Genomic DNA, 144179 nt, shown 5'->3' with positions numbered 1-144179 from the left:
CATAGATATGACAGCAAGGAAAATATCTACAATGTGAAATAATAGATGTTATTCTTACAAATAATATCTTTGTTTTTAATAATACATTTTATTTGCAGACATCTGGAGTAGCCATGGGTACTCCAATGGCTAATGTCTATGCAAATATTGTATTAAACCAGTGGGAAAATAAGTATGTCTATAAGGACAATGGATTTTGTGTTCCAGAATTATTGTTCTACAAAAGATTTTTGGACAATTGTTTTATTTTGTGGAAAGGTACCATAGAAAATTTGAAGAACTTTATTTGTTATTTAGAAGGGACAACTGAATTTCTATGTTTCAAAATAAATGTATCAGATATGAATATTGCATTCTTGGATATTAATCTACATATGGTCAATGGAAAAATAGAAACATCTGTACATAGAAAATCAGTGCATGCTAATAGGTACACACACAGACACAGTATGCATGCCCCCCATACATTTAAAAGCATAGCTAGAAGCCAGCTTTGTAGAGTGAGTAGGCTGAGCACTAATATGGATGAATGTATGAGACAAATGAATGATCTTAAGCAAGAATTTACTGAGAGGGGTTATGATACTGATAGTATAAATGTTATAATGGAGGATGTTTTGAAAGAAAGAATAGATGTTACAGCCCCATTTTTCAGTGAAGAAAGGCAAGTAACGAGTGATAACAGTATTAAAAATTGAAAACTGAGATACATTACAAGTTGTAACACTAGATCTAGAGGTATAGAAAATATAATAAGGAAAAATTTGAATATATTATTATTAATGCCTGAACTTAAAAATATTTTATCTGAAAGGCCATATTTTGCTTATAGAAATGAAATAAATTTTAAACAAAGGCTATGTTATAAAGATCTTAGACCAGACAATACTGGTATTAGCACTAGGACCACTAGGAAAGGTACATTCCCATGCTACAATTGTAGCTGTTGTGAAGATCTATTATCTGACATAGAATTTAGACATCCAGTTACTGTTTTTTCCTATAAGTCTGAATGTTATGCTAATTGTAATACAACATATATAGTATATCTAGCTACATGTATCAAATGTCCTGCATTCTATGTTGGTAAGAGTAATAGAAGGTTAAAAGATCGTATAATAGAGCACAAAGCAGAGATTAGAAGAAATGTCCCCACCAAAGCACTTGCTAAACATATACACAGTAATGCCAATGGTCATAGCTTCAAATTTAGAGTTATAAAGATTATTGAACGCAAAATGAGGGGAGGTGACATTAATAATACACTGGAAAATATAGAATATTCATGGATAGTAAAATTACAAGCATATGTCCATCCGGGTATTAATAATGCAGTAAGTCTGAAGCCTGTATTAATTAAAAAACAAAGAAAGCTTCATTAACTGAAAATGTATGCATATACTTTTTTATTTTTATTTATACATATATTTTTTATATATATATATATATATTTGGTATATATATATATGTACACACATATATTTTTATATTAATTTAATATGTATGTCTTTTAAATGCTTTAAATGTTAACTGTTTTATATATATTTTTTTAGTTGTTCTATTGGTTGGCTGTGTCATATGATTAATTGTCTCACAATATATAAATGTGAATTAAAATGTTTTTTTTATAGCACTGAGGAATGGTGGACCCGAAAGCTTTGCTTGCTGCAATAAATTCTGGTGGTTTTATGCAACTGTGTTCTATTTTGTTTTTTGATAATTGTCCTTGGCCATATTCAAAAGAAGGGAGAACTACTGTAACCTAGGCCAAAAGGAAGTCACCACAATGATTTTTGTAGAGTCTTCTGAATTCTTAGGAAAAACCCTGGTTACCCATGGAAAGGGTGGGAGATCATACAGGAATATTTTCATCCATTGGAATGAATTTTCTTAACTGTATTAAAGCTGGAGGTAAACAGATGTAGTTGAGACTTCCCCCTACAGATGGGCCAATTACTGAAGATCTCCAGGTTTAAATTACCTTCTTGAGGGTCTCTCCAGATCCTTTTCAGTTTGTTTGCAACAATGCCTTGCTCTGACTCAGTGTAATAAGCACTGGGATATTGTCCGTGACTACTATCAGATGATCTGGATAAGATGGATGGCTCAGGGTATACAAACCATTTTATTAAAGCCATCATCTCTTAACATTTAAGTACTTTTAAAGTGTCTTGATAGTTCTAGTAGTCCTGGATTTTCCTTCTCTTGGAGATAATTCTCAAACAATGTATGATATATGTGGGATAACAGACTGAGTGAGGACTAGAAACCAATTACTGAATTTGTTGCAAGAGAAGTGTGGCCAAAGACACCAGAGCACAGTCAAGGCCAAGAAACTTAGAATTTTGAGATTTTTTTCTAGGGAAATACCAGATACTGACTGGCAAATCTCAGATATTGCATCTAGTAACCTTCAAGCTGTCCTGAGGAAGGAAACATGATAGGGAATAAGATGAGAAGACACCCATAAAAAATATATACTTTTGGAAAACTTCAGTAAAGATTTCTTCAGGTTCATCTGAAATCCCAGGTTAAAAAAGAAGTATTTTCTCCAAAGCAAGATTTTTAATGACTTGTGGAAAAAGTCTGAGGGGATAAGGCAGTCATCAAAATATGGAAAAGAAAATGACTTCCCTGTTCTATGTATAAAGATAGGCCCTTTTTAGACACTTTTAGAGGGGTTGACCCGTGAAAAGGTAAGCCAAGAACCTGAAACAGTAAACCAAAAGCAGAAAAGGACAATTTCCTGATAATTTTGGACTGTAACCCTAAAGAAAGAAAGGCCAAAGGTCAGACTGCATGGTCCTTGAGTTCCTGAAGAAAAATAATTAACCCACTGCCCTCTGTAGACAGTTTTGGAAAACCTTACAGGATTGCTAGGATGAGGAGAGGAATACCTAAAAAGGGTGTGGAGGTGGGGGCTGAGGCTTATATTGAGGCTGATTACTTAGTTTCAGATCAAGGATGTACTGTGCTATCTAATGGAACTCCCTGCATTGCCTTACAAGAAATTTAATTATCTTGTTAGAAAACCTGTTTTAATTCCTGACAAGTAGAAATTTTTTAATCATAATTTGCTAGCGCAGAAGAATGGAGGAAAAAGTTTTGAAATATCTTTTCTTTTTTGTCACCCTTTCAAAGACCTCAGCAGAGGAAGGGTAAAAAAACAATCTCTTATCTAGGGAAGCATACAGAATTTCAGCTATGACATCCTACGAAAGATTCTGAAAATAGAATCAGACAATTGTTGACAACTGCGCCCCAAATGTGGTGCTCTAGAAATATTAGTAATGTTATAAACACCTCCAAGAGATTGTTTAAGTAACTGAGATACAGACACACAAAAAGGAATTTACTGGGTTTGAAACTCATATCATCTAGTAAACTTATAGGGGAACATGACAGTCAGGTAAAATGCTGGCTGCAAAAAAAAAAAAAAAAAGGCATCCTCACAAATTGGCAACACCAGATTTACAACCACAGCAAATCATAATAGCTTCATTACATCTGTAGTATTACACATGTTTGAAACTGATAGCTTTGACAAATTACTTGCAAGACCAACCAAATAAAAGCCCTCCAAAAAAGTGAGAAAGTGGTCAGTAGCTTGGTACCTTCCCAATGAAGAAACTCCTTAGAGTGGAATAACAAAGATAATCCCACTTCCCTGAACTGCTGCAATCCAGGCCAAAAGGGAGTCACCAAAGGCTTTTTGAAGAGTTCTTCTGATGCAGACAACAATGTTTCTCCCCTACCTAGACAAAGTAGCCGAACAAACAAAGGATGTGCGTGACCCCTCAAGTCCTAACTGGCACTCCAAAGGACTGAGAGACAAAGATGAGTGAACCGAGGAACAAATGGTCAAAGCAAAAGCATCCATCAACAGCTGAGGCAAAGGGAGCTCGAGTCAATACAGGAGCCCACATCCCACAAAAAAAAAAAAAAGTTTCTGCCTGGTGAAGGAAAAATTGAAGTATTGGGATTCAAGTCCACGTCCAATTTACAACAGGTGCCTGACATTTAAACTTTGAGGTAATGAATTAAGCACACACCAAACATAATGATCACAGACCCTAGCAACTAGTTTTGACAAAGTTTCATTTTTTTGTAATAAAAAATTATAATTAAGAAGGGAATTCCTTGTGAAATTAAGACATTGTGCCACCCATAAAAGGGGTATGACAATCAGATGATGAATCTTGACAGAGAATGTTACCTCCAGACAGGAAAATTGAGACAAAGGTAACTTTAGTGACAACTGTCAAACACAGTGTTAAATACCTGCCAATCAAAATAGAAAGAAAAATCACCTTTTCTTTCACAAAAATAGACAATAAACAAAGGAACCCCTACATGGAACTAGGCTAACTCTTAAGTACAAATGATGTCTGAAAAGTGGATAACAGTGTGAAAGAGCTGATTTACCTCATGACAGAAATTTTAAAGTTTAGGGGTAAAACTGTCTGTGACCTCCATGAAACACCAAATTCCCAGTCCCTAGAAATATATTTCAATAAAAAAATACACTTTTTCCTCATAAATATGTAATTTTAAGAGGGGAATCCCCACTGGAACTCAGAAATGTGTGTCAGCTAGCAGTGGTATCTGACACATTGACAACGGACATTAAAAAGGTTGGAGAAGCCCTCTAAGTAAAAATTGGTATTTGTGATTAAATGATTTAATGATACGCACTAAATTCAACACAAGTTCTAGGTCCCAGCCATCACAACAGTGCCATGCACAAGCAGTACAATTTTCCTCAGAGAAAAAAAAATCATATACACCAAGAAATCCCCACCGGGACCAAAGAACCATTTGACAGCTGAAAAAAAATGCCAGGCAAGCAGCTAACTCACCTTAGTAGAGTTTGTAAAGCATTCTAATTGAAGTTTATTTTTTTCAGGTAACAGTTTTAAATGCAACCCTCAAAATTAAAGATAAAGTCATGAACAGTTAAAATTTAGGAGAAAGTTTCTGATTTCTTGAAAAAAATACAAATATTTACACAGCATTCCCCTCAGGAATCATAAATTAATGTGTGTGTTTCTGAGGTAAAATGTTAGTGACAACATCTCACTAGGAGTGCACAGTTTTTTGCCTAAAGTAAAACCAATTCTTTTAGAAAAATGAATATTGTGTAATCCTCAAAGCCTTGTAGAATCACTAGACAATGGCTGTTCTGCTGAAAACCACACAGAAGACCACTCATAGGTTCATAAGTTAGTACTAAGCTAACTGCCCTTGCAAGCCATTTTAAGCCTAGCCAGTTATCCCTTGTGAGACTCAAACCCTTCACCTTGTGCTTGCAAGGCAAACACCTTAACCATTAGGCCACCCTCCCAACCCCTCTCTCAACTCTTCAGCTGCAAGAACATTCTGAAGTTTTGGCACCTTAACCATGGAGTTTATCTTTCTTCCCTTGTGCATAGCAGTGGCAAGAGCATGTGGAAGGTGCCCTAAAGCTTTTGAAGCTGGCCAGTGGATCCAGTCCTTGGCAGAATATGTCCCATACAGCTTAAGGCTGCTGCAGCAGTGATCTATGATAAACATCTTACGCTGCATAACATAGTTCTGAAATGGTTCAGCGACAAAGTAGACAGACATATATTTCATTTAATCATGTAAGTGAACTGGTCCTTGTAAATTAATGCAGTCACTCATCAAGCATACCCTTGGGTAGCATGTTGAGGTACAAGAGGTATGATAAAAATTCCAGCAGCACCAGGCACCATGAAAAGAATGAAGCCTTAAGCTAGAAAACATCCCTGCTTTACCATAATGAACAATTTTTGAGGCCACAGAAACATGAGTAACTATTCTACAGGATGCACAGGAGATATTGTCAATGTGGGTAAATAAGCTGAGGTTATGGCTGCTCTGCCATTGCAACCCTTTTATAATGTCTTACTTCTCACAACCAGGGTAACAGGCTTTTAATCCAAATTATGCTACAGCAGTAAATACAGTTGTGCAAGCATGCTCATCATAAAAGCAGATGCTTGAGTAGGAGAATCTCTCCTGCAGTATTAAGTTTTATCTATGGAAATTAAATGCATGCATGCTGCTTTAGCCATTTGGTCCCAGATAACTACACAAATGGGTCAAGAAAATTATTTCTACGGCTACAAACCAGAACTCAAGACATTCCCACCCTTCCTGGGAGTGTTCACCATCTCACCAAGCAAAGTACAGCTAGCACAACAAATTATAGCTCAACTGTTACAGTGCAAAACCATTAAAAATATCTCCTTAAAAGAACAAGGAAAAGGTATGTATTCCTAGCTGTTTCTAGTCCTTAAAAAGATGGCTCCTTGACATCTTTCATAGTCTTACCCAAACTAAATTTTCTAAAGATAACCAAATTAAAGATAACTTGCAGTCAGTTCTTCCACTGCTTATAACACGTGTGCTGTTGGTTACATTGGAGCTGAAGGCTAACTATCTGCGTATCTCCTTCCACAAGGGCAACAGACATTTACTGTGGTTCATGACAGGCCAGAAAAACTTTCAATTCACTCCCTTGCCATTTGGTTTCTCCAGAGTGTTTACCAAATGAAAATCACCTCAGGACCAGAGGGATTCATATTCAACTCTATCTAGATGACTGTCTGAGCCAAGTACAACAAGAAGGAGATGCAAATGGCTATGCAATATTCTATTCAGTGTCTGACATATCTAGGCTTCTCAATGACCTTGCCAAAACAGAACCTGTCAATAGGGACCTTAAAGATATTTCTGGGGCCACATCCCATCAGACACAAATTCAAACAGACTGTTTCTACTCATGAATGAGGCCCTTCAGTGGAACTACTCTTTTCCATTCTTACCCAGAAGACGTGCATAAGAGACCAGACATTCTGGAAAGCTGTGGGATGAAAGTCTTCCTCTATCCTTACAAAAGATGATACCAATGGCTTGAATCCACATGAAAAAGATATAGGGGCTTCTCAAAAACCTATGGATACAGTACAGGTAATGTTTGGATAAAACATTACCACTGACATTATCTACAAAGAAGGACTTCAGATGGTCAACAATCCAGGAATGCTCTTTATAATTCCAGACAGTACACAAACCTGACCACAGATGCCTCAGATCTACTTTGAGGGACTCATACTGTTCATTTGGAAGTACAAGTACGGAACAACTCCATGCTGAAAAGGCATATCTGAAGGGCACAATGGCTTTAATTATGGCTCTACAAGCATTCAAACCAATCAGGCACCAAGAGACACTGAAGAAACTGGCAGACACCACCACAATCAAGTGCATAAACAAAGGAGCACTTATTTTTAGCAGCTTTTAGTTAAGATAACTGATAACTTGACTTATAACCTTCAGATAAAAAATCTTTGGGCCACTATGTATATTCAGACCTTCAGAGGTGGATAAGATGAGAGATAGATATTCTTCCTCTTGTAAAATGGGATCTGGAGAGAGAGTTTTTTTGCAATCCTAAATGAAAAATAAAGGTGGGGCAATAGCTCTCTGCAATTCTCTCTGCTTAGCAATACAAAAATTTACTTAATACAAACATTCCAGTAAAAAAAACTTGGAAAGTGAAAGCCACCTCCATTCCCAGGAGGGGAGCTCTGGTGTATCCCTTCCTGCCCATTCTCAAAATCCCCAAGGTCAGCCAGGACTCAAGAAAAGGAAAAACAAACCTAATTCTTGTAGCCCCTCTTTGACCATGCAGCCAGGGTTCTACTATCTAGTTCTGTTGAACAAGGAATCATCAGTTCAGCTTCAAGAGTTTTGCACTCTCTATCATGCAGAACCTCAGGTTGGCAAGACGGATGACTCCAGAATGATAGCTTTTATGAACCAATTCACTGGGGAGGCGTTTCATGCCATGCAGGAGCCAGGTGACCCAGTCAAAGAAAAATATTTTTATCCAAATTGAAAAGATTCTCCTTTTGACATGCATAGGACTACAGGTACTGGAAACAGAAATGCTACAGAACAAAACAATTTTGCAGTCTAACACAGCTGTTTCACACTGGATATGCATATCTGTCTATTAAAGAGCATCTCTTAGCCATTACAACTTGCATTCTTTTGGAAATTGCCACTGCAGTTATGCAGGGCATAGTAAATCACCATATCCCAACTTGAGTAACTCACTGCTTTAGTATTCTTCCCACAAAGCACAGCTGTGCAAAAAGGCCCATTATAACATCAAATAGAAGGATCACTGGCCAGTCGTATATTTTTTATTCTCTGGACTGGTGTTGAGGTGGAAGAAGGAAGAGGATATTAAAGAGAATATAGATCTAATTCCCTCATACACTGTTTTTCTTCCGCTGCCACGTTGAATAGTCAGTACCAATATAACTCTGCCCCCAAGAATTCCTCTGGGCCCTTACTGAGGCCTCCAGGGTTCTGACCTCTTCCTTACTTGTAACTGAGGTAAATTTCTCAGGTTTAGGAGCAGAGGCAGCATATGCCCTTATACTAGATGCACTCATTAGACACCCTTTTTCCACAAAGAAAATTGAAAATGACATGGACTGCATGGGAAAGAGTCCAACTTCACTCTATGGATATCTAAAAGATCTGGGAGTCAGGCCAGATGGCAGATGTCCATCTGTGGCCAACTCTCATCAATAATGAATAATACTACAGCAGTTATTGCTACAATGAACATCATCAATTTCATTTGCACCAAGTTTCTTAGGTAATCTGACAAAAATAAGACTGCTATGTTTGTTTTAGTTTAGCTTATTGGCTAGTAAGGGGGTATTCTCAAACAATAATTGGAGAACCAGTTTGAGTCTGACATAAGCGAAAAGCTAACATTGTTTCTTTGGTGTTTATATTACTCCTGAAGACCTTAGTTCAAAAAATGGCATTTGAATTAGTGTGTTTTACAGTATATATTCAAAATCATAATTTGTCTTATTCTTTAGCTAAAACATTTAGTAATTATGTAGTCTTTTACTTCTTTGGGTCCCAGGATCCTGCATTTATGAAGTTTAATTCATACAAGAGATATGATTACAGCAATGTAAAATGAATGCAGAAATCTGAAAACATGAATGAAGATGTGGTTAACCTGAACGTAAAGTAACCAGCAATATAAAACAATGAGATTCTCATGTATGTGCTAACGACCTGCATTCGCATTCTGCGCCTACTAAATCTATAGATGCTGTTAGGCCTTAAATGCAGTTTATTTGTAATATTGCATAGTTTCACTCTTCTTAGACTCACCCAGGTCATACTTCAAACAGATGCATTCTTACTGTATCTGTTCATTTATATCCGACCTTCCTCTGTCAGTCCACAATTGGATATATTCTGCCTTCTCTATCAATTTGGCATCTTTTTCTTGAAATCTGTCATGCTTAGGCTATGTATACCCTACTTTGCAGCATGTTTGTTTTTAATACATCACAACAGAAAAGCTTACCTAGCCCCAGAGTCTACCACTTTGCCACCAGCTGCAACATAAACATTGTAAACAGCACTTCCTGCACATCAAGAAAACAAAAATGAAAATTTAACACAAACACTTTGCAAGGATATAAAAACATATACTTGCCTGGTTTAGACAGAGAAAGAGAAGTCCAGCAGTAGCCACTAAATGGAGGGCCATCCAAGCAAGGGAAGATGGTGATAGGGTATTTGTGACCTAATGACAATGGTTACCTTGTACAGCATCCAATATAAAACAACCATATTTGTTACATCTGATATCAGGCAGTCTCATTAGTGTGTTGTCAGGTGACATGAATTCCAAGCATTGAAAACTCCCACAGTGGTAACAGCCACAGGACAGCCAAGAGGAGAAGCTTAGAAGGTTGAGTCCTTAAGTATCAAGGCACTGAACAAGGTTTGCTTCAATGATGACTACTAAATGCATGAAACAATGATCAAAAATTTTTTTTGAAGCACACACTAGAAACAGCTACTGCAGCTCTCTCATGTAAAGGTCTTTGTCAGCACCAAACATTTTCCAGTTGGTGGTTCGCTTCCTGATAACAGAAGATGATATAATTAGCAAACAACTTGGAAAGGATTTTTTTGGTGACTGCCAGACATCTGCTTTCAAGAATGACGGAGATGAACAGACAGTCTCTGTCTTCCTACACTCAGCCACTCATTTCAGGTGGAACTGGGGTTGGCAGTGCATATATAGGGTCAAAGGCTTGTTAATCCCCCTGTTCTTTGCCTCAGAGAAAACAAGAAGAAGAGAATAGCTTGAAAACAATTCTGAAGGCACTTTCAGGAGGAAATATGACTTGGTTCTAATAGATAATTCATCCTTCTCTGAAAATTTTCAAGCAAAGATGATACCAATAAAAAGGGAAAAAAACTTTTTTAAGAGGCAAACTTCAGAAATACTGAACCAGTGGGTTTAAATGGGAGACAGGCAAGCCTGATAATCATGGACTTAAAATCTGGAAGAGTAGAGAGGCTACTCAAAGTTTATTCAAAGACAGAAAAGAGGGAGAAGACCCGGATGTGCTTGACCAGCCACTGCTAGGCCACAGTCCTCCCTTCCAGAAGGTCATGATGTGCAGAAATTGCTGGCATTTGCATGATGGCCATGGAATAACTGATAATCAAATCATACAGTGGTTAAACAGGTCAGGAGACCCTGACTGTTGACCACTTAAGGAGGTACAGGATATCTTTCCACCTGTGTGGAGAATTTCTTCCACTTGACAAGAGCATGTCTTTCAGATGGCAGAATTCTAGGTAGCTTCTACCACCTATGACACCACAGCTGGAAGGTATAGTGGAAAAACACAGTCTACAGAAAAAGTCCATTTCTGAGTTGAACTCATCTGTCGCATTAACACTGGAAGACTTTCATGGCTTATGCTGAGAAGGCATTCTGTATTACAAGGAACCTGAAAAACACTCTTCTTAGCCACCAAGGGGTGCTAAGGCTAGGTTTTTGGTCTGTCATTCATGAATCTTGTGACAAGGTGCAGAATAAGGAGGAACGGTGGAAATCTATACAGGAATCTCTCCTGGCATGGTATGGAGAATGCATACACTGGTGTTTCTGCAGCTGAAGAGTTGGAGCATTCTGCTCTTCTGAGCAGCAAATGTTAAATTTATATATTGCACAGCTTCTGAAAGATTTGAACCAGACACAGTTCCTGAATCTTCAGCTTCAGGAGAAGACTAAAGGAGAAAGTCAAGGAGTCTGGCATCACATTCACTTTGTCAGAGATGTAAAATGCAAACACAGTGATGACTTTGTGGTCCATTGCTACATGTATACAATCCCTCTCAAAAATGGGCAAGAGGAGCGTGTGCCCCCTTCTTTATATATATATATATATATATATATATATATATATATATATATATATATATATATATATAACAGATGACAGATTGTAGCTTGTGGGATAACGTTCATGACTCCAATGTCCAGCAACAGGGCTGCCAAACCACAAAAACATCCATGAGTATATTGTGACTTTTCAGCAGAGCAATTCACAGTCCACTACAGTACACGTAAACAACACCATGAAGACTGGGTTGGCCACAAGGTTCAGACGATACAGGAAATACTGAGACTAGCCCCCCCCCCCACACTGCTTCATCATCAATTATACTAAGACCATAATCCCTGGGCAGGAATGACCAGCACTAGAGAGTGTCCAGTTCCATGCTAATGAAAACAGTCCTTTGAAATGAGTCATATAGGACTTCATGCAATTTTTCATGAAGTTTATGGTTAGCACCAGAGAATCCATTGACAGGGGTCCCAGGAGATAGATGTACAGGTAGGGAGACAAACGGAGTTATTCTTGCAGCAAGGCCTCTGCTAGTAAGTCAAGTGCTTGCACTTCAGTTTAGACCTTGGGTGCACAAGAAAGCCAGAGAACAACACACTGTACTGAAACTGAAGCCTACTCTGAGCAAACTGAAGGAATCATGTATGCAGACTCTTGACAGTGATATGACAAAAGGCTTCCTTCATGTTCAGCAACATCATCCAGGCACACTGCAGCAGCAAAGGCAACAGCACATGAGGATCACCATCTGGAACATGGCAGAGCTGAAGTACTGCTGAAGCTGATGAGATTCAGGATGGGAAAGATGTTTTCTGTCCATTTTAAAATTAAAAGAAGCAGAAATATCATCTCTGGCCTCACTTTAAAGGACAGATAGCCTCTATAGTCCCTTTGAGCAGTAGGGTCTGGGCCTCTCCCTGAAGATCTGTGTAGGTAGCTTAACCCCTGAGTTGGAACCTTTTTGTGAAAGATCCTAGAAACTCCCAATGGTCCTTGATGGTCACCCTCCAAGCTAAAGAGAACTCAGAGAAATTACCTCTCATCATGAAGAGCCCTAGTCTGTACTCACAACTGTGACTGCTTGGCCAGCAGAATTGTCTTCTATGGATAACTTAATTGAAATCAAAGGGGAGACACAATATAAGCTAATGCTTTTGTGAGGGATCCTTTTCTTATGGGGATGGCTAAACCAAAAAAGAAGAAGAGGAGGAGGTTGGAGGATCGTAAAGGCCCTGTACAGTGGTGGAAGCCTACTTCCTTTACAGGAGGTCATCCACCAAGTGTGGAAAAGACTGGACAAATAGAACAAACAAAAGCTTCCCCTGGAACAGGCAAAGAATGCAGTGCTTCAGCTCATACTTCAGGGACGATAAGCCACATTGTCCTGTGCTGGTAAATGCCAGCTGCCTAAGTAACAGCAGCTCCACATTCAAAATTACATGTTTCTACACAGTAACCCACTGTGCATTTGGTCAACACAGTTTTAACCTACTACACCTTCTTAAAACCAAATTTAGGGAAGACCAAAAGCTTTTCAGATGTCTGCTTCAGTAGGCATGACTAGAAACTGGACATCTGAGGCAGACATGTAGAGGTATCTAGACAGAAAAATCTTTCACATATCTCATGCAATGCTTTACATTCACTGATAGACAACATGATGCCAAATACTGTGGTCTCTGAATTCTGAGCTAGACTGAAGATATCATGTTGGAGTGGACGTTACAATGCCTGGTCAGGATCTCACTACAATCATTCCAATCAGCTGGAGGCTTACTGAGGTTAACAATCTTTTAGGGGAGCCAATGAAGCAGAAACTGTATGCTTTATGGTTGTAGAAATGGCATTCTTGATCCATAGTGGGATGACCTGAGGCTTCTCTTCTGTCTTTTGTAGATACTTACATATTTCTGTAGGAGAAATTGGGTATATAGGCTAGGGTATGGTATAATTCTGCAGCTTTAGGTTTTCTGAAAAAGGGGTCATCTGGTGGACACCTGGATCAGAGGATGGTCTCAATATCTTTAGCCATCTCTAACAAATAGCCTCCAGGTATTCTAATTCTTAATAGAAAGCAGAGGTAGAGGAAGACCTCTACAATGTCCTAGCCTCAGACAACATGCTCAAGAGAGAACATATGATGGGCAGGCAAAAGATGATAGATGACGGATTACCAGTCTTCAGTGACACACCTGCTACTTGTAGTATTGGAGACTTGAGAGGTCTGCAATGGGCCTCGTGCTAGTATCAAGCCATGTTCCTTAAATGTGTGTTCTGTACCTGCTGATACATTTCTCATCAGAAATCAAATAGCTGATGAAAGTTTATGGCCTGAACCATGAACTCTGATGCAAAGGGACCCAGAAAACCCTGCTAAAATTAGGACCATCAAGTTGGCAAGATCTAGGAGAGCCCTGTGAAGAACTGTCCTTAGATCCAATTTGCTAATACCAACCTACAACCAGTTAACGTAAGATTTGCTCCATAGGATTCACCTTGTTATGGGTTTGCTTTGAGTTTGTTCTGGGTGATTAAGAAATGGGTAGGGCCTGCATCCTGGGATGTAATCTTCAAAGTAGGTACTGGGGGCACACCTCTTTCCTTGACCCCTCACTGTTCACCAGTGCAGAGGATGGGTTTGGACATGAGCTCTCACTAACCTACGATCCCATAAACTTGAACCCTCTCTAGTAAAAGGACAGAACACAAAACAAGGGGACCAAGATGTTACACCTCAATAATGAACGAATTCCAGCAGGGTGGGACAGTTGTCTGTCATCTATTATTTTATCAGGTCTGGTCCTATGAAAGGACTCACCTGTCTATCCCGTCAATGATCACTTTCATGTCCTGCCATACTCTAGGTACTAAGATAAGCCAGAAGCTTCTTTCTTTTATGTTTGTAGGTGGCCACAATTTTATTTAGTTATTTCTGCATGTATGCATTTATTAAATTTGTTAAAATGTTTAGAGGACTGATATCAAGAGGACCCAGTTCACACATAGCCTAGATACATAGTTTACAAACTCCTAACAATAAGAAGGCAGTAACATTTAGACAGATATAAAGATGCCAGAAATAATTACACATACAGAATGCATGCGAGGAGATGACAATCATGATTACTAAATTACACTATAGACTCTCAGCACAACTGAAAAGCAATTGAATGAAAAAGTGCATATATGTGAATGTGTCTGTGCATTTGGCAAAAACTGAGAGCAGAATAGGGGTAAGTTACAGGAGTTATACATTATTTATTTAGACCGAGTTTCAGATGCTTTGCAAGTAACTGATTAACTGGAAACGAGACACGTTATTAATAAGATGTTACACATAGGCGATTGCAGGTTGCTTTAAGTATTAGCATCTTGCCTGCTTTTGTAGATGTTCTATAAATGTAGTCCTCAAATATTTGTCTGACTGGCAGCTTATGCTGCTGGAAGACATTCCTGCAGTTGAAGGGAGAAAAAGGAAAATTCAAGGTCCATTGAGGTTAAGCTATTTTTGGGTCTTAAGACCATTGCTGCATTGTCTGCATGGAAGCCAGGTGATATTGAGGAGTTTTTAACTGTTAATCTGGAAAAAGTATAAGTATGGGGTTAGACTCCCTATTGAAATGTCTACACTCAAAATAGTGAGGGGCAACAAGCAGGAAAACAAAAGACCACAAGCACAGGATAAGAGCAAATCTTGAAAATCACTTTTCTTCTTTAAACTTATTGCAGGGGGCAAGCCCCCCTACACCCACCCATGGGGGGGGGCAGGCTCCCCACACCTCCTGAACATACATATAGCAACTCCGAGATTGTCATACCTTGAAGAAATGCGAATATTCAGAGAAATGGCACCTCAGACTTAGTTTGGCCATTCAGTCTCCGTGTTTCAGGACTTGCTCTAACTGGTCCCAACATTTCAAATGGCTCCTATGGAGGCATCATAGAATGTTGTCTGAGCACATGTAAGGGTGACGAGAAGAATGAAGCAGCAAATCCTATTACATAATATTTGTAGAGCACTGCAACTCTTCTTAGAAGCACAGACAAGGAGGGGAAATCACACTGATTATGGTCAAAAAACTTTCTTTCCTACTGCAGTTGAGTAGAATGAATTGTGAGGTTCTTTTGGCAGCTGGATAGGGCTGTATTTATTTTTTTGATGTAATGGAGGTCAACTAATGCAAATAAAGAGTGATCAAGAGTTTGATGAAAGTATTTAAGGGAGGATATATGTTGATTGCTTTAGTTATTACAAGTCAAAGGTACTTCTAGGTTAGATAGCTTTTCAAGTCTAAAGTGTGCCAAACAAAATCAATCTAATTTTTTTGTGCATTCAGAGTAAGTTATTTATTGTTTAGCTAAATGATGACTGTCTACAATTATTTGCTATTAGTAACTGTTTTTATGATATTGAGGAGTTATTCAAGGAATACAAGACTGTCACCACACAAAATAAGGCTGCCTAGTGTAAAATCTAGAGGCAGGTCAAAGAAAAGGTTGAAGAGAGTGGTGCCTAAAATTAATTTACTTATTTTATCCTTTGTTGACCAAGTTAGCCCCAACTAGACTAACAGCCAATTTTCATGGGAGACCCGAGGTGGTATTTATACTAATAGGGGAAATTTGGTCAGGGCATCAGAAAACTGCCTCCACTCTTTTCAAAAGTGTCATGGGATCTTTTAGATCCACACGAGTTACCACCCGCTCAGGAATATGGGGCCTTGATTTAATATATCTTCCAAAGGAAGAAATGTTGCTGCACACCAGCTGAACTGTTTGCAGGGATAAGAAGAAAGAAGTAATATACTCACCATAATGTTCCATCTGAGTAGTCGTTCTTCATTTGTCTTCAACCTGTGGGAATACGGATCCGTATCGGATCCGAGCCTGCAAAAATTACAAGCATCAGCTCCCACCTCCAGACTCCGCCCCCTTACCCATAATACACCTCCACTGCCTTCCATCCCCAGATCGAGTTTGCTGAACTTATACTTAGAACCCAACCTGATAACATACTTGTGACCAATACTACAGCCTGTAGGCTGAACATGCGCCAAGGTCTGGGAGAAGGAGGGAGGGACGGCTGAAGACAAATTAAGTACAACTACTCAGATGGAACGTTATGGTGAGTACATAACTTCTTTATCTGAAGTAGTTTACTTCATTTGGTCTTCAACCTGTGGGACAGAGTCCCCAACTACTAAACTCCTGGGAGGCCCTCATGGAAGGAAATTCCGGAGCACTGCGGAGCCAAAGGATGCTATCCTTCTAAATGTCAAATCCAATTTGTAATGGGAAATAAACGTATGAGATGAGGACCAAGTAGCTGCAGAGCAAATGTCATCCAAAGACACCCTAGACCAGAAAGCTGCAGACGTAGCCATGGACCTAGTGGAATGAGCTTTAACCTGACCTGGAGGAGATATGCCTTTGTCCTTACAGACCTGCAGGATGCATGAAGAAATCCATCTAGCTATAGTGACCTTGGAAATAGGTTTGCCCAAAAAGGGTCTACAGAATGAAACAAACAATTGATCAGATTTACAAAAATTTTTTGTCCTGTGTAAATAGAATCGTAACTGTCTATGAACATCCAACATGTGTAGCTTGTATTCCATCCTATTGGTAAAATTGGGAAAGAATGCAGGCAAATTTATAGTCTGATTTATATTGACTGGTGACACCACCTTAGGGAGAAAAGATGGGATGGTTCAAAGGGAAACTCTATCTTTATGAAAAATCATGTACGGGAATTTTATGGACAAGGCCTGTAATTCTGAAACCCTTCTAGCAGAGGTAGTAGCGACCAGAAAAGCTGTTTTCCACGACAGAAATTTTAGATCTGCAGTTGTGGCAGGCTCGAAAGGCGGGGTGACCAAAGCTTGGAGAACCATAGTAAGGTCCCACGGGGGGACAGGATCTTTGACCGGGGGGCTTAGCAAAAAAGTGCCTTTAATAAAGGCTTTATTTACACAATCTAGAAGATGCCAAGGATGCAGAATTCTTGCCCACATGAAAATGGGAAATGGCAGCCAAATGAACTTTGAAAGTAGAAGAATTAGTGCCATGCTGGAAAATATCAGCTAGAAAATCAAGAATGGAGGAAATAGGAGCCGTGAAAGGATCTAAACTCCTCTGAGAGGCCCAGAAAGAAAAACGCTTCCACTTGCTGCGATAAACCTTTCTGGTTGAAGACTTATGAGCAGCTACCAAAATAGACTTAACTGAGGAGGAAAGTCTGGGAGTCCTAGCAATCACGGGAACTGGAGCAGCCAAGCAGTGAGCTTCAGGCTGTCCAGACTCGAATGAGGCACCCCCAATGGGTGTGAAATCAAATCCTCAATGGGATCTAGGATCCAATGCTGAGCCAGACGGTGAGACCAAAGGAAGGGAAACCAAACCTGGTGAGGCCAGAATGGGGCAATGAGGATCACCTTGCTCTCCAGTCAACAAGCTTTCTGCAGAAACCTCGGGATGAGAGGAACTGGTGGGTAAGCATACAGAAGACCGGGTGGCCAAGCATGAACTAGAGCATCTCTGGGGGACTCCCCCGGCAGGGGGTCCAGAGCAAAAAAAGTACAGTTTTGTACCTACCATAAATGTAGATGTTCGAGTGTATACACTGCTGCAGTCATTACACTTGGGTTATCCTGCCGTCAGGCAGTTCCCCTGTCTGCCTGTGTTCCAAAGTCTTGGTCCGGCGTCGGTTGCTGTCGCCTCCTCCCTGACATCAGTGCGACAGGGGTATATAAGATGCAGCCGACGCCATTTTCTTCAGTTTTTCTTGCCCCAGATGTCAGGTGCCCCTAAATAGGTAGGCAATTCCAATTGCTAATAAAACATACATAAGAAAAGCAAAAAACAATTTACAGCTACCAGCAAATACTCCCCATAGGTAGTAAGGGTAGAAGACATTGGTACATACCAGCCAGTAAGAGGGGAAGGAGGGAGGGTAACCTGGACTGCAGCAGTGTATACACTCGAACATCTACATTTATGGTAAGTACAAAAATGTACTATGTTCATCGTGTTACACTGCTGCAGTCATTACACTTGGGTAGAAACCCAAAGCTGAGGAAGGGTGGCTGGTTCTAAAAGGCATTAGGGGTGGCTATAAGGCCCTGCAGCACTGCAGTGGTGAAGCCAGCTCTGGATTTAGAGTATAGAGGCAGATGTTAATGCTTGGTGAAGGTATGTACAGAACTCCAAGTGGCTGCTTCCAAAATATACTTGGTAGGTACTCCCCTTAGGTAGGCAGTTGAAGTGGCTGTTGCCCTGGTGGAGTGAGATCTAATGCTGCTAGGAACAGGTTTTCCATGGTATGTGTAGCAGAAAAGTATACAATGTCCTATCCATTTTGAAATAGTCTGTTTTGAAATGGCTTTTCCCTGTGCTCCTGCAGCATATGCTACCAATAATTGCTCAGATTTTCTGGAAGCTTTGGTTTTGTCCAAGTAGAAGCGTAACTGCCTGTGAATGTCCAAAGAGTGCAGTAGTCTCTCTCCTTTATTCTGTGGTTTAGGATAAAAAGTTGGCAGGTGAATGGTTTGGTTTAGAGCCACACTGGATACCACCTTTGGCATAAAAGTAGGGTTAGTTCTTAAAAGACACCCTGTCCTGGTGGAAAATGAGGAAAGGTTCCACTGCCATTAGTGCCTGTAATTCTGAAACTCTTTGTGCTAATGTTATTGCCAGGAGCACAGCAGTTTTCCAAGAGATATATTTTAATTCTGCTGTGTTGGCTGGCTCAAATGGAGGTAAAGTTAGCTTCTCCAAAACAAAGTTGAGGTCCCAAGTTGGAGTAGGTGCTCTACGGGGTGGTCTTATGTTTTTAGCCCCTCTGAGGTACTGTTTTAACAGAGGATTAGAGAAAATTGGTGGATCCATGTTGTAATGAGCAGAGATGGTAGAGGCGTGGATCTTGATGGATGAAAAGGAGAGTCCTTTGTCCAGCATCTCACTTAAGTATTGTAGTATCTGAGGAATGTTTGGGACAAGAGAGTCAAGGCTGTGAGCCTGGTTCCAGGCACAGAATCTCTTCCATTTATCCGAATAGGCTTTCCTGGTACTAGGCCTTCTGGCCTCCAGAATGACATCCATAACAGCTCAGGAGAGAGGCATTGCTTGCTTGACTAAGGAATCTTCCTTGCAGCTAGGTTTAAGGTCTTTAGCTGGCTGTGTAGTATTTGTTTGTTGTGCTGAGTCAGCGGATGTGGGATTTGAGGCAAAATCCAGGGTGGTTCTTGTGCTAAGCTCCTTAAGATTGGGTACCAGTGCTGGCGTGGCCAGTCTGGTGCAATCAGGATCATCTTTGTCTCTTCCTGCCTGGCTTTTATGAGTACCTTTGGCAGGAGAGGTAGAGGTGGGAAAGCGTATGCTTGTAGGTTCTCCCAGCTGAAAGAGAGGGCATCCACTTTCCATGCTTGTGGATGGTAACTCCTTGTGTAGAATTTTTGCAGCTGGCAGTTTATTGGGGATGCAAACAGATCTTTGTCCGGGCTCCACCATTTCTGTGTTATCATTCTGAATATTTGTGGATTCAACTCCCATTATTGGGGATCCATGATGTTTCTGCTTAAGTCGTCTGCCAGTGTGTTTTTGTCTCCTGGCAGGAATTGTGCTTGTAGATGAACTTGCAGGTTTATAGCTGTGTTCCACAAGGTCATAGCTTGCCTGCACAGGGGGTAGGAGTGAGTGCCCCCCTTGCTTGTTTATGTACCACATAACTGTGGTGTTGTCTGTCTTTAGTAGTAGTTGTCCTGGATGCAGCAGGTCCTTGAAAGCTATAATCACATTTTGTACAGCTAGCATCTCTTTTTGATTAATGTGAGGATGCCTTTGTTCTGCAGGCCACGTGCCCTGAATACATTTTCCTGCCATGTGTGCTCCCCAGGCATAATCTGATGCATCTGTTGTCAGTGTTTGCCTGGCTGTGGGTTGTGTAAAAGGCTGTCCCTTGTTGAGGTAACAAGCTTGAGCTCACCACTGAAACTCCTGTTGAAGGCAAGGGATTAGTGGTATTACTGTTTCCAAACTTTGACAGTGTTGAGACCATACATTCTTTAGGTACCATTGTAGTTTCCTCATATGCAGTCTGGCATATGGAATTAGTAGTATGCAAGATGCCATGTAACCCAAGGCCTGCAGAATTTTTCTTGCAGGGAGTTGGGTCTTTCTTGCCATCAATTGAAAGTATTGAGTCAGTTGTCCTTGTTTGTCTGGCATGAGATAAGCCATCTGGACCGTTGTGTTCAAGCTGGCACCCAGGAATATAATCTCTTGTGAGGGCACTAGTTTTGATTTCTTTTCATTTACTGTGTACCCCAGGCAACTTAATAACTTTTTACAAACGCCAGATGCTTTAGAAGAATGTCCTTGCTCTCTGTTTGAATCAGGCAGTCGTCCAGGTATGGATACATTTGAATTCCTTTCTGTCTGCAGAATGCAATTACAGGTGCCTTGTGAAGACCCTGGGCGCAGTAGATGAGCCAAAGAGCAGTGCAGAGAATTGGTAGTGCATTGAACCCGCTAAGAATCTGAGGTATCTTCTGCAGTTTTGTCTGATAGGGACATGCAGGTATGCCTCTTTGAGGTCCAAAGTCACGAGCCAAGCTTTCTTGCCAAGCATGGGAAGAAGCTGCTGTAATGTCAACATTTTGAATTTCGGAACATCCAGGTAAGTGTTTAGAGATGAAAGATCCAGAATGGGCCTCCAGGCTTTGTCCTTTCTGGGTACCAGAAAGAGTCTTGAGTAAAATCCTTGTCCTTGCTCCTGTGATGGTACCTTTTGAATAGCTCTCATATCCATGAGTGCTGTAATTTGTTTCTGAGCCTCTGCCCATTGATTTGGTGGCAGATTTGGCATTCCTTTTAACCTTGGCAGAGTGTGAAAGTGGAACCTGTAACCTTGAAATACAATGTTGAGAACCCATTTGTCTTTGGTGATCATTTGCCAATTGTGGGAGAAGAGTGCCAAATTTCCTCCCAAGGGGGCTGCCAAGAATGATTTGTTTGGCAGCTGTAATGGGAAGTCATTGCAGCAGTTTTATATATGGTTGGGACCTGTTTACCCCTTCTTTCTGGCCTGATGCAACCCATTGTCAAGGCCTGTAAGTACCTTGTGTTTGACCTCTACCTCTTGGATGTCTGTATCTTCCCCTTTGAGGTCTGTCTGTAATTAGAAAGGACCAATTCTTAGCTGGCCAGTTTCTGCTAAATCTAGGGGGCTGAACCTGTAAGAAATCCTTCACCGTTTGCATAGATTTTGCCTTATCCTCCATTTTCTTTAATACCACTTCTGCCTTAACTCCAGATAACACATCCTGCTGCAAAGGTGCAGCCAATAATTTTGCTTTAACATGATCTAGTAACGTATGTTCTTTTAACCAAGCATGTCTTCTAATAACAGAGCCTGTAACTGTTGCTCTGCAGGAGGCCTCTAGAGAATCAAAACCACATTGCAAAGTATGCTTTCCCACTTGTTCAGCTGCATGCAATAAATCCTGCATTTCTTTAAAATTAGGAGGATCTGATTCTGGAAGCATTTTCTGTTTTAACTGAGACAGTAAAAATGCTGATATTTTAGCATGTGAAACTGGCAATTTAAGGCTCTCATTGCTAAAGTTGCAGACGTATATACTTTCTTTCCCCATCTGTCTAATGCTCTGGAATCTCTGTCAGAGGGAACTGGATTCTTGGCTGATGAGGCTTTAACTCCTTTGGGTCCCTGAGAAATAGTTTCAGGGTCAGCTACAGGGCTTTTATACAGAAATTTATGTGAGTCAGGGACTCTGTAGTATCTGTCAGGTTTAACAGGAGCTGGAGGTAAAGAATCAGGATTTAATCTGGATTCAGTATACACATTTATTTTTATTTTATTTTTATTTTATTTTACATTTGTTAACCGGGATAGTCCGACTGGATACATGTCCATTTACAGCGGAGGCCCGGGGAGAAAAGCTCCAAGCAAGACAATATGAGACATTACAGAAGTAACAAAAACATAAACATTTAAAGCAAGGTGAGGTTAGTCATTACATGATATGTAATTAATAGCTTAAAATTTAGTTAGTTTACTTAATAATTATACATGATGACAGCAAATTATTATAATAAGGATTACTCAGATAACCAAGATTTAGGAGTAGTATATTCAGAGAGATAGCTAGCCAGGGTTAAAACAATGGCAGGTAATATCAGACCCCAGGTAGCCTTTTAGTTTAGTTTTAAATTGGTTTAAAGAGGGGAGTGAGGTAATATCAGGAGGGAGTTTGTTCCAAGTTTTCCCTCGGAGTTGGTAAGGGAGAGTCACCAGCTCGTTATTAGTTTTACTTGTTTGTATAAGGAGACTGGATGACCTCAGTGGTCGAGGGTTATTGCAAGGGAGATCAATTTTTGAGTGAGGGAGGGTATTCAGCGTTATATATCATTTTGTGGGTCAGTACTAGTAGGTTATAAGAAATTAGTTTCCGTAGCTCAAGCCAGTTAAGCTGGGTTAAGTTGGTACAGTGGTGGGTTCTATATGGTAACCCAGTAACAAACCTAGTGAAGTGATTAGAACAGATAATGTGCTTCTTCATGATCGTTTATTAATATTATGTAGTAAGGGGATGAGTACAGTAGGGTAGAGAGGAGATGGGTTTGGGCAATGGCAGATTTAGCTTGGGGGGGGCAAGAAGCTTTTTATTCTATATAGCGAACCAAGTTTCTTATTGATTGATTTAATCATTAGGTTTACATGAGTATCAAACTTTAGGTTGTTGTCTATAGTTACCTAATAATTTTGTCGAGGGATCCGGAGAGATTATTGTCCGTCCTTTGCTTGGATCAGAAGTTGAGGGGCTTGACCTTTGTGTCGGTGAAAACAGTAACATTTTTGTTTTTGGATTAAGTATCAAACGCGGACTAGAGAGCCAGTTTTCTACTTTGCTGAAAGTAGTTTGGGTTAAAGATTGTAACTCTATAGGGGATGTTCCAGAGCAAATCAGCGTGGAATCATCTGCATATTGAATGCAACTAGCATTTGATACAACTGTGTGCAGGTCGTTGATGAAGATCGAGAATAATAGTGGTCCTAGGATGGATCCTTGTGGGACTCCCAGAGTATTGGGTTGAAAGTTAGAAAGTTTGGTCTGCCATAAAACTGCTTGTTTTCTACCATTTAAATAAGATCTAAACCATTGAATAGCAGTAGTGTCCAGACCAAATGAATGTAATGTATCAATTAGTAATTTATGGTCCACCATATCAAAGGCTTTGGACAGATCCAAGAATAATGCTGAGGAGATATTATTGTTATTACGATAGGTATTGATGGTATTGGAGAAGACAAGAAGGGCTGAGGTAGTGCTATGGAGAGGTCGGAAACCATGCTGAGTGTCAGCTAATAGGTGATTGTCAAGTAAGTGTTGCATAAGCTGTTTCTGCACGCATTTTTCCATTATTTTTGCTAGGGGGGACAGTATGGATATGGGCCTGTAGTTCGAGAGGTCTGTGGAAGTGCCACCTTTATGGAGAGGAATTACATAGGATACCTTCCAGATATCGGGGATTTTGGCCTCTGTTAGGGTCCGATTAATGAGTATTGACACAGGGTAGGCAATGGCATCAGCTGATTTTTGCAAGTATTCAGCTGGAAGTTGGTCGGCTGAGTGTGTGGTAGGTTTTAGTTTTTTTGATTAATTTACAGATGAAAGAAGTTGCTACAGGCTGAAAGGTAAATAGGGGAATGTTTTATAGGTAGGAGTATCAAGGCTTTGAGAGTTAAGTGGCAGTTGATTAGACAGGGTTTGGATTGTCTCAGTGAAGAAGCAATTGAAACTATTAGAGACCATGTCCGATGGTTTATCTATGAGTGTAACAGGGACAGGGGTAGTGGAGCGACCTGGGTGTAGAAGATTATTTAGCCCGGCCCAGAACTTTTGTGGACAGTTTGTATGCTCAGTTTGCAGTTTCCAATAGTATTGTCTTTTATCAAGTAAGATTAGTCTTTTGGTTTCATTCCTAAGTTGTCTATAGTTAATCTGATCAACTGGAAGTTTATTGCTTCGCCATACCGACCATGCTTTATTTCTAAGATTAATTTTCTGCCTGGTCTCTTTGGAGCCACGGGACATCTCCTGTCTTAGTCTTCTTTGACCGAATAGGAGCATGAAGATTAAGAATTTCCAGGATTTTTTTGTTGAAATACTGCACTGCTTCATCTAGGGGTAAATATTTTAGTATCGTCCAGTTGCAAGAGTTTAATTCTAGTTGAAATCTAGTAGGGTCAAATTTTTTTTTATTTCTAACGAATCTTAGTGTGGAATGTTTTGGGATGGCTATTTTGTGCTTAATAATGTAGGTAAGATGGTGGTCACTTAGGCTATCAGGGAGAGAACCAGATGTATATTGGTTAGGATCACTATTGATAAGCACCCAATCAAGTATACTCTCTTTTTGGTTAGATTTGTTTATCCTAGTGGGAGTGTTAACGATTTGCGTGAAGGAGTGTAGGTTTATATGAATGGAGGGGGCTTGAGGGGAACAGGAAGTCCAGTCTGTATTAAAGTCCCCAAGGACTATGGTTTCCTGAGGGAAGTGACTTGATAAAGTACAGTTTTGTACCTACCATAAATGTAGATGTTCGAGGATCCACATTGCTGCAGTCCTAACTATTGGGTAGTCCGCTGTCCAGTCGGCCCGAATACCAAAGTATATGGCTGACGTCGGTCAGGGCGCATTAGCCTGACGCCAGTACGCCAGGGTACTAATGCGCAGGACCCACGCCATATCCTCAGTCTTTTCTTGCCCCAGATGTCAGAAGACCCTGAAAAGCTAAGGCCAAAACCAAAGATTCCAAACATACCTGCACCAAAAATATGTACAATATATACAAGATTACCAGAATATAACCTCACCTACACAACCACCCTTAAACACAGAGGGAAGGAGGGAGGTAAATTGGACTGCAGCAATGTGGATCCTCGAACATCTACATTTATGGTAGGTACAAAACTGTACTATGTTCTTCATTCCACATTGCTGCAGTCCTAACTATTTAGAATCCCAAAGCAGAGGTAAGGGAGGCTGGCAAATCATAAGGAAGCAGGAACTGACAACATGCCTTGCAAAATAGCTGTGGCAAAACCAGCCCTAGACTTAGAGTAGAGAGGAAGGTGATAATGCTTAGAGAAAGTATGCACTGAACTCCAAGTAGCTGCCTCCAAAATATCCTTAGTGGCTACACCCCTTAGAAATGCTGTAGAAGTGGCAGTAGCCCTAGTGGAATGAGGCCTAATTCCAGCTGGAATCTCCTTGCCATGATGGGAATAACAAAATGCAATGCAAAACCCAATCCACCTAGAAATAGTTTGTTTTGACACAGGCTTGCCCACCCAAAGCAAAAGAAACAAACAACTGCTGAGACTGCCTAAAATCCTTAGTCCTGCTCAAATAATAACGCAATTGCCTGTGTACATCTAAAGTGTGCAAAATCTTTTCCCCTTTATTTTGGGGATCTGCATAAAAAGTAGGCAAATGAATAGTTTGGTTTAAAGCCACACTAGAAACCACCTTAGGCATAAAGGAAGGATTAGTACGTAAAGATACCCTATCCTTATGAAAAATCAAAAAAGGCTCTACCGCCATAAGGGCCTGCAACTCAGAAACCCTTCTTGCAGAAGTAATGGCCAACAAAAAAGCAGTCTTCCATGACAAATATTTCAATTCAGCAGTAGCCACAGGCTCAAAAGGTTGTAGAGTAAGTTTCTCCAACACAAAATTGAGATCCCAAGCAGGAGTAGGAGCTCTGGGGTCTTATATTCTTTGCCCCTCTAAGAAATTGCTTGAACAAAGGATGAAAACAATGGTGGGTCACAATCATAGTGAGCTGAAATTGCTGCAGCATGAATCTTAATGGAAGAGAAAGACAAACCTTTGTCCAATAACTCAGTAAGATATTGAAGAGCCACACTCAAATTAGGCTCAGAAATCTCCAAATTGTTTGCTGCACTCCAAAATAAAAATCTCTTCCATTTTCTCCATACACTTTCCTTGTACTAGGTCTTCTGGCTTCCATAATCACATTTAAAACTTGTTGAGGAAGTTGAGACCTGCTGTCTTTCAAAACAGAATATGCCAGGCTGTTAGATGAAGAGATTGAAGCTTGACATTGAGCAGGTGACCGTCCCTCTGAGACAACAGGTGTGGAATCAAGGGTAAAGGCCATGGAGGCTTCCTTACCAGACTCCTCAGTAATGGGTACCAGTGCTGCGAGGCCAATCTGGAGCTATTAAAATCATCCTTGGCTTGTCTTGTCTGACCTTTAGAAGCACCTTTGGGAGAAGAGGCAGAGGTGGAAAAGCATACACATGAAGATTTTTCCAACTGAAAGAAAGAGCATCCACTTTCCAAGCTGTGTGATGAAACCTCTTTGTGCAAAACTTTGGCAGCTGGTGGTTTAGTGGAGAAGCGAACAGATCTATGTCTGGAGTTCCCCATGACACTGTCAATTTTGAAATACATGAAGATCCAGTTTCCACTCGTGGGGATCCATGATTTGTCTGCTTAACACATCTGCTAAGGAGTTCTGTGCTCCGGCAGAAAACTTGCCTGAAGAGTTAGTTGCAAGCTGAGCAGTCTCCCATAAAATCATTGCTTGCCTGCACAATGGGTAAGAATGTGTTCCCCTTGTTTGTTGATGTACCACATGACAGTTGTGTTGTCTGTTAGAATCAACACCTGCCCTGGAAGAAGTAACTCCTTGAAAGCCATTAATGCAAACTGGACTGCTAACATCTCTTTCATGTTGATATGTAGATGCTGTAGTCTGGCAGGCCACTTGTCTTGTATCCACTTTCCATTTAGATGAGCTCCCAAGCAATGTCTGAGGCATCTGTCGTTAGAATCTGACTCGCCTCTGGCCGGGTCACAGAGAGTCCCTTGTTTAGGTGACATTCCTGAGCCCACCACAAAAATTCCTTTTGAATGCAAGGTATTATTTGAATGACAGTGTCCAAATCCTGGCAGTGCTGTGTCCATACATTTTGAGATACCATTGCAGCTTCCTCATATGCAGTTTGGCATTGGGAAGCACCAGAATACAAGATGCCATGAACCCTAAGGCTTGAAGGACTGTCCTTGCAGTCAGCCCGGACTGAAGAGATAGTTGATGGAAGTAACTGGAAAGATTCTTTTGTTTGTCCGGGGTTAAAAAGGCCATCTGGGCTGCTGTATTCAGTCTCACACCCAGAAAGCACATGTCTTGAGAGGGTACTAGACTGGACTTTATTTCGCTCACAGAATACCCTAGGCATCTTAGCACTGCTATGACATAATCCAAATGCTGTAGAAGGTCTTCCTTTTCTTGAGCTAGAATCAGGCAGTCGCCCAAGTAAGGATAGATTTGAATTCCTTTTAGCGAAGTAAGCTATCACTGGAGCCAGAACCTTTGTGAATACTCTGGGCAGTGGATAAGCCAAAGGGCAATGCAGAGAACTGATAATGAGAATTTCCAGCTCGATACTTCCTGCAACTTAGTCTTATAGGCACATGAAGGTAAGCTTCCTTGAGATCTAAAGTTACCATCCAGTGATCCTTGCCCAGCAGAGGTAAAAGCTGTTGTAACGTCAACATTTTGAACTTGGGAATGTCCAGATAAGTGTTGAGGATAGATAAATCCAAAATTGGCCTCCACGTGTTCCCCTTCTTACTAGGAACAGGCGAGAATAAAATCCTAGGCCCCTTTCTGGCACAGGAACTGGCTGAATGGCCCCTATGTGGAGCAACAGAGAAATTTGCTTGTGAGCCTCTTGTCTTTGTAGAGGAGGAATGTCTGGCATGCCTTTGAAAGGAGGCATGGTATGGAAATAAAACCTGTAACCGTGGTGAATGATATCCAGAACCCATCTGTCTTGGGTAATTAAATCCCAATTTTCTTTGAAAAGAGACAGCCTTCCTCCCAAAGGTGCTGCCAGGCGAGAATGTACTGGCAGCTGAAAAGGCAGGTCATTGGGTCTGCTTACGAAAGGACTGACCCCTGCCCTCACCAGAAGTCTGAGCAGGGGAACTCCCTGTCCTAGGCCTAAAAGAACCTTGAGCTCTGCCCCTACCACGCCTAGAGCTACCCCTAGACTGGGAATCATAAGCAGGATAAGTCCATCCCTTAGTAGGCCAATTTCTACTAAACTCGAGGCTGCACCTGCAAAAATCCTTAACAGTTTGCATAGACTTAGCCTTGTCCTCCATTTTCTTTAAGACTGCTTCCACAGGCGAACCAAACAACACATCAGACTGCAAAGGAGCATCCAAAATCCTTGTTTTAACATGCTCAGCTAAATTCTGATCTCTCAACCAGGCATGCCTACGAAGAACAGAACCAGTGGCAGCCACCCTCGAGGAGGCCTGCACAGCATCAAAACCACATTGCAAGGAATGTTTACCCACCTGTTCAGACACATGAACTAAATCCTGCAACTCTTTACACTCAATACCTTCTGCCAGAGCATCCACCTTAGATTTCAATTGTGAAAGGAGATAATTCTGATATTTTAACATGTGAAACTGACAATTCAACGCCTCATGGCTAAAGTGGAAGAAGTATACACTTTCTTTCCCCATCTATCCAAAGCCCTTGCCTCTTTATCAGGAGGAACAGGATTTTTAACAACAGAGGCCTTCACACCTTTAGGCCCCTGAGAGACAGTTTCGGGTCTGCCCTAGGACTCTTAAAAGATACTTATGAGCTTCAGGCACCCTATAGTACCTATCCGGTTTAACTGGGGCAGGAGGCAAAGAATCAGGATTGAGGGAAGCCTCTGCAAAAACATCTTCCACCACATTCAGAACAGGAGGTATAGCTAAAGGCCTATGCTGGGGTAAAACAAGAATTCCCTAAGCCTCTTCCTGGAATCAGAGAAATCTTGACCTTCCCATTTAAAATGCTCCCTCATGGAATGCAGAGTCTCTGAAAATGAAAAATCCTCAGGAGGAGAAGCTGAAGGAGTAGAATCATCCACATCAGAATCAGAATAAGGAGGATACTCCTGCAAGTCTTCAGAAGACTCAGAAGCCTCGAACATTGCTCAAAACTCTCAAACTCAGGTTCCACCCTAGGCCTCTTATCAGGAGGGGCATAGAACCTCTAATCATAGTAATCAAATCCTCTGCCATTTTAAGCATATGTTTCTTAGGCAAAGACCCTGAAGCACTAGGAGAAACCCCCACTGAAGTTAAACTTGGCCTGCCTCTCAAAGAAGCCTTGGAAACAGAAGGGAGGCTCTAACCACCTTAGGAAGAGAGGGAAGAACAGCCACCTGAGAAGCCCCTCAGCCTGGCCTACTTGGATACATCCTGTAACAGTAAAGTCTCTCCCTGAGACTCCAAAGAAACACCTGGCAAAACCTCCGGCTCCACTGAGCCTTCTAAAAATCCGACGTGTGGGACTGTCGGGTCTCCCCCTCTAGGGTCTGTTCCTTTGTCCTTGCGCTTTTGGCGAAGCAGTGAGCCTCCGCATTTTATAATTACAACGCTTCCCAAAACTAACCTGGCACAGTCTAACCTTCTCTTAATAGTGCGTTTGTTAAATCTAGCACAAGAGCGGCATCCAACAACGTCGTGCTCAGGCCCTAAACAAGGTATACACAAAGTATGGTAATCCCTATGAGGTATCTGTTTCCCACAAGAAATACAGTTATTCACTTTTTCTGACATCCGGTTAAATACTGAGGCAAGAAAAACCAAAATATTGTACTTAGCCAACTTTGATTCGGTCTGAAACTCTGACTTCAGAAACTTTCAGAACGCCAACCTGCACTCGCAAAATTGCTTCTGCATCGGACCATGCGGCAAAAAAGACTGAGGATATGACGTCGGTCATGCGCATTAGTACCCTGACGTACGTCTAATGCGCCCTGACCGACGTCAGCCATATACTTTGGTATTCGGGCCGACTGGACAGCGGACTACCCAATAGTTAGGACTGCAGCAATGTGGAATGAAGAACATCCAGTGTAAGGTAGCTTCAAGAGTATCTATGTTCTTACCTGGGGGAATATACACACAGATAACATAGATGAATTTAGTAATATTGATTTGAAGCCTAGAAATAAGGATCTCAGCATTGTTAATCTGAGGTGGTTGATTGACATCGATAGAAACGGTTAGATTGGATTTATAGAGTATGGCAACCCCTCCTCCTTTTCTAGAGATTCGGTCTTTCCTATAAATATTATACCCAGGGATAAGTATTTCATTGTCCATAGTGGATGGTTTAAGCCATGTTTCAGTTAGGCACAAGATCTCTGGGGAGAGGTCAGCTATAACTGCATGAAGTTCATGTACCTTATTGTTAATACTTCTAATGTTCAGATGGCAGGTAAGAAGTGAATTAGTAGGGCGTACCTTAATGGGATTGTATATGAGGTCCGTGAATAGAGGGGATTGTTGGATAATATTGGCAGGACCAGGGTTAGGATGTATGTCCCCATGTCTAAGTAGATTAAGTCTTAATTTGGAGATGAGCTTTAGGAATTTATTTACAATTTTATAGGTATGCTTCTGTTTAAGGTTGATATTTATTGAGGTATGAGGGTATGGAAGCATGGAGCAAGAAGTAGTGTCCACCTATGTACCCTGAGTGTGATAAAAGTTCAGGAGAGTAATTTCTGGAGTGTTGGTCTCAGCCCTGGAAGCTGAGATCCCTAAACGAGTTTGGGTTTCATATAAGGTTGTAAGATAGGAGGTTATTAGGAGCGGTATTAGCATAAAGTACCACATCTCTAAGGACTTTTGGGATACAGTTCACAAGGATGCACTTACAGGTGCCTTTGAAGGAATGGATGAGTAAGAAGCTAGGGATAGAAAGACGAGGCGGTAGTGGATGGGCATGGGATAAGATGTATCTCCTGTGATAGGGAGAGTGATTGAATAGAAGGCTAATATGATTGGACCTGGGGATGATGGGTGTGGTTTTATGGTTATAAATGTAGAGGTAGTGGGGGCGGGTGGGATATGGGGGCAGGGAGTGAGCCTGAGCTGCAAGCGCTTAACGAGAAGCTACAACAGTCCACTACTATAACCAAGGAAGTAAAGCTCAGCTGGGTATATAGCCCAATTGTAAAAATTTTTTGTTTTTTTTCCTTATCTTTTTGGTTTATTTTTAATCCAATTTTTTAGGAAATTATCCAAATGTTAAGTGTAATTCTGAGTTTTTAGGAGCAGGACACTGAAAGTTCAGTACTTCTTGGGGAAGTAATATTGGGTAAAATCCAGGTGGATTACCTGAAACTAAGGTAGCCGAGGATCCTACACGGCAACTTCCAGCCTAAGGTAATAAGTACTACTTTAACCACCTTGTTATATACTTTAGAGGGCAGCGTCTTCCACTAGTTTCAGCAGGGAGGTTTGCCCCTTTCTATACAATGTATTATGGGGCTTGTTCACGAAGGAGTCACCTAGGTAAAAAGGAGGGAGGCCAGAAGGAGAATTAGAAAACAGAGATATAATAGAACGTCCTATGATGTCCCCATGGCATGGGGGCAGGTATGTAATTACAGAGAAATTAGACACTGTTAATTACCAGGAACCAGCGCAAAATGAAACTTCTGAGGCTGCTTCCAGCTCAGAAATGCAGTCGCTAATATTTAAAGGTTAACAAAAATCTTTAGCAACCACACTAAACATTTAGATATACTCTCTGACTTTAAATGCACAACATAGACATAGAGTCTTCTTACTTTGCTTTAAATCCACTCTAAACACATCGCTAGTTATAAAATATCCTTATAGTTACAATAGCGACCGAGTTTGTGCCTGAGTTATAAACTTACATTAGCGACCAAGTTTGTGCCTGAGTTATAAACTTCTACATTTAAAGCACTTAGAGCAAGGCAACTACTAGACATTAGTTCAGCGCTAGTCTAGCTTTACGCTGATTACAAACTTTACAGAGTAACAATCTTCAGTGCGGTACCGTAATCTAGCCCAGAAAGTAACAGTTAACAACTTGTTTATCGTACAGCGATATATGGTAGCACAACAAATCAATATCTAACACTGGTGGAATAGCAAGGGGTCTGTGTTGTGGTAATAAGAGGAAGTCTCTGTGTTGTGGTAATAAGAGGAAGTCTCTGAGCCTTTTCTTGGATTCTGAATAATCTTGGCCTTCTCAGTGGAAATGCTCCCTCGTGGTATGTAGGGTTTCCCCAAAGGATTAGTCCTCAGGCGGTGAGGCTGATGGAATTGATTCCTCAGCATCAGAATCCTCATAAGGGGGTAAAGAGTATCCTAGGTCTGAGGATGAATCAGAAGAGACGGATACCTGGTCGGATGAGTCATAGTCTGCATCCTGTCTAAGCCTTTTATCAGGAGGGGGATGGGACCCCCTGATCAGAGTGAATAGGTCTTCGGCCATTTTGAGCATTTATTTCTTAGGCATGGAGGCTTGTACGGGAGAATGCTGTATTTGTTTCTTTGTCTTTAAAGAAGGCTTAGACTTAGCTGAGGGTTTAATTCTTAACTGAGTAGGTCTGAAGACATCCTCTGTAGCTGTGGGTTGCTCAGGTACTCTGGATCCCTCTGAAAGGTTAGTCTCGGTAGGCTGAAGAACTTGTGTTTCCGAAGGCCCAGCCATCTCCATGTGGGAGTCAGAGGCGGCTTGAGGTTCTACAGAAGTGGTCGTCAGGGGCTGCGAAGGCGCCTCGCTGAAAACCGGAGAACTGGCGACTGGCCTAGAAGAGGCTTTATCGTCAGTTTTGGGCCTCGGATGCCTATCCTTGTCTTTGCGCTTTTTGTGTATTCCGGTCATCGGAAGTTCCGACGGCATGGTATAATTGAATTTTCTACCAAAATAATGTCGGGCAAAATCAAACCGACGTTTAATAGTACGCTTGTTAAACCTAGCACAAAACCAACAACCAGTGACGTTGTGGTCAGGGCCTAGGCATGGGATACAATAGGAATGGAAATCCTTATGAGGTATTTGCTTCCCACAAGAAATACAGTTAACTTTTACTGACATCGGTCTGAGGCAAGAAAAAGTTTCCCCAACGGGGTACTTAGCTTTGTAGAAGACTTTGGTTCTGGATTCGGAATGAAAATCTCAGGAGACGGCCGACCGGCACTTGCGAACTGCTTTTGCTTCGGGCACCGCACGGCAAGAAAGACTGAAGAAAATGGCGTCGGCTGCATCTTATATACCCCTGTCGCACTGTCAGGGAGGAGGCGACAGCAACCAATGCCGGACCAAGACTTTGGAACTCAGGCCGACTGGGGAACCACCTGACGGCAGGATAACCCAAGTGTAATGACTGCAGCAGTGTAACACGATGAACATCCTGCTGCACTCTGCGTTGGAAGAAGATGCGAAGAGAAGGTTGACCCCACTCACTGAAGATCTGTTCCACAACTGACAGATTCAGAAACCACTTGTAAGGCATCAGAAAGGTCCGACTTAGCCTGCCCGCTAGAATGTTGGACTGTCCCGGTATGTGCATTGCGATGAGAAAGCGACCAGTGGAGATTGCCCATTCCCACACTCTCATGATCTCCCAACAAAGGGGGTAAGATCTGGTCCCTCCCTGTTTGTTGATACACCAGACTACTGACATGTTGTCTGACTGAATGGAAATTGTCCCCAGAGGAAGAAAGGCATGAAGGGCCTGCAACGCTAGAAGGACTGCCCTCATCTCTAGGACACTGATATGCAAGCTGGTCTCTATGGGGGACCACAGGCCTTCGACTGCCCTGCCCGAACAATGCCCCCCCCACCTGAGTTGGGAGGCATCTATGGTCACTGTGGTTTGGGCCGGGGCTGGAACAAAGGGTCGTCCCTCTAAAATATCCAGAGAGCTCATCCACCATATGAGGGTTGACCGACACACTTGACTAAGGTGGATAGGATAGGTTAGTGGTAAATACAACAGGGACCACTGAACCGCTAGAGTCCACTGAAGAATCCGCATTTGTAGCCGAGCACATGGAAGAAGAGTTATGGTCACCGCCATTGAGCCTAGGGCTCTCAGCACTGATTCTTCTGTTGGGAGGTGAGAATGGAAAATTAGGGAGACATGCATCCTGAGGTTTTGAACTCTCTCCGAGGTCAGGAACACTTTGCACTGGAGTGTGTCTATTCTGGCACCAATGTAGTCTATCACCTGTATAGTAGAGATTTGGATGTGTCAATTGTGAAACCCAAACTCAGGGAAAGTGTCAGAAAGTAATCCCTGGTTTGGGAAAGTAGACACCTGGTCAGAGCAGTGAGGAGCCAATCGTTCAGGTACAGATAGACCTGAATCTCCTGAAGCCTCAGGTAAGCCGCTACAACCGCCATCAGTTTGGTAAACACCCTGGGGGCTGTGGTGAGACCAAAGGGTAGGGCTCGAAATTGATGATGATTGGGCCCTAGCTGAAGTGGAGGAACCTCCTGGAGCTTCTGTGTATCTTTATGTGATAGTAAGCATCCTGGATCTAACGTGCACATCCAGTCACTCTCTTGCAGGGACGGCATGATGGACTGCAGTGTGACCATCTGCAACTTTTCTTTGGCAACTGACAGGTTCAGAGTAGGGAGGTCCAGAATAGGCCTTAAGTCCCCCATTTTCTTTGGCAGCAAAAAGAACCTGAAGTAGAAGCCCGATCCAGACTGATCTTGGGGGAAGGTTTCAATGGCTCATTTTCCTAGCAGCTTGGAAATTTCCTGTGCTGCTGCCTCCCATTGCGTGAGTGGAACATCCAGAAGGTGTTTGGGAGATATGGGGGAACCCATGAAAGGGATGAAATATCCTCTGGACATGATTTGAAGCACCCAGCGGTCCGTTGTTATTGACTCCCATGCCGCTGGGTGCAAGGACAATCGTCCCCTAACTACCTTTAGAGTAGAGCAGCCAGGCAACCCCTTAGGGTTGCTGCCGGGTCTGTCCGAGAATGATTCTCGAGACCTGAAGGTTCGCAGACCCCCTCGGCCTCTGGGCCAGCATCCATTCTGTCCCCCCCTGCCTCTAGGTGAAGAAGAGCCCTGAGTGTCCCGGGAATACTGAGAGTTCCAGAACCACATCTTCTTTTACCTCTCTAGTTCTGGGAAGAGGAACTTTGAGGGTTAGAGAAGCTGTTCCCAACAGTAGACACTCTGGACTAGCGTCTCCTTGACGGTCTTACCGAAAAGAGTTGAGCCGTCAAAAGGGGCATTGGCAAAGGATGCCTTAAAGGGTTCGGTAAATTGGCACAACCTGAGCCAGGCGTTACGCCTCATGGACACACCGGACCCAGCTGCCCTAGCTACTCCTTCCGTAGCATGGGAGAGGAGTTGCATGGACGTATTTGGTACTGCTCTCAGAGTGGCCATTTTTGCAGGGAACCAAACCTTGTCCTCCTGTGACATGGACTTGGGGGGGAGACGCCTCCAGCTCCTTCACTAGGTCGTGTTGGAGTCTCGTGACATGGGCCAAGTAATTCAGCACCCTTATAGAAAAGGGTAGCTGAAGCATACACCCGTTCCCTAGGCGGTCCATCATCCGTGTCTGTCGTTCAGGAGGGTGGACCGAGGAACTTTCCTGAGATAGTTCCTTCTTTGTCGCTGCTGCTACCACCATGGCATCCACTGGGGAGCCCTTGTTCCAGGAAGGCCTGTCAATGGGGGGACTTAAAACCTTTTGGGGTGCTTGGGGATCAGCTCCATGGTATTTGGTTCCTTTCATGCCCATGAGGTGATCAAATCCACTAAAGGATCCATGGGAGGGTACACCCAAGATGTAGATGGGCCCGTGCCGAAAGCCTCCAGAAACACAGACTCATCAGAGGAGGTCTTGGGGGCAGACCAACCTCCCCGCTGGCGCAGGATCTCCATGATGTCTCCAAAGGAGACATTATTGGGAGGTGATCTTGGGGAGCCCTCCCCCATCATCTAAATTTGTGTCCTCTGTTAGGGACTCTGGGGAGTCCAAGTGCCTCCTCTTGCATGTATGCTTGCAGGGCACATCTCCAGTGGGGCTCTAAGCTCACAAGCCATTTGTTTCTCTGAGGGAACTGTCTGGGGCTCTTGGGCACAGGCCTTCCCTCTGGTAAGACAATGGGGGCCGTAGACAGAGCCGAGGAGGTCTGGGCGGAGTCCGAGGGTGCGGTCAGGGGCCTTGATCCGATGGAGAGGACCCATTCTACCACATCGAATGCTGAAGGAGAGCGGACCTCCTGGGAAGCTAATAAGGAGGCCGGTCTCCCCGGGTCCGACGCGAGAATCGGAGCTGGACCAAAAGTGGATGGAGCTCCAAGGGAGGGAACCTGGCTCAACAGTGTCGGAGCCAATGGAAAAGGTTCCACTCCCTCGGTTCCGACACCCAGGCTCCGGCTCCGAGAGTGGCTCGGATCCGAACTGGTCAGATCTGAGATGCTCCAGGCAGCTGTCGGAGTTGAGGATGCAAGGACCATCGGCGCCGACCCCCTGACCAAGGCCAACCTCGGATATGAGAACTCCGAAGTCGAAGGTCAGATCAGGGAAGGAGAAATTGGTTGTAAAAAGGAAGCAATATCCCCCCTCCTGAGGGAGGGGGGGCTGGCAAGACCCCCATCTGGATCTGTGTACGGATAAAGCGCCTCATCATCTTATCCAGATCCATGTCCGATAAAGAGTGGGTCGACCATGAAGAGGCCACGGACTCTGACCTGGCAGGTTGGGGAACTGAGGCCCGGGAGACTGAACGTGCCTCCTCTGGCTCCAGGGAGAACCTCGAGACTGGAGCTGAGAGGAGTCACGGATCCATGCAGAATTGCTCAGGGACGTGAAGTCAGGGGACCTCTTCCTCTTTTCCTTCGTCTTCGACTCTCTCTCCTGTTCTCTACCTCTCCTCTGCTTCGCTACCACAGGCTTAGATGCAAGAGTTTGAGTTCCAGCCTGGGAGGGAGGGGAGGCCAGAAGAAGAGAAGTGGGAGAGGCAGTCACAATAGCCACTGTGACTGAAGCCAAAGACGAGGAAGGAGGTTTAGTGGCAGGCAGAAGACTTTTGAGGGACAACTTAGCCTTTCTGTCCTTCAAAGCTTGGGGATTGAACCCCGGACAAATGGAGAAATCCACACTAAGGTGGGCCACACCTAAGCAAAACACGCACAGAGTGTGGCCATCCGCTGAGGAGAGCTTATGGCCACACTCTGTGCAGCGCTTAAAGATAAGCTTTTCAGCCATTCTACAAAGAAAGAAGCCTTAAAAAAGACAGATAAAAACTTTCTTTCTTTAAACAAACAAACACACACCCACCACACTAGGCTATAGACAACACTAAGGGGGGGAGGGGCACCACAGACTAACTACTGTAACTACAACTACAAAGTGATGGGAGAAGAGAAAGGATACCTACACTAACCTGAATCGGTTTAAAGAACAATTTTAGAAAAACTTACAGTAAGAATCACCCACTGCTAGCTGGAGCTCTAGAGACACAATGTATTACAAATCGCGGCAAACAAGATCTGGGGATGGAAGGCAGCGGAGGTGTATTATGGTTAAGGGGGGGTCTGGAGCTCAGAGCTGATGCTAGTAATTTTTGCCGTCTCAGATCCGATACGGATCCGTATTCTCACAGGTTGAAGACCAAATGAAGTAAACTACTTCAGATATATTGTTTGCATGGACAGTAAAAGTTTATTCTGAGAGGTCACCTGAGAACTAGGATGTAGCAAGAGAATTTAACAAGTGGTTGTGAATTATCCTGTTAAAAGTCAGTAAATAGTGCATTTGTTAAATAGGTTCATTGGCGAGTTCATAGGTAAGTCCTAGGCTAGCTGCCTTTGTGGGCCAATTTAAGCCTACTTGTTTTCCTTTGGTGAGAATCAAACTCTGTTCTTATGTTTGTGAGGTAAATACCTTAACCATTATTCATTTCCCAAACTCTTTGCTAAATCACTGGCAGCTATGACAATGCTTCACATTATATTTTTTTCCTAAAGCAGTAGAGAAGAGTGCTGCTTTGAGTTTTAGCAAATTACTTGATGGACACAACACCTAGTAGGGGTTAATGACTTAGGCTAAAAAATGCCTATGAAAAACATCAGGACTAAGATCCAAACTGAAAGGCCAGCAGAAAAGAACTGGTGGGTTGAAATGGTCGATGCATTTTTCTAGCGAGGAACACTGTTATAACATGTGCTGGCATAGAACATATAATGCCTTATGCTTAAAAATCTTCTGCAGAAAAAAAACCTTAGAGGAGGAGAAGATAAACCAAAGTGTAGATCTAGCTGCAATGGTCCTTCATGTTGGATCATAGATTCCTCTGTTGCATACTGCACCCACCTTTTTAAAGCAAGCCGAACAAAAACTAATGGGCTGTAGTGAACATAATTTCTTAAGAACTCACTTGGGTCTATGATACAGTACACAGTTCTAACAATCCACTATAACCTTTATAAATATGTCATCTTACAACAAAATAATTGTTAATTAAAACTTAAATAGTGTAAGTTTTACTCAAGAAGGAATTTAAAATTATATAAGTTAGCTGAGATGGCTTTTGTTCTTCCCAAGCAAAGTACTTAATCACCTTAATCACATATTGCTAGTCATGGTCAAACAAGTACAAATCATTTCAAATATCTTTGTGCCTATCTACTTTCTAAAGCCTCAAATCACTGCGCACTTTTTTTCAACTCAAGTTCTATCATCCTTTTGCATGAGCAAAAACGAATGACATTCTTTCTTTTCAGTTCTTACAAAATGACATTTGCTTTGTCCTTTCCATGATTTTAGATATTTAAACTGCAATACGTTTTCAATTTTTTTAGTAAAACATTAAACTTGCATGTTATAGCATAAGTGATATAAACACTATGAGAAGACAATGAAAGGAATCTTATTTATAACAATTTACAACCAATTTAGCATTTTACGTGTAATAAACAAGATGAAATTATTTATTAATAATAAATTCTTATAACATGGAGCAGAGGTAGCCGGACCTGCATCCAACAATATCTTTTTTCATTCCAATTTAAACTGTCTTCAACTGTAGCTCATAAGAATCTCTGCACTTCTTTCCATATTATACCCCTGAAGGATATTACAGCAGCTTTTGCATTGTATTTCACACTGCTTCTTGCTAGGCTTTAAGAATGTTGTTGTATTCACCCATCCCAAAAATTACACAACAAATCATTTCCCAAGCCAACACAAGTTGAAATTTTTAATATATGTTGCACTCTTGGATGTTAATCCATGTAACTGCAAGGAAGCCAATATTTTTTTCTGAATATGATGTTTTGTTTTGGTTCTCATGTTCACAGCAGCCTAACGATAATCTTTAAGTTTCAGACTCCAGGACCCCTGACATCAGCTGCGTTTGGTTAGCACAAGCTCTGGCTGGATTTCATCTACAGACATTTCTTCTAACAGTTTACAACACAAAAATCCACTTAGGACTTTCTGGGATGGGATGATACAATACTTGCACCTTTTGTTGCAGTTTGTACAATACCACAGAAGCACAAAACATACTCCCAGGGTACTATGCAGCCTCCTTACAGGCCTGTGACTTTAGGGATAGATGAGTAATGCTAATACAGCAAACTCCTTAACTGTTGCAGAAACCTGACCTCATAAGAAAACTAACCAGCTGCCTCAATGCCTCAAATAACGTTCTTCAGAGAGAATTCTGAAATGCACCCTCTTTGCTCCCTTCCCTCCCAGAAATGGAATGTCACTACTGTCTTCAATTCATTTAGCAACATCCCACAGCTGAATATACCAGAGTTAAGGGGGGGGTCCTTGAGGGACATATCTATATCCTTCAATAACAAACTGGCGTTTGAGATGCATGCCATTTTAAACATTTTCTTGAGAACCCCAACTATTTCTAATACCCACCATATTTTAGTACATCAACTGGTTGAATTACTGTTTATTTTTGATGCTGTTGTGAATGCCCACTTGCTGGTCCATTAAATGCCATATTTCCAACAGATCCTAAATCTTGGTCTTGGGCCCTACAAACTCTACCTTGGACATTAATAGACTGTGGCTGCAGCCCCCTTAAAAGTCCCACCACTTCACTCATTTGCCTGGTTACTTCTGTAAAACAGGCAGTAAGCTTTGAACCCATTTCATGCAGCGACTGTATAACTTCACGTTGATACCACTCACTACATTCACGCTCTTCCCTACGGTGTCTCTCTACCCTTTCTCTCTCCTCCTTCATATCTTGCTGCCTCTGCTTCTCAAGAGCTACAAGGGATTGCAGACATTGCAGAATACTGTTCTCCTGACAGCTTTGCGGATGATTGTCAGTTTTTGAGACTGCCTCATCATTATCATCCATTTCTGAAACTGATCTTGCTTCTGCAGTCCAGTCTATGATGCTGGTTGACCTGTCTGAACCAATCTCAGCAGAAACCTCATTAACGATTTTTGTGCCATGCTCTGAAGCAGAAGACTCCTCCTCTTTCAGCCAAAGTGGATAGCTAGGATAATTAAATGGTGCATCAAACAAGGAAGATGTCCTCCTCTCAGGTGTCCTACCCCTTAAGGAATTGAGGCCAGAGCTTTCCGGTCTTTCACAGGTTATGTCTTGAGTTGACTCCACTGTCTGAGCATCAGAATTAATCTTGGATGCTCCCTGTGCAGGCAGATGCATTCTGCCAGAGGTCTGTGTTATCTGGGAGTTAAGCTTTTTGGAATCCACATTCTCAACCACATGGCATGTTGCAAAAAGTGATGTCACAGGAATGCTGTCCTCTACCTCTGCTTTGATTACATCATCTTTTGTTCCAGCAAACAATGCTTCAGGATGGGTAATAGCTGTGCAAACAAAAATGAAAAAAAAAAAAAAAAAAGAATTAGGGTTGCAGTGAAATACTACAGTACATTACATTTTGCATAGAATGTGGCAGAATGAGCTAAAGGTAAACATAGCAAACAATACATTGCTATTAAACTGCAATGCCTTAACAGAATGCAGTAAAGGTAGGCATGGCAAACAGTACACTGCTATTAAACTGCAACACCTTAAGAGCATGCAGTAAAGTTAACATAGCAAACAGTACGCTGCTATTAAACTGCAATGCCTTGCGTATGTTCCCCGATATAACAAGACATTTTACTTATATAGTAAGTCCAGTCCCAGTTCTACAACCATAAGAGAAAACAACCTTCATGCAACAAAGAGTCCTTCTAATATTAATATTGCGACTTGCACCTGTTTCAGAAGAGCTTACAGTTAAAGCTACAATTGATTTGATGAGCTTTCAGCACATCATTTACAACCAACACACATGCATAACACTAATAACAATTCAGGATATGTGTGGGTGTTCACTCCCTCCTGCAGTCCTTTCTCATCTGACAAGGTGACGCAATATCATATACAGACTCCATATCCTTTGCCATCCTAATTATCCCTAACAGGAAACAGCTGACCCACATCCTAAGCACATTACATTGTCTATTGCGTTTATCCCTCCCTCATTTCTTTTTTATTGCTTTTCTAAGAGCAAAACATAGATCATTTTATTCTAAGGAGAAAATGTACAGATTTTTTAGAAGCAGTCAGCTTGTATCTAGTACTGTTTAGATATCTCACACACACACACACACACACACACACACACACGTGTGAATATATATATATATATATATATATATATATATATATATATATATATATATATATGTCTGTGTATATATATATATATATATATATATGTATATATATATATATGTATATATGTTTATATATTTATGTGTATATATATATATATATATATATAGTGTGTATATATATATATATATATATATATATATATATATATATATATATATATATCTATATATGGATCTACTTTGACTGAACGAAAGTGCAATCCACAGAACGCTACTCACCCGAGCTTAATCCACTGAAACCCTCTTCAATGAACGGACTGCCGAATTCTTTCACAGGGAAAAGAACCACTTGACCACCATGGTGAACTATGCCCTCTCTTCGGTGTAGTGCAATCTCGGTGTTGGTATATTTAAGTATGTGGTGTGGGGGTGGGGGGGGCGAAGCTCCCCATTTTGGTGGGCTTACTTTTCCTCTGTTCATCTGTTTTTCATGGTGGTCAAGTGGTTCCTTTCCCTGTGAAAGGAATTCGACAGTCCATTCGTTTGTTGAAGAGGTGTTTTGGTGGATTCAGCTCGGGTAAGTAGCTTTCTGTGGATCGTACTTTCGGTCAAAGTAGATCCATATTATATATAGGTTCATAGTAATATATATATATATATATATATATATATATATATATATATATATATATATATATAGATATATATATATATATATATATATATATATATATATATATATATATATATATATATATATATATATATATATATATATATATATATCTATATATATCTATGTATATATATATATATATATATATATATATATATATATATATACATACACACACACACACACACACACAAACACAAACACAGAATACGGCTGTTCTTCTACCTTAAACTAGTCCTAGTAGTTAGAAATGCAGGAAAATGAAATGTTTGAATATGTCATAATTTCTATATTTACTGTAAATAAGAAAATACAACTGCAAAGTCTACAAATTTAAGACAATGTGCTAGCCAGCAATGAGACATAAAGCCATGTGTATAGTCCAGAAGACCCAGGTTTGATTAGCAGCTCAGGCATCTGCAGTGTTGGCATCTGCAGTGTTGGCAGTAGAGGACTGGTGTGTTTATCGGGGGGGAGGAAACATTCCAGACTTCTCTCTGCTGGTGTTCTGGCAGAGGCCAGAACTTAAAGAAATTATGCTGGCTTAGCTGGGTGGTAGAGCAGAGCACTTGTGGGCTATCATTATGGGCCCAAGGGTGGGGCAGAGACTATGGTTACTTCTCACTGACCACCCAGCCTAATAAACATTGTCATCCACATGTGGGGGGGATGGGGGACATTAGGATTAAAAGAACACCAGGCATCTTCAGGATGACAGCGTCACTCCCAGTAGACTGACTCTTGCCCCCCAGCGGATGAGAGAGATGAACTGTGAATTTGAGTCCTCACCCCAAGGAATAATTATGGCCAAAAGAGTGTGCCAAGGAGAGAATTGATGGTTAGTAGATATACTGGACCAAAAAATCCCCACTAAGGCAATGTGCAGTAAACAATTCTGTAAGACAACAGAATCTTTCCTGGTATCTTTAAAAAACAGTCTGGAAAACTGGATGGGTGAGTGCAAACTTATGGTATGTTTGGAAAATCTACTTAATGGGGAGCATTGTTAGTTTCCCTCCAGTAAAGGGTGATGTGGCTGAGCTTCTTGATGGTCTCCTTTGCTGTAAACCTATTAAGAATCTGTGAATTTTAAATGAAAATCTAAGGTAGTAAACATTTGTAAATAAACAGTGTAAGTTGCAAATTGACAAAATAAAATGAAAACCAATCAGTTCTCAGCACATGCTTGAGATGTTAGCTAAATAAAAAAATGAAAACAGCCCTGATATGCATTTAAATGTATTTCAGATGCTGTGCAGTCAATATCTCTAACTGCAACATACCAGAGTATGAATTGTGCACCAATCGTTTTAGGCAGCTGTAAAGCAAACCAACAAATATAAAGTGTGAATTTCCCTGTTTTTAAACAAGGAATTTAATCAAAATTCCACAAACCTGACAGTAAGAAAAGATATTTTGGCTGAAGCTGAAGTTGTAGCTCAAGCCAGTACAATGCTTCTTTCCTTCTCTGTTCTGTTCTTAACAGAAACACATCTGCCTGTACAGAGTTTTATGGATGGTGGAGTGAACCTCCGCAGGGACTTGAGCATTAGCTACAAAAGTAAACACTGCTAGATGTTTGTGGAATCTCCTCAGTTTATGGAATGCTTCCTTTACCTAAAAAACTGAGTTGGCCTAGAAGAAGATCCTTCACTGTGGCCAGTGCTTGTTTCCTGTTTTGAAGGTCCTTTACCATATTCTGGGAGGTTTGACCAAAAAGGACATCACCCAGAAATGGGGTACCCAGAACAGCCTGCTCATCCTTAGGGGGATGTAGCCTCTGCCAGGTTGTCTAGTTTGGGTATATTACTGAGCCTGGTGTCTTGGTTTTTGCATCAGCACAGTAAAAATTACAGTGGTATCTATGAAAGCTCAATGTAGATGCTCTGGTAAGGATCTTTTCCATATGCTTCTTGATGGCAGACTGGCATTGTTCTGTCAGCCTTTCTGGTGCTCAGTCCATTAGACAGGACTGGTCCCTGGGAGGTCTGATAAATAGTTGAGGGACCCAAGTCTCATGGTGGCAGGAGACAAAACTTTTGTTGGACCAAAGGGATCACAAAGGACAGCTACCCCAGTTCACAGAAGGGTTGTAGAGACCATCAGCATTCCTGACAGAAGGCATGGGGTAATCTGAATGTCTCCCAGCTGCATAAATGACATCCACTATGGCAAACTCCATGGGTGCTTCTTATCCTTCATACTTGCACAAGGATTATGGAATTACAAAGAGGAAAACAAATGAACTATACACCAGTCCACAATGGACTTCATGGGCCTAAGAGCCTTATTAAAGGAGGTATACTCTTGAAAATGAACCATAGGGATGTGAGGTCTTATTGTCCTTACCTGTTGCAGGCATGAGAGCCCCCTGTGTCCACTTTTCCAGTTTAGTGATGGTAGTGAGACAAGCCTCTAGCCCTGGCTCAATGAAAGGTTCACCCAGTATCGGAGGTCATGACTGTAAAGATTAATACTGGGTGCTGGGTCCCTAGCACAGGGGGAATGCATGCCAGAGGAGAAACTTTGTTGAGGATCTATTACTACTGTCAGCCTGCATTCCTTAAGGTTATGATCTTGCACTTACAAAGATTGTTCCTATCAGATTCAAACAGCGAATGTAGAACATCCATGCTAACCTCACGTTGTCTAGCAAGTGTGGGTGAAGCAATGAGAACAATCTGAGATATATTCCCCAAGTTCTTTGTTGGGGTGCAGCCTTTGTACAGTTCTTAGTGCGAATGCGATCTATTGATATTCAAGAAGGAACTTGTTACTCACAAGGAATCCAAAGCCATCATTTGATCAGGCTTAGCAGTAGAACAATGTAACCACTATCTAGGCTCCTATTCAACTATTGCCCCATGACTCTACAACACTCACTGAGATCATGTGAAAAACCCGCCAGTTCCTGCCTTGGCCACCTACCAATGCTACCATTTTCAGACAGCTGAGGTAGGCCTTGAGCATTTCTCTTCACTCCCTGTGGGTTGCTAAGTTGAAACACTTTCATTATAAATGTTTCCATAAAAATGGATGAATGATGTCACCATTGCACAATTTTCATTAAACTTAAAACCATTACAAGCATGGTTATTAGTGCACATATGCTTGCAATCTGTGAATGAATGAAAATTTTTTTCGTTAACTGATGGATAAGTTGTATGGCTCCCTGACAACTGGAACAAAATGCCATCTGGTCGAGATCAGTATAGTGAAGTTGAACTCTCTGGTTGCCACTTCTCATAGAAATTACAGCTGATGCAGTTTCTAAGGTGCACCAGTGGCAGTTGCTTTCCTTTCCATTGGGAGACTTCACCCTTCTTTGTGCAACTCCCGAGTTGGCATATGTAATTTCAAGGGGGCATGGGGCTTTCCCCACAAAAGGGGTAAAAGGGTCTTGCCCCCTGCAAAAGTATTTTTTTATTCATCATCCAGATGAGGACATGACCAGTTGTTTTTGTCTAATTTACTTTGATTAATCACAGTGGAACCAAACTGTACCAATTTACTGAAACGTGCAAATGAACTACAAATGTATTTATTCACATTACTATGCAAGGCTCTGTTAATGTACACAAGCCATTTAATTTATCTCAGTAAGTAGCACTTTAAATTATAATTACTTAATATTTTTCACATGTTGCTGATTGGTTTACTACTGAATTGATTGACTAAATTGACTGATTATTTAAACTGAATAAATGTATTTTTTTTTGTTTTCTTTTTTTTTTTTTGTTTTATACCCTAATGAAGCAAGGAGCTAAGGAATTAGAGATTGGTTTTACAATAAAATTGATTACATTTTGGAGTATTTGCAACTTTCCAGTGGTTTTTGACTTGGAAATCTTATCAATAAGACTGGAGATGTAAGGCTGGTAGTTAAGTTCACAGTTCAACGTATTCCTTGTTTTTCAACAGATTGTTACAAATAATATATCAGCACACAAATTTAGTATGTTTTATAACATTATTACAAATCATTACTGCATAATTCAAATATTCTTCATAAACAGAAATATTTATAATACATAACATTATATCATGCCAACAAAAAGAATTCAGCAATGAATCCTGGCTAAAAATAATAAAAATACGAGCCTGTACTAGCAACGTATATCATACTTTTATCTAGTGGTTTCAGCACTGTTTATTGCAACGGGACTTGCTATTTGGTTTCATTATAATTAATCATTACATTTCCAGTCCTACTACATACAGCTGCCAGTAATTTTCTTCATAATCATCTGCATAATTCTCAGTTCATTAATAGTAAATTCTTATATGAAACTAAATGACAGGGTCATCATCTTAAGTAGATTGTCTAATACTTCTTCATGATACCTAGGACCAAAAACTTCTGCAATCATGCTCTGCTCTAATTGTAGTATTAAGACTAAGAACACCAATTATTTCAGACATTCATTTACTTGTAATTAGAAATGTAGACTTACAGTTTTAAAACATGTAAAACTGGACTAGTGTGGTGGTGATTTGGATTTTTTATGAAGGGGGCATTAATTCGAAACATGACCCAAAGCTTTTTCCTACAGAGTACAAATGAAGCTGCTCTGAATTTACTACTGTTCCACACATTTCCTGTAAAGATCATAGATTTGTACTTCTTTTAAGATTACCCTAATTATCCATCTTTTAGAAAAAACAATTGATCAATATTACTCTCTAACTACAGTTTCTTAACAAAGAATATTGAAAAAGTACTTTTCTGAATCTCCTTTTGTTTCTTTTCAACCCAACATTGGTAAAATAATTTCCTTATACAAGGAATATACCATCTGTTTACAGAGATTTTCCTTTATAGATGGATTTTCAAACACACAAGCCACAGTTATATATAAAGAAGTATTCTGCCTTCAAGCTTCAGTGAAGAACTACTCCTGATGCCTTGTTCCTGCCACATCATCCTTTTCTCTCCAGATGTTTGCCCTTTCTCCTCAATTTCTTTCACCTACATTTCTTTAATCCATTTTTTAAAACTTGGGCAACTACCAAAGTCTGTTCATTCACAAGTATTACATCATAATTTAATCAAATCTCATGAAAGCAATTGGGGAACTACATCTGTTTCTTTAATATGTCACATATTGATTAAGGGTCCCCAAGCTTGTCTTGTTTGACCAAATCAGTCTTACAGGATATATTTTAGGTTTAAATATTTTAATAAGCATGATAGTTGTGCTTTCTAAAATGTATCTAACTGGTATAATTCTTTGTTGATTCTGTGTCAGTTTTAGTTTTTAGATTATCTATATGCATTTCTAATCCCCAGTCACTGAAAAATGCTTCATGCTTACCAAAATGATTTGACAACTTCAGTTCTATCTCATCTTAATTTTACATAAAATTTCCAATTTTTCCATCTATAAACAATCAGTTCAGATTTTCTGTGAGTTAATGGGTAAATCACAAATCCATAGTGACTAAAAATTCGTAATAGCTATCAATATGATTTGACTATTTCAATTCTCTTCTTAGTTTTACATGACATTTCCAAATTTCCATCTATAAATCATCAATTTAGATTGTTATGGGCTAATGGGGAAGATCACGGAATTGTTCCAAACACCAGACTGAATAATTAGAGTTTTGAAGCTATTTGATATTATTAAAATTACTTATTATAGCAAATGATTTATAATCATTACTGTCTGATTCCCTGCAGGCTTCTGAGAGATGACTTCTACCTTTCATGAAGAGCTTCAACAGACCTATTCTGTCAAACCAATTTCACATTCACAATCTCAATGGTATCATCAACACCCATTTTAGGGATCTCAAACCCTTTTGCAAAATTAACAGAATAAAGATATGTTGGGACAATTACATATTTACCCTATCCATGAGGGACGGGGGTGCTAACCCAGGGGTGAATTTGTGATTACACATCCATTCATCCAAATTACATTTGAATACAGTCAGAGAAGTACTTTGCTTCATTAGTAGTAGAAGATGGTTCTATAGAAGCAACATTTTTTGTAATACAAACCTGTCTTTCCAACAAGATCTATTTATTTTGCTAAAGAGATGGAGATCCCTTAAGTTGGCGTTTACGATAAGATTGGAGCTGTAATTTTCTAAGGCATTTTCAACTGAAATGCGATTTTCTAATATCTGTAGAAATGCAATTTTCTAATAATGACAGTTTTAGCTGGACTTGAAAATACTTATATTTCTAAACTACTTATATGTACTACTCTAGACTTAATCTTTAAAATAATTTTCTTTTTTTAAATGGTGAACTTTATCATTAACTGAACAGTATATTTATAGGGACTGACATAACCTCCAGCTTTGACAATCTTATTACCTATTGGGAATAGCACTATCCAAATGAAAGAAACTTTAAGCAATTTATTTTAATTTACCTGTATTTTACTGATTATATTGTTGTGGTGCATGGTGCTTAAGAGGCAGTAGAATAGTTTATGAGTTCTATTAAAGCAATATTTAAAGCAATATCTTTGAAGTTCTGTATGAAATAAGACTCAACCTTGAATTTTTGGATGTTGATATATATATATAAGAATGACAAATGTGTAACACGAGGAATGGCGAGTTAAAAGACATTCTTAAACACAAGCCTCATTAAGGGGTATTGACACTTGCTAACAAAAAGTTTGGACCAAAGATTATGGAATTTATAGCTGTAGACTAATTAGTAATTTTGCCTAGGGTAAAATATATAGCCCCTTGACATTTCACTATAAATTCAACCAACATTTTCTATATAGTTAAATGTAAGGGCTATCCAGCATTTAATTCTAGCAAAACAATATTTAAGCTCCCTGGCCAAACATATGAGCATAACTGCAGCATTAAGCCTAAGAACACAAATCATTTCAGACATTTATTTACTTGTATTTAAAAATTTTATGTTTCAGTTTTAAAACATGTTCAACTGGACTAGCTTGGTGGTGATTTGAATTTGCTACTTGAAAATAGCATTTCAGTGTCAAGTTCTATTAAATACTTACAAACCTCCATGGCTTAATGAAGCCCTTATTTCAAAACAAATTTAAGAAGCAAGCCTTTAAAACATTAAAACTGATTGCTATTTGCACCTTTAGCATTTTAAAGCTTCAATTACTACATTTCAATGACTTTTCATTGGGCATTTTATATGTTATGCAACTATTCTGGAAATTTTAAACAAACACCAAATTTTTAACTTCTTCATACTTGCAAAAATGAAAGCACTCTTTTGTATAAATTCATAGTAAAGTTTGATTCAATCTAATTTCTGCTGGAAGAATACTGCTGTGTTTTACTTCATGAATTTGAAGGCACTGTCCAGAACTTTAAATGTCAGGTAAGGTTTTGAATAACTACAACTGTCATTGTTACAGACAAGGACAACAATCCCCTCTTGGAAAGACATTAGGAATTGTTTTTAAGGTTTACTATTAAAATTTCGAGCGGCACTCCGTCGACTGTGCTATAGTCGGCAACGTAAGTTCGAAAACGTCAAATGTCAAAGTCAAAAAAATCAATCTAGGAACGATTTTAACATGGGTCGAGGTAGGTGTTCAGTATTATTCTGAACTACAAACATCTCCCCTACCTCGACCCATGTTAAAACCCATTCCTAGATTGTTTTTTTTGACTTTGCAATTATCATTTTCGAACTTCCATGTTCGACTATAGTACACTTGACGGAGTGCCGTTCGAAATTTTAATAGTATACCGTTTTTAATACGAGAAAATCTTAAAATGATACCAGAACGATTATATTCATTGCTAATGACGTCATCTGGACCATACACTTTGTTCTTCTTCAGTATTTTTAACTTCTCTTTCCTGCTCTACACATTAACTTTTTCAGGAGTTTATTCCATATTGGTGGATTTTCTCCCTCACAGACAAAAGGACAGAAAAGTTTATTTTGAATGCAGAATTTCTGTTTGTAATAACTCACCCAAGTGTTGCTGTCTACATATCAATCACCATTAATTGACAGTTATGAACTTTCTATACACGTTCGATTAATGTTGCCCGATTAAATGTATGGGTTGTCTGATCCAACTGCATCTGACCTCAGCACCGACTTCAAAGCTTCATCGGAACCAGAGCTCTGACTCTCCCCCACCCACTATTCCCTAGGCCCTGTCTTAGATGTCCTCCAAAATTTGTGAAAACAATGTGGACATATTGCCTACAGGACCTGATTAAGGAACTGACTCCTTAAATAGAACAGATCAAGAATTTTTGAAGAAGAGGGTACAGTCTCCTATGACTGTGCAGACAGGGAATAAAATCCACTCAATCATCTCAAAGCCATATGTGACAATTTGGAAGGGGGCAGAAGGGAGGGTGTTTGAAGCAGACTTTAATGTTAGGGTAAGTACTTTTGTATCCAATGTTGTTTATTTTTGTACGTTTCAAACATGTGGGATAGAATTCCAAGCTGTCAAACTAGGTGGTATCATGGAAGGACATTCCTGAGAATGGTGGAGCCAAATGAGGAACATGATCTTGATTGAGTGTTCAGCTTTAGTGAGACACAAAGGTGTCTACTGTGGCCCAAGTGGCCACAGTACAAATATTAATAGACACACCTCTGCCAAATGATGTTAGAAACTGCTTTGATGTTAAATGGGCTTTAGGTTTACATGTTGAGGATAATTTTTTCTTACTATATATGAAAGAAATGCAATCTGACAATCATCTGGATAGAATAACTTTTGTAACTCCTTTCCCCAACTTTGGTTTAGAACAAGAAATGAACAACTGATCATCCTTTCTAAATTCCTTTGTTCTATGGATACAAAAACTGAGTCGCCTATGAACATCTAACACATACAGTAAGTATTCTCCTTTACTTGAATACCTTGGAAAAAACACAGGTAAATGTATTGACTGATTTAAATTAAGTTCAGATGCCACCTTAGGAATAAAGGATGTGTTAGTTCTACTGGAAACTCTATGTGGAACACTAGGTTCATACGCTTAGAAGAAAAGGCCTGTAGCTCTGAGATTTATCTGGCTGATGTCACTACCACAAAGAAAATTGTTTTCCAAGTAAAAAATTTTAGATCGGCAGTAGTAGTAGCTGCTTCAAATGAAGCCTGAGTTAGGGCTTGTAGCATAATGGTGATGTTCTGTGGAGGTGCTTGGTCTTGGGGTGCTGAGCAGAAAATCAGGAAGGCTCTTGAAATTTTAAAGGAAGCTATTGGAACATTTTTACATCCAATATGAAAATCCGAAACTGCAGCCACTTGTAGCTTGATGGTGGCAAAGATGGCTCTAGTACAGATGGGACTGGTGTTGAAAATAGGTCTAGGCCTTTGGAGTAAGCCCAATTTGAAAATCTCTTCCATTTACTCCGATACATTTTCCTAGTAGATGTTTTTGTAAACCATAAAGAATGTTAAATAGTGGAGAAGAAAGCCTGGTTTCTCTGGCTATGCTCAAAACTGGTGGAACCATGTGGTTAACTTCATGGACTTCTGGTCTGGATGAGGCAATCTGGATCGATGAGTCAGTAGGTTTGGATAATGGTCCAACATCCATGCAGGATGAACCTGTAGAGGTCATAGGTAGGGGAACCATGTCTGTTGGGGCCAAAAGGAGACAATGAAGATCACCCTGGCCTTGGCCTTGCACTGTCTTGCTTTCTGTATAAATTTATTAGTGGTAAAGGGGAAATGCATGCAGGAGTCCCGGGGGCCACTTGTGGACCACAGCATCCTTCAGTGATTGTCCCTGTGGAGGGATTTGGGCGAAGTAATTGCTGCATTTCTTGTTCAGATAGGCTGCAAAATGGTCATAGCAAAGTTGGCCCTAGTGACTAAAGATTACATGTGTTACTGCAGAACTGAGGGACTACTACTGAGGCATCAGAACTGATCTGCTCAACTTATCTGCGGTTACATTGGATAACCCTGAGATGTGCATTGCTATTAGAACGCATTGTGAAAAACTCGCCCATTGCCATACGCTCATGACCTCTTGGCAAAGAGGATAAGAATGGGTTCCTCCTTGCTTGATGATTAACCATACCACTGACATGTTGTCTGTCTATATGGGAATCACACCCTTGTGGAGAAGGTCCTGAAATGCTTGCAATGCTAGGAGGACCACTCTCAGCTCTAAGGCACTGATGTAAAGATTGGCCTGTATGATGACCATGCACACCTTGGACCAATCTCCCTTTGAAAGGCCCCCCTCCCAAGAAGGGAGGCATCTATGATCACTGCTGCAATAGCTGATTCCTTCTGGAAAGGGTGATCTCAAGTTGAATAAACTGAGACCACTGTACTGGTAAAATCCACTGTAGTACTTTCATGTGGTATCTGGCTAGAAGAACCGTTAGTATTGTGAATGTTATGAGCCCTAAAAGATGAAGAATCAACCTCTTTGGTGGTGATGGTTGATGCAGTATGTGAAAAACTGTTAGATGAAGTGACAGATCCCTGGACTGAGGAAAGCTTATTATTTCCATTTTGGTGCGTAGGTGGCACCCCATGAACTCTATAGTCCGTGCTGGAGTTAACTGACATTTTGGTAGATTCACAGATATTCCTAAGTCTCAAAGCAACCGGAGTACTTGGTCCAGGTGGAGTAGCAGCAGTTGCTTGGTGGAAGCAGTAAGGAGGCAATCGTTGACTTACTGGAAGACTTGGATCCCCAAAAGGTCCAGGTGCACTGCTACCACTGCCATGATCTTGGTGAACACCCTGGGAGCTGTGGTAAGACTGAATGGCAGTGCCTGAACTTGGCAGTAATTGTCTGTCAGCTGGAAGTGTAGGAACCTCCTGGCTTCCTTTACTATTTTGATGAGGTAGTATGCATCCTGGAGATCTATAAAGCACATCCAATTGTCCTTCCTCAGAAGAGGTAAAATGGACTGTACTGTGACCATCCAGAACATTATCTGCTTCACAAACTGGTTTAGGTGAATCAAAAACTGGTCTGAGTTCCCCAGTCATCTCTGGCACTATAAAGAACCTGGAATAGACTGGATTCTAACTAGTCTTGGGAGACTGGGTGGATGACTCTTTTTCAAGCAGCTTTGAAATTTCTATGGCTGCCGAGTTCTACTGACTGGATGGAACATAGGATACTTTCTTCTTTTTTCTGAGGTGGTAGGGAAAAGGGAATTGAATAACCTCTGGATATTATTTTTAGCACCCATGAATCGGAACTTATTCTGTGCCAGGCTTGAGCGTGCAGAGATAGACACTCCCTGACTATGTCCAGAATGCAGCAGTTGGACAACCATTCAGGAACACTGAAAGGCTTTCTCAGAAAATGGACTGCTAAAGCCTTGTTTATATGGCCTGCCTCTGCCTGTTGGATGTCATCCATTAAAACTGCCTCCCCTTCTGCCATGTGGAAGTCTCGTGGAAAGTACTCTTTGATTTGTGGAACCACAACCTCTTCCCCAATCTCTGGTTCCTAGAAAAAGTTCTTTGCGGGGTGGAGAAGCACACTCCCACACTGCAGAGAGAGTCTTACCATGTTGTTGACTCCTGGCAAGTGTGGCTTTAAATTTAATCGAAACAAAATGGAACCATCATAAGCAACATTAACAAAGGACAACACAAAGTGTTCCAAAAAGTCACAAAGCTGCATCCAGGCATGGTGATACTGGTGCCAGCTGCTCTGGCTGTACCATTAGCTGCATTAGAGAGCAAATGCATGGCCACATTTGAGAAGGACTGCAGGGTGGAAAGCGGTGGGAGTCCACTGTTTTCTGAACATCTGCAGGAGGCAGTACTCCTGAGAGTGACTTGGTGATCTCTTTATTCATGTCTCTCTGAAATCTTGTTAAATGATGCAGATAGTTCAGCAATCCAAGGGTGAAAGTTGCTAATCCATAGGCCTGCTTCCCAAATTTGTCCATCACCACAGATTCTCTATTAGGAGGATGAACAGAGGAACGTTCTTCTGATAGCATCTACTCATGGAACATTACTCCAGTGTTTCCTGTCTGTAGGCGCAGTTAAGATGCAATAAGCACTTTTTTAGGAATGGGGCCTACCACATCAGGATTCTTCTGTGCCTGTTCAGCCATAAGGTCAATAAGTGGATCAAAGGGAGGTACCATGTGGGACAATTGTGGTCTGGAACCAATAGCTTCCGAGAATACTGACTCATCCACAGAAGGGTCTTGGGGTGCTTGGGGTGACTAGCTCCCCCATCTGCTTCATTAACTTAAAAATATCACAGAATGTGACATTCTGAGGAAACAAGGTGAACCCTCCAATTTTTCTATCTCAGTATCTTTGGTAAAAGACTCTGGGGAAGAGTCCAAGTGCTTCTGTTTACATGTCTTTTTTCTGTGGGCACCTTCTCAGGGAACAGTAGAAGGTTCAGAATTGGACTGGGAGTTGACAAATCAGGCTTCCTCAGAAGCCCTTGGTACTGGCTGTCCCTGTCCAACAGGATGAAGAGTATAGGAAATAGACTGGTGTTTGGGTGGTGCCAAACTGGTTGAAAACACCTTGTCTTTGGTATTTGCCAAAACCCTTTCAAAGGCCTCAAAGGCCAAAGCTGTCACTGGCACTGAGGACTCTCTCTGATCCAAAGAAGAGAGGGAACTCTCACCGCGAGAGGGAACTCTCACCGCTGCTGAACCTTGGTCCTTAAGCTGATCCGAGCTGTCCAGGGCTGAAGCCCCAAGAGGGAGAGCTCTGAGAATCTCGGTGCTGATTTAACCTCCCCTGAACTCACTGCCGAAGCTTTGGCACAGAGTTTCATCTCGATCTGAAGGCACCGAAGGTGAGAGACAGACAGAGAGAGAGAAGCAGTTGATAAGCTGCAAGTAGCTCTGGAGCCGACGAAGGTGCTCTAGTTCCCGTCAGATCCAGTAACACCAGACCAGAAGGGCGAGTCGGTACAGACTCCAGCAAGGGTGGGGTAAGCTGGCCAGTACTTGGTACCTTCCCACGGGATGATGCAGGGATAACTCTAAACTGAATTTGCGTCCTCAAAACTTCATCATCATCCTATCGACATCAAGTCCCATGAGGCTTCTTGATGACTAAGTGGATGATGACACCTAAGGTGGTCGAGATCATCCCCATTGTTGTAAGTTTGGTGAATGTAGTGTGCAACTCACCAGTCCTGGTGAGTAACTGGTGCATGGAGAAGGAGATTGGATCTGAAGAGTCATTGGATCCAATCTCTGAGTTTTCCATCTGTCTGATCATCTAAACTTCTGTCAACTGACCATTTTTCCATCTCAGAGGGGCATTGCTTCCCAAGCTTACATAACCTTCTTAGTCCCAACTGATCATGGAATTTTACCTAGTGATCACTCTTTCTAAGAGAAGTACATATTAAATTAGCACAATTTTCTTTGTGTTCATGTTGTTCCAGAACATCATTAAAATCTAAGATTGTTCTTAATTCCTGACTTCCATTATGTTGAAAATGTACAGTTGTGTTAGGAAATTACCATAGCAGTAGATGTTCAAACATGTTCACTGCTGAAGAAGTGATAACACTTGGGGGTACTTGCGTATTATCGCAACCAGACTTTGCGATACAATGTACTTTATTGAAGTTAAGTAAGCAAGTGAAAAATGTGTATTACGGAAGGGTAAAGTGTTCAAAAGTGTTCTGGGATATTGGTAGTGCTTTTTTAGGCAATTATCATGTACAATTTTAGGACTTGTGGCTTGCGTGCTGTAAAAACATCTATCATTGAGTTCAGCGCTAAGAGTGGTCGTGTGTGTACGTATATTGGCCTGAAAGCACTGTGGGACTTAGCGTACAATGTGTAAGATGTTTTCCAGATTTATTTTTCTGCTTTAGTTTGTTATTTTTGGAGTTGCTACTTAAAATAAGAAATGGGACACCAGTCGGAAGGATTATTCTTCCGGTTTACCATATGTAAACTGAATGTTTTTGAAGAAAAGAAGAAACTGGACACATGAACGTAATATAGGTAAAGTATTTACTGGTCATTTTCATACAGTATACAGTAAATCGGAGACATGCAATTTAATTTATGTGAAGTACCAAGTAAGTTTCAAACAAAATAATGAAAGGCTGTTTAATAAACTTTGTTAGAAGTACAAAGTTCTGCTTTGATTTTATGTACTGATGCTTGTAGTTTTACTGCAATGCCCGTTTTCATTTCTTTTTTTGTAAGTATGTGATACGACTCGGGAGACAGGGATTGTTTAGTTGATCTTGTACTGTTTTTCTGCATACAAAGCTTGAGAAGATGTGGATTGCTCAGTTGCTGTTGTACTGATTTCAGTGTAGAAAAGTTGAACTAAAGCTTTGACAACTTTTGACGGCATGAGAAAAGGAATGCATATACAGCAGTATGGGGCAAGCTTAGCTGACGACATGCTGGCGGTAACATGGGAAACCTATTTACAAGACTCATTTTGTCAGTGAATTTAATAGTAAACATTGTTAATCCTTACAAACATTACAGAAAATATGTTGTTGAAGTTTATAAGACTGTGTTAGTGTTTTTCCACGTAAACCAAAGCAACTAGCATTACCGCGAAAATCTGGTTGTGATAATACGCAAGTACCCACTTGGGACTTCTGGAGCTTTTCACCTTTCACCCTCAGGCCTATACCCTCCTACCTGGATGCCAGCAGTCTGTGGTATAAGAGTCCATCCATGCCATCTTTAGTTCTATCTTGCCCTAGTCAGCTACATTAGAGCAGAAGCTGCTGAGGTGGGATATGCATCTAAGAATGGCAGCTCAACCAGAAGTCCCTCCAATCATTTTCTACAGATACTAGGTCAACCTGAGGAGAGGGTCACCTTGTACAGGTAAAAGAAAGGGATGGTAATGAAATGGCATTGCACGGCATTTTACAGACATGCAGGACAGGTTACAAACTATAATGCCTATAACAACAGAACATGTGAAAAGAGTACAGCAGACACAACAGACAAAATTCAACAAAAATTCTTATACCTAAGATTTCAAATCAGGGAGATAAAATGGTTGCATTACAACCTATTGCTGAAAACAAATTCCTTGAAAGGTGGCAAGAATCTTCGAAAACTAGAAAAAAGTGAAGTGAATTCTAAGGTGAGATAACAGGAGAAAGAATACCACATAAATATTCTGAAACCTTGGCGAGAAAACTCTGAAGTAAGCAAGTTTGCAGAAGAAGTTAGCCTCCCCCCCCAGACACGTCCTGAAGTCAAAATAGATAAGACACTATTAACTTCTCAGAAACAAGGAACAAAGAAATTTGTACTTACAAATAGAGACATGTTTTCTGGGTTGCCTGGCAGAGCAGTACCTGGTGATAAAATTAATTTAAAGTTGTAGTGAATGCCAGAATTATAACACCAAACTGTTTAGGGAGAGCTACAGAAAATACTCAAACTTGGAGCATAGAACAATATCCTGTACACTGAGTGGACAACCTGCATGAAAAATTGAGCACTGCAAGATTTCTGTCCATTTTTCATCTACCTAAATACTATAATCTCATTCCACTATCTTAGAAGCTTAGGAAGAAAATAAGCCAGATGGCCTCTCACTTCAGAGTCCCCCTTTAGCTCTCTATGGAGCAGCTGAAATGAGCAAAATTTGCCAAAATTCTTACACCCCATACTGTGTATGCAGCAACATACTTGAATGAGACATTTTTTCTGGGGATAGGGGATAACATCTCCCTACAAACGGTCTTAGATTCCCTGTGTCAATTTGGGCTAACTGCTGGTTTGTCTGAGGCACAGTTAGGAGTTTATCTTTGTAGATTATATAGCTGGTGATTGAGTAACCTAAGTTTTGTGAATGTAATATGACAAGAAGCAAGTTCTGATGCCACTGAAAACTACTTATTATTGCATTAAGAAGTTTTTTTAAATACTTCTTTCATTGCCAAGTGGTTGCCCACATGAAGGTGTGACACACCTTATACTCAACAGTATTACAATTTAGTCTTGACCAACAACAGACTTTGTAATCACCACTGCAGCTTGTCTTGTTTCTGTAGTGCCTGTAAGGCTACAAAGAAGCTGATGGGCATTAACTTGATGGAACAAAACAAAAACTTTTTTGGAAAACAAAATCTGAAGGAGTTTGGAATTAAACTGAAAGTTGTGACTAGATGCTTATGTCTGAAAAGGATCTGTGAGAAAAGAAACATCAAGAGAGGCTGTTTTTCCAGTCGATACTGGAAATGTGCAGTCATTAGGCTACACAGTATGGGAAGGAATTAAGTGGCGTAGTATTAATCCAGAAGTGACTTGTCTAGATTATGCTGTATATACTGCTACCTATTATCATCGACCACATTTTTCCCATTTTTTTTACATGTGGGGCATGCGTGTGTGTCATGCCAACTGGCACCATCTCTCTCTCGATTTACTGGCACTCTCTTACCTTCTTTGACAGTTGTGCCTGCCTGTCACACAGCTTTTCTCAGACAATTCATTCATCTCTTGGTTAGATGTCCTAGGATCCTCTTGCCTTTGCCCTATCTCTCCCAAATCTTATTCCCCAAACTGTTTTCTGCTTTTCTGTACAAGTGTCTGAGCTACTGTAATATATTCTCTTCAATCTTTGCTGCAGTTGGAGATATTTTGGCTTCTGGCATGATGTTATCACCTCTTTGTCTGTCCCACAGTTTGCATCCTAGCACCCATGTGTAGCACTTCATCCTCATAACCTCAAGCTTCCTCTTCTGCTCTGCCTTCATTGCCCAGGTTTCTGTGTCACACAGAAGTGCTAGTTAGGCCACTGTTTTGTACACATTACTTTTCAGCTTCTTTGACATTCTTCTGTCACACACTAATTCTGACATGCTGTACCAGTTGGCTATAGTACCTCTGATAATGGTGACCTCCTCATTCAGGCTTCTCTTCTCTTTAACCACCTCTCCTAGTTTCTTAAAGCTGTTAACTTGCTCCACTATTTTCCCTTCTATTTCAGTTTTCACCTTCTTTTGATCTCCCCTGTTATAGTCCATCCCTGGTATGAAATGCATTTCAGTCAGAGCTGAACCTTGATGCATATCCACTCCCACTGGGAACCCCTCTGTGAGTCTAAACACTGTTAGTACTTGTATCATTGAGCCCTTGTACATAGCCTGCACTAATTCTACTAATGTATCCAGGACTTCGAACCATTGAGGACTGCCCAAATCAGCTTTTTTAGGACCTTGCCATATGTTTTCTCCAAGTCATTGTAAACACTGGATCAGTTGTGATGCATCCAGATCTGAATTCAAACTGCTAATCTCCCATTTTAGATTCTAGTACTCTGCAAATTCATTTATCACCCTCCCCAGCACTTTGATGCCATTTGACATGAGTTTGGTACCTTTGTATTGCCCACAGTTATGAATGTCCCTTTGTTTTTGTACACTGCCACTGAAATGTTTAATGACCTAATCTGTGCTTACGGTTTTCCTTGACTTCATTTTCTTTAGTGCTGTTCTTACTTCTCCTATGGTGAGCTCGTCTTTATCTTTCATCATAGGCTGAGCCTGAGGCAGTACAGCTTCTGTATTTCAGAAGCTGCTAGAACTACCCCTTCTAACTGCCTTTGAGGTCCCATGGACTGGTGAGCAGACTGTTGCTGGCATCTCTTATGAATGGTGTCCAATGACTATCTTCTTATTCTTCTTTCTCCATCCAAGTGGACCCAGGCAGTGTTCACATCCTGTACTGTCCATCTCCATTTGAGCATTCCCGTGTCCAATTATTTACATCAGCTCACGTTGTCCTGCTTTATCTAGTAGGTCCTGCTACTTCTGCCTGAATGCAGTCCTTTCGTCACCATCACAGCCCTGCTGTGGGGCATAGGCTGAGATTATGATTACTGCCCTATCTTTACAGTAGCGTGTCATTCCTTCCAGTCCATCACTAATTCGTATGACATCCCTCACTGTCTTCAGAAGACTCAATCTCATCACAATTCCACCACCATTTCTAGTCTGTTCACTCCGAGTAGTGGACTCTGGATCCCAATCCAAGTGGTTTTGCTGCAGTGCCCTTCCATCTTATCTCCTGGATGCACATCTTTACCATCATGTTGTCAAGTCTTCAATGAAAACAGGTTTTTCTTATAAATAAGTATATATATCACACAGATGGGATGATTCCAAACCTGTTATTTAGAACAGTACTAACTGCCATAAACTGCAACCAATGAACATATAAAACACACTGTTTAATGCCTGCTGTTCACCTTCAAGTCTGTGCCTGTAGGTAGTACACTAATAACCAGACAGGTATATGCAAGTCATTTGTTTCTGCTTTCTGTCACTCATGTACTTATTTATTTTTAATTAAATGTAGTTTGTGCCCTGATCCCATCTCAAAGCAGCCCCTTTAGGCCATCACTTCCTGAAGTCAGATGCCACAACCATAGATATAATGACCCCATCTCTACTTCCCAAGGCTAAACCATTCAAGCATAATACCTCAGGCAGAGGGAGAAAGGGATACAGCCACTGCCAGTTGGGATGGTGGGCTAGGGTGGAGACTCTAGGAAGGATGCAATTTCATTCTGGGTACCACCCCTTCTTGGCAGAAAATATGTGCTGTGATGCCAGCAGTAACTGCTATTCTCGTGTTGTACCTGTGCAACATTCACAGGCTCCACAGAGTAGTGAGACCCAGCACTCCCCTTAACAGGACAGCTGCACCTGGACACTCAGTTCCTTTTTCTCTCCCTAGTGTTCCAGTACTGGATCCAGCTCCACACTTAGGTCACAGGTATCCCAGTTGGAAACTTAGCTCATGCACTGGAGCGTCAAATCTCTGTAATTTAATATTTTTGCCATTTCGAACATGTCAAAGAATACAGTGAAATACTGAGGAGGACAGTCCCGTATGCATATAGGCATGCATGTGTTCGTTTACTTTTTTTTTTTTTTTTTTTTACAGTTTATGCTCGTGGCTGTATACTAGCATTCCATTTATTATACTACAGCTATATGCACAAAGTTTCCATAACTTGACTGTTGTTGTGAAATGCCATTCAGTGACACAGACAATGACTGTTTAATGGATTTCCTTGTAAACAGTAAAATATTCAGTCAAATGACCTTCTTTTCCAGTGGTAACACTGCATTGCCACTGAGAAAATTGAGCTTAGTTGATGTAGTGCAGCTACCTTACACAGCAGAAGCAACTGCTAACTTGACAAAGAAAGAAACAACACATCCTTTCAAACCTGCCAGCTGTGGGTAAGCCAATATTCTTACCAACCTGGTGCTTACTACATCAGGATAACACAGGTTTAGTGGCAGTTAACCTCTGCTTTTAAACACATGTTGCTGTGTACAATGCATTACTAAACACGTCAGATCTCACAACTTTGTCTACAGGAAATTTTAGATGAAGACTCTGTCATAAACGGGGTCTCTCTGCCTCTCTTTTACAAAGGATTTATTTACATTAAAAATAGCTTTGTTGCACTACTACTCACTGCAGCAAATCAACAAACCCTGTTCCAGTATGAATGACTCATATCATAATGTCTACAATAACCAAAATCTGTAAATGACAGAGTCTGTGAAGAAGAGGACTATGACAGATTATGCTACAGAATGGATCAGAATCTAAAATGCATGCAAGAGTATACCTCGCAACCGCTTAATGCAAGTAAAAAATAACACAGGGACAAAGGCCAAAAATAGGAAGAGATTTTAAATAGTGCCCTTATAAACTTAGAAAGTTGCTAAAATAACAGGTTTTGCATTAGTCTATTTTCTGAAGGTTATAAATTCTGAAACTCAAACGTATGTAATTTTTAGTGATTTCAGTCTTCTGTGATTTGCCAAAAGAACACAAATTGTTTGAAGAACAGACCAAAACAATTATGAGGCAAAAATCAGGACATTCTATGAAAATCTGGACAGTTGAGAAGTATGTGCAAGAGAAACAAAGTGTATTAACAGATTTGTAACATACGTGCTGCCCTCCTGGTTAGCATATCCATGACTGGCTGCCCTGTAAGATTAGTATGGAGTGAAAAGCACTGATTGCTTCCTTCTGTAGTCCTGAAATCTGTTACTGTGGAAGACGTGAAAGCTGGATTAGGCCTCTCCATGCCAGGGGACATAGAAAAGCCAGCAAAGGAGTAATCAGAAGACCTTTCTGCAGGTAGTGAAGCCCTGTTAGGTGTTAACATGGCATGAGTGAGATTCGATCCTTGTGGAGCTATGTCCAGTGCCTTGATCTGTTCTGTAGATTCTACAAGGATAGAAGAAGAAAGATGTTACAGAGTCTAACATCATGATAACGTAACATGAAACACAGCATAAGCAAGCCTGTAGTAAAATACTGACGGTTACATTTCTTCCAGTCATAACTCACAACAAATCAGGGATATATCTCAGCAAAATCAGGGACACTTAAATTATTAGTAAAAACGTGACACAATGACGTAATAGAATGTGAATTAATATACATTTTCTGAAGCAAAATACATTTCTATAGCTAATTATTGTAATTATTTAAAGTGTAATTCAACCACCATTTCTCCAAAAGTCACAATTTTTAGGAGGGATTAACAGGAACAGTGCTAAAATTTGAGTCAAAATTAGGAATGTTCCTGAAAAACAGGGACAGTTGAGTGGTATGCTTCCAGTTATACTGTAAAAATGGACAGTTTTAGAAGGTCTTGGAATGTTATACAATTTCTTAAAAATGCTAAGAAACATTTCTTTAAATTGCTAATGAATTCTACATTCCCTTGTGTGAAACAAAAAATATTTATATCATCGTGGAGAGGAATGTCATTCTACTGAGAAACATAAAACAAGGCAGTATAGAGAAGCCCCAAAATAACAACTTTGAAACAAGTGTTAGCAAAAAGGGTGCAGGCCACAAGTGAAAAACAGAAGAACATATTTCCAGGTTCTCATGAAATAAATACATTTAACAGCAGGAAAATACACAAAACAACCAACCAAAAAGTTTGACATGACAGCACAAAAGTTGGTGCTGTCACATGGTGAACACAAACACAACAAGAAAATAATGCAAAAGCTTTCAGATTACGTTTCTAAGAACAAAATTACTGATATTCTGTAATGCAAAACACCATGGAACTATATACACCCCCACAAAACAAAATACACCTCAATTATAAACTTCTGTCTCTGTCTCAGTGTAATTCAGAGTGCAGGCATGTTTTAATACCCTTGTCTTGGGATCATCTGTATGCCACAGCAAAAGGTACAGTTGTGAACACTTACCATAAATGTAGATGTTCGAGTGTATTCACTGTTGCAGTCATTACATTAGGGTAATCTGCTTGCAGGTTGCCCTCAGTCGGCCTGATTAACAAAATCTTGGGTCCTGCGTCGGTTGCTGTCCCTTCTTCCATGACGTCAGGTCATCAGGGGTATAAAACATGCAGCCGACGCCATTACATCAGTTTTTCTTGCCACAGATGTCAAGTGCCCCCCTAATGGGGAGTAATTAAACATAAAACACAAAGGAATACCTCCAACTTCTTCTTCTTCTTCTTTCTGCTGCTCCCGTTAAGGGTCGCCACAACAGATCAACTGTTCCCATTTCTTCCTGTCCTCTGCATCTTGCTCTGTCACACCAACCACCTGCATGTCCTCTCTCACCACATCCATAAACCTTATCTTAGGCGTTCCTCTTTTCCGGTTACCTGGCAGATTCATCCTTAGCATCTTTTTCCCAATATACTCTGCATCCCTCCTCAGCACATGTCCAAACCAACGTAATCTTGCCTCCCTGGCTTTGTCTCCAAACCTTCCAACCTAGGCTGACCCTCTAATATACTTATTCCTAATCCTGTCCATCCTTGTCACACCCAGTGCAAATCTTAACATCTTCAACTCTGCCACGTCAAGCTCCGACTCCTGCCTTTTTGTCAATGCCACTGTCTCCAACCCATATAACATAGCTGGTCTCACTACCCTCTTGTAGACCTTCCCTTTCACTCTTACTGGTACTTGTCTGTTACAAATCACTCCTGCCACTCTTCTCCACTCACTCCATCCTGCCTGTACTCTCTTCTTCACCTCTCTTCCACACTCACCATTACTCTGAACTGTTCATCCCAAGTACTTAAACTCATTCACCTTCGCCACCTCTACTCCCTGCATCCTCACCATTCCTCTAATCCTCCCTCTCATTCACACACATATAGTCTGTCTTAGTCCTGCTGACCTTCATTCCTCTTCTCTCTAGAGCATATCTCCACCTCTCTAGGGTCTCCTCCACCTGTTCCCTACTCTCACTAAAGATCACAATGTCATCTGCAAACATCATAGTCCACGGGGACTTCTGTCTGATCTCGTCTGTCAACCTATCCATCACCATTGCAAATAAGAAAGGGCATCCGGTGTAAAATTTTGCCAAACTATACATGCAGAAAACATTACAAAGGAATACCTCCAACAAAAAAAGCAAATACACCAAAAAGGCTTTTAAGCATAGTAAAGGAAAGTAGAGGTATAGCCAAAAGAAGTTAGGGGGAAGGAGGGAGGGTAACCAGGACTGCAACAGTGAATACACTCGAACATCTACATTTATGTTAAGTGTACACAACTGTACTATGTTCTTCATGTTTCACTGTTGCAGTCATTACATTTGGGTAGATTCCCAAAGCTATGGTTGGGAGGAGGAGTTTAGGTAGCATTAGGGCCAGCTATAAGGCCTTGCAAGATTGCAGTGACAAAGCCAGCTCTGGATTTAGAGAAAATTGGCACATGAAAATGCTTGGTGAAAGTATGTACAGAACTCCAGGTAGCAGCTTCTAGGATGTCCATAGTAGGAATGCCTCTGAGAAAGCCTGTAGAAGTAGATGCAGCCCTGGGGGATAGGTTTTCCATGGTGCTTATAGCAGAAATGAATGCAATGGCTTATCCATTTAGAAATGGTTTGTTTTGAAATACCCTTCCCCTCTGCCCCTGCAGCAAATGCTACCAGCAGTTGTTCAGATTTTCTTTTAGGTTTAGTCCTGTCCAAGTAGAATCTAAGTTGTCTGTGCACATCCAAGGAATACAGAATCCGTTCCCCTTTGTTCTGTGGATTGGGAAAGAAGGTTGGCAAATGAATGGACTGATTAAGAGCCACGCTGGATACCATCTTGGGCATGAAGAATGGATTGGTCCTGAGTGATGCCCTGTCCGCATGAAAGATGATGAAAGGCTCCACTGTCATAAGGGCCTGTAATTCAGATACCCTTCTAGCTGAAGTAATTGCTAAAAGGACAGATGTTTTCCAAGAAAGAAATTTTAAGTCTGCAGTAGCAGCTGGCTCGAAAGGAGGTAGAGTGAGTTTCTCCAAGACAAAGTTAAGGTCCCAGGTTGGGGTTGGAGCTCTCCTGGATGGTCTCAAATTTTTGGTCCCTCTGAGGTGCTGCTTGAGCAGTGGATGAGAGAAGAGGGGAGGTTCTGTGTTATAATGAGCTAAAATGGCTGAGGCATGGATTTTAATGGAGGAAAAGGACAGGCCCTTGTGAAGCATCTCAGTTAAGTATTGTAAAAGCTGAGGTAAACTGGGCGCTGCTGTGCTCATCCTTTGAAATTGGTTCCAGGCACAGAATCTTTTCCATTTTTCAGCATAAGATTTTCTAGTACTAGGCCTCCTTGCCTCTAAGATGACATCCATCACAGGTTTGCTGAGGGATGGTAAGGGAGAGTTTAAGTAATTAGCCAGGCTGCAAAGTTCAGTGTTGGAAGCTGAGGGTGCAGAATCCAGTTTTCCTGCTGAGACAGCAGGAAAGGAGTCTGAGGCAGGTGCCATGGAGATAACCATGACACACTGCGCAGGAGAGGGTACCAGTGTTGGCACGGCCAGTCTGGAGCAATCAAAATCATCCTTGGTTTGTCCTGTTTGACTTTTAGTAGTACTTTGGAGAGCAGAGGCAGCGGGGGGAAGGCATAGACTGATAGGTTTTTCCAGCTGAAGGACAGAGCATCCACTTTCCAGGCTTGTTTGTGGGGAGTCCTTGTGCAAAATGTGTCCAATTGGTAGTTCTGGGGGAGGCAAACAGGTCTATATCTGGGCTCCCCATTCGCTTGTCAACATGTTGAAAATCTTTGGTTCCAGTTTCCACTCGTATGGGTCCATGAGGTTTTTGCTTAGTCCGTCTGCCAGTGTATTTAATTTTCCTGGCAGGAACTGAGCTTGTAGGTGCACTTGGTAGCTCAAGGCTGTGTTCCACAATGCCATGGCTAGTCTGTAGAGGGGGTAAGAATGTGTACCCCCCTGATTGTTTATGTACCACATAACCGTGGTGTTGTCCGTCTTTACCATTAGTTGTCCTGGAAGAATGTAGTCCTTGAAGGCTGTCAGAGCATTCTGTACAGCTAACATTTCTTTTTGATTGATATGCAGGTGCATTTGACTTGAGTTCTGTTTGCCCTGAATGCACTTCCCTGCCAGGTGAGCCCCCCATGCATAGTCTGATGCATCTGTTAGGGTTTGGGCAGCAGGGGGTGGTGTGAAAGGTAGCCTCTTGTTTTCGTGGCAGGCCACTGCCCACCAAAGGAACTCTAGGCATAGGCAAGGTATGATAGGAATCATTGTTTCTAGGCTGTGAGAATGTTGACTCCATAGGCTTTTTAGATACCATTGTAGTTTCCTCATATGCAGTCTTGCATATGGAATTAGAAGAATGCAGGAGGCCATGAACCCCAAGGCTTGCAGTATTTGTCTTGCAGATAGCAGGGTTTTTTGTGGCCACTCATTTGAAGTAGGTTGTCAAACGAATTTGCTTTTCTGGCATGAGGTAAGCCATCTGGGAAGTTGTATTCAAGCTTGCTCCCAGGAATGTAATTTGTTGACAGGGTACCAGTTGTGATTTCTTTTCATTTATGGTGTACCCCAGACAAGTTAGAACCCTTTTTACAAATGCCAGATGATTCAAAAGTATGTCCTGGCTTTCTGCCTGAATTAGACAATCGTCCAGGTATGGGTATATTTGAATACTTCTTTGCCTGCAAAATGCAATCCCTGGAGCTAGGCACTTTGCGAATACCCTGGGCGCAGTAGATAAGCCAAAGGGCAGTGCAGAGAACTGATAGTGAGTGTAAGCCTGATTTGAAGCGTAGGTGTTTTCTTCAAGATTCCCTGATTGGGATGTGCAGGTATGCTTCTTTTAAATCTAGTGTTGCCAACCAGGCGTCTTTGCCTACCATAAGAAGTAATTGGTGAAGAGTCAGCATCTTGAATTTTGGAATCTCCAGAAAGGTGTTCAGAGTGGACAGGTTCAGGATTGGATGCCATGATTTGTCTTTTCTGGGTACCAGGAAAAGTCTGGAGTAGAAACCTTGTCCCTTTTCCTCTCCTGGTACCAGCTGAATAGCCCCCATGCTTAAGAGAGAAAGTACTTGTTTTTTAGCCTCTGCCCACTGGTTTGGGGGTAGGTCTGGCCACCCACTTGGTGTTGGCAACGTGTGGAAGTGAAATCTGTATCCCTGGGACACTATATTTAAAACCCATTTGTCCTGGTTAATGAGTTCCCAGTTCTTTGCATCTAGAGCAATCTTTCCTCCCAAAGGGGCAGTCAGAAGATAAGTGCTTGGAAATTTTAAAATGATGTCATTGAGACAGTTTACCCAAGTTATTCCCAGACTTGGAAGTGGAGGCCTCCCACTGCTTAGTTCTAAGAGTCCCCTGGGACTGAAACCTGGGTTTTTTGCTGTGTCTGGGTTTGGCTTGAAAAGTCCTGGAAGGGGCTGAAAAGGACCAATTCTTAGAAGGCCAGTGTCTACTAAATCTAGGAGGCTGAACTTGTAAAATATATTTAACAGTTTGCATAGATTTAGCTTTATCTTCCATCTTTTTAAGAACTTCTTCAGCCTTGTTGCTAAACAGGCGGTCATGATTTAAAGGAGCATCCAACAATTTATCTTTAACATGATCAGGCAAAGATTGCTCCTTAAGCCAAGCATGCCTTCTAAGCACAAACCCAGTAACAGCAGCCCTGCAAGAGGCCTCTAAAGAATCAAAACCACATTGCAAAGTATGTTTTCCAACTTGTTCAGCAGAATGCATTAAATCCTGCAAGTCTTTATTTTCTACACAGTCAAGAATCAACATCATTTTCTGTTTAAGCAGTCCAATAACATGTTGCTGATATTTTCACATATGAAATTGGCAGTTTAAATCTCTAATTGCCAAGGTTGCTGAAGTATAAATCATTTTGCCCCATCTAACCAGCGCCCTGGAGTCTCTATCAGAAGGGGTAGGATTTTTAGCAGTAGAAGCCTTAATGCCCTTGGGCCCCTGTGAAATAGTCTCTGGATCTGCAATAGAATTTTTGAAAAGGAACTTGTGGGACTCAGGGACCCTGTAGTATCTGTCAGGTTTACTGGGAGCAGGAGGCAGGGGAATCAGGGGCCAAACTGGATTCTGAGAAAGCATCATCAACAATGTCTAGTACAGGAGGAATAGCCAAAGGCCTATGCTGAGGTAGGAGAAGGAAATCCCTAAGCCTCTTTTTAAAATCAGAAAATTCCTGGCTTTCCCAGTGAAAATGCTCCCTCAGAGTATGTAAGGTTTCCCCAAAAGAAAAGTCCTCAGGAGGGGAATAGAGTCCTCTGCATCAGAATCCTCATAAGTAGGTAAGGATAAATCCAGGTCATTAGAAGAGTCAGAAAAAACAGAATCCTGATCAGAAGATTCATAATCAAGCTCAGCCCTAGGCCTCTTGGGGGGGGGGGGGGGTTGGCTACCCCTGATTACAGTTATTAGATCTTCAGCCATTTTTATCATTTCTTGTTTAGGCATAGAGGCCTGAGCATGTGGCCTGGGCGTCATTTTTTTAGACATGGATCGAGATTTAGGCCTTAGTAATGAAGGAGGTGTTGATTTAATATACAAGTCCGTAGGCCTGAATACACACTCAGAAGCCGGTGCTTGCACAGCAGCTCCGGACCCATCCAAGGTAAAGACATCCGCGGGTTCCATAGTTGAAGTATCTCACAGCATACTGGACTCCAAATGGGTCTCAGTAGAGGCCTGCGAATCAGAAGTAGTGGGTATCGGGGGCTGCGAAAGCACCTTACTGAGTACTGGCGACTGGCTTAGGAGAAGCGTTGTCGGCAGTTTTGGACCTCGGCGGCCTGTCTCTGTCTTTATCTTTGCGTTTTTTTGGAATTCCGGTAGTCGGATGGCTAACCGATGACATTTCTGGATAATTAAATCAAGAACCAAAATATTTTGAGGCAAAAATATACCGACGACGGATAGTGCGCTGATTAAATAAAGCACAAAACCAAAAACAAGGTACGTTGTGGTCAGGGCCTAGGCAAGGAATACAGTACGAATGAAAATCTTTATGAGGTATTTGCTTTCCACAAGTAATGCAATTATTAACTTTTACTGGCATCGGGGGGGAGCAAGAAAAAGTTTCCCCAAAGGGGTACTTAGCTTTTAGTTGAAGACTTTGGTTCTGAAACTCGAAAACGAAAATTTCAGGAGTCGGTTGACCGGCACTTGCAAACTGCTTCTGCTTTGGGCACTGCACGGCAAGAAAGACTGATGTAATGGGGTCGGTTGCATGTTTTATACCCCTGACGACCTGACGTTATGGAAGAAGGGACAGCAACCGAAGCAGGACCCAAGACTTTGTTAATCAGGCTGACTGAGGGCAACCTGCAAGCAGATTACCCTAATGTAATGACTGCAACAGTGAAACACGAAGAACATCTGTGATGCAGGAAAGGACTGGTTTAACTCTACAGGAGATAGCATGTTTTTGTATTGTGCAGAAAGGTGCAATATTATAAGGAAAACATAAATCAAGAAAGAAGACTGATGCCCTAGAACAAACTCCTTGCAAAGCCAAGTGAGATAGGAGTCTTCTTTACATGCGACTGAGACTGCAAGGACTAGGATGGCTTTGGGATTATCAGGTTGCCGTGTATGCCTTATAGGCATTCAAATCAGTTTTGGTTCAGTTTCATCTCCCCACTGCCTTGTTATAGTGATTATGCGATTTACATTGGCCAGTGAGAGGTATGTGCAATGTATTAAATGCAGGAGGTTCTGGTTTTGTTTTGGTGAGTGCATTCTGTCTGGGGTAGATGTGTGTATATGTTCAGAAGACATGGCTGTTGCTGAAAGTTTAGCTTCAATATTTTAGACAGATTTTCTCCTTTCATACATTTAAAATTGTGTAATTAAGAAGTACTACTTGTAAGAACAAGGTAGTGTTTACACTAACTAGCAAGTTATCTGTCAAACTTTGTGCCTCCAGACTTAGTAAAGTGTTCCATCACAGTTTTGAGGTTACCTTATGAATGGGTTGCCTCTAGCTCTGTCCTCTGTTTTCTTCTTAGGAGTGCCTGTTTTGCAGCACCAACTTTCGTTTAAACTCCTTCATGAAAAATACATCACCAGTAAGTTCACTGAAATTTACCCTTAGTGATGTCAACGTAAACGGTGCAAGTGAGTGTATCCATAGGCTTTAATGGATGCACTACAACAAGTGTGTGTTGCCGTCCATTAAAGTATATACGGATGCATCCATGCCATACCGCAACTGACATCAGTGATGAATTCAGTAAAACTTTGTGGGCAGATTCAAAAAAAAAAAAAGTTTGCAAAGTTTTTTTTATTAAGAACTGCATTCCACATATGCTCACTGGACCTTCCAAAAGCTTTTGATACGGTCTCCAATGCCAAACTTCGACATCAGCTCTCTAAGCTTTGTCTCTCCTCTCTCTATAAATTGTTTTTCTAGCTATCTAATAGCCAGCAATCCATAAAAAATAGCAAAGTTACCTCCCACCCTAACAACCATTAATGGTGTCCCCAAAGGCTCTCTACTAGATCCACTCCTTTTTAACATGTTTATTAATAATCTCCATACAGCTTCCTATCAAAACTCTTTAATTCAATAAGCAAAGGTCAAAAACTAAACTGTGGATGCTCTATAAGCATAATTTATTTATTTTATTTTTATTTATTTAAATTTGTTGACCGGGAGTGTCCGACTGGACGTAGGTCCGTTTTCAGCGGAGGCCCGGGGAGAAAAGCTCCACAGTAAAATAAACAGACAGTAGTTAAATTGGATTACATAGCGATTAACAATTTAACATAGCAATTACTTACAACATATTTACAGATGAAGAACATAGTACATCAGTAGACAACTAGAATCTTTATCTGTGAAGTACATAACAGACATTAACAAATGTTACAATGAGAAGTTCCTGCTGTATAATAAATACTAGGCTTATGAGCATCTGAGTTTGCTATAATCAAGGTAGTTAGTGGAGTGGAAAGAAAGGTAGTGGTTGGATGGGGTGGATGATATTAGAGTGGGAGTTGCAAGGGCATAGCCAGCATGTTTTTAGGTGCGCTTTTAGTAAAGATTTGAAGTGGGTGCATGATGGTACGGAGGTAATTGTGGGTGGGAGTGAGTTCCATAATTTGGCTATGGCGCAAGAGAATAGTGCTTCACCAGCAGAGTTATTGGCTTTAGTGATCTGCAAGTGATTTTTGTTGCTGGATCTTAGTGGTCTGGTGGTGCGATATGGTTGGAGTAGATTCTGGAGGGATGGGACATTTAGTGGATGGTTTACTAGTTTGTGGGCGAGTGAGAGTTGATACCACTGAAGGAGGTGAGGGAGTTCAAGCCAGCCCAGTTCAGCAAGTGAGAGACAGTGGTGACTACGGTAGGATGCCCCTGTGGTGAATATGACGATTTTGTTGTAGCAAGTCTCTAGCTTGTTTAGATCACATTGCCTTAGGTTGGTATATACTGGAGAGGCATAAAGTAGGGTGGAGATAAGGTTGGAATTTGCTACTGAAATCTTTGCTGCTTTGGTGAGAAATTGCTTATTTCTGTATAACACTCCTTAGTTTTTTGTGGACTTTTTTTATGGTCATGGATATGTGAATGTCAAATTTTAGTTTATTGTCTATTTCCACTCCTAGCAATTTGGTGTGTTCAGTTAGGTATATAGTGGTGTTGTCTTTTGCTGTGATGTTAAAGTGAGAGTTGTTTTGAGTATGTTTGGTGGGTTGGAAGATGAGTAGTTTAGTTTTGTTTGGGTTGAGTATTAATTGGGCATCGGATAACCATGTTTCAACAGAGGAAAAGGCTTCCTGTGTGACTTTTTGCAGTTTGGGTAGGGACTGGGCTGAGCAGATGACGGTCGAGTCATCTGTGTATTGAATGAGTGTGCCATGTTTGGTGGCAGAGGCTAGATTATTGGTGTAAACAGAGAAGAGTAGGGGTCCAAGGATGGATCCTTGGGGAACCCCTATGGAGACAGATAGTTGGGGAGACATGTCACTCTGCCATACAATGGATTGTTGGTGGTCAGACAGGTAACTCTGAAACCAGTTGGTGACTGATTGTGAGTAGGATAGGTTACTGAGGACAGAGATTAGTTGTTTGTGTGGGACCATGTCAAATGCTTTAGATAGGTCTAGGAAAGTAACAGAGGAGAGATAGCCATTGTTTTTATGCTGAAGGATAGTGTTAGTAAAGGAGAGTAAGGCAGTGGTGGTGCTATGGTTTGGTCGGAAACCATGCTGAGTACTGGAAAGGAGGTTGTTAGTAAGGAGGTAGTCTGAGACCTGAGAGAGTGTATGCATCTCTCTGGTATTTTGGAAAGTGGAGAGAGAATAGCTATGAGGCAGTAATTGGTTAGTTCTGCGGAGGGTCCGCCTTTGCGGAGGGGAATTATATGTGATACTTTCCACAGTGTGGGAACGTAACTTTCTGACAGAGATCGGTTAATCAAGATGGATACTGGGTAGGCCAGAGCATCAGCTGCGATTTGTAGGTATTCACTTGGGAGGTTGTCTGCTGCTAATTTGGTGGGTTTAAGTTTAGTTAAGAGTTTTTTATGTTGGAGGTAGGTACAGGAGAAAAGGAGAAGGCAGTGGGGAGATTACTAGTTGAAGGTGTGGGTTGGAGGGGAGGGGGGGTTGTGTTGTTTAGCTAGTGATAGTATGGTTTGGGTGAAGTGTGTGTTGAATGAGGTAGCAATATTTTCTGAGGAGTGAGGGATGTTAGGAGGAGGGGTACTGACTTTACCTGGGTGGAGGATGGAGTTTATGGAGGACCAGAATTGTTTGGGGCTGTGTTGTGAGGAGTCTAGGGCAGACTGGTAGTATTGGAATTTGTCCTGTTTTATTAGCTTTTATTAGCTTTATAAGCCTTATCTAATTACATCTACCAAAATTACATTACATAATAGCTACCTTTTACCTTTATTCCTATATGGAACTTCTATTCTCACCAATCTCCAAATCCTACTTAAGTCAAAACTTCAATCTTGTTATAATTCAATGCCCCTCCAAACCCCATCCACAGCCTATGCTGAATTGCTCTTAGAAACTCTGTACAACCACGTCAATGGCTGCATAGAGGCTGCTGTACCAGGGCTAGCCCCAGAAATAAAATGCCCTGGTGGCATCCTCAATTAAACAGGATATATAACAAAAGAGAAAAAAATATTGCAAAAATCAGGAAGGGTAATTCCCATAAAGGTAAAAACTCTCTCATCAAAGTAAATAGTGAAATAAGAGAGCTTAGTGGGTTACGCAAAGCCAACTTTGAGATTAAGATAGCCTTCAGGGTGAAAGATAACCATAAGGCATTCTACAGCTATGTCAGAAACCTCAAGGGCAGCACACAGCAATGTGCTGAACTGGTGGTTAATGCTGCCACATTCACAGAGCCTGGTGATATAACAAACCTGTTAGCGGATAAATTCAGTTCCAACTTTACCCCCTCTCACCCCAAACATTCCCGAAAAATACCCCCAAACATAACCCTTCCACCTATAACTAGGAAACATATACAGGCTGCACTCACTAAAGCTAAGAACATGGACTCAATGGGCCCCAATATCATCCCAGAATGCCTCCTGAATCCTCTAGAATATTACTTATCAGGACCCCTGAAGTCAATATTTAAATACAGTCAAAGCAAGCATTGTGCTATGTGAATGAAGGACTACAATGGTCATCTCCCTTCATAACGGAGGACCTTACACAGATCCTGGAAACTACAGACACATTAGCTTGACTAGTCTTCTTTGCAAAGCCATGGAAAGAATAATCATAGAGATTATCAACAAGGACATAGCAGACCTCAAGACACTGGATCTGTCCCTGTTTGGCTTTGTCAAAGGAGCGTAATGCTTACTGAATCTGGTGGATTTCTTTGGAAAGATCACTAAGGCAATGGATGAAGGGAAAATAGTGCAAACTGCCTACATAGATCTAGCTAAAGCATTTGATACAACACCCCACTCTGGCGTTGTCAACAAACTTATGGAACTACATATAAACCCCTTCGTAACACGCTGGATAGCTAGATGGATCACTATTAAGACCCAGGAGGTTAGAATCGGTGAGGCCACATCCACCTCCACGCTGATCACCAGTGGAGTCCTCCAGGACACTCTGCTAGGCCCACTCCACTTTGGCATCTACTTCTCGGACATCAAAGCCATTGTCAATATGCCTCTGGCTAACCGAGTTCGCAGATGATTGCAAAATGGGAGCAGTCGTTGAAGCTCCCCCATGGTGAGAACACTCTTCAGGAAGGTCTAATATAGACAAATGCTTGGTGCCAAAGCCATGGCCTAAAACTCAAAATCACGAAATGCATTATACTACCTTTAATCCTTTTATGCTGCTCAACTTATAAGCAAGAGCATGGCATCTAGATCCACAGAGGTCATCATACCACTGTACTCAACCCTCATTAGACCCATCACAGAGTAGAATGCCCCCTTCAGTATGTACCTGACCAAACACATGCAGCAACTGCAACATTCACAAAGGCTCCTTATAAAAAGGATACAGGGAGTAAACACAATGTCCTACATCGATTTCCTCAAACCCCTGTCTCGTTAATCAGCATCATACAGACTTCTGAGATGCAATCTTTGCCTGGCACATAGCATCCCTGGATTCTGTTTTGATGAACCGTTTGTATATCCACAAAATAAACAGCATCAGAACTACTAGATTAAAAGACCTAATTTTGCTTGAGACATAAATAGGACATGCTGGCAACAGAAATGTTTCACAGGGAATTCCCATTCAGTAGAACAGGCTCCCCATCCATGTTAAGCAGAGGTCTCTCCCTATCCCTATTTAAGCACAACTTGGACCAAAGGATGAGTAATCAGAACTTCACCCCTGGTCTGTCTCCTATGTCTCTGATGGAAAGAGTTAGTCAGTAAATCGCCCTTATATAAATCAGATTTGTGAATCACATTTGGATTGCTCAGCTAGGCTTATAAGGACCCTACTGATTGTTAGCTTAGTATATACCTATGAATCTAAAAAAACAGTTCAGTTTGCAACTGTCTATTTAATACGTTTTTTTCTTTAATCAAACTGTGTGTTTTGTTTTATCTGTTTATAGCTGTTTTAGGACAATACTAGACACTGGCATAACTAAACCTGCTAAAAGTAAATTGAAACGCTGGTTAAAGAAAGATACAGTTGCTACAGCATACAAGTACTAGGTATCTGAACAGGACTGGGAGAGTAAATAAAGTTTAATTAGTTTAATGGGTGGGCCTTCACAATATGACCTAGTAAGGCTAACTAGTAGGAATGGCATTATACAAGATAGCAGGAGGAGGGGGCGTTTGCAGTTAAATGAACGTTAAGAGGTGGACAACCAGAGAACCACTGGATGTAGAAGGCAATGGGAACACAGTGGATGGGGAGGTGAATAACTTGTACAGTAGTCTGTTTCAGAAGACAAGCTAAAAAAAAAAAAAGTTACCATCTCCCATAGCTGTAAAGTAATTACCCTCCTCTAGGCTTTACAAAAATACCTTTGCTTTCTTACCTAGCCTACAACTTTGAAAATTAAAAAAAAAGTAAATTAAACAAAATAATAGTGCAATGAATGAAAAATCAAGGAAAATAGCTTTGCATATAAGCAAACAAAAAAATAACTCTCACAGTACTCTGTTTTGCCAGCTGTCTCCAAAAATATTGTCATGATGTTCCTTACTATCTTAAACATAACACACACACACACACACACACACACACACACACACACACACACACACACACACACTGACATCGTACACACAATTAGACATATACATACACAGATTAAAATAACTAATCAACTAGCTTGTACCTGGTAGATGAGATCTTGAAAAACTCACACAGTAGCTAGACTAGCATCAAAATTAAAACCTCAGATCCTGAGACTGATGCAGACATTTCAGCCACAGAACCATAACCACGCCCAGAAGTTTTACGATCTTAAGTGTTGGGTTAGGGTTGTTAGATAAAGTCTCTGATAAAGAAAACAACTGGCTTTCCTAGACTGTGTTTTCTTAGAACAGCATTTTAGAATCTGCTGTGTCTACATAGTTCAAAACAAGTGGTACCACAAACATAGAATGTACCCAAGAGCAGAACACACATAAACCTGACACCACAGCTGAGCCATAGGACAAATGATTAATGCAGTTAGTACTTTCATCTCCACAAAATAAGATAAGCAATTTCATCAGAATAAACAGACTGAAATGACTAAATTCCCTACATAGGTGACTGCAGACCAACCAAGCTACCAGCAATCCATTTAGTTGAATGGACTGCTTCTCCCTAGGATACAGTGCTAATACTAAAGTAAAACAAAAAAATACTGGCTTACACGCCATGTTAAAAATTCATTTTGTGAAACACCATGTACAGCATTCCTGATAAAAAAACACTAAACACATAAAAATGAAATGTAATAAACTGTGTAGGCAGATGACACAGAAAAATTGCAACTGAATTCAAGGTTTATGCTAAGCATGATGCAAACACGACCAAGTAAATGGTTCCTTTAAAAAGTCTTTTGTCGCACAATTTACTAATAAAAGCTATCCACAACATCTGGTACAAAAACTTGATATGAACATTTAAATAAGCAAAGTAGAAAAACCTGTAGCTACCAATATAAAGTACAAAGAAGAATGGATAAAAATGGGAAAAGACGGACCAAAACAGATGCCATTGGATTGTATCCCAATCAGATAACTGCATTATATCTCATTTACAAACAAAGTCCTTACAAAAACAGTGTTAAAGACATTTTCTTCTGAATTACAGTAGCAGAAAAAAATCACATAGGTGGACAGGGTGGACATAAGCATATTAATGTCTGTTACTGTGTAATTTTAACACCCTTTTAAAAGAAACAAACAAATAATTAGCACAAGGAACTGTAGCAGCATTTAAACATAGCTGCCAGTCCAGTTATCCCTTTTCCAGTTCACCCACCACATCTTCACCTCTCAAGTCCAAAATGACACAATCTATTATAAAGTATATGAACTTCCTGAAGTTAACATAGTCCCACAGTCTTGGCACAATCATCAGAAGTAACTTTGTACTGTACAGAATAACAGTATTCACATATTCTTACATTTCATTTATTTGTCTTCTCTCACAGTTTCAAATGCTGCTACATAAACAGCACTGGTGGAGCTGCAGGTGAAGAACTTCGAGTTAACACTTTTCCTGATATCAAGTAACGTGTTCTTGGCTGAGAATTAATATATCGGCACTGTCTGCAGTCCACACATTGACATGTGTCAGCATTTTTCTTAGGTTCATAGGTAGGTACTAGGATATCTGCCTGAAGGCATTTATAAGCCTAGCCAGAATGTGTTGGCTTTCACCGCCCCCTTAGATTAGTTCCCTGTGCCTCTGTCCAGCACAGCCACTGAAGTGATCCCCGAGGTAAACTTTCTGTTTCTCATCCATTCATCAAGGTTTTTCTTGAAGAGTGTTAGCGAGGAGCTCTGCCTAATGTAGATTGGAATCATGTTCCAAAGGCATGGGAAGTCTCTGGGACAGGAATCTATCCCTCCAGCACGTCCTGTTTATTGTTGTGGTGAGGTTTAGATCCCTAGACCGTGTGGCTCGAGGGGATATGGTTTTCTTTAGGTGGAGCATGTCCATCAATTCTGGGTTGGACATGGCCTTGTATGTCAGGCAGAGATCACCTCTGAATAGGCGGTATACAACAGAGTACAGCTGGAGTTTCTTCAGTCGAGCTGCATAGGGCATCTGTTTGAGGCCAGTGATCCTCTTGGTGAGGTACTTCTGTGGTCTTTCCAGCTGTTGCAGGTGTCTTGTAAGGTACATCCCAAATGGGGTGTTGTACTCTATGATGGGTCTGATGAGTGATGAGTAGATGGGCACAATGACCTCTTTTGATCTGGATGCGAACCCTTTTGTGATTAGGTGGCCACATAGAAGGATTTTCTAACCTCTTTGGCAATGTGATTATCAAAGGAGAGATTACTACCTACTTGGGTCCCCAGATCCCTTATTACGTCTTCCTTATTTAGGGGACGACCACCTACATGGTAGTTTGTGGGTACTTTGTTTTTTCCAAAGGGGATGACTATGCACTTTTTGGCATTTAGCTTGAGGCCATGATTTTGACACCAGGTATCCATCTCAGTGAGACCCTTTTGGAGGATGTCTGTGTCAGTCGGAGGGTCAATTATAGTCCCTATAGTTTGCAGTTGTCTGCGAACTTGGTCAGCCATAGTCCTCCTGTGCTTGCCTGTACCTCTGAGAAGTATATGCTGAACAGGAGGGGTCCTAGGACTGAGCCCTGGGGAATGCCACTTGTAACCGGTTTAGAGTCGGACCTAGCTCCTGCAACTCTCACCATGTGGGTTCTGTCCGTGAGCCAGTTGGCAACCCATCTTGTGACATAGGGGTTTATGTTCGGGCTGGTGAGCTTGTCTACAATACCAGAATGGGGAATGGTGTTTGAGGCCTTTGTGAGGTCTAGGTAGGCTGTGTGTACCACCTTTCTCTCATCTATAGCCTTGGTAACTGTCTCAAAGAAATCCACCAGGTTTAGGAGGCATGATCTGCCCTTAACAACTGGGTAGAGTCCACTGTTTGGAGGCTCCCAATGTCTCTGTTAATGAGTTCCATGATGATGCGCTCCATAGCCTTGCAGACCAAGCCAGTCAGGCTTATAGGGCGATAGTTCCCGGGGTCTGTTGTGGCTTCACCTTTGTGGAGTGGAATAACCGCTGCTGTGCACCACTTTATGGGTATGTAGCCTGTGGAAAGGCTGAGTTTAAACAGTGTGTTTAGGTGAGGGGTTAGTTTGTCTTTGAGCTCTTGTAGGATGTAGCCTGGGACACCGTCCGGTCCCACTGATGCTGTGTTTTTGGCTTTGGAGAGGGCTGTTTTAACCTGAGTGGCTGTGATTTCAGGGGCGCTTCATTCTTCTAGTATGGTTATGGACCCTTTTGGGGGTAAGAAGGGGGTGAAGTTTGCACTGAACCTGTCTGCCAGGATGTTGGCAATATCGGTCGGTTCAGTGTATTTTGTGCCATTCTGCACTAACTCCGAGCAGATCTGAGCATTGCCACTTAGATTCTTGACATAGCTAAAGAATGCCTTGTGGTTATCTTTGGAGTCCTTGGCAATTTTTCTTTCGAAGCTCGCCTTGGATGATTTTATGAGGGATAGTAGTTTCTTGCTGATACTGATCAGGGATGTCTTCCCTTCTTGGGATTTTACTCTTTTCTGTACTAGTTTCCTCCTCCTATTGTATAGCTTGTTTATAGTAGGGGGTCCACCAGACTGGTTTCCTTTTCTTGGAGTAGTAAGTCTTGGTTTTGCTTGGGATAGCACAATCCATGCATTCTTGTAGGTGCCCGTAGAATGCATTAGTAAAGGATTTTGCAGCTTGGATAGCATTATCCTTTAGCATGGAGGCTTTGAAACTTTCCACCTCGGTCTTAAGTAATGTGAAGTTTGCTTTTGAAAAGTTTTTCATGGTGGTCTCCTTCTCCGGGGGTGGGGGCGGAATGTGGATATCCAGAGTGATTTGTTTATGGTCACATCTAACCAGCAAGGGGTTGACCTCCAGTGAAGTAAATTAAAGTAAATTAAAATCTAGTGTTATCTCTCTCTCTTTTTCTAAGGTAGCTTTAAAACTGTAATCTTCCCAAGAAGCAAAAAAAAAAAAAAAAAAAGCTCACAGCCTGGAATAACTCATATTCCATTTGTAGCTAATAATGTTATTAACAGCTTAGCTGTCAACACCGTACTCTTATTCTAAAGATTTGTTCTGATGTTCATTACTAATAGCATTAGCTGAGAGCTTATAATTGCATCCATTAATTAAAATGGGCAAACTGAGATGTTAAGGTCTCTGATTGCTTTAAAATATTTGTTAGTTTACATCTCAATTGTTTCAACATATCAGGATGCTTTTCAAAAGTCTTATCATTTGAGGCATTCAGCAAATACAAATTCCTTATCCATTCACTTAAATTGATTTTTCGAAGTGGTGGTTCTTGAACTTCTTGTTTCACGCAGCCCTCACATCAGCACAACACTGACACAGGGCGGATACTGCATTACATTTCTAGCTATATTGCACTGGTCTTCCTACTTTTTCTTCTTGAGGCATCAGCCCTCAGATGAGTGTACTGGTCCTCATTATCATTTGAGTTTTAGGTTATTGACTTAATATAAGGTTTTGAGTTAATGGAAAAGGGAATGTGTCTTGTAAGAAGTACTTTCTCTTCTTCGGCTGTTTTATTGAGCTATTGCCTGGGACGGTCACAAGACAAACTCATACATTTTATTGTTTACATTGATGGCACTACCACCATCTATTTTCAGATTCACATCAAACTGTTCAGCAAAAATTTTATAACTTTTGGATCTATACATTTCTAAAAATGTTGTCAGTGTAGGTTTGCTTTTTCTATTTACAGGAAGCCCACAGTTAGAAATATTTATATGTATGCACACACCTCCACTTCTTTAAAAGTAACATAGTAAAAGTCAAGCAGCACAGCTTTCTGAATTTGTCTAAAATTACAAGACACCTGAAATGCTATTTGCTATACTGAAAAAAAAATGTTTTTTATATGAGGAGTATAAGCTTATTAATGATATTTTAAAGAAGTGAAGGAACTTGGGACATTTCAATTGATCTTATTTTAAGTAAGACGGTCAGTGATCGTAATAAAGCTTTTGTATTTTGTGAAAAGTTAGTTACAACTGGAGCATTTTAAAAGGACATAATGAGGTATTCATGGCCATGGGTGAATCTCCCATTTTTTGCCTTACAAAAAAGTTACAACTTTAAAGCTATTTTTAAAGAGAGGACACTCAGTTTGTATTTTCTCCTGGCAAAAATGCCTTAGAAACCCTAAGCATTTGAAGAAATATAAAGGAGTGATGCTAACATAAAAGCAGACAAATTAGAACTAATCTCCACAGACTAGCAAACTTAAAAATATCTAACCTTAACAGCTGGAAATGGAACCAGAGCAAACCATGTAGCAAATAAGAATCCAGCTGTTGATATTATTTTAATTTCCCAAAACAAGTTAAAATCTGCTGTAGTTCTACCCAACATAATTACTGATCATTGTCCTACAATCACTGCATGGTTATTATAACCTAAAAAAAGCCCAAATAATTTGGTCTAGACTTTTTATGATTCTAATTTGCTTTAATAACTGAGCTTGAAGGCAATAAATGGCCACCCATTTATAAGTATACTGATCAAACCTAAGCACTTTCATTCTTCTATACCAGCATTAAACTCGCCCAAGACAGTTTACACTGACAAAAAAGAAAAGTAAAAATCTCTCCTACTTTATAGGTTCAAAGGTGTGTACTAGGCCAATGGCCCTGGAGCCTTTTCAAGCCTAGCCCATAGAAGTGCCCTAGCATCGTGCCGTCCGACATTAGTTCCTAGTGCCTCTATCAAGTAGAGCCACTGGAGTGATCCCCGGGGTGAACTTTCTATTTCCCATCCACTCATCAAGATTTCTCTTGAAGAGGGCCAGTGAGGTGCTCTGCTTGACATGTATGGGAAGTCTATTCCAGAGCATGGGCATTCTCTGGGTTATGAACCTGTTCCTCCAGCATGTTCTGCTGATTGTGGTAATGAGGTTGAGGTCTCTGAAGCGTGTGGTGCAGAGGGATTGGGATTCTTTAGATGCAGCATTTTTAACAGAGCTGGGTCAGATATGGCTTTGTAAATCAAGCAGAGATTGTCTCTTAGTAGATGACATGAGACTGAGAATAGCTGGAGTTTTTTTGAGTCTGTCCATGTAGAACATGTGTTTAAGGCCTAGGAGCCTCTTTGTGAGGTACTTTTGTAGCCTTTCCAGCTGTTGCACGTGTCTAGTGAGGTACATGCCAAATGGGGCATTATACTCTATGATTGGCCTAATGAGGGAAGAGTAGAGAGAGATGATGACCTCTTTCTTCCTGGATGCAAAACCTTTGGTAATGAGATGTGCCACATAGAAGGAATTTCTGACCACAATGGCAATGTGGTGGTCGAAGCAGAGATTGCTGTCAACCTGTGACCCCAGATCTCTTATAATGCCTTCAGTGTTCAGTGGGCTCCCATCAATGTGGTAATTAGTGGGAACAGAGTTTTTTTCCAAAGGGGATGACAATGCATTTTTTGGCATTAAGCTTAAGGCCATGGTTTCGACACCAGTCAGTGGTGTCAGTGAGGCCACTTGGGGAGTTAATAATGGTTCCAAGCTTGCAGTCGTCTGCAAATTAGTCACCCAGAGTCCCTTCATGTTGGCCTGAACTTCTGAGAAGTAGATGCCAAACAGGAGAGGACCCACGACCAATCCCTGTGGGACTCCACTCATGACTGGTTGGCAGTCTGACTTGGAGTCCACTACTTTCACACTCTGGGTTCTATCTGTGAGCCAATTTGCAACCCACCTAGTGCTACAGGGATTGATGCCTAGTTTGGTGAGTTTATCAATAATTCCTGAGTCAGAAATGGTATCAAAGACCTTGGCCAGATCAAGGTAGGCTGTATGAAATGCCTTGCCTTCATCCCCAGCTCTGGTGACTGACTCAAAGATGTCAACCAGGTTGAGCAGATATGATCTACCTTTCACAAAACCAAACTGAGTGGGATCTAGAGTTTGGAGATTCCCTACATCCTTGTTAATTAGGTCCATGATAATGCGCTCCATAGCCTTGCATATCAGACCCATCCTGCTAATGGGGAGATAATTCCCAGGGTCTGTAGTCACTCCCCCTTTATAGAGGGGGATGACTGTAGTAGTGCGCCATTTGCTAGGGACAAAGCCTGAGGTGAGACTGTGACTGAACAGGGCACACAGATGTGGTGCCAATTCACTTTGTAGTTCATGTAAAACACAGACAGGGATACTGTCAGGTCCCATGGAAGCTGCATTCTTTACCTTGGAAAATGCAGCTTTAAACTGTGCTGCAGTAATGCTGGGTGCTTGTCATTCTTCCGGTATTGTGACTGGTCCTTTAGGGGGAAGAGAGGGGTAAAGTTGGCACTGAATCTGTCAGCCAGTATGCTGGCAATATCTGTTGGCTCAGTATAGGATGTGCCATTGTGCAGTAACTCAGAGCAAACCTGGGTATTGCCATGGAGATTCTTGATATAACTATAGAAGGCTTTGTGGTTGTTTTTAGTGTCTGCTGCAATTCTGCCTTCATAGATGGCTTTAGAGGTTTTGATGCGGGATCTCAACTATTTGTTGAGGCTAATAAGGGAGCTTTTCCAGTCTTGGGACTTCACCTTTTTCTGCAACAGTTTCTTCCTTCTGTTGTAGAGTTTATTAATGGCAGGGGACCACCAGATTGGCTTCCTTTTTTTGGAGGGCATCTTGGTTTTTGTTGGGTATGGTTAGTTCCATGCATTTATGTATGTGTTCATACAGTGCATTATTGTATGATTCTGCAGTCATGCATCTATTTTCCATTGACATGGGTGCTGTGAAGTTAGCCACCTCTGTTTTTAGGAGCCCAAAGTCAGCTTTGGAGAAGTTTTTCATGGTGGTTACCTTTGCGGGGGGTGTGGGTGAGATGTGGATTTCCACGGTAATTAGTTTGTGGTTGGATCTAACTAGGAAGGAATTGACTACTGGTGTAGAGCAACGGTTGTCTACATGTTAGTAATAACCAGGTCAAGGCTGTTGCTTCCTCTAGTAGGGGTAAGAATGAGCTGGTCCAGGGCAATGGAACTGATGAAGTCCAGGAAGCGTTGGGCCAGTGTATTGGTGCATGAGTAGTTTTCCAGTTGATAGAGGGTTAGTTGAAGTCACCTAGTATGAGAGTTTTGGGTTGGACCCTAATAGTTTCCAGGGTGCTTAGAAATGTGGAGTGAGAGTCTTGGGATATGGTTGGGGACCTACAGCAGGCTACAACCTGAATCGCCATCTTATCCAATGTTAGTTGTACCCGAAGTATCTCCAATGCGTTATGCTGGGCTACTAGTCTGGAGGTGTGCATATCCTTTAAGAATAAGGAGACACCACCACCTTCGGAGCTTTGGTCAATGTTCTGGAGCCAAAAGGTGTGGAATGAATTATAGCCTGGTAGAGCAGGGGTGCTTTCTGCTGCTTTAAACCAGGTCTCTGTTACAACACAAATGTCGATGTTCTCCATTTTGAGGAGTGCTTCGAGCAAGTGCATCTTGAGATTTAAACTTTTAGTGTTGAGCAGCATGACCCTCAGATTGCATTTATTTATAGCTGTTACTGTGGTAGTTTGGTCTTTGGAATATCGCCTAAAAAGGCACTATAGGGGTGGCAAGAGTCTTGGCCAGTATCCGGAAACCTGGGGGTGACAGATGCAGGCCATCTCTAGCAAAACATTGAGGTCTGTCAGTCATGTCATTCCAAGCAGACAGATACTGGATCCCCTTAGAATGACACCAGAAACTTAGACAATTTTTGAAGTCAATTATTTTCTGCTTGTACTGCTGTATCATTCTGGCTGATGGTATTATGCTATTCAGGGCTAGGGTCATACCTGCCTGGGCCACATAATCCAAGAGCTCCTCCATGTCTCTTTTCATGTAGTCCAGGGAGGTGTGTCTCAGTTCATTCACACCCACATGGACAGTGACAGAGTCATACTTGTACTTGTGAAGTGACCTGAGTGTGAGTATTGTGTGCCGGATTCTGGCACCCGATAGACAGCTGACTGTTACCTTCTCCTTATTCAACCTAGTGAGTGGGACGTCAGTGTGCTTCACTATCGAGTCACCTATGATTAGTGTATTGGGAAGCCATTTTGCCTTAGGGGCTTAGGTTGAGGGGCACACTGTGTAGGTGAGCTATGTGTCTTGTGGTTTGTGCTGTGTTGTGGTGGTCGAGTGCATTTCTGCCATGGAGGTGTCTGCTGTTTGGGTAGAATTCTATTGAGAGCCTCCATTGTGTTTTTATGTGAGAGCTGTGATGGTGGGTGTTCTGGAGTGCTATGTGTTGCATGTGGTGTGGTGCAGGTGTTGACCTTCTTCTCTTGACCAGCTACTCCGGTCTTGGCTTGAGAGTGCATGGCTCCAATTTGGATATACAAGTGCACCTCTCACAAGTCTGAGTGTTCGGAGGTAAAAGGAGAGGGTAGTCTGTGTACATGAGGCAGTTGCTGCAGTGTTTCAGAATGCCCAAGTTCACCAGGTTAATAGAAGAAAGCACAGGGAACTGACCTTTTAGAGATGCCAGGAGAGGTGGTCAATATCACTGAGTACTGGAGCTGTTTCCTTATATACTCCTTTTACAGGAAAAATGTCACTCAAGGTGTCCAAGTCTGTACAGAGCACTGCCAAACACTTGAGGGGAAACTAATACGCAGACCCTGAAAATTTAAGGATGAAGTATTTAGGCAGATATTCTGAGGTTAGAAAGAAATCAAGCAGTACTTACTAAAAAATAAAGAATTAGCTTGTCAAGAATGATGAAAAGAGAGGAATTACATGAATGGCTACTGCCTGGCTACTACTAATGCTAGTCTCAGCACAGCTTCACTCTGTTGAGATACAATACTCCTTTGCTTCTTCTCTCACCAGAAGCAAAATATTAGCACCAATCCCAAGAAGAGAAGCAGGCTATGGCCTGTTTGGTGATCCACACTGTTGTCCCAGATGATGCAAGGGTCTGCAGGCTTGTAGCCTTTTTCTGGTAGATGCCTCGAACAGCAACCAGACCAATCAGGTACGTTAAGCACAGACACTCACTCTCCAACCAGAAAGAATCAGGAATCAATGCACTCTACTCCTACTCTAACCAGGATCAGAATATAAGCACAGATTCCAAATGCCACCTATAAAGCTTTCTGGTGATCAGCAGTCTCCAGGAAATAATGTAATTGCACTCCTCTCAACAGGAGAAAACAGAAGCACCAATTCCAAGATGACTTCTGAGAGGCAGAATGTGGACTCTCCAATAACTGGTGGTCTTGCAATAGATGCTTAAAGGTAAGATGAAAAAAAATGGTTTCTCCTAAACACTGCAGTGTGCACTAGGGGAGTTAGATGTGAAAGTAGGTAAATTAAGTTTTACCTGTCTAAAAAGTTAAGTTTTAGTGGAGAGTCACTATTTTTAAAACAGCAAGATAGATTGAAAGGGGTGGTCACTTTTGTATTCTGGTACTATGGAATACAGTAGGATGGCCAATAAATTTAAATAGTTAAAGGGGGGTGATTTCACAAAATGATAATTTTGTTCTTACTCACACCAGCCAGAAAAAGTAGAGATGAAATGATATATATGGTCAAATTAACATAAGGGGCAGGCAAGTAGAAAGACCGTTGTGTTTAAGAACACAACAGTAACTGGGTGGAAGGGTGGGAACATTTTAAATTTCTATCCAACTCACAATAGACACAGCTGTGGTCTCTTTTCAAGTTTTAATATGCAGTTAAAAGCAGAATACAAGTAAAACAGTGTAAAGTAAACAAATCACAGTATACAAAATATAAAAAGGCAATAAAGCAATACAAAATACAACAAATAAAAAGCAAATGATGATCTACATTGGAACAGCCACAATTAATCTTTCAGAACTTCAATGTTACCAATACATAAATAACAAAACTAGGATACAAATTAATACGGCAAACATTCAATATCTTAGACAGCAGCAACAAACGTTCTACTAAGGACAATCCAAACACTTTTGGCAGGCAATGTAAGCCGTATGCACTGACATAGTTTTTTTTTCCAAAATCACTTCTAAATAAACACTAAATCCAACAATAATAAACAACATCAAGTAAAACATGTCTAAAATCCTCTGACTCAGAGTTATTTACAAATCCTTCCTACTGCACACAAATTGCCCCACTTCATAAAATTGCATATTATCCCAAATTCTACTTGAGAAATATAACCAAGCTACTCAAAATACCTGAAACTTCTTGTAGCCCTGACATACATACATACATACATACATACATCATTTATCTCAGAATATTACAACTTGGAAGCAATATCCTCTGAAAGTCCGTAATATTTATTTTCAGTATCTCACTCACCACAAAAAAATATTCCTAGCAGCTTCAAACATTCTTTAGTAATACCGCTACATAAAATTCCCTACTGCTACTGATTTCTTTCCAATTGCAAACATCTGTCATTGGGAAAAAATCCTTGAAGAAATGCCTACAAACTGATTACACAGGTTCATCGGTAAGCACTAGGCTAGCTGCCCTTGTGGGCCATTTTAACACTAGCCGATTTCCATTTTGTGCTCCAGTTAACCTATCTCATTCGGTGAAAAATTATCCATCTTACCCATTCCGTGGTCAAAAACTGTGTATTACCACTTATGAGAACAAATGGGATCATACCATAGGATAAAGTATGTAGGAATTGCCCCTGTCCATTAGTAGTACAGAGGGCAGTCCTGGAGTAAATTTTCTGTTTCCCATCCATATTTTCAAACTATGTTTGAATATGGACATGGATGAACTTTGTTTTATGTGTAAGGGGAGTCTGTGCCAAAGCAGCGATATCCTCTGTGAGATATACCTGTCCCTCCAAACCATTCTGTTGATGTTGCAGAACAGGAGTATTTATGATGCTATTTGACTTGGTGATGTGCAGTAATCCATCAGAATTGGGCCAAAGGATTCCTTCTAGACCAGCACAAGTCACCTCTTAGCAGTCAGTAGGATACTGAGCATTGTGGCAAGGCTTTGGTTCGGTCCTTGTAGGACATCTTGTTTAAGCCTTGTATCCTTTTAGTAACTTATCTCTGTGGGTGTTCCAGTTGTTGCACATGTCATGAGTGTGAGGGCAGACTTGTACCCTGGGGCCCACAAATCCTCCCTGGATGTCAGGTAACTTCTCTCGGCAAAGCTAAGGAAGAAGGAACTTAGGAAGGTATCCTCAAATGACTGGCCTAATGAGGGCTGAGTAAAGGGGGACAATGACATCCCTAGATCTAGATGCAATCCCTTTGTTTATAAGCTGTGCAATATAGAAGGACTTTCTTACAACAACAGACACATGCTGGTGAAAAGTTAGGTCACTTTAGGTCAACGTCTACATAAGTTCTCAAATCCCAAACAACTGCGTCAAATCAAATCTTAAGTGTACATTCATTGGTTCATGGGTGTTTACTAGGCTAATGACCACAAAGGCCTTTTTAAGCCTAGCCATGTATCCCAAAACTCTGACAAGTTCTGGTACCCTTGATAAGTGTAAGCAGGGGCTTGGAAAATGAAACATTTGCAAGCAGGGACCTGGGAGATGAACCATTTACAGACTGCCTGTGTCCATTTGAGACACAGATGTCAAACCAGGTATACATTTCATGTTCCTCATCCAACTGTCCAAGTTACACTTGAAATGTGTTAGGGAGGATCTCTGCTTCACATGGATAGGGAGCCTGTTCCAGAGAAGGGGTAGTCTCTCGGATAAACACCTGTCTCTCCAGCAGGTCCTATTTACATCACAGGCACGGTTCAAGTTTTTAGAATGGGTAATTCTGGTGCAGACTGTTTTGCAGATAAGCAGGACGTCCATCAGGGTGAGGTTTGAAAATGCCTTGTATGCCAGGCATAGATCTCCCCTCTACAGCCAGTAGGAGAAGGAATACAGGGTCTGCACAGGACATGCTATTTATGCCCTGTATTCTTTTAGTGAGGAACATCTATGGACATTCCAGTTACTGGATGTGCCTGCTTAGGTAAATACCAAAGGGGGCATTGTATTCAATGATAGGTTAGATGAATGCCAAATACAATGTAGCAATGGCTTTCTTGGACCTAGATGCCATACCTTTGTTTATGAGTTGCACAACACAGAATGATTTCCTCAGTACTGTAGACACATGATGGCCAATGACTAGATTAATGTATATGTTTCTTCCCAAGTCCCTGACTACTGGGTCAGCTCTTAGGGGTGTGTTGTCAATATGATAGTTACCAGGAATGGATGACTTCCCAAAGGATACTATTATGCATTTCTTGACATTTAATTTTAGTCCATAGCTCTGACACCAGTTATTTTTCTGCATCAGCCCTTCCTGGACAACATTTGTGTCAGTGAGGGATTCCTATTACTGCTCCTAACTTGCAATCATCTGCAGATTTAATCAGCCAGACACCACTGACATTGGCCTTGACTTCAGTATGGTAGTTCCATGGGTAGATGACTTTCCAAGGGATACAATAATGCATTTTTTGGCATTTAGTTTCAGTCCATAATTTTGACACCGGTTATTTACATGGAACAAACCTTTGTGTACGATGACTACGCCATTTGGGGATTCATGACTGCTCTTAGCTAGTAGTCATCTGTAGACTTGGTGAGCCAGAGCCATTTAGCATTGGCTTTTACTTCAGTAAAGTAGATGCCAAACAGAACAGGACCTAGCACAGAACTCTGGGGCCTCCACTGGTGAATGGTCTCTTTGTAGAGGTAACTTCCCCTATTTTGATTTCCTGCATCTGATCTGTGAGCCAGCTGGCAATCAAGTGGATGACTTAGTGGTTTATTCCCAGTTTATTTAGCTTTTCTACTATGTCTGAGTGGAGAATAGTGTCAAAAGCTTTGGCCAGGTTGAGGTATACTGTGTGCACCATTTTGGCTTCATCCATTGCTTTGGTGACCTTTTCAAAGACGTCCACCAGGCTAAGTAAGCATGACATACCCTTGATGAATCCATACAGAGGCATATCCAGTGTTTGGAGGTTTCCTATGTCTTGACTGATTAGTTCCATAAGTCATTCCATGGCTTTGCATGTGAGGCTGGTCAGACTTATGGGTCTGTAATTGCCTAGGTCCATGGAAGGTCCTCCATTTGCTTGGTACAAAACCTGTATGGAGGCTGATATTGAACATACAACTTATGACATACTCACAGATAGGCAAACATGGCTTTAGACATTACTACAGCATTATAACTACATTTTATAGTCTAACAAACAAAATCGATTCTAACTTGGATAATTGAAAATTCATAAGTGCTATTTTTCTTGACCTAAAAAAAAACTTTGATACAACAGATCACAATATTCTGTTACAAAAAAACTAAATAACAGTGGCAATATGAAGTCACTGAAGGGCTATTCAATCAAACATCTAGTGGTATAAGTAAATAATTATCCCCATGATTCAGCAACTACCACCACCACCACCAAAAAAATAGTATGCAGTTATACAGGTTTGCAAGTCTGTTTTGGCATGTCTTGCCTTGGAGATTACACCAGACTACAGACCAAAGGAAATTAACAAAAGTCTCAGTTACCAGGTCTCATCCTGGTGAATGATAACAGAAAATATGCAAGAGATAAATTAATTTATAGCCTTTCACATTAGGCCTCTTACTGGTAAAAAAATAATGGTGCAGAACTTAAAAGAAACAAATTAACACACAGTCTATTTAACAAGACTTCTTGCAGGCATGCAGTGCTGGCTTTCTTAATAAGTGTTTAATTTAAAATTATTTCACATTTAAAATTCGATGTGCAGCATTCTGGTAGACCATGCTCTGCATTTAAAGGAAGCCATGAATCTCTGAAACAAAGAAGTAAGAAATGAAATACACCACTTGAGTCTCCGAAATTGAAATAACTCCATTGTCTCTCGTGAACAACAGACCTATGTAATCCAAAGCATCAAGCACAAAGTCTTTAGTAAATAAAATAATGACTACTGGAAGCAGCTCACTAACATCTCATAGTTTTAATCCCTTGCACTTACTACTAGTTTTCAGTTTGCATGACTCTTGCAGGACAGATAGGATTTCAAAACATTCAAGATTGAAAATCTCCCAGTGCTGGTCATTTTGCCTACAATCTGAATTCCTTTTAAATGGAAAGCTACCGGGCAGGAATCTGTCCAGTGAGTGTAGATGATGCAGCCACAATTTCCTTAGGCAACACTGGATCTTCCTCAATTGAAGCTTTATCACAGTGACCAAGAGGGTGAGGGCAGACCTGTACCTTAGGACCCTCAACTCCTCTCTGAAAGTCAGGTAACTTCTCTCTGCAAAGCTAAGGAAGAAGGAACTTAGAAAGGCATTCTCTGTTAGAGGGGGGCCATCTTTTGTACCTAGCATGCCTCCCAGAAAGGTATTGGCATTAGTAGGGAATAGCCTAGTCTTTTGACAGTTGATGGAAATGCTCAAGTTGTGGAGACAAGAGATAACTGAAGTCAAACCCTTTCTTAGCTTCTCCTAGGGCATGGTCTGAATCAAGCAGTCACCTATGTGTGCATATGACTGCATCTTCTGTAGCCTGACAGGAGCAAAAACTGGAGCTAAAAATTTGGTTAATGCCTTGGCAGCAGTGAAGAATCCAAAAGGCAAGAAGGTGACCTGGAGGCTGGGTTCCTTCCATGAATTTCTGGAATCTCCTTTGGTTTTAGAAGACAGGAATATGGTGATAAGGATCTTTCATGTCCAAGGTGGCCATTACAACTTGTGGCATATGTACAAGCAACACATGGAGAAAGGTAAAAGCATCCTGAAATTCTTTACGATCAGAAATTTGTTAAAAAAAGAAAGGTACAGTACGAGTCTTCAAGGGATGCCCTTTTCTTAGGCAAGGATCAGTGAGGTACAGAAACATTTTCTACGTGTGCTAGGACTACTGGCCTGCTAGATTTACATAGAGTGGGATACGTGCGACATTCCCTTGCAGGATAGCGACTCATAAATTTTGTTTTGTATCCTGACACAATCAGCTCCATCTGTGCTCCCATCATCAGGGAAACAACTGAGCTTTGTAAAGGGCCATTCTTCCTTCTGTAGTGATGGAGAAAGGGGGGTGGGATCTGAAAGACAGTCAGTACTATAGGGGATTGTACTATGATGGAGGGGATCAAACTTGTTCTCTGTCCCATCATCTCCCCCCAACTTACCTTGTCAAAAGCTTTGAACAAACTGTTTTTTGTTTTTTTTTGCTTCCTATAAACTGGTCATTATTCTGTGACAACAAAATTCTTGTTCTGAAGGATAGAAGAATAAAACAGCTACTTCAGTTTGGATTGTCCTTGACTTTTCTTCAAATGTTAAAATATTTCTTAAGAAAGTATACAAAAAGAACAAAGATCTGTTCAAGGGGGCATTAAGGATTTGGCCCCTTTAATTCTCAAAGATTACAACATACTGAGCCAGATGTGCTGTGTTAATGTGTAACAGAAGCATCTCTCTTAGAAGATGCATCTATAGCACAGTGGCCATACTTCATGCCATGTTTGTCTAAACAGGTGAAATATGAATGAACTTAGAAACTCTCTTAAACATCAAATAAATTATTCAATTCCTGCCCTTTCTTTTAAAGCAAGAAACATCTTTATTAAACCATCACTTACAATGCAGCGGTTAGCATTGTTGCCTCACAACACTTGGTTCTCCAGTTTGCACAGAAAGCACCCCAGCAAAGAACTAACGTCAATGTGCCCTCGCTGAGTTCACATGTGTTTTAGCTTAGTGCTCTGGTTTATTCCTGCATCCCAAGGACATGCCATTGGCAAACTGGTGAACTTCTAAAATTGCCTTTAGGTGCACAGACCATGTGAGTGTGATCGTGTGCATCTTGTGATTGGTTAGCATCCCATTTAGAATGAGGCTTGTAACTGGTTAGCATCACATTTAGACTGAGGCTTGTGACTGGTTAGCAGCTTATTTAGAATGAGGCTTGTGTCTGTTGAGTGTCTGGAGAGGCACTAGCTCACTCATGACCTAAAATGGATTAAGCAAGTAAATCAGAGAATGAGTGAATTTATAACATAAAAAACATTCTTTAAACAACATGAAAAATTACATCTAAGATATTAAATTCAAGGTTAAGAAATACAGACAATATTGTAAGAGGCACCATTAAAACAATTTCAAAATGAAACTGCTGGATGGAACAATAAAATATTTTTCCATCTTTATAAACAAATAGATAGTGATCCATACTGGAATTTGAATACTTATCAAATTTGATTCCAAATTTCAATCTGTCAGGTTCCAGATAGTCAATGAACTATTCCACTGAATTTTAGAAACTTTTCCTGCGATTATGAGTTCGCAGTGGATGTTATATTAAAGAAAGTGGTGCAGAAGACAAAGATCCTGGATGGGGAACGGGGGGGGGGGCTTGCGCTCCACTTTGCACAAGCTTCTAAAGTTTTTCTTTTTTTTAATTTGATAGAATGGCCCACTAACCAATCAGGACTTGAGATAATGAACTATATCCAGTAAACGGAATAGTGTACAATGATAAATGTACATCAGCAGAAGTATTTACATAATACTGTGGTTCAATACATTCATTCATCTTATTCTAAGTATGATATAATTCTAAATATTAAACAGTGCTCCACTTCTACTCACAATGGAGAAACCAGTATTGTCGATAAAAATGGATTAAATGGTAGCAACCATTAAAAATATCCGGACCCACATTGTTGAGTCCCAAGATGTGGAGACCAAATTGTTGCACATCTGGACTAAGGCATTTCTCCCACTATTCCTTTTTCGTTGAGATATCATGATCCTGGAGTTGGTATACATAATCTTGGATATGCAAGGGGCTTGTCCACCAGCAAAAAAGGATAAGAACAATGTTAAATATTCACTTTTCTGCATATTTGGACTGTTTTCAGTGTCTCAGCACTCAGAAATTTGAGTCTCAGAATTTCAGTACAAAGCCACAAATGGTACCGCATGTTATACATTCTTCTTTCTGCATAGGACACGGCCATGCATTCAGTGCGACGTTTCAGTAAGGTTATGTTCTCAGATGACTCGGACAGGACACTTCAGTCTCCATTTATAAAGGTGAGAACAATTAATGGCCATGTAATTACAGGGTTCATCCTTATTGATACAACTTTATAAGAAAGATAAAACAAACTCTCTGTATAACAGTGAATAACTTGAATATACAGAAGTCAAGCCTCCAGAGATGGAGGTTTTACAAAGTTTCTTGAGTACATCTCAGCTGATTAAATCAACATACTGAAGATAATCTACTACAACTTGTGAGGGCAGGAGTCTTAGCTGGGTTTCCTACAAAAATTTCTGCACAGTAACTTATAATATGGTATGGTGTTAATTCCTTAATATACTGGAAAACAGGTTACATGACTGTATAATGTAAATATCAGCACAGAAGATTTATCCAGTAAGAGACAAGATATGACATATGTTACAAAAGGCTTCATATTTAGGCAACCCGTATTTCTAATACTTACGGCCACTTTTCTAGACAGTAAACAAATATTAACTAAATATGCAGATGACTGCACAACAGACTAGACTATAGATTAGTAATATTTAAACCAAATATATTGACATTTTGGTAAAATGTGAAGTCAGTAAAAATATTTCATGTCAGTTATAAAAAAACATACTTTTACCCTTCTAAATGATGGAGCACATTTTAAGAAATCTGTCAACATTTCACATATCTGCTATCTAATTAAGAGAAAATGTTATCCTGTGATAATGGTCTACAATATGACAGGAGATGTATTTCAGCATTATTTGTTTCCCTCTATTTGTAAGGTTGGGTCAGTAATAGTACATGACTCAGTCACAATGCATAACATAGATTTATTAATTATGGAAGGGCTCAAAATGTTAAGTTTCAAAAAACAAATGCAATGCCATCTTGCCCTATTTAAGTTTAATAAACAACCTTGACAAAGGACTACTCTTTGTTCAGTGCAAAATCTATGCCAGTCTAGCTTATTTTTTAATTTAATAAAGGCTTTTTAAGTGTTTTCTGTAACTGTTTTTCCTAATGTATTGCTTGCGAAAAAGTACAGTTGTGTATACCTACCATAAATGTAGATGTTCGAGTGTCTTCACTGTTGCAGTCATAACTGTAGGGTACTCCTGCCGGCAGGCAGCCCGAAGTCGGTCAGAATATCAAAGTCTGGGTCCAGCGTCGGCTGTATGAGCAAGTACCCTGACGTCAGAACGCATGGGTATAAAGCTGACAGCAGACGCCATCTTCTCCAGCCTTTCTTGCCCCTGATGTCAGAAGCCCCCATAAAATCAAAAGGTGTCCAAAGGGAAACACAAATACACCAGAAAGGTAGTGGAAAAGGAAACCAAGTAAGCAAAAAGAAACAAGAGGGGTCTGGAGGGAGGGAAACACCGACTGCAACAGTGAAGACACTCTAACATCTACATTTATGGTAGGTATACACAACTGTACTATGTTCTTCGTAGAATCCCAAAGCTGAGAACACGGGAGGAGGTTATGAAAAAGAAGGAGCAGCTAGAAGACCCTGCAAAACAGCAGAGGCAAAGCCTGCCCTAGACTTAGAGTACAAAGGGAGGTTATAGTGCTTGGAAAAGGTATGCACAGAGCTCCAAGTGGCAGCCTCCAGAATGTCCTTGGTAGGAACTCCTCTGAGAAAGGCTGCTGAAGTGGCAGCTGCTCTAGTAGAATGAGTCCTGACAGTACTTGGAATCTGTTTTCCATAAAGAGAGTAACAATATCTTATTCCATGAGCAATCCATTTGGAAATAGTTTGCTTAGAAATAGCTTTACCTAGAGAACTGGAAGCAAAAGAGATAAGCAATTGATCTGATTTTCTGAAATCTTTAGTTTTGTCCAGGTAAAAACGTAGTTGCCTGTGTACGTCCAATGAATGCAAAATCCTTTCCCCCTTATTTTGGGGTTTTGGGAAAAAGGTAGGAAGGTGAATAGTCTGATTTAGAGCCACTCTAGAAACTACCTTAGGCATAAAAGTAGGATTGGTCCTCAAGGAAACTCTGTCCTGATGGAAGATGAGGTATGGTTCCACGGCCATGAGGGCTTGTAACTCAGACACCCTTCTGGCAGAAGTTAAGGCCAACAAGATAGCTGTCTTCCAGGATAAGAACTTAATATCCGCAGAGGCAGCAGGCTCAAAAGGAGGCAAAGTAAGCTTTTCCAAGACATAGTTGAGATCCCAAGGAGGGACAGGAGGAGATCTAGGAGGTCTTAAATTCTTAGCTCCTCTCAGAAATTGTCTAACCAGCTGGTGGGAAAAAATGGGAGGATCACAATTGAAATGAGCCGAAATAGCAGAAGCATGAATTTTAATGGAAGAAAAGGAAAGACCTTTAAGCAAAAGGTCTGAGAGATAAAGTAAAATAGAGGGAATATCAGGTAAAAAAGGATCAGAACCACGATCCTGCATCCAAATACAAAATCTTTTCCATTTAGAAGCATAAGATTTCCTTGTACTAGGACGCCTAGCTTCCAAAAGAATATCCAAAACTTGTTTAGGAAGAGAAGAAGGAATCAATTGCCTTTGATGAGCCAAGCTGCCAGGCAGAGAGTCTTGATCTGAGAGTGAAATACCTGACCCTGATGCTGGGACAGTAGAGAATGGGTCAGAGGAAGACTTCAAGGGGGTTCCAAGCAAAGGTGCAGTAGAGTTGGATACCAAAACTGACGAGGCCAATTTGCAGCTATCAAAATGATCAGTCTGGGTTTGTCCAGCTTTATCTTTAGCAATACCCGAGGCAGAAGAGGAAGAGGAGGGAAGGCATATCCCGAAAGATTCCTCCAGCTGAAGGACAGGGCATCCACTTTCCAAGCTGTATTGTGGAAGGACCTGGTGCAAAAGAGAGGCAACTGATGGTTGAGATGGGATGCAAACAGATCTATCTGAGGACAGCCCCAAACTGCAGTTATCTTGCTGAATAAGTTGGGGTCCAACATCCATTCGTGAGGATCCAAAATGTTTCTGCTTAGGCTGTCTGCTAAGAGATTCTGATTTCCTGGAATGAACTGTGCCTGAAGATCCAGCTTCAAATTTAGGGCTGTGTCCCATAAAGTCATGACAAGTCTGCAAAGGGGGTAAGAGTGAGAGCCCCCTTGCTTGTTTATGTACCACATGACCTAGGTCGACGCATTTTCTGCTTTTGTTTTATTTCAATAAATCTTGTTTGGAGCGTTTATGGGCCTTGGAATTTCTTTAGGAGTGTGGCAGCAATACTTTTTATAATACAGCAACTCTACTTCGGCTGTGGTGCCTTTTTTCCTACGTTTTGTTTTTGGAGTTTTTGGTTCCTGGTTTACTTTATGACTGTGGTATTGTCTGTTCGAATTAGCAGAGGTCCTGGCTTCAAAAGAGTCTGGAAGGCTAGAAGAGCATTTTGGACTGCCAACATTTCTTTCAAGTTGATGTGCCATAGAAGATGTTTGTTTGTCCAAGAGCCCTGTTGGCATTTGTCTAGAAAATGAGCTCCCCAAGCATAATCCGAGGCGTCCGTGGTTATGATCTGAGTAGGTTGAGGAAGACGAAAGGGCTTCCCTTCGTTCAAAACACACGCCCTGGACCACCAAAGGAATTCCTTCTGGAGGCAGGGAATCAGTGGAATCATTGTATCCAGACTGTGGCAATGCTGAGACCATACACTCTTTAGGTACCATTGAAGTTTCCTCATGTGAAGCCTCGCATTTGGAATCAACAGGATGCAAGAGGCCATGTAGCCCAAAGCCTGCAGGAATTTCCTTGCAGTGAGCTGAGTCAAGGTTGCCAAGGTCTTGAAGATTGAAGACAGCTGTGACTGTTTTTCTGGAGTAAGGAAGGCCATCTGTAAACTTGTGTCTAGAAGAGCTCCCAAAAAGATCATTCGTTGAGAAGGAATCAAATGTGACTTTTTTGTGTTCACTGAGAATCCCAGTAGTAGGAGAAGACGTTGAACAAAATGCAGGTGTTGAAGTAGAAGGTCTTTGCTGTCTGCCTGAATTAGACAGTCGTCCAGATAGGGGTAAATCTGAATCCCCTGAAGTCTGCAGTAAGCTACTACTGGAGCCAGGCATTTGGTAAAAACTCTGGGCAGTAGATAAGCCAAATGGCAGTACAGAGAATTGGAAGTGTCTCGAGCCTGCCTTGAATCTGAGGTACTTTCTGCATTGTTGCCTTATGGGGACGTGTAAGTAAGCCTCTTTTAAGTCCAATGTTACCATCCAAGCATCTTGTGAGAGCATTGGGAGAAGTTGTTGAAGTGTAAGCATCTTGAATTTTGGAATTTCCAAAAAGGTGTTTAATTTTGAGAGGTCCAGAATAGGTCTCCAGGAGTTTTGTTTTCTTGGGACCAGAAAAAGTCTTGAATAAAAACCTTTCCCCACCTCTAGAGGTGGAACAGGTTCTATGGCTCTTAAGGCTAATAAGGCGTCCACTTGATTTAAGGCCTCTGTCCATTGATGTTTGGCAGATCTGGCCAGCCGGAAGGCCTTGGCAGAGTGTGAAAGTGGAATCTGTAGCCTTTCAAAATCACTTCTAACACCCATTTGTCCTGGGTAATGCGAGTCCAATTTTGGTAAAAAAGAGAAAGTTTTCCTCCGAGAGGGGCATCCAGGGAAGGAGGACCTGTAGCCCAACAGAGGGAGTCATTGGGTCTGCTTTCTTTGGGTTTGAGGTCTGTCTTCTCCCCTTCTAGGTGAAGAAGCAGTCTACTGTCTAGATCTGTAAGAGGCCTGAGCCTGCGCCCGACCTCTGGAGCGTCTATATCTTCCCCTTTGAGGCCTGTCAGAAGTGGGAAAAGACCAATTTTTGGAGGGCCAATTTCTAGAAAATCTAGGAGGCTGTACTTGCAAAAAATCTTTTACAGTCTGCATTGACTTGGCTTTTTCTTCCATCTTTTTAATAACCTCCTCAGCCTTAGATCCAAATAAGACATCATGCTGAACAGGGGCATCTAGCAATTTAGCCTTAACCTGTTCAGGTAAATTCTGCTCACGAAGCCAAGCATGTCTCCTGATAACAGTACCAGAGGCAGCAGCCCTGCAAGAAGCCTCTAAGGCATCAAAACCACAATGTAAACTATGTTTGCTAACTTGTTCAGTAGCATGCAACACATCCTGTAATTCCTTGTCCTCAGCACATGCAGGAAAGGTAGAAAGCCTTTGTTTTAAAACACATAAAAGAAACTGTTGATACTTTCCCAATGAAAATGCTCCCTCATCTCATGCAAGGTTTCCCCAAAAGAGAAATCTTCAGGGGGGGGGGGGGGGGAGGCAGAGGGAACAGAATCCTCTGCATCCGAATCCTCATAAGGAGGAAAAGAGTAATCCTGATCAGAGGAAGAAACTGAAGATACAGAAGCCTGATCAGAGGAATCATAAGGGATATCCTGTCTAGGCCTTTTCTCAGGAGGAGGGTGTGAGCCCCTAATCATAGTTATTAAATCCTCAGCCATCCGTAGTAATTGCTTCCGAGTCTTAGGAGCTGAATCCGAAGAAGCTTGAGCAGAAAGTCTGGGTTTAACAGGAGTCTTTGACTTAGCCTTTGTCTTTGTGGAAATAGTAATATGTGAAGGCCTGAAGACCCCCTCAGAAGCCGGTACCTGCACAGCGGTTCCGGACCCATCTGAAGGAGCGACGTCCGAAGGTCCTGCAGCAGACAAATTACTAGGCCTAGATGGCTCCCAATGGGAGTCCGTGTCGGCCATCGGTTCTGAAGTGGCAGACGACAAGGGCTGCAAAAGCGCCTCACTGACGACCACCGAACCCGAAGCTGGCTCCGGCTGCAAAGTATCCTGTTTGGACCTCGGAGGCCTGTCCTTGTCTTTGCGTTTCTTCTGTATTCCGGTAGTCGGTAAAGTATCCGACGACATCCTATAATTAAATTGCCTACCGAAGTAATTCAAGGCCCAATCGTACCTACGCTTGATAGTGCGAGAATTAAACCTGGCACAGAACCGACAGCAAGAAACGTCGTGGTCAGGGCCTAAGCAAGGTAGACAGTAAGAGTGGAAATCTTTATGAGGTATTTGTTTTCCACACGATACACAATTAACTTTTTCTGACATCGGAGGAGCAAGAAAAGGTTTCAACGGGTACTTAGCTTTGAGAAGAGAAGTAGAAAACTTCGGACCGACGACAATTGCACCACTTTGTCTTGAAAACGCCAACCAACAACTAGCGAACTGCTTTGCACCGCACGGCAAGAAAGACTGGAGAAGATGGCATTTGCTGTCAGCTTTATACCCATGCTTTCTGACGTCAGGGTACTTGCTGATACAGCCGACGCCGGACCCAGACTTTGATATTCTGGCCAACCTCGGGCTGCCTGCCGGCAGGAGTACCCTACAGTTATGACTGCAACAGTGAAACACGAAGAACATCAAGGAATAAGTGTTGTTTATCCATAACGGATGCTTTCAGAGGTATGGATCAGGAGTTCCATTGATTAAGTTTGATTATTTTTCTGTCAGCTATGAATGTGTTAAGAAACTATTGTGCTGGGCCTATATGGCAGTAAAAAAAATCTAGTTTTGCCTCATGTTTTTCTTTCAACTAGGCAACCTCTAGTTGATATTCAGTAAAAGCAGCAGACTGTCATCTTGAAGACATTAAGTAAAATATCTCTGTGTCTGACACAAAGCATTGTAGGCTCATGGAACTGCTTACATTTTACAATCAGACTGTCAGTTCCACCGTGCAGAAAGATAAAACAGACACTGCAGCCTGTGACCTACGTGCCTGATCGCTTAATGACCTAGAGGCTATAGCAACTGTCCCAGGTCAGTGGCTGCGAATGACTGATGCCAATTTGCCCATCTGGGAAGAAGGGCGGTTGACTGCTCTGCTCAAGCCGGCAACTCCTTGCAGAGACTGGGAAATCACATAGGAGCACTACAAGCTGATACATGCATGGCCTGCCAAGCATTACTGGATGTTGTAGCCAGGATTCCAGAATACAGCATGTATGGAAGTACTCATGCCAAATGGAGCCATTATTGCAATCTCCACCTTCAGAAGTTAATCATGGGGGAAAGACAGCAATAAGGAGATCTGCCTGATAGCAACTTGTATAATGGGTCAGGGTATAGTGGAACCAAATGACTGGATTACATTTGATGACAAGAACATATAGGAAACCTTACATTAAGATTAAATCAATTAATGGGGAAAATTAAATTATAGCCATTGGATATGTTGACAGACTCTGCAAAAGAAATTCAAGAAGTCTTACATGCAAACACTTTAAATTCAGTTTGTAAGTTTTACTGAATCAGCATAGAATTGTACCTTGTTGTAGTTTCCCTCCACTTCGAGCATGGTCCTGGATACTAAATCGAAGCATTCGTCGGTGGGCTTTCAGAGATTCTGTACTTTTAAAAGTCCTCACTCCCAAGTGAGTCCGTTGATGTATACGTAGACTGCTCCGATGACTAAATCTCTTCTCACATTCTGTACATTTGTACGGCCTTTCTCCAGTGTGAGTCCGTTGGTGAGTGCGGAGGCTAGTGGAGTCACCAAACCTCCTTTCACATACTGTGCATTTATATGGTTTTTCTCCGGTGTGGATTCGCTGGTGTTTACGAAGGTTACAAAGCTGGCTAAAGCAGCTTGTACATTCAGTACATTTATATGGTCGCTCCCCTGTGTGAATCTGTTGGTGGGCAAGAAGGTGTCCTTTTTGACTGAAGTGCTTCTTGCATTCATTGCATTTATAAGGTCTCTCATCAGTGTGAATCCAGCGGTGTGTTCGGAGACTACTCTGGTGTCGAAAACATCTTCCACATTCTGTACATTTGTATGGCTTCTCCCCTGTATGTATTACTTGGTGTCTTTGCAAGTTAAACAGCTGACTAAAACTTTTCCCGCACTTTGTACACTGATACGGTTTCTCTCCCGAGTGAATGCGCTGATGCACTTTGAGATGCTGTAGACGATGGAAGCTCTTCCCACAGTCTGAACATGGGTATGGTTTCACTGCTGAGAGACTCTGCTGGTGTGTTATAAAGGATGCTTTTTGACTTGCGCGCCTGATAGAAAGAACTAGAATAGAAAAAACAGAAAAAACTAATTTTAGCTTACAGTATGATGATTTAGAATTTCACATTTAATTCTTTCCTTTTCATAATCCTGAAATACAATCACTACTACAAATCTAAAAACTAGACACTAGTCCCTAAGCACAATATTTCCTTTTCAGAGTGTATTTTCCTCAGTATGAGAACCAGATGTTAAAAATGCATAATTTAGCAGTTTCTTTCCCTATGCAGTATTTATATTATAATCAGCTACCTCACTGTAAACCATACCGGGGCTGAAATAAAATCGGAGGATGCTTTCCTTAAATAATTTGTCTCCTCTACTCTTATATCAATTTGCTTATAACATCTAAAAGTTTATTGCTAAGGAAAAGCATGCACAAAGTATCTATAGTTTTCTTTGGTTATTTACAGTCACCTAGGTCATAACGCTATTCAGGCTCTAAGGATTCACAACTACATTATTATTTGTAGTTGCATTCCTTTCCTCCCTGAGATCATAAAATCTACTTAGCCTCTGCTTGGCTCTTAGTGGTTTGTCTTCATTAATTTTATAGCCTCAAAAGATCTGACACCGTCTCAAAATGTTCTACAACACAGAAAAGTCCTTTTTTGGGGGATTTATCAAGTACACAATAATAGCTGCAAATAAGGCCAACTTTTCCGGATTACTTGACTTTCTGAGTCCCTTATTTTATTTGCAAATGGCTCTAAATATAAAACAAATAAAGGGGAAACAGGACACCCATGACTGGTTCAGGGCAATGGAAATATTTGCATTTCCTGATGCAATAATGAGGAGGATATATGAAGGATCGTAGGCAAGAATTAGTGTGAGGGTTCCTCTCGGATAAGTTGTACTTGGCTCTCAATATTATGCATACCTTCTTCCTTAATATCTACAAATAAAAACAATGGTTACAGATAGTAAAGGGGCATGCCATAAAGTTACTGAGCTAGTCACTGTTACAAAAAATCACTTATGTACAAGTTTGCATGAAATAAGGCAGTTAACAATGCTAAATGTCTGCTACTGTGTGCAAAGATATCTATGTGTGTACCAAGTATGCATTCTGAATTGTGTTTAACTGGTACATTTCTAGGGATACCTTGATGTGTATATACTTATGATTCATAAATACAAATTATAATTTACTGCAAAAGTGCTGCAAAAAAGAAGATACAAGTCAGACTAGAAATATTTTTTTTTTCTGGCAGGACCAGGCACAATGATCTTTTACATATGTATTGCTATGTATGACTGACTAATTAGCCGATTTTCTTTCTAATGTCAGGGACTAAGGGAAGTAAGGTGGAGAAGGAGTGCTGAGACATGACCTGAAACTCAATTATAACCTTTTTTAAATGGAATTTATCTCTTTTAAAAAAGATTATATTACCTTGACTATTTGGTTTCAAAACACAAACACATTTTAAATAATGTGTAACATATGTAGGAAAACAAATCTGCAAGAGTCAAAGTAAATCTGTCACGGACATTTCTGAGGATTCTCAGACACAACAGTTTTTCTCACTACTTCCATTCTAATCAAAATTAAGTCTGAACTGACAGCAGAGCCTAAGGCATTATAAACTTACCAGCTGTACCCTTAGTATAATATGAGCAGTAGCTTTCCAAGAAAATAAGGTAATATTAGCATACCTGCCCACATGATGGCTTTCAGGGTTAGAAAAAAATAAAATGAATAATTACTGTGCTGCTGACTGTTTTGGACTTTACAGAACTTCATGACAAAATAGAGATATATAGATTTTTTTTCAGTTTCTGCCTGTAGTGGTCCTTTAAATGAAGTAATTTTCTGGTCATAAAGGCTTTAATTACACCACTACAATGTACTGAAGTCTAAAACAGTTACTCCAACTGACTGATAAAGTTACTATTTTTTTTTCATTTCAAAACATTCAAATGCCAGTATAAAGTGTATTAATCTCTCCTCATATACCACCCATCTCTACTTCCCTATCACCCTGGACCTCTTGCCTGCAGCTCATCTCAAACCTCTTGATCACCTAAGTGTCACTACCATACTCTAACATATCTGATAAAACTTTTCACTTGGATACCACCCCTCAGAAATGTCATATAAAGTCCCTTGTAATGTTATAACTCACAGGTTTAAATCTGCAATTTCATATTTACTTCATTCTTTATTTTAAAATCATTGTTTACACAGAACAAGAGCCGAAAACAAATGTCTCATTTTGCGTTCATCTACTTCATCTAGGTAACAGATCAGTCTGAAACTAATGGAGCAGTAGGACTCAGGAAAGAAGTAAAAATAAGAACAGATATAGCTAAGATGTAGTACACTAGACTCTCTTGGGTGGACAGGTAATCCAGACTAATGTAATCTGTCCACATCAGGTATAATACAAAATTAATCCAGAATGCAGTTTGTAAAGTTAAGACAATCAACTATGGTAATAAATGAAGTTAAAGCATATTTTGCGTAACTGGAATTGTGCATATGCAGCACTTGCTCATGTTTAACACACACAGCCTCTCTCGCTTTCTCTCTCTCTGTGTGTGTATATATATATATATATATATATATATATATATATATATATATATATTATACATGCATATATATGAAATGCACAGTGTCAAGTGTCACAACAGGTAATGCCTGTTGCAGAAGGTTGTGGGTTCCATTCCCACACCAGGTAGATGGACTGCTGACAATGCAGCTCCTCAAGTGAGATATTAAACCAAGGTCCTATCTGTTTGAAATCGTGGTAGCTCAGATGGGTGCAAAATATCCCACAGCACCTACTAACTCGGTCAACAAATGACAAATAAATAAATATAAACATTTTTAGCAAGCAGTGCAACTTCATTTTTACTTCATTCTTTATTTTAAAATCATTGTTGAAACAGAACAAGAGCAGAAAACAAAGTGCTGATTTTGCATTCATCTACTTCATTATAAGTGGTTTCATATGTGCTAACTAGACAGTGAGGGTTTGCCCAGTAACAGCTACAACTGTAGAAGGTACCAGGAAGAGAGCTAATGTCAAGGAAAGTAGAACATCCTATCAGGAAATCAAGTTATTACTAGGGAGCAGCTCCTGAAAAAGGACAACAGCTACAGCATATCAGAACAGTCAGAAGCACAATCAGTTAAACGCAACTCAACAAACAGAGCGAAAACAACTAACGGTCAAATTACTCCCACAAAAACAGAAGTTTTATTACAGCAAGAAGGAAAAAAACAGAGAAATGTAATCTTGCACTCTCTACAAAAGACAGGAAAATATTTCTACAACTACATTAGCAAAACAGCAAACTTTTAACAACACAATCAGATGATAACTCATTTTCAAGAAATATTTTAAAAATATCTTTCATAGTAAGTGGACAAGGATGAAGATAAGTGACATGCTCAACAGGGGCACAGGAAATTAACTTTCTTGGGTTGGCGTAAGCCAGGGAACTTTGTTGGCTAGGCTTACTTAGGCACTTGGGCCGAAAGCCTAGTACCTACCTATGAACATAAAACCAAATAAGGTTCTCTCAAGTATCAACAGAGAGAGAGAGCGAGAGAGAGAGAGAGAGAGAGACAGTGAGAGAGAGAGACAGAGAGAGACAGAGAGAGAGAGAGAGAGAGAGAGAGAGACAGAGAGAGAGAGAGAGAGAGAGAGACAGAGAGAGAGAGAGAGAGAGAGCGAGAGAGAGAGAGCGAGAGAGAGAGACAGAGAGAGAGAGACAGAGAGACACACAGACAGAGAGATTAGAAAATATGGTAAAACAATTCAAGAGAAACAGCTGTCCTGGAAAAGATGAAACAGGATTTGGTACATTTACTGTTAGAATGATAAATGAATCATTTAATGGACACTTTGAAGAAACTACAAGTCTAGAAGACTAGAAGACAACCTGAAGAGTATGTTTCATAGGGAGAACGATAATCAAACTTTGTGCTGTAGTTACTAGCTGTGGAGTTCCCTTTATACTCTGAGGAAGCTTTCTAAAACATACATAACAGGCCTCCCTGAGGAAGAATGGACGGAAGCAATTGACGCGACTCTGTTCAACATACATTCACTAGGAGAAGACTTAACATTAGAATTATTCATTGTTTTACAGTGAAGATCATTGTGGGAATAGACAAGGACATAGATGTGGATGCAAACAGACTTAAGTAAGGCCACAGATGACAGAAACTGTTAGAATGACTGAAATTTTACGGATAAATAAACACATGGTAAACTAGATAATTGTTGAAGAAAATTATGTGGCAGGCCAAACAGGAGAGATAAGTTATTTGAGTAGTGGAATTCCTTAGTGCCTTCCAAAAATGATAGTGCCCCAGGGATCTCAACCTCACCCTCTTCTACCAGAGAAATTAACAAAGCCATGCCAAATAACGTGGTCTGGAGCCTGCTGGGTTGCTGACAGCATCAAATATAAGGGGTGATCAGAAAAAGTAAATATTTACAAATGTCCTTAGAGTTGGACTTCCACTGCTGATTCATTCACTTTCAGTACTGGTTTTATCTAATCTAGGGTCTTTACAAGTTGGAGATTATCCTGGCAAGCAATGGGCATAAGGCAGACAATAGTCTTACAGACACACACACGAACACACACACACACACACGCACAAACGAACACACACACAAACGAACACACACACACACAAACGAACACACACGCACACAAACGAACACACACGCACACAAACGAACACACACACACAAACGAACACACACACACACAAACGAACACACACACACACAAACGAACACACACACACACACAAATGAACACACACACACACAAACGAACACACACACAAACGAACACACACACAAACGAACACACACACACAATGTCTTTGGCAATTAGGAGGAAATTGGAGATCCCAGAAAAAACCCTTGGATACAGTGCAGACACAGAAACTCGATACACAAGGCCCCACAGCCAGGAGTTAAACTGGACATCCAAGCTCTGTGAGGCGGCAATGTTAAATGCTACATCCCTGTACTACCCTCATACTAGTGGTGCTTCCTTTTAAGGGTAACTTCAATAAAGTATGGATTATGAGTGAACACAGCCATTACTGAATATAGGAAAGGAGAACAAATAAGAGGCAACAGCAAAAAAACAAGGTAGCCTACAAGGAAGGCTGGAATACATAATAATCTGTTTATCTGAACAAATGCTAGGGTCAGAGATAAGGAAGAAGCCTTCAGAATAATGAAGCACTACTTACTGATGGGTGGAATTGGCTGTAAAGCTGCATCCCCATTAGAATGGGCAGTGTGGACATGGTCACTCATCTCCATTCTTGCTGTCATCGGAAACTTCCAACTTGAAGCTGAAACAACATGTAACAGTTTAAAAGTCTTCACATTTAATGTTAAGAAGAGCTCAGTGAGAGAGATCTAAACTGATCTGTAAGTGCTTTGTTTGTAAAAACAGACCATGAACATTATCATTATCCAAAATGAGGCATGTTCTGATTACTTTCACAAAATAACAGGCAGTGAAATACCATACAATAAGAAAATAAATGATGCCACCAAACAAATGCACATTGTTGAGTACTGGATACATGCCACTCTTTGCAATCATGTAAGAATTAATTTCTTGAACGGTAAAAACAATCTGATTTGACCGTCACCCATCAAACAAAGACATGCATTTTCTTATATTCCTGAGCAAAAAAAGTGTACTGTTCACATGTATATCTGCATGCTGTATATATTGAGCTATGTACCATATGCATTTTGCACCCCTTATTTCAGAATGTATTTGATCTGTTTTAATAAAAAGCTTAGTAATTTTAAGTCACATCCCATATAAATTCATAAAATCCCTGGAGATCTTGGGGTAGGTTTGGCTTCGGGGAGTGTTCACTTATTGGAAACTTCCTGCTTGTGCATACAGATGCAGCCATTAAAACCTTTGAACTCACCTTCATGCTATTCCTATGGTGGCAACTCAAGGGATACAGTAAATTTATGTAGTTGGAACCTTCATGAGGAAAATGCATTATGACACAAGCAATCACATGCTATGATACATACCGCAAGTGAACATGGCACCAAGCACTTGGACATTCTATGGCTGAGAAGAGAAACTGAGTGCAATATGGGGGGGGGGGGTCTATATCATTTTGTCGAAACTCAAATGAGTGAACGTTCATTTGTCAAACACCAATTCAGAGAAAACACTATTCATCAAACAACGTTTTAAGCGAAAGGTGTTTCACTGTTTAACAGCCTCTGGCTTTGGCATCAACTGAACTGTGCTTCCACATCACTGATTCTTTTATTTCATCTATCTAGTTCTTGTTAACTGTGTAAGATTCATTACAGAAAACTCCATCATAAAACTTCAAAATTATGTTTTTTTACATTATAGCTTGATGTTATACACTGTATTACTGCATCATACCTTCTTACTATATTTGAATCTGTTATACCACAAAATGGCCATCACAGGGCTAGACATAGTGACTTGATCTTATTTTACAGCTTGCATTATGTCTCCTAGAATCTAGTTCAAGTCCCATTTACATGGTTCACATTACACATAAGGAAGTAAAGTGTTTTTCCTATCGTTTTCATAAAATGGCAGTACTGCAAGATGCAGGCATCTCTCACAATCTTATTGTTTTTTTACTGTTTTCCTGGATTACCATGATTTATCATATTAAAAAATTGTCTTACATCCTTTTCACAGTTAATTAATTTTAAAGTCTCATATAGTAAACTAGCTAAATTACAAGGTTTTTCTTAGGATACTAATTGGAGATCTAATAGCTGGGAGACTCCCCCATACCCTTCATTAGGTGTCAGTCTTACCAGTTTACTGCAGGAAACTTGTATAATTCAAGTTATCTCAAGTCTGCCCTCACAATGCAGTACCATCCTGTTGAATTAGTATATTCAATTTTCACTTTTAACATTTTCATGCTGTGAGATTTTTTTTAAACAGATATATTCTTATATTGCTTTATTCCACTTACATTGTTACAGGTTACCCTGTTTATTTTACTGTTGCATACAGATGATGTGTCATCTGAACCAGAATCACTGACAAATTAGTACTTTGTCTCTGAACTGTGCAGGAATTTTAACTTACTACTTAATAGTGGTACAAAAACCTTGTCTCAAAATACAGAAATTCAAGTTTGATCTACAGCGTGCATATGGAGACAGATCCATGAGACTAAAACTTCTTCTTTTGGCTTTTCCCAGTTAGGGGTCGCCACAGCGGATCACCTGTCTGCTCATGGGTGGCAGTGGAGTTTTACAGTGTTGAGTTGCCAGCCCGGCACCCAACCTTACACAGAAGGCACGCACTCATGCCTAGGGCCAATTTAGAGTGTCCAATCCATGAGACTAAAACAATTTTTGTTAATACTTTTATTATGAAACCATAGTCTCTTGCCTGTTATAGCTATATGAATTGATGGCATGCAACATCACATTTAGATACTGCAAACTGGACCGTGTGCTATGAATATCCCTTTATTTCTTTCCTTTACTGTCAGGTTCTAAAAAGAATAACTTTTTAATTTAATCATCACCACAGAAGTGTATCTTTTACTACAGTAAAAATTCCAGACTGTCCCTCCCTATACACTTGCAGGACGTGAAAGTCAACTCAGTATGAGCCATGACTAACTTTGAAGTCCTCAATTCTAGAATTTGTACAGGCAGACTGCCTGTAGGTTTATGTCTGTGACTTAATTGTGCAGCTAAAAGAAATAAAAGCAACATTTCACTGGCCAAAAATGAGACTATTTGTCAGTCTGTTTATGTAGCATTACATAATGCATCCCTGATCTTCATGCAAAGATTTCTCCAAGAATTAACTCCTTTGAAAAATTCAGTTCAGCTGTTTATAGCCAAGGCAGTCCCACAATGTAACATTTTTAGGTGGTGACCAACTGAAATAAATACAGACTTTTTACTGTCTAGCCTAGTTCATGTAGACCATTTCAGAAAGGAATTTGTCTCAATGTGGGATTTGGATATGGAAAAAATCTGGGACCTTTATAATCTCTAGCAGAGAAACAAGTGGAAATGAAAAAAAAAATGAAATGGTGCTTATGACTTTCTGAGCATAAACAAAATCTAGAGGACATTTCAGGGAAATTTACTTTGGGGTAAAATTTAAAAAAGATTGGAGGGTAAAGTTTTCTTTAATTACGACTGGGGAGGGGGAGAAGGATGCAGAATATTCTGAATACCCTCAATCTCACCTCAGCACTAAGTTGTGCTATTCTTTCTCCATGCATGTGGTTCCAGGCTGTGAAAAAGCCTTTCACATACCCACGTGCTGCAAGATGAACCAGAAGGTAAGTGCATACAACTCAGCCGGGCAGAGAGTAAGTCTATCAGCAAAGAAGATGCTTTGCTTTAATCATAGTGACAGAAAATAGCTACCACTTCAAATAAAACTGAAAAAAAAATTAAAAAAAAAAATATGTCCTATGTAATCTATGCACATAATACATACTGCTGGTTGTTTTAAGTCAACATAGCTGATGCCACTCGTATGACTATATGCAATGAATACTATATTTCTTCAAGAGTATAACATTTATATCATTTGTTTTACAAAAGTATAACTTTCCATGTTTACTTTCATAATTGCCACAGCTCTACAAGCCAAGAAGCTCATGTATAGATACCTTTCTGACATTTGACTGAAATGTCAAAATGCTGAAATGCAAAATACTGAAAAGGAAATTTACCCTCTCCCCACTTTTGTGCACTCTTAAGTGCTAGTACATATAATTAGCAGGGGGTGTGGGAGGTGCCGGGGGGGGGGGGCTTGCATTAAATAGGTTTAACATTTTGATGTTTTAACATTTTGTTTATCGTCTATTTTCTGTACTAATGACTAAGCAATGAACACAAGGACTACATCCAGCTGGACTAGGCTAGGCAACAAATACAATTAAATAAATAAATGAAAACTAAACAGTGAAACATTATATAACTGGCAATGTGAAATCAAGAAAACAAAACATCTAAAGCAAAACAGCCAGACCTTTTTGTCTTCACACGTAAAGTTAATACCATTACAGCAACATAACAGGAAGGATGTACCCACCTAGGTCATACTAACTCTTCGGTTGTAGTACCGTGGAGCAATGACAGTACAGTAGAAAGTCGATTATCTGAACACCAATTATCAGAACCAGCCTTCCAAAGTTTTCAGGTAAAAACAAAATGAAAACTGCAGCCAAGGCAGAACTTCCACCTCCCCAACCTCTTGTATCAGAGGCAAATGGGACATATGCAAATAACCCTTATGAACATCAAGTGTTTCAGCTATATGGCGATTCTGAATGCCTATAACTTATTTATTTTTAAGTTGTTTCAATGGAAATCTCAGGTCAATAAAGCCAAATCCCACTAACTTTGGATATACATATTTTGGTCATCAGCAGAGCACAAGCAGGGTGGCTGACCAAGCATAAGAAACACAGGGCTGTTATACCCAGCTGATGTCCATTACCATTAGGGTGATTGCAAAATATCCTAACTAATAAACTAAAACAAAGAGTGAGAAGGTCACACATTCAATTAGTAAAAACTAAATGAAAACTAAGGCCAAGCTAGAACTTCCACTGAGTGACCTCTCAAACCTCTTGTATCAGAGGCACATGGGATATATGCAAATGACCCTTATGAACATCATGCGTTTCAGCTATATGGCAATTCTGAGTTGTTTCAATGGATAATTTCAGTGGTCATAACAAGGCCGAAATATGCATATCCACAGCTAGTGGGGCGTGGCTTTATTGGCCTGAAATTGTCCAATGAAACGACTTAAAAAGAAATAAGTCATGGGCATTCAGTCGCCATATAGCTGAAAAACCTGATTTTCATAAGGGTCATTTGCATACATCCTATGCGCCTCTGATACAAGAGGTTTCATTGGAAGTTCTAGCTTGGCTGGAGTTTTCATTTAGTTTTTACTGATTGTTTTTTCGATGTGATCTCACTCTTTGTTAAAGTTTTCAATTGGGAAAAATCATAATGTCTCAATATATAAACATCGTATGTATTTGTTTAAGCATGTTTTTGAGCTTGTAGCCAGCTCGTGTGTGAAAAATATTCTTTATTGTCCCTTGCAATTGCTGAAGTGTATTCCTGCCTGCAGAAAAAAACAAGATTTTAGAAGCTTTTTTTTTTTTTTTTTTTAATCAGGTTCAATTACATGTTTGATTTACAAACAATTTGATTATCCAAACTACCCTAGGTCCCAATTAGTTTGGATAATCAACTCTACTGTAGCTGGTTTGTCTGTAAATTAAAGAAACAAACAAACAAACGTAGGCAGAAAACAATTTAATATATCACAGCAAAGCTTTCGGGTGAAACCCTTCTTTAATACTAACAATCATTGAAACAAAAGACAGTTTCTGAGTAAGAAAATAGATATGCCTACAGGTGATGTTCAAAATATATGTGCATTATTAGACTTAGTTTTGAGCAACAATGTATTTATGTTTGATCAACTTTTGTTTCTATAGCTAACCGGTGTTGCGATGGGAACACCGGTTGCTAATACATATGCTAACCTAGTCTTGTATCAATGGGAATTAGAGTTTATACATGATGGTGTAAAATTTTTGAACAGTAATATTTGCTTGTACCAGAGGTTTGTGGACGATTGCTTTATGGTTTGGAAGGGATCACGCTCTGATCTGCAAGATTTTATAGTATATTTAAACAGCAGTACGAGCTTCTTGGTTTTTAAGGAGATTATATCTGAACATGAAGCAATTTTCCTTGATGTTAAGATATATAAAGAAGAGGGTACTTTACAAACTACTATTCACAAGAAGGATGTGCATACCAGTAGATACTTACATTATAATAGTATGCATGCACCCCATGTTTTTAAAGGAATTGTTAAAGCTCAATTTTCACGAGTCAGTAGGTTAAATACAATCGACTCTGTATTTTATATACAGTTAGATGAAATGTTCAATGAGTTTGTTAAGAATGGCTATGACTTGGATATATTGGAAGAATTGAAGAGAATGGTAATACTTAATAGGGATACTACATATAAACCTTACCTTAGGACAGACGCGTATATGAATGATCATGTGATCATTACATCAGGATCTAACATTGGAAATATGTTATGAACTTTAGTAGTAGAACAGGTTCGGTTAAATATATCATAGCCAAATACTGGCCTGTGTTGATGGCCTGTCCAGAAGTTAGGCGAATTTTAGGTGAAAAGCCTTACTACTCATATAGGAATATGAGAAGTACTAAAAGCTTATTATGTTATAAAAATTTTAATTTTGGCTTAAAGCTGAATGCTTTCTCTGATCGTATTGGTACTTTTAAATGTATGAGCTGTTCTTGTTGTATAGACATTGCTGCTACCCCTAATTATGCATTTATTCATCCTGTTACTTTAAAAGAGTTTTACTTTAAATCAGTAGCATTCTGTAACAGTGTAAATGTGGTGTATTTGGCTACTTGTAATGCCTTTTCAGCATTATATGTGGGCAAGACCACACGTAAACTTAAAGACAGAATAATTGAGCATAAGTCAGAGGTTAGAAGGGAGGTTGAGAATAATGCTCTTTTCAAGCATATGAAAACACATGGGAATACGCATTGCTTTAAATTTAGATGCCTAGATTTAGTTAAACCTTATAGTAGGGGTGGTGATATTAATAATGTTTTAGATATTAAGGAATATGAATGGATTTTAAGACTAGCAGCGGATTCTTCACCTGGATTAAATTCTACTGTTAGCCTAAAGCCTGTTTTAAGTAAAATTCAGCGTGTTAAGCTATTTTAAATATTTTAAATATTTTAGCATTTTGTATGTATGTTATATTATATTGTGTTTGTCGGTCATGTGATTTTGGCTGCTATCATGTGACTCTTTTTTGCTCCTATTTAAAGCAAGCTGCTTTTGTTTCAATGATTGTTAGTATTGAAGAAGGGTTTCACCCGAAAGCTTTGCTGTGATATATTAAATTGTTTTCTGCCTACGTTTGTTTGTTTGTTTCTTTGGTATTCCTGTATTCCAGTCTTGTTTTGTTGTCTGTAAATTAACCCGTTCATTTTACTATGAATCAGTGCCAGTTAGGACTTACAATACACATTTACAGGAAGTGTGAGGTGTGAAATAAAACAAAAAAAAAATAAACTGTTTGCAACTGTATGATATCTTGGTTCCAACAAACCCTTTCTCTAATTTTTTGTTACATGTACAGTTCACAGACATTTCATAAACTGTCAACTCATAGTTAGTAACAACTTCGAGATAGGCAGCAAAGTTCATCTTGCTATGAATGGGTGCAAGTACTTCATATTTTTCAGTGTGTCTATAGCCTGACTTCACTCTCACAACTCTTCTCCCTATGTCCTTCATGTAAACCGAGCTTTCTCACAATGAGACAATTTTATCATGACTCAAGATATGTAGAATATGGAAACTCTAAAACAGAATAAAATGATACTTTAAAAGTGCTACTTCAAATCCGACACAGCAAAAGCAAGTATAAAAGTGAGTCAGTGAATGTAAAATAAGTTATCACATAAAACTGCTTGTAGCATTTCAGTGAAATTATGTGAACTGCCAAACAGCATTACCATGTGAATGAAACCTTTCTACCTGTGGACAGATGTTGAAACATTTGTGCTTTGAACATCCTACCGTGCCCAGAAAATAACCTGATTTCATAAACTTCATTGCTATGTAAAGTCAATGTTGTGGTAATTCATAGTTTAGGATTTCCTTGATATCATATTTAACAAACTGTCATTCATGTACAAGATAAGTACCCCCTCACCACCTCCACTCACATTATATATGGGTTACATTCATTCCATCGAAAGAAGACTTTCATTGAAGACGGAATCACTGGACTGCTTCAACAATTTCCATGTTGGCAAAATACAGAATCACTGGACTGCTTCATCAATTTCGATGTTGGCAAAAGACTGTGACTGTGAGATTGATGGGTATAAGACTGCTCCTAGACTGGGGAATGTTTGTGTCTGTGAACTTGAGTTTGGCATAGAACGGTGTGTTTGAAAGGGAGATCTTTTGTTGAAAGCACGAGAGAAAGTGTGTGTGTGTGTATATATATGTATGTGTGTGTGCAGGTGCGCGCGCATGCATGTTGAATCAGATAAGTGAAACTTACATATGTGTGAATGCAGAAGCAGAGTGTGTGCGCGTGCAAGGTTGCCAGACAAAATTGTTTGTGTGTACTTTGTGCAAGAATGCAAGATCAGTGAGTCAGTGTGTGCATCAGTGTAACACTGGCAAACAAGAGGTTAGGGAAGTTTCACTTTTTCATCACTTTTGTACAATGGCATTAGTACGTACTAATTTGTGGGGGTGCAGAGAGGCTTGCACCCTTCTGAAAAAATTTCTTTACCTTACAAGACATTTCACTGTGTCCTGGAAACCCCAAAAATATTCTAGCCTACTTGACATTTACATTGAGAATGGGATGATATCATGTCTACCTGGGGCCATAATTGGGGATAGCTCAACAAGTTTGAAGGAATTATGGGTAATATCACTATGGTCACTCTTTTGCTGGAGTGAACAATCTGAAGATACCCTGTCTTTTGGGCATTATACATGATACAGAAGGATAAAAACATCTTAGCAAGTATAAGAAAAACACATCTGCTAAGAAAAATCATCCTGTCACCTTGTATGGTACCTGCATATCAGACAGCAACTTTAGCATTCGGTCATTTGCCAAGGACATAGTGTCATACACAAGTAAATCAGTTATCTGTCCAGCTGGGGTTAGATAAGCTACCAGAAAGAGTACTTTGCACCAATGTGGCTTCAGTATTTTCCATGGAGAGGACATGTATTAAATAGGAGACTTTCCAGACTCACACTATTTTAAATGTATACAAATTTTAAATTTATAAAAAGATATACAAGATAAAACAATCATACACTACGATTGCTTTGTTACATTTCAGAAGCTTTATACAGGTGATTTGCACCCTTTTGAAAACAGTTATTTTCTTTACCTTACAAGACATTTCACTGTGTCCTGGAAACCTCAAAAATATTCTAGCCTACTTGACATTTACATTGAGAATGGGATGATATCATGTCTACCTGTGCGCCATTCAGTGGGCTTTGTGCCCACTGAATGGCACACAGCAATGGTTATCCCACTCCACAAAAGGGGAGCTACCATGGACCCTGGGAACTACCACCCCATCAGCCTGACGAGCCTGGTCTGCAAGGCTATGGAAAGTATCATCATGGAACTTATAAACAATGACATTGGTAATCTCCAAACTCTGGACCCTACCCAGTTCGGGTTTGTAAAAGGCAGATCATGTCTCCTAAACCTGATAGACTTCTTTGAAGCGGTCACCAAAGCCGTAGATGAGGGTAAGGTGGTTCACACAGCCTATCTAGACCTTGCCAAGGCTTTTGACACCATCCCCCACTCTGGAATTATAGATAAACTCACTAAACTAGGTATAAATCCCTATATCACAAGATGGGTTGCCAACTGGCTCACTGACAGAACCCACACTGTGAAGTAGCAGACTCTAAATCCAACTTCAGACCAGTGACAAGTGGAGTACCACAGGGTTCAGTCCTGGTTCCTCTCCTGTTTGGTATCTACTTCTCTGAAGTACAGGCTAACACAGAAGGTCTTTGGCTAACAAAGTTTGCAGATGACTGCTAACAAAGTTTGCAGATGACTGCAAACTAGGAGCCATAATCAAAACTCCTAACGATATGGACATCCTACAAAAGGGCCTCACTGAGACAGATGCCGTCAAAGCCATGGCCTCAAGCTCAATGCCAAAAAGTGCATTGTCATCCCTTTTGGTAAAAACTCTGTACCCATGAACTACCACCTAGGCAATAGTCTACTTAACACCGAAAGTGTGATAAGAGACCTTGGGACACAGGTGGACAGTAGTCTCTACTTTGATAATCACATTGCCACAGTAGTCAGGAAATCCTTCTACATGGCACACCTCATCACAAAAGGTTTCTCATCCAGGAAAAAAAAAAAGAGGTCACTGTTCTCCTCTACCCATCACTCATTAGACCCATTATAGAGTACAACGCCCCTTTTGGTATGTACCTCACAAGACATCTACAAACAACTGGAAAGGCCGCAGAAATACCTCACAAAGAGGATTACCAGCCTCAAACAGATGCCCTACGCAGACCGTCTCAAAAAAACTCCAACTTTACTTTGTCGCATATCGCCTACTCAGAGGCGATCTCTGCCTAACATACAAAGCTATGTCAAACCCAGAGCTGTTGGACATGCTCCACTAAAAGAAATCTGAATCCCTCCGAGCTATACGCTCTAGGGACATAAACCTTGTCACCACAATAAACAGAACATGCTGGAGGGATAGATTCCTGTTCCAGAGACTTCCCATACTCTGGAACAAACTACCTATCTATATCAAACAAAGCTCCACATTAGCACTCCAAGAAAAATCTTGATGATTGGATGGGATATAGGAAATTCACCACGGGGATCACTTCTGTGGCTCTGCTTGACAGGGGCACAGGAAAATAATTTTCTTCGGTGGCAAAAGCCGTTTGGCTAGGCTTATATAAGCCCTAGGGCCAATAGCCTAGTACCTACCTATGAACCTATTATCTGTGTTATTCAGCATCATTTATTTATTTATTTACTTTATTTTACATTTGTTTACTGGGATAGTCCGACTGGATACATGTCCATTTTCAGCAGAGGCCTGGGAAGAAAAGCTCCAAAAAGACATTCAACAAACTGTTACATTTTTACAGTTTAAAACACAAATAAAAGGATTTTTACACAGATGTAAACACACACAAAAACAGATACACAAATTATTACATTTTTACTCAGATGGAAAGTTCTAGACAGTGTTTTTAAGAATGATAGGGTATTGAATGCCTAGTAGGCTAAATTGGTAGTAGATCCAAGGAGATCATAGGATTTATAAGTTAAGAAACAATAACGTGTAGGCAGAAGTCCTCCATGTGCACACGAGTGATGGTTAGAGTTCGTCTGGATTAGGACAAGGACATAGCCATCATTTTTTAAAGTACTGAATCAGACTTTTCTTGAATTGAGGTAGAGAGAGTTCAGATGTAAGATTAGCAGGAAGAGAATTCCAAGTTTTGCCAACAGAGTTAGCAAATAGAGATTTACCGGCTGTGTTGTTAGATTTGAGAGTTTGAACTAGTAGTCTTTCAGATGAACGAAGTGCACTAAGGTTACTGTAGGGGGTGATGAGGTTTTTAAGTACGGGTGTATTATCTGGTTGGTACAGGATCTTGTGTGCAACTATTGGTTGGTTAACCTGAAGTAGGTTAGGCAGTTCAAGCCATCCTAGTAGATTTAGGTTATGAGAGTTCTGTAGGCTGCATCGGTAGCAAATCTAGCAATGTGATTGTAGCTGCTAGAAAGTTTATTAAGGTCAGTTTTGCTGAGGTTTCTAAATAGAGGGGAAGCATAGAGAAGGGTGGAGAGTAGATGTGTACGAGCAATTACAGTTTTGGCTAATGGCATTAGGAAGGGCTTGATCCTACAAAGTGAGCCAAGTTTTTTATTAACTGTTTTAATAGTTTTATTGATATGCAGATCAAATTTAAGGTTATTATCTATTATAACTCCTAACAGTTTGGTTAAGGAATCTGGGGAAATAATGGTGCTGTTGTTGAATTTTAATGTAAAGGTTATAGGGGAAGACCTGTGAGTGGGGGAGAAAAGCAGCAATTTGGTTTTATTAGAATTTAACATGAGACGATGGTTAAGGAGCCAATTTTCAACTGTGTTAAAAGTATTTTGGGATAGAATCTGTAACTCTGTAGGTGAAGTGTCGGAGCATACTAAAGTGGAGTCATCTGCATATTGAATGCATGTTGCATTTGGGATGATCTTATACAAATCATTGATGAAAATGGAAAATAATAGTGGACCTTGTATGGAGCCTTGGGGTACCCCGAGGGTGATGGGTAAAAGGGTGGATAGTTTGCTCTGCCATAGGACAGCCTGTTGTCTACCACTGAGATATGATTGAAACCAATGGATGGCCTTGTCCTCTAGGGAGATGAATTTCAAAAGTGTTTATGAGTATTTGGTGGTTTACCATATCAAAGGCTTTTGAAAGATCAAGAAAGATATCAGAGGAAAGTTTATTATGATTTTGGTGTTGGTTAATGACGTTAGAGAAGGAGAGGAGGGCTGAGGTTGTACTATGGAATGGTCTAAAGCCACGTTGGGTGTTGGCTAGAAGATTTTTATGGATAAGACAGTTCAGGAGTTGATTGTGGATGCATTTTAGCCAAGGGTGACAGAATAGCTGTGGGTCTATAGTTTGAATGTTCAGCAGAGCTGCCCCCTTTATGGAGTAGGATGACATGGGATATCTTCCAGATGGAGGGAATGGATGTTTCAATTATAGTTCTATTGATCAGGATAGTAATAGGATATGCTATGGCATCTGCAGCTTTTTGTAGATATTCTGCAGGGAGGAGATCAGCCAGCAGGGTGGTAGGCTTTAGTTTTTTTAAGTAATTTTTGGACCAAAGATGCGCAAACTGGCTTGAAGTTAAAGGGGAGTTGGGAGCAGGGTGTAGTGGCTGGAGAATATGGGCATCCAGAGGATAACTGATTAGCTAGGTTCTGGATGGTTGCTGTAAAGAAGCTGTTAAAGGTACTGGCAATTTCTGCTGGGGTTTTTTTGGTTAGAATCCAAGGGGGTAAGAGTGGAGGACTGTCCTGAACTAAGGAGTTTGTTTATACCTGGGAGGGTATATATACCTTTAGGTTGGGAGGGTGGCCTAATGGTTAAGGTGTTTGCCTTACAAACACAAGGTGCAGGGTTTGAATCTCACAAGGGATAATTGGCTAGGCTTAAAAAAATGGCTCGCAAGGGCAGTTAGCCTAGTACTAACCTATGAACCTACCCAAAACTTTTGTGGCTTGTTTTGGTGTTTTTCTTGTAGATAACAGTAACTGTTTTTCTTGTCTAATGTGGTAGATTTTTTTGTTTCATTTATTAGCTGTCTGTATCTAAGTTGATCTATAGGTTTTTTTTTGTGGTCCTCGAAGTGGCCCAAGCCCTATTTTTAAGTAGCATTTTATGTCTGGTTTCTTTTGAGAGCCAAAGAGCAACTTTTGTTTTGGTTCTAATAAAGGATGGATAGGAATTTGGTATTAAAGTAATTTAATGCTCCTTCAAGTGGTAATTGTTTCAGAATTGACCAATTGCAAGATTTGAGTTCATTTTGGAAATTTGTGCAGTTGAAATTCTTATTGTTCCTTACTGTTTTAAAATGGACTTGTTGTGGATATCAGCTTTTTGCCTGATTAAATAGGTAAGGAGGTGATCACTTACATAATCAGGCAGGGTCCCACTCTTGTATTTGAGGGGATGGGTGTTAACAAGAATCCAATCCAGAATACTTGCTTTATTATTGGGTTTACTGATCCTAGTGGGGGAGGATATGACCTGTGAAAATCCATAAAGGTTTATGTGGTGAGTGGGGGGTTCTGAGGAACACATGTTCCAGTCTATGTTGAAGTCCCCAAGTACCATGTTTTCTTGGGGGGTAATTGCTGGATAACCAATGTAGGATATCTTCAAGGGCATTTATGTTATTGCCTGGGGGAATATACACACACACAAGATTTATACATTTGTTCTTATTGATGTGGAGCTTAGTGATAAGAATTTCAGCACTGCCAAAAAGGGATGTTTGCAGGGCATTATTGGCTACTTCAAGCATGGATTTGTACAGAACAGCTACCCCACCTCCCTTTCTATTGCTTCAATCAAGTCTTAGGATGTTATAGCCTGGTGGTATAACTTCTTTATCTGAAGTAGAAGGTTTAGGTCAGGTTTCTGTAAGACGAAGTATGTCTGGGGAAAGAGCATCTAAGAGGGCATGTAGGTGTTGAATCTTATTGTTTACACTTCTGATAATTAGGTGACTGATCAAGAGTGAGTTTGGGGGTTTGTCTAAGATTTGTGTAGTAGTGGGACAGTTAGTAAAGGACCTAGAGCCAGTGGATGAGGATGGACCTGGATTTGGGTAGATATCTTCATCCATTGTCAACTTGCATTGTAATCTGATTGTGAGCTTCCAGATTTTAATTAACAGACTTTGGTATCTTTTGGTTTTAGGGTTGGCATATCTTGTTCTAATGGGATGCTGATACATAGTAAGTTAGGAGTTAGATGGGAGGGGATGTATTAAGTGTTCAAGCTTGTGTGGAGCTATAAAAGTGGAGGTTTGGCCTTTTGGGTAGTGGAAACCTGGGTATGTATTATATTCATAGGCAGTAAGAAGATATGGGACAAGCAAAAAGGGTAGCAGAGAGTACAGTGGTAGCATTTTAAATGGTTTCATTACAAGTAACATTGAGATTATTGAGGTGGACTTGTCCCCAGTTTAAACTTTTTAAGATAGGATAGAAAGGTTAAGTACTGGACAGCCTACTGATGACTTGGATATAGCTGATTGGTTGAAGAAAGAGGGGTTGTGGTTGTAGCACTATATATTTAGCACCACTAAGGGGGCGGGTGGAATTTGGGGTAGGGCAGAGTGCGGAGCAAGCCTGAGCACAGTGAGGGCAAGCGGAGCACGGCCAAACTAGACCATGAGGTAGTAAGGGTCTGTGTATACTGCGTGAGTGCACTGGAGCTAAAAGTAGGTTCTTTCTTACTTTCTAACAGATTCCTCACCTCCTACATCATGTAGTAAGTGACACTATTGTTCAAACAGTTAAAAAGGCAAGGGGTGTGCAGAGATGACCAAATTACACCTAAATTTGTTTTTATAAGGGAGGAGAAGAATATTGCCGATTACCTAGTACCTAGCTTTTACAAGCAAGCAAGCAACCAATGTTTGCTGTTAACCCCTGCTCCCACATTAATAGGAGCACTGCCCCCTGTGGACATTGTAATGTATGTTCTTACATTGTTATTGAAATACGTACTGTTAATGGCAATTCTTTTTATATTATACGGAACGTTAGTATTATTAGTAAACAAGTAGTTTATAATTTAATTTGTCCTTGTGGTTGTGTGTGTGTGTGTGTGTGTGTGTGTGTGTGTGTGTGTGTGTGTGTGTGTGTGTGTGTGTGTGTATATATATTACATATACACACACACACACACACACACTGGGGAAACTAAAAAACAGTTCAAACGCTGACCATAAGAACATGTTAAGGATATTACTTAGGACAATATTATCAGCCATGTGACAATGCATTTTATTAAGTGTCATGAAGGTCTCCTTCTAAAAAAAAGTTTTTGTCTTTATACAAATCCCCTAAAATAGAGGATAACAGAAAAGTGAAAGATATCTTCAAATATAAGGTGTCCTTAGTAAATATGAAACCGTTGCAAATAACAGTTTAAATACTGAATTAAATTGGACGTTACTTATGTAATCTTCCCTAACTTCACATTCTGCTTGCTTTATATCATGAGTTACGTATTCTCTTGATGTTTTACTGACATTTTATTTATTCAACAGGTTTTAACTGGTTAATTAATTAATTGCTTTGCTGATTGTGTTACTGATTGTGTTTTGTGCAAATGGTCACTTTGACCAATGTACCAGTATGGAATAACGTTATCTGAATTTCTGTTTGTCATATAACAGTACCTGGCCTGTTACTCAGTCATTTGGTTGTTGTAAAGTTTTTAACAGACGATTTCTGAGTAAGATTTTCTCCTACAGTGTGGAAACATCCTTGGATTGGTATAAAGGCAGCAATAAATCTAACCTGAATAAGTACATACATTTCTCCTTTGTATACCTCAGACAAACTGCTTTGAATAATGATGCACCTTTGTATACCTCAGACAAACTGCTTTGAATAATGATGCACCACTTACACACACAGCATTTTTGTTCTAGCTGATCTTACTAAGCATGACCTAAGAAGAGCACAAACATTGTATAATTAAAATAAAGTGCCATTGACTCTGCAAACTGATGTTGGTGAACGCATAGGAGCTGTACTCTTTTTATAATGTGACAAAGGCTTTTGATACAGTTATCCATAACCCCTTTATTGATAAATTAATTAAAGTTCCAGAAGACTTTAATCAATCAATCAACACAATGCTTTCTGAGCTACCTTTATAATAGTTGCTGGTCTTCTCCAGGTGGGTGTATTATCAAAGAGACAGTCCCCATGCATTAAGGCAAACAAGACACTAGCCGTTTCCTCTCTGCACCATACGGAAGTACTCATGTGGACTCATGTTTGGGGCCACATTCAATAGTGCTTTCTCTCTCTCTCTATTATATATATATATATATATATATATATATATATATATATATGCGCACACACCCACTTGCACACATACATACACACATAAATTTCACATATACAAGAGAGAGCTATGCAATGTGGTCTCAAAGCCTGGAGTCCACACAAGTACTTTCCTAAGGCATGGAGAGTAAACAGCCTCTGTTTTGCGTGTCATAATGCACTGGGACTGTCTCTTTGACAATATGTGTATTACCCTAGATCAAATGAGCACAGTGGACGTCTGTTTGGTCAACAACATTTGGTAGATAGAAACAGATGGACAACATGTGCACGAGATTGACAATTCTTGTGAGGGGAAATTTTCCCTTTCCCCATTAATTGCATGATCTCAGAGTTAGTATATAAAATTAGAAGGGGGGTGTGTAGGGGACATAGCCCCTAAATGGGTGGTACAATGGCGGACTGACCCCCTGCAAAAACACCATCTATTGGTTTAGTCTGCTCTGGGGTAATCCTCAAAGCATGTAGGCTGTGTGTTGACGTTTCATTTCTTGACATTTTTATGTCAATATTCTTGAGAGTTGACATTGTGCACTTCCAATCTAAAACAATACATGCATATTATATTTTTATTATAATCTAGGCAACAAATATACTGCCTCTGTAGATATCACATATACCTTGAAGATGTCTATGCTGAAACGCATTATCATATACCATAAACAAGACAGCAACATGCATTTATTAATGTAAAACATGGACTTTCAATTGAAAAGGAGTGCAACAAATGTGTGCATGACAGAAAGATAGTAGTACAAAATAGCAGATCATGAAAATGAAAATGAAAACTAAGGCGAGAATATTCCATGAGAAAAATAATTAGTCCCTAAATAAGTAGGAAAGTAAACAAATAGAAATAATTTAGTTTAGACTATGAAACATTACAACTGCGGTGGTGGTGCTGCGGTAGCGCTGTCGCCTGACAGTAAGACGTTGTCCCGTTCGATACTCAGCTAGAACGTCTTCTGTCTGGAGACATGCGTGAATGGGTGTACCTTCGTTGAAGGTTGTGCGTCAGGGCCGGCAACTCGGCACGTAAAAATCTACTGCCAATCATTAGTGGACCGGAGTTCCACTGTGGCGACCCCTAACCGGGAAAAGCCGAAAGACACAACAACAACAAGACTATGAAACATTACAAAACAATTGAAACAGTACTAAAAATAAGAACAAATCTGGAGTACAGCTTTCTGTCAAAAACACATCTATGCAAGGTGAATTAATTAGTGTAAATGGGGTAGTTAAGGCAGTGGTCAACTTCTGCAGTTTCATTTCATGGAAATACTTAAATAGATTAAGTATTACATCAAATGAGGGTGGGTATTTGTCTCCAGATTTAAACATGTTATGCATTTTAAAAATGAATGTGAAGAAAAGCAAAGTGGTAAAGTTTGACACCCTTTCCATTTCATGAACACATAACAAAGGGCTGTGATCAGAGACTTGGTAATAATGCTTTACAATATATAGGGTATTTTAACTGCCCTATGTGACAGCTTTAATTTAAAAACAAGTAAGAGTGTGGTAGTACAAATTCTGTAACAGCTATTAAAGTTATTGGTGAATACTGCTGCATTTTGCATTTGACTATCATTTGTGTTGTGGCACAAAAGCGTGTCACATCTTTTAAAGCTGTTAGCTTCATCGGTAAAAAAACTATCTGTCCGGTGATTGCCATCTCTGTGACATTGTGAGGTTCAGTTTCTTTTACAAAAGCCAGGTTCATACATAAGAATCTGACTATAACATAGAGGATTATGACTTGGTTTCCAAGCACAACCATCACGTTATGTGTTTCAGAATTTGTTTTGAGAACAGTATAAACTGAGAATCAACACCCATGTCAAGAATACAGAGTAGGTAGAAATGATAGGAGAAAACAATCAAAATTCTTTGCAATACATGGACCTTTAGCTGCTCTGATGTTGTACTAGTTACATGGAAACCAAGTTTAATTGCAAGAAGTCAAAGCTATGGAACACAGCACTATCACAGAGACAGCAGTCAAAAGATAAGTGTACCGCTGATGGACTAACACCTCCTAAAAGCTGTTAAACACTTCAGTCTGCCTTTTTTGTGTGACTTAACAGTCAGAAGTGTTTTACATCTTTTGAAGAAGTTTCCATTTCCAATACCATCCCTTGGGGGATACTGTTGATGTCCTAATGTGAGACTACAGTGTAACAGCTCCGAAAGATAAATTTATTATGCATCGCTTTGCCACCCAAGGCGTGCATAACAAGGTTGTCTTTGTCCTGCTTTTGAAGTATAATCAGTGCATTCACATAGACTCAAGTTTGTTACAGCAAGGTTTTTACTTATGCCTCTGGTTGTAACAAGGTTGTATTCTCTTATTTAACAATTTTCATGCACAGATTTCGCCACTGATCAGCGATGGGCTCCTCCTTCCTCTTCCCCGTTTGTACACCCCCCAAAGTACAGAGCAATGTACCAGGATTTATATTCCAGTCGTACTCCTTTCTAACCATTGAGCTCCCAGCCATTTCCATTTTCAAGCCCAAAAACTCACAGTTAAAATGGACGACCTGCAATACCATGGCCAGTGCCACCTCTGTCTACACAATGCACCCGAGTTCTTCAAAAGCAGGTGACTCTCAGCTCCATTCTTCAGCCCCACTCTCCTGTTTTATCTTCTTAAACAAATTTTATATGCCTTTCATTTATTCATAACTCCTTGGACTTTCTAAATTCAACCCTGACATGCCCTTACTGGTAGCACGTAGACATATCACCACACCAAAGATAAAATTGGATAAGGAATCTAATTTTCACATAACACCCTGTTTTAATCCCTGTCAACAGTCGTATTCAGAAAGCTGGCATGTTTGAGGTTAATATTCACATTTGTGGAGAGCCCAGCTGGAAGTAATGCACCTTCCTGGCCCAGAAGTATAACCTGGCAGAGACATTTTTTATACCAAGCACAAGTTAATTTTATTTCCTAGCAAAACTTATTTACAGTTTCTCTAGAACTGCAAATTTACACACTTTGGCACAATGACTACAAGGGGTCTACCCCATCAACCAAAGCCAAGCTTCTTCGGATCCTTTCCAACTAATTTTTACTCGTTATCATAGTTTTTAGGGTTTGTATACATGTTATACTATTAAGGGCATGGTTCTGTTTGTAGCTTTTGTATGCATTTGTTACTGGGAATGCACACATAAAGAGTACAGTGCTGGACTTGACATCAAGCACAGGTTGAACCCCCCCCCCTTTCCCTGAGCAGATCTGACGAAGGTTAGGCAAAAGAGCATCATAGTTATTTATTGACACAAAACCTCAGGAACCTGATGCTATGCTCATTTTTTTCTTTATCTCGATGGTGAATTCATTCTATGACATTTCAGAGTCAAAAATGGTTTTATTTTGCATTTGGATAAAACCTGAATGTTTTGTAAACCCTGTTTTTCTGTTTAAAACCAAGTCAAAAATAGATTTATTTTGTATTTGGATAAAACTTTGTTGTTGTATAAACCGTTTTTACCATATTTTTGGTGTCAAAACTGTTGTTATGTAATAATTAAGAGGTGCTGCCCCCCCCCCCCCCCATCTCCAGGGCACTCCACCAAGATCTGGGCATGTTCCAGGGTTGGTTGGAGTAGAAACATACCTCCTCTAATAACAAATATAAATGGCATCACCTCCCGAGAAATGCATCAAACATGAACTGTACTTATCTGCTCTGAAGAACAGACAAATAAAGACCTTGAACAACAGGCTCCTGTGACTTGTCTTGTAATTGTTTCTACTGATCTTTCAAGCTAAAAGCCCTCCCTGCACAGCTGTAGCCTAATGAGGCCCTGGTGTTTAGCAGGGAAGTTTTAATAAGCAAAATCAGTTCTTCCTCTCTTAGTCATTTCGGACGGATCACAAGAACACAACTGTGGGTGTACAACTTTATCCACTCTAGCAGGCCCGAGTTGTACTTTTCTAGCTTTGTGCATGTGTTATTTCAAGAAATCCCATTTATTTCAATGAAATTCCTCTTCCTCTTTTCCAAAGATCCCATCTCCAGTTCTTTTATCTCCTTTACCACATTTACAACTTCTATCATGTCTGAAATAGATTTTGATTTCCATTTTCTAGTAATTACTTTTTTTTGGCAGCCAGTACCATTAAACTTAGTAAAACCTTGCTATAGTAAGGCAACTCAGATCCTACATCTCAGTTCAAAAGAATCAAGCAAGTCGTATCCTATATTCCAGCTCAAAGGAATCATTTCCTTTGTTACTTACCATTTGTTCTCCTATTTATGTCTCAGTAGAGAAATTTAAAATATGCCAACTTGTTATCCCCCCCCCCCCCCCCAAAGGACATGTCCCAAATTCACTCTCTATTCCTCATCACATTTCCAACATTTGCTATCTACTCAGTGAAAAATCTGCTGAAGTCTACTCAGGGTATACAAATACCTATGTGAACATTTCCATGCAAGAATACTAAATCTTCCGGACACTGATGCATACCTGGGAGTTGTACAGATTTCTTCCAATTGTTCCTTTGTAAATTGTCTTTCCATTTTCTTAGAAGCATAGCTGGCTCAACCTGTGTCCTGTGCTGGAGTCACGATCTAGCACCCCACCTTCTTGGCAGAGATTACTGCAGATACAGCATCCAATGTGAACACCCTCCCCTAGTTCTTCAAATGAAGAGCAAAAAAAGTCTTTGCCTTCTACTGGCACACTTACTAGGTGGTCAGATACACCTCACGCCCTCTCCCTCCTCCTTCCTCTCATTTTGCAAAAATAACAACAGAATTTAAAAAAAGCTGCTTGCTACAGTTTAGACCTCACACGGAGCATTACAGTGCTCAGCTCTGACCACAAGCTGGTATGCATTAAACAGCAATCAGAATCGTCCGATCACATATATGTCAAAACTGGTGTTAAATGTGGAGCTTTTTTCCAAGCCTCCACCAAAGAAGGGTTTCTTCCCAGTCAGGCTTTCCTGGTAAACAGAGATAAATAAATAAATACATTTTATATGCTCTAACAATGATCCCCTTTTCAACAGCAGCTTTTGTTGTAGACTCAACTAAAAACTGCCCCAGCGTTGGTCTTTCACTTAGCACTGCCTATGCCTTTCTCTTTGCCTACACTCTATCATCACTCAGAAACAGAGAAGGCAGTCTCGAACCTGCAGTGCAGTTTCTGCTTAGCCTCATCCCATGGCTTTCTCTTTGCCTATACTCCGTTATCACTCAGTAACAGGGAAGGCTGTCTTGAACCTGCAATGCAGTTTCTGCTTAGCCTCATCCCATGGCTTTCTCTTGGCCTATACCCAGTTATCACTCAGTAACAGGGAAGGCAGTCTCAAACCTGCAGTGCAGTTTCTGCTTAGCCTCATCCCACTCATTACCTTTTCCTCCCGATTTATTTGTTCTGAATAACTTGGTTTATTTTGTTAATTTCTTTCAGTAAACGCCAGCTCCCTCTTGCCTATTTTCTGTACCCCTACTTGCAAACACCATATTGGTAAAATTTCCTCTCTCTAATTCCACACTGGCTTGGTTCTTATTTATTTATTTATTTTACATTTGTTGATCAGGATTGTCCGATCGAGCTGAAGAGCCCTTTTCAGCGGCGGCCCGGGGAGAAAAGCTCCAACATATTATACAATTTTCATTTTAAATTAGCATTAAACAGCAATATTACAGGATTACTACAAGGCATTAAGTAGCAATACAATGTTATACAGTGTCAATCAGGAGTATAGCATAACTATTTCAAGACATGTAAAAAGAAATATGTCATTAAGATGAATATAGTTTTTGGGGTAAGTGGTTACAAAAATCCAGTTTTATCATGGTGTAGTTGCATGAAGGCAAGACAATTACAATAGAATGTTTCTCTGAGGCAATTTGCTTAATAGATTTTAGAAGACAGTAGAGAGTAGTCAAGGAAGATTAGAGAGAGCTAGTGAGTGAGTTAAGGGCAGAAAGTAGATTAAGGTAAGAGAAGTAGGGGATGTTAAGGAGGGAGAGTGCAGTGAAAGGACCAGTGACTTTTAAAGTGCTCTTTGGTGGCTGTCTTAAATTGTTTAGGATGTGTAAGGGTCCTGACTTTTAGTGGAAGCCTATTCCAGGCAATAGTGGGGTGATAGCTATACATGTTGCATCCAAATTTAGACTTGGGTTTGTGGATTTGTAGTAGGTCTTGGTTAGAGCTTCGGAGAGGTCTGGAGGAAGAATAATGGGAGATGAGACGGGATAGTGCTGGGCAGTAGGAAGGCTGGTATAGGATAGAATGGATGATCTGGAGCTGAGAGAGAAGAAAGAAGCTGGTGGGGTAATTCAAGCCAGTCTAGGTGTTTTAGAGAGAGACAGTGATGGGATTTGTAGGTATGTTGGGCAGCAAATCTAGCTACCTTGTTGTAGGTAGATTTGAGTTTGGTCAGGAGTGTTGAGTTAAGATTTGTGAGAATTTGACAATTGTACATGCATGGCTTCCCTGCGGTCGAGTGGCATTCGAAAGACATGTGTAGAATGGGCGTGCCTTCGTTGAAGGTTGGGCGTCGAACTGGCACCTCGGCACCCGTAAAAAATCTACTGCCAATCATTACTGGACTGGAGTTCTGCTGTGGCAACCCCTAACCGGGAAAAGCCGAAAGAAGAACAACATTAGACTGGGTAGAAGGTAGGTAAGAGAGAGAGAGAGAGAAATCTTGACTTCAGAGGTAAGGAATTTCTTGTTATGGTAAAGGAGCCCTAGTTTTGAATGAGTTTTTTTTTATACAGTTATTAACATGCAAGTCAAATTTAAGCTGATCATCTATGGTTACGTCTAAGAGCTTAGTACTGGATTCTACCTGAATGGGAGTGTTATTAAGGGACTGTATGGAGTAGGAGGGTTTAATATTGTTGAACTTTTTAGGTAGGAAGAGTAACAGCTTTGTTTTTTTTAGGGTTAAGGATGAGCTGGTTGTTGGAGAGCCATGTTTCAACTAAGTTAAAAGATGCCCGAGTAGCTGAGAAGAGCTTAGAGGGAAAGTTGGCTGTGGTGATGAGTGGAGAGTCATCTGCGTATTACACTAAAGATGACTGAGGACAGGAGGTATAGAGCTGATTAGTAAAGATATTAAAAAGTAAAGGCCCTAGCACAGACCCTGAGGTGCACCCATTTTGACAGGGAGAGGAGGGGAGAGTGCAGAGTGCCATCTCACTGATTGAGATCTATCAGTGAGGTAGCTGGAGAACCATGCAACAGTATCAGAGGAGAAATTGAGGTTATGCAGTTTGTGCATATTTGCTAATTTCTTTCAGTAAACTCCAGCTCCCTCTTGCCTATTTTCTGTACCCCCACTTGCAGACACCATACTGGTAAATTTTCCTTTCTCTAATTCCACAGTGGCTTGGTTCTTAGAATACTTCATACTACTTTATAAATATAACATTAGGTACGGTTGTTGTTGCTCTCTTTAAGGACCTGCATTCACAATCCTAGTCTCTTTATACCCCCCCCAAAATAAAAATCACCATTCTTCTCCACTATGATTTATAACCTTCTGTTTGAATAATGTATACAAGCCTTAAATGCATAGTTTTAAAGTAGCCCTTCAATCATATAAACTTAAATCACTTTGTTCTAAGGGGAAAATCAACTTATCCCACTTAACTTTTGGCCTTTTCTTCCTTAATACAAATTCCTTCAACTCTTTATAACTATCATCCACAACTTCAACTCTAGCTGATGAAAATATGCCTGCCCTGTATACAAGACTAAAGGGACTAAACATATTCTCACTGCCTCTATATTGTTATCCATAGCAAGATTCTTCACAGCAAGAGCTTTTTTTTCTGCTTTATTGGTTGACTTTCATTTACTATCGCTAAAATTCTTCATTGCTGGCATCAAGGCAGCATAATTACTAGCCAGCAACTGAATTTTATTCAAACTGATAACATTTATTGGCTTTTTTAAAATAGGTTTCTCAGGTTTCACATTGGGGGAGCTGTAATCGACCTGCTACTCAGTGTGCAGCCATCTTTACAGGACAATAATGGCTACATCTCTTAAAATGACAAATACTCATAATTACGATGAAATGCTACAAATAATCTCTCCATTGTGGATGTATTTAACCTGGGCAATGAAACAACTTCTGATCTTGGAAGTAAAAAGTAGCAGCCAACATTCTTCCAATATTCATAAATATCTGCTAGTGTATGCATGTAATATTGCGCACTTGAGTAGTTTTATATTATCTGTATGCAACATATTTAAAGCAAACAAATAATCAAACTAGTGCTATAGTCTGCATTCGATACATTCTATTTTGCCTGCCTGTTTAGTAATTCACACTCAAACTCTTGTTTCCTTGAAGAATGATGCCTATAGTGGAAAAAATCAGACAGAAGCTGCCACTTGTATTACCAGAAACACTAATTCATATATTACATTTAATTTACCAGGAAACTAACTTTCAGACGTGCCTTTTGATATCCCTGCAGACTAAAAGGAATGAAGGGTCGTACCAGTTTCCATTCAAAACAAACTAGGAACCTGTTAATTACATCAGAATTTCCACATCAATACATCAAAAGACTTACTAATGCATTTGCTTATAAATTAATTTAACTATAATGTGCGACGTAAGAAAATGCACATAACTGTTGTACCAGTATATGATTACCTGTGCAGCAATTGCTGCACAGATAAAGGCCAGCAGAGTACAATGACAAAGCACAGAATCTCTTTCTATACATGCATCCATGCTGTTAGCTGTGATGTGGCAATTTTTATTTATAATTAGTGACAAACTTTTCATTTTGGAGGAGGAAGTCTGGGAGAATGAAAAGAACAGAACATTTGCAGTTGGTTTTCATTCTCTTAAATGTTGTTACAACCTCAAAGAACCACAAGCTTGGGACTTTAAAGTGTCTTCCTCATTAGTATAGTGGTGAGTGTTCTCGTTTGTAATGTAGGAGACCAGGGTCCCATTCACTGACAGGGAGTAGATTTACCTTTTTGGGGATGGGGTTGGCTTAATGGCCAAGGTCTTTACCTCACAGATACTAAGTACATGGTTTGATTCTGAACTCTGATTATTCTCTAGGCTTGTAACAGTCCACAGACTGATAGGTTCATACATAAATATTAGGCTAATTACCTATATATATATATATATATATATATATATATATATATATATATATATATATATATATATATATAGAGAGAGAGAGAAGAGACACACACACACACACACACACACACACACACACACACACACACACACACACACACACACACACACACACACACACATATCATAAGGTGAACCAATTTATCGGTCAGATTCTGGTCCTTCAACCAACTTTCATTGATAAGAAAGAAAGAAAGAAATATTAGAAGTTGGGTACAAAATGAAAAATAATTTAGAGCATCCACAGAACTACAAGTAGGAACTTTTCCCTGCAACTCTCATAGGATACAAATGTTGTACATTTGCAAGCCAATAGAACTATTTTATTTGTCCAAACTCGAAAAAGAAACATGTCTGCACTGAGAGACATAACTGCAGTAGTAACTATGTGATATACTGGGCAAGCTGCACAAAATGCAAAGCATTCTGCATTGGAGAGACAATAACTCTCTCAAAATAAGAGTGACCAAACACCTCTCAGACATTAAAACATGCTCAGGTCTACAGGAACTATGAGGTTTGTTTTTCACAACATTCTGAGACTTAGTTTGGACCCATTACAAGACAATATGAATGCAAAGCTAGAGAAAAAAAGTACTTGAATGGCAGATTCAACTTAAAGCTTATTGGAAGGCAGACTCAGTCAGACATGTTCCATTAGGTTGTCTTACTACTAACCCTGAGGGCAATTTGCTCCGATCTTTCTTATCAAATACTTCCTAGACTCGCACACTGTTGCCAAGTCCTAATTATACGTCTGCCCTTAGTAGCAGAGTTTTTTTGGGTTCTGATAACCATCATGCTCATCTCCCACTCCCATCACATCATTTCACACGGAGTTTAGTCTCACTACCATTTGTTTCATTATATACTATAATAATTTAATAAAAATGCAGGACTAAATGCTTACATTGTTATCTGACATGTAAGCACACTAATCATCAGACAGATTCACAGTGAATTTGCACTACTTAGATAAGGTGGCAACAGCACCAATCACAATAAAAATGCAAACTATGTATGCACCACTGTTAAAATCACTTTCATTGAATGCGATGTTTAATTGCTCTTGGATTAATGTCTTCAGTGTAATTTAAATTGCTTTTAATATGGAAAATAGAAAAGTATATATTACTTGTTACAACTTAGATCTGATGAAGCTCTGACAAGGGTGAAAGCGCACACCTCTGGCTTTTACTTAATAAACCATGGTTTAAACAAGCTCTATCAACCTGAATTCTGTTTTCTTATTTTTAATAATGCAAAGGGATCTTTGACATGAATCTTACATTAGACGTTATGACAACAGCCTATGTTAGTAATTTGTATGCTGACATCATTCCTTTACTAGACCCCCCCTTTTTATTTTCGAAGGAAAGTGTGGACTACCCTTCAGACTGGAAAACTACATCTCCACAGTATTAGGTGTGTGTGTGTGTGTGTGTGTGTGTGTGTGTGTGTGTGTGTGTGTGTATTCATAGGTGTATACTATGCTACAGACCACTGGGGTCTTTATAAAGCCTATCCATGCATCCCAAATGTATCCTACAAGTGTTTTAAGGTTATTTTAAGGGGGTATATGTAAGCCAGGGTATGAGTTACAGGTTGCCTCTGTCTATCAGAGAGACAGAAATTCACCCCAGGCCTAGCACCCAATTTCCCATCCACTGGTCCAGGTAGAGCTTAAATAGGGTTATGGCAAAACTCTGCTTCACTTGGATGAGAAGCCTGTTCAAGAGAAGAATTCTCAGAGACACACATATGTCCCTCCAGCATATTCTATGTATGTCACAAGCAAAGTTAAAGTCCCTAGATCGAGTAGTTTTGTGGATGCCCAAAAGTTCCAGCAGAGTGCTATCCAAGGATGTCTTACATGCCAGGCACAGGATGGCTCTCAACAGTCTATAGGAAATCAAATATAGAGATAGGGCTTTTATGTGATCTGCATAAGAGGAGGACCATGCCTCACATGTAATATAAACATGCCTTGGGGTATTCAGACAATCATTTTCTGATGAATTCCTGGGCCAGTCATCATGGATACAGTAGGTCCTTCAAGTAGCACAGCAAATATATTTTGGAGCCAGGAATCTGAGCTACTCATGACTGAATCTTTTAGATGTGGCTTGTAACCCAACAACCCAGTATCAGCCTTTGTCTAGGCAAGTGCGCATTATAAAATACAGGTACAATGAAACTGATACCAGTCAGTCACATCCTTGGCCACTGTGCTACTCACCAGTCACATGGATGCTGACCACAGGAAGTTCTAGGTACAGTCTGCTACCATATCAAGGAAGCACAAAAGCTTGACATGGACCCAGGAAACCTCCTGTACTACATCCAAAATTCATTTTACTCATTTAAAAAAAATGAAATATCTAGAGTCAATGGTAACACAGATTTTCAGTATCAGTTTCCTATCAAAAATGATACAAAAGTTATCAAACGGTAACAAAAAAGAAAACTGGATGTCTGCAAGGGGGCAATCTGAAATCATCCAGTCGACATACCAGGTAGCCAAAGTTCGGAATGTCTATCCAGTACTGCATGGATAAGCAGGACATGCAGTTTATTCATAACGGTCAGGCTAGATGGGCAACAGAGTCCTTATCTGCCAATAAGCTTTATCTCAAACATTTATAATTATGAGGCTATAAACGATACATCAGAATGCATGACTAAAAAGGCAGCATAACTAAAATAACAGACTGAAAGTGGTACAACTAGGAGACCTAATCTTAATTTCTATGGTCTTCATTACAAACTATGTTACACTGAACACGTTTCTTCACCTTTGCTTGCTCCTGAATCACTTCTGTTACAAGCTCATGTGCCTTGTGGGAGGTACCTAGCTGTCAAAATAAAATAAATGCCAATATAAAGCACAGTTGTCCATCAGCTTTTTGTAACACAATGCCAGTTATTTACAGGACAGGCAGTAAACCTATTTCTCTCAAAGGAATGCAAACGTTAACAGTGAAATCCAAGTGTGATTCAAATACAAAAGTGAAACACTTATGCCATCCAACAATATACACTGAATTAAATATTAAAAAATTAGTATAACATACTGAAAAATCATTCAACAGGCATCCTGGTGCCCTGTCATTTACCAGTTTTTTACATAAAATAACTTTTACACAACTGCAAGTGTTACAATACTGTCTTGTACTGCTGTTGCCAGAGCTTTGCTTTTCTATCATTAGCCCTACTCAGTTACAATATTTTCAGCCTAAGCAGCTTTTATTCTGTTACTTTTTAAATATTCACACCCACACTCAAACACTATTCCCTTAAAGCTTCCACATTAAAACAACGCTTTATGTACAATAGCATGTTTACAGTAATGTGTTACACTACATTACCCTGCATTTTGCAGCAACAGACATTTGTGTACTTCCTAAAACACTGTCTTTATGTATCACTTCTTAGGCTAGCTGTTTTCTCTCCAGTTTGACATTACCTAATACTCCTTCACTATTTGTTATGCTAATCATCTGTGCCTGGATACTCACATTCATCAGGCTATTACTTCCTGCATGCTGTCCCAACATTCTGTACTCTGTTTTCCTGCAGTTAGGTTTTAGGGGATTTCCTTATAAAAAATGCTAGTCTGTGTACATCTTACCTCTTGAACTGTTTCATTGATTGTTTTCCAGCTGATTAGCATCCACTTACAAAACTGAAAAAGGCAGTACATTTTGTCAAACTCCTATCTCTTAAAAGCATTTACTGCAAGACACCCAGCACTCTCAGTTTACATGTCCTCATACATAAGAACACGGAGTAAACTTCCTTAATACCCTGTTGTGTAACTCAAAATGTATTCCCCAACACAAAGTCCAACAAAGTAATCCTTCCCTACCAAAAGACAAGTTCCAGCATAGAAACCCCTCCTCCAAATCCTTCTACTCAGTGTCTCTTCTTTCTGTGTTGAAAGATGATAGAAACCTCTATCTCTGTAACCTGAGACAAAAGAAAATGTGGAAAGGAAGTTCTTTGAAAATGTTTTAGAATGTGTCAGTGCTGCAGTTTCAAAATTAAACTGATAAAATGAAGCAGACTTGAGGAATGGCTTTAGTAGAGTTGCAGTTTTTATTTTGGTAAGCAAGAGACATGAAATTTTGCTCAGTTTTAACAGTTATTGGAGCAGTGTATCCCTACTTATTCTTGCCACAGTTTTATCACTATGAATGGGGATGTGCACGCATGTGTGTATACTTACATACATATATTTATAAAATATATTCTTATTTGTTAACTTGGTAAGCCCACTAGACATATGTCCCATTTCAGGGGTGACATAGGAGCTCTGTCTTAAGTTACTTAAAAAAAAAATAAATAAATAATGACAGTCACTAAGGAAAGCACTGTTAAATTTAAATAAATATACACAACACATTTAATCCTTTTGCAGATAAAAAAATAAAAGGGTGAGCCCTTAAGTCTTAGAGAAAGGACTTCACCTGATAACAAATATTGTGTGTGTAGAAAAGTATGTTTAGCCTTAATCATTTTAGCCAAAGGGATCAGATCTTCTTGTCTGCTATGGGAGACACATTAGACATACTGCAGGTGTCAGCGTCATGAATCCTAAACCAGTTCCTTAGTATTATGCTACAACAAATCGAAGGGGTATGGTTACTCAGGACAGTGGAAGAGAGAACCAATGCTATGTGGGCTTTTTATGACATTATTCTGAGGATTTGGGAATCATAGCTAGTACACAGACATGTGGTCTCTAATTCCCAGGGTATTGTATATAATGTGCACCTGACACCTGGGAAGTTCAACAAGATTCACAAATTTGACACAGGCCTGACCTACACCAACATATCCTGTAAGTGTGATGTATGAAAGGGTCACCTGGTTGGTAAGTACATACACATGCTAGATTAACAGGCCATACACACAGGTACTATGCAAAGAGGCAGCTGGCCACATATAATAGGTTGTGTATTGTGTTTTGCAGGTGATACCAGATATACTCTAGAGCCATGAATGATGATTCTGATCCATAACCCCCAGACCATGCTGGAAATGGCCTATTTCACAGCCCATGTGGAAATGTGAAGAAAAGTGGAGAGTGCATTTGGACAACTGAAGGGATGCATTTATGTTGGGATACATCAGTTGGGGGTAGTGTAATATAGTCCAGACACATGCAGCAAGATTTTTAAGTGTGCCATTTTACATGATACTGTATTGTTCAAACAAGTGTAGCAGAAAGCAAACATCACAGCACAGTCTTCAACAGCAGTCGTACCAGCAGCAGGGAAGAGTGAAGAACATATAACACAGGCAAGACAGAGATGAACATAGTACATTGTAGAACTGGCAAAAAATTGGTGTCTGGCCCACAACTAAGGAGGTAATATCCTGGTTTATAACCATCTATCGATGAGGACCTCCAGGTTAGCAAGTAATAACACTCAAACAGAGTCTGATACATTATCCACTGGAATACCACAAGGATCTGTTCTGGGGACACTTCTGTTCTCTTTATGTATCAATTAACTCTCTTGGGACCTTCTGCAGTTTAACTGGACTCTTATGCAGATGATATTATTATTACTGCACAAGACTGTGGCCACAGTTGCCCAAACTTTCACTAAAATGGCCCTTACTCTTTGGAATACTGTTCCAGAAAATGTAAGGAATGCTGGCAATATTACCCCCTTTAAATTATAGTTAAGGTCTCTTATGAAACATAAATGTCACTGTTTCCTAGACTCAGGTTAATCCCTGGTTGCTTATTCTGTCACCTCTGTATGGTTACATTTAATCAATGCACATCTACAATTCCATTTATATCATTTTCTTTTATTATTAAACAAAAGTTCTACATTTCCTTTGTGCATACTCTACACATTATGTTATAATGTATGCTGTTTCAGTCTATTGCTGTTATGCAACTCATGACATGCTATGTATTGTTAATTGTACTTATGGCATTGTAGTCTGGGACTGGAAAGGGTCATTAGACCAGTTCACTAACCTGGTTAACAAACATAAATAATAATAATTATAATAAAGATACAGACAATGCAGAATAAAAGAATGCTTTTGGTAGTATACCTAGGATATGCCATCCACTGCACAAACTGGACAAGATGTGCATCCTACATCACCATCTCCACACAGTTTAGGAAATAGGCAAAGCATAGTAATCATCGCTTACATAGGTGGGTAGGATAGAATTTAGTGACAGATAACTACAGCACTGTAATCTGGGGAAGGGTCATGGAAGGAGAATTAAGTAGGATGTACTCTGGGAAGTTGTTGGGAGTCAGCGGTCACATCCTAACAGTGATGTGATGATGCTGCCATAATATGACTAGTGGTGCTATCCACTGTGTTGGCTTGCAATGTCAGGGTTTGATACTATCTCTGGCAGGGAATGGTAGAACTCTAGGATTGTGCACTTAATCCTGATGAAACAGACCATTACTGAGCCAGAGGAGCACCTGTCCTTGATCTGGGAGATGACTATAACCAAGGGTGAAAGTGTGTGCCCACTGGCTACTGGAGAAAAGGTATGGGATCATTCATGAGCAGCCTGGGGAAGCTTACCAGGTGCTGAGCTGAAAGAAAGGTACTGCCCATAACATAGAAGATGCATGCCCACATCCAGGGATGGCAGGCCATGTGCTCACAGGTGACTCTGATACAATGGTCTGTGTAGTCTGAGTTGGAACAGCTTGTGCTGAACAACTTCACATCCAGATCCTCTCTCAGCTATGCACTGTACGTCATGCCAAAGTAGAGCAGATGGTGGATGGAATGTGTATTATGGAGGCAACATTTACCACTAGTGACCTATGCAGCACTGTGTGCTCCCTGTTCTTATATTCCAGTATAATCACAGTATACTCAGTGTAACCCACAAGCCATGGAGTATGGAAACCATAACCACAATGCAGTGGGCATCAGCCTTCTGTGTCTGGATCACTAACGTGCACATCCACTGGTTAAAACTGAATGTCATAGATATATATCAGGGTCAGAGGTGGAGTCATGGTAGTGTTGTACCACCAACAAACCCTCTAACATCTCTCCCCTGAAATACATAAGTGCACCTCACAGGAGGTGTGCATACCAGAACCTGAGTGGGATTGGGGCACAGGTCTGGCCCATAAAAGAATCTCAAGTACAAGATGTGTCTCTGTCTCTTGCACTGGTGAAGCTGTGTGCTCACCATATATCTCAACAGGGGCTTCTGTAATGGAGAATGTAGGTGGATCTTCCTCTTGTAGTGTTGCAGACAGTGTCACTTTTGTCATCAAGCTGTGCCACATGCATGCTGCCATCATGATCTGCAACATGTGCCTTGCTAACATTAACTTATTTATCCTGTTGTACTGGACCATTCACGAGTAGAACCTGTGAAAGCATAAATACACATGACATCACTGAGAGCCTATATACAAATGTCTCCATACCCCCCCCCCCCATAGCATGCATACTGATACACACTAAAAAGCAGCTATAGCATATGTTGTCCAGTATACCTTGTCATGCAGATTGTTGTAGTTGCTGACCAGAGGTACCTAGAATGACATATATGCAGGTGGGTCATGGTCATTCCCTGGTTCTGGTATTTGTGGGACTATTTGATTTATAGAGATACAAGAGATTCTGGGTCCCTAATGGCAGAAGTGACAAGGCATAGATCTCTCCTCAGGCATCTACAAGATACTAATAAAGGGCAATGCTTTCTGTCTTTTTCAGCAGTTTAGGATTTTTAAGACAATGAACTTCTTAGTTAGGAACTTCTGGCTTTTTTCCAGTTGTTTGATAGGTCCATGGTGGTGTTTCCCAAAAAGGGCATTCTATTCAATAATTAGCCTACTCACTGCTGAATATAAGGGGACAGTGACCTTTTAAAATCTGTATGATATTCTTTTGACAATTAACTGCTGTAGGTCGAAGGACTTCTTGACTAAAGTCAAAGGAGAGGGAATTATCAATCTAGTTTCCAAGGTATTTAACAACATTCTTACGTTGAAGTGAGGTATGGCCAATGGTGTAAACCTGAGAGGCAAGGTTGTTAAATGTGACCAAATACTTTTTTTAGTATTTAATTTGAGCCCATTTTTATTACACTGAGTATTTATGAGTTTACCTTCTTGCTGAAGGACTTGGGCACCAGAGGCGGACTGGACAATACTTCCCAGACTACAGTGGACATCAAAGTTCACTTACTCAAAACTACAGTGACCATAGCTATTTCATACAGAGGGGATTGCAGAACTCCAGCTAGTGTGCCAGGAACAGCAGGATTCTCCTGTTCTTCCTGCACAGGAACTTCACAGAGTACCTATTGGAGACTTAATGATGGCCCAGTGCATAAAGTTAATGCTTGGCATGAGCTGGCTGGAATGATCATTTATGCCACTGGCATCATTTGGTCTGATAAGCACTGTCAACACAGACAAAAAAAAATCATCTGAAATGGCATTAGCAATGGGAAGCAGAGGTCTGGGAAAGGAAACCTGAAATGTATTGCAAGACTTTTTTTCAGTACCGCTGTCTTCTTTTCTCTTAATGTTGTACGTGTATATTTAAGAATGCATACTTTATTTTCCAGTGATGGAGGACTGACAGCTGAATATCATTAGGAGCTGCAGAAGGCAGAAGCACATTCCCAGGAAGTGGTTTGTCTATGATGTCTGTGTCAATACACCATACAACTGTGATTATATGTGTAGCACATGTATGTGATAATTTTTCCTGTTAAGTTGTTCTTCTGCAGGTCCAGGAGTGGAAGAGGAGGTGACACTACAGTCATTTCATTCTGCTCCAGACATAGCCTCTTGGATTGTGACACTTGTGGTCTGCACTTCTGCCTCAGTTCCCCCACTGGAGGTGATCTGGAGGGGTCATTTATGTCCTACATGTCTGTTTTTCAGAAGGAATGCAAAAGCTTCTCTCCTGAAAGATGACCAGAGGATTCTTCAGTGGTCTCTCAGCATCAGTTGCAGAGGTTAGTGGCTGATGAGGTATGCCAGAAACTGGCCTTGGCTATATGGATTGCCTTCTGACATGAGTTTTAATTTGTGTAACTAAGCTGTCCTGCCTATCAGGCCACCATTGGATCAAATGGCCCATAACATTACCAACCCCCCAGATAAGTGATGCTAAGGATTTTTATCGTTTTACAGACCTGCTGCTTAGGTATGCCACAACCCTAGCCATTAGCCATCTAGGTATTTTCCCTCCTTATGTGTCATTCCCCATTCCATGTTCATTGTCAACCCCTTCCCATCACCATTTATCAATCTTCTCTGTGTATGTGTCCATCCATTGTACTCCTCACCTTTGATTTTAAACTGCCGTTAACTGCCTGTGTTCTACGTTTGTCTGCCTGCCTCTGCTACCTGCCCTTCTCCCTCTATCCCATCCTCTGCCCTCCCTCATTACTTTCCCCATCTACCCTTCTATTAAGACTTAAAAAAGTCTTTTCTCCAGCAGAAAAGTTTCCCTTCCTCCCCTCTAACCATTCATACCTTATAGTTACACTTTGTGTTTCTCTGTGCTTGCTGTTCACCAATTTCCTCTCCATTTATATGAAGATCAGGATTACCACATTGCAGTGGACACTAGTATGACACAATTTTGCACACGTGACAGGGCATTACTCAGCCACACTGCAATGCCTTAGCTGTGCTTCATTTGTTGGCGAACTGCCTAGCACTATTTATCATGGTATCTCTATACCTCATTTCTGTTATATGAAATTCTCCTTGGTATGCAGGTGCTATTGATTGCCTCATATATGTCTGATTAGCTGTGCAGCTCTTCAAGCAATGACCTCAAATTGTTGCATTTTAAACCATAGCATGCTGCGTACTAAATAATATTGTATTTTGCATTTGCCATTTTCAGTGTTTACCATGCATTAGACTGTCAGCTTAGTGCAGAGGATTAAGGCTATGAGCTTCTAATGAGCTTCATCTTGTAGTCTAGGGTTTTATTCATGTGTGATTCAGAGCAAGTCATTGAACTAGGCAATACTCCTGAGTTATCCCTAAAATGAGGTTTGTGCCTAGTTGGACTTACCTGGTTTACAATAGAAGAAGAATACAGTACTTGCTATGTTGTTTCTTTGAATACTGATTATGGATAAAAACTGTACAATACTTGCCATGTTGTTTCTTTGAGTACTGATTATGGATAAAAACTGTCTTTCATATAGTCTCTCTCCCTCTCTCCACGTGTGTGTGTGTGTGTGTGTATGCATGAATGTATTAGGAAATCTCAATGTGCAGAAAAGTTGACACACATTATGTAGATCTCTGCACATCAAAGTTGACTTACCCAAAACTGCAATTGCTGAAACAAAGTCTCCTTTTCTGATCGTTAACAAAACAAAACAGACCACAAACTTTCCAACACACTCTATCTGAACAGTGGTACTGTTAGAGAAAGGGTTTTTAGTAATGTGATGTGTAGGATTGGCAATAAGTTGAATGGGTGGGATTAGGATGAGGGTTGGTGCATATAAGTAAGGTAGGCAGAGGGCTTAAAACCATGAAAGATCAGACCTTCTTTGACCACCTTTTCCTTTGCAGTGTAAATATCTTCTCAAATACCTGGTTAATCAACAAATAAATAAGACATGTTAGAGTGATAAATCCAAATCCCAGAGATTCCACAGTGTGTCCTCCACCTCTGGAGCAAGTTTCTACTACATGCCTAACAGAGTAGTAACTTTGCTACCATAAAGTATAACTTCGATAATTGGATGAGCAGCCTCAAATTTTCCCCTGGTCTATCTTGTGTTGCCCTCTTTGAGGCTTTTGGATGTAGGTTATGCTTTTAATGATCTGCAGACTGATTGCCTCATACTTATGAACCTACTAATTAGTGGAACATCTAAATAACAATCAGACTAGCATTAGTTTGTATAGTGGCAATGTGAAAATGGAGCATTTGTGTTACTGCCATTTTATATGTAACACACAACTCATCTTAACTGCTTATCTGTATTCAAAACCTTGCACAAAGACATCTACTGCCCTATACCTTCTGCACTAATAATTATTTTATAATCTCTTAGCAGACTACGGGCTCTGTGTTGATTTTTAGTAATTTATATTAGTGGATCTCCTTTTATTTTATCCTACTAGTCTCCATTTTTCAGAACATCAGTCTTTGAAATGCTTCTCTTGCCATAAAAAGATGCAATTCCTCCATTTCCCAAACAAAAGTAGTCCAGTTCTCTAG

General features: G+C 40.4%; 1 protein-coding gene across 1 annotated transcript; it reads right to left on the bottom strand.

Annotated features, from left to right (window-relative positions):
• Window positions 1–39065: 39065 nt before the first annotated feature.
• On the bottom strand, window positions 39066–136777 carry LOC122816324 (zinc finger protein 160-like). The gene is made up of 5 exons (XM_044089053.1): window positions 136579–136777; window positions 107675–107779; window positions 101686–102438; window positions 62373–62654; window positions 39066–41016 (listed from the first exon to the last, which is right to left on the bottom strand). The coding sequence occupies exons 2-5, from the start codon at window positions 107757–107759 to the stop codon at window positions 40121–40123; spliced, it is 2016 nt and encodes a 671-aa protein (XP_043944988.1). The 5' UTR covers window positions 107760–107779; window positions 136579–136777; the 3' UTR covers window positions 39066–40120.
• Window positions 136778–144179: the final 7402 nt, after the last annotated feature.

This window comes from Protopterus annectens, chromosome 12.part0 (genome assembly GCF_019279795.1).
Source record: "Protopterus annectens isolate FY-2018-M chromosome 12.part0, PAN1.0, whole genome shotgun sequence".
Lineage (NCBI taxonomy): Eukaryota > Metazoa > Chordata > Ceratodontiformes > Protopteridae > Protopterus > Protopterus annectens.
Note: the sequence above shows the minus strand (reverse complement) of the source record. Positions and strands in the feature narration are given on the sequence as shown.

Coding starts and splice junctions, on each gene's coding strand:
- LOC122816324 (XM_044089053.1), bottom strand. CDS start 107,759: ATGACAGCAAGAATGGAGATGAGTGACCATGTCCACACTGCCCATTCT. Junction 102,439..107,674: donor ACAGCCAATTCCACCCATCA/GTAAGTAGTGCT, acceptor TTTCTATTCTAG/TTCTTTCTATCAGGCGCGCA. Junction 62,655..101,685: donor TGGAGGGAAACTACAACAAG/GTACAATTCTAT, acceptor CTATCCTTGTAG/AATCTACAGAACAGATCAAG.